The sequence below is a fragment of the Oncorhynchus gorbuscha genome, linkage group LG04, assembly GCF_021184085.1.
Source record: "Oncorhynchus gorbuscha isolate QuinsamMale2020 ecotype Even-year linkage group LG04, OgorEven_v1.0, whole genome shotgun sequence".
Lineage (NCBI taxonomy): Eukaryota > Metazoa > Chordata > Actinopteri > Salmoniformes > Salmonidae > Oncorhynchus > Oncorhynchus gorbuscha.
The window spans coordinates 26,453,881-26,598,059 of record NC_060176.1 but is presented as its reverse complement, the minus strand read 5'-3'; the positions used below and the strand labels follow the sequence as shown (position 1 = coordinate 26,598,059).

At 41.7% G+C, this 144,179-nt stretch overlaps 4 protein-coding genes and 1 pseudogene across 8 annotated transcripts; 3 read left to right on the top strand and 2 right to left on the bottom strand.

Annotated features, from left to right (window-relative positions):
* Positions 1–23,920: 23,920 nt before the first annotated feature.
* LOC124033168 lies at positions 23,921–27,030 on the top strand (annotated as a pseudogene).
* A 20,969-nt stretch (positions 27,031–47,999) lies between these two features.
* On the top strand, positions 48,000–53,349 carry LOC124033906 (low choriolytic enzyme-like). The gene is made up of 10 exons (XM_046346315.1): positions 48,000–48,058; positions 48,164–48,254; positions 51,136–51,142; positions 51,247–51,321; positions 51,418–51,564; positions 51,670–51,787; positions 52,072–52,250; positions 52,544–52,625; positions 52,806–52,930; positions 53,187–53,349. Coding segments are annotated over exons 2-10 (813 nt in total). The 5' UTR covers positions 48,000–48,058; positions 48,164–48,176; the 3' UTR covers positions 53,189–53,349.
* Positions 53,350–61,787: 8,438 nt separating this feature from the next.
* Positions 61,788–79,046, top strand: LOC124033903 (low choriolytic enzyme-like). The gene is made up of 10 exons (XM_046346313.1): positions 61,788–61,908; positions 62,007–62,097; positions 70,926–70,932; positions 71,049–71,123; positions 71,202–71,348; positions 71,454–71,571; positions 72,367–72,545; positions 78,233–78,314; positions 78,499–78,623; positions 78,880–79,046. Coding segments are annotated over exons 1-10 (861 nt in total). The 5' UTR covers positions 61,788–61,873; the 3' UTR covers positions 78,882–79,046.
* Positions 79,031–80,649, bottom strand: fadd (Fas (tnfrsf6)-associated via death domain). Its single transcript, XM_046346314.1, has 2 exons — positions 80,229–80,649; positions 79,031–79,792 (listed from the first exon to the last, which is right to left on the bottom strand). Exons 1-2 carry the CDS (start codon positions 80,524–80,526, stop codon positions 79,503–79,505), a joined length of 588 nt encoding a protein of 195 aa, XP_046202270.1. The 5' UTR covers positions 80,527–80,649; the 3' UTR covers positions 79,031–79,502.
* A 2,520-nt stretch (positions 80,650–83,169) lies between these two features.
* On the bottom strand, positions 83,170–123,884 carry LOC124033902 (anoctamin-1-like). Of its 5 annotated transcripts, none has more exons than XM_046346312.1 (26): positions 123,792–123,884; positions 120,010–120,182; positions 116,409–116,753; positions 109,621–109,719; positions 109,032–109,183; positions 107,290–107,344; positions 106,823–106,874; positions 106,588–106,643; positions 106,460–106,501; positions 102,409–102,473; positions 102,096–102,230; positions 100,923–101,083; positions 98,401–98,483; positions 98,242–98,250; positions 96,826–96,897; positions 95,662–95,736; positions 94,542–94,743; positions 94,158–94,269; positions 93,906–93,963; positions 93,454–93,554; positions 93,143–93,285; positions 91,022–91,174; positions 90,441–90,493; positions 90,089–90,273; positions 85,150–85,255; positions 83,170–84,987 (listed from the first exon to the last, which is right to left on the bottom strand). In XM_046346312.1, the coding sequence occupies exons 2-26, from the start codon at positions 120,115–120,117 to the stop codon at positions 84,775–84,777; spliced, it is 2,835 nt and encodes a 944-aa protein (XP_046202268.1). In that variant the 5' UTR covers positions 120,118–120,182; positions 123,792–123,884; the 3' UTR covers positions 83,170–84,774. The 5 variants fall into 5 exon arrangements, with proteins under 5 accessions (XP_046202268.1, XP_046202266.1, XP_046202267.1 ...); XM_046346310.1 differs by lacking the exon at positions 123,792–123,884 and adding an exon at positions 123,607–123,741; XM_046346311.1 differs by lacking the exon at positions 123,792–123,884 and adding an exon at positions 123,336–123,363.
* Positions 123,885–144,179: the final 20,295 nt, after the last annotated feature.

Genomic DNA, 144,179 nt, shown 5'->3' with positions numbered 1-144,179 from the left:
GGGCTGTCCAGATGTCCCTGTTATTGTTACTGATGATTTGCTCAGGGAAGCTCTCCAATAACCTTGTCCAGGTTTGCCTAAACAGGAACAGTGAGCTTTGATGTCTATTATAAATGATAGGTCATGTCCTTAACAGTAAGAGTATCCATTGGCTCTTCTCTAACATCATTGAATTCATACTGGAGTAGGGGAGTCAGGCACCTTCATTGTTGATTCTGAGGGAAATGAGAACTGTTGGTGTTCTGATTTTCCATTGGCCATGGCTGTCCTCTGTCATTAGCAAAGTGTCCTCGTCCATTTCCAGGGTAACATTTTCCTTTGCCTCTGCTATAACCTATTCCTCTTCCATTTCCCCCACACTGTGAATTTATATGCCCCATGTCACGACTTCCGCCGAAGTCAGCTCCTTTCCTTGTTCGGGTGGCATTCGGCGATCGTCGTCACCGGCTTTCTAGCCATCGCCGCTCCATTTTTCATATGTCCATTTGTTTTGTCTTGTTCCATACACACTTGGTTTTCATTCCCGAATCAATCTACATGTATTTAGTCCTCTGTTTCCCATCATGTCTTTGTGTGTAATTGTTCATTGTTTACATTTACATTTACATTTAAGTCATTTTGCAGACGCTCTTATCCAGAGCGACTTACAAATTGGTGCATTCACCTTATGACATCCAGTAGAACAGTCACTTTACAATAGTGCATCTAAATCTTAAAGGGGGGGGTGAGAAGGATTACTTATCCTATCCTAGGTATTCCTTAAAGAGGTGGGGTTTCAGGTGTCTCCGGAAGGTGGTGATTGACTCCGCTGTCCTGGCGTCGTGAGGGAGTTTGTTCCACCATTGGGTGGCCAGAGCAGCGAACAGTTTTGACTGGGCTGAGCGGGAACTGTACTTCCTCAGTGGTAGGGAGGCGAGCAGGCCAGAGGTGGATGAACGCAGTGCCCTTGTTAACTGTGTATGTTCACACGGGATACTTTTATAGTTTATGTTCCATGTTTTTGGGCACTTATGTCATTTTTTGTGCCTATTGTTGAACGGAATAAAAGTGTGCCTGTTTACTCTGCTCTCCTGCACCTGACTTCGCCTCCCTTACACAGCCTTAACACCCCAACTTCCCACAGGTCCAGCATTGAGTGTTGTTCCAGTCACGAGGAGGTCTGGCGGGCCCATATCCTCCTCTGAATGGGGAAAGACACAGACCCTGCAGGCACCAGGTTCACGGCTACCAGATGTGACTGTGGGGGTGCTGCAAGTCGTGATTGTGGGGAGCCTGTAGGAACAAATTGAGCAGATGTCTTGCGTCTTCCAGTCTGTTCCTTTTTGTAGAGTGAGGGGTGGCAAGGGAAACTCCCTGCAGGAACTGTGCCTCCTTTTTCTCCCAGCACCATCATTCCCATCACAGTTTCTGAGACAAGGGCACTTGTCATTTCCTTCTGTTTGTCCATTTTTCTTGTCTGAATTATCTCCTTGACCAAATCCAACCTAGTCTTGTTGAATGAACCAGCTATTGGATATCTACTTTCTCCTGCCATCTCAGTCCATACATGCCATTTCTTAAAAATTACTGTGAATTCCACAGCAGGAAACGTCTTTTGCATATATTCAACACAGGCGTGACAGGCTTCATTTCTCCTATCTCCTCATTCTGGCTTGACTGTGCCATGAGGCTCCGTTTTTTTATTTAGATAGTCTGCGTGTAATGTGTCCTCTAACCTCTATATACTTATCCTAAAGCGGGTGTAATATGTATGAATATACCTATATAAATTCCTCTCTATCTCATTTCAGTGTGTGTTATATAACAGTGGTTGATACTGCAATCCTAATTCTATGCTCACTTAATCCAGGCTATAGGAGTTGGTTCTACTAAACTCAAATATATTTCACACACGGGCCTCACAAAGAAACCCGAATGGTAAAGTTAAATTTTGAATGTTTTATATCAAGAGTGTAGAGTAATAGTTATATATTATACACCAGTACCACCTGGTGTAGGATCACAAAATAACTTATTTTTATTTATTTTTATTGTCTACAGAAAAGTCTTGATAATTCTCTTACTGATATACTAAGGGTTTGTACATTTCCAAGACTGTCTTATGGTAGGAAATTGTCACTAACAAATACGTTCAATCTTTTATTAGAATAACTTCTGTCCTACTCCTAACTTTGTATTCCACTTTCGGGTCATTCCCCAATAACTCCCGCCGTAATCCACAGCCAAACAAACAATGAAACATACAACGCACCATTCATAAACAACTCAACTCATTCACTGGGTACCTTTTCAACATAAACACTACAAAAATTAACTTAGTTATATAGTAATGGTCTCCCGCATTACAACTCAAAATAAAATCAAAACCAAAATAACTAGTATTAGTAATGATCATCTATTTCATTTTGGGTGTGTAATACGGGTCACTATTACCATTACTAGTTCATTCGGTTTTGAAGAGATGGTACAGCATTGATCTTCCATTATATTGGGAGTAATGCAGCGACCATTACTCATCTCTTTTATTTCATTCTGGGTTGTAATTCGGCATCCATTACTATAATACTAGTTATTTTCTTTAGGAGAGGTGGTTCAGAGATAATAATCACCTATTATTATTATTTTTTTTTAGAACTTTTTGCAAACTTAATGATGGTGTTGGAGTCATGCTTGGCCACGCAGTTGTAGGTGAACAGGGAGTACAGGATGTGTTGTTACCTGTGTTGAGGATCAGCGTGGCAGATGTGTTGTTACCTACCCTTACCACTTGAGGGCGGCCCGTCAGGATGTCCAGGATTCAGTTAATGAACAGCATTCTCACGTATGTGTTCCTTTTGTCCAGGTGGGAAAAGGCAGTATGGAGTGAGATTGACTAGGCATAGATGATAGCCAGACTTCTTTAATATTAGACATCGCGCACCAGCAGTTAATGACAAATAGACACACACCGCCACCCCCCGTCTTACCAGACGAAGCTACTCTGTCCTGGCGATACACAGAAAAACCAGCCAGCTCTATATTATCCGTGTCGTCGTTCAGCTACGACTTGGTGAACATAAGATATTCAAGTTTTTAATGTCCCGTCGGTAGGATAGTCTGGAGTGTAGATCATCGAGTTTGTTTTCCAGTGATTGCACGTTGGCCAATAGAACCGATGGTAATGGTGATTTACTCACTCGCCTACGCATCCTAACAAGGCATCCCAACCTTCTCCTTCTGTATCTTGGTCGCAAATGGGTCTTCCAAATGGACAATTACCCCAAGCATACTTCCAAAGTTGTGGCAAAATGGCTTAAAGGACAACAAAGTAAAGGTACTGGAGTGGCCATCACAAAGCCCTGACCTCAATCCTATGGAGAATTTGTGAGCAGAACTGAAAAAGTGTGTGCGAGCAAGGAGGCCTACAAACCTAACTCAGTTTCACCAGCTCTGTCAGGAGGGATGGGGCAAAATTCACCCAACTTATTGTGGGAAGCCTGTGGAAGGCTACCTGAAACATTTGAACCAAGTTAAACAATTTAAAAGCAATGCTACCAAATACTAATTGAGTGTATGTAAACTTCTGACCCACTGGGAATGTGATGAAAGAAATAAAAGCTGAAATAAATAATTCTCTCTCCTATTATTTTGACATTTCACATTGTTAAAATAAAATGGTGATCCTAACTGACCTAAGACAGAGAATATTTACTCGGATAAAATGTCAGGAATTGTGAAAAACTGAGTTTAAATGTATTTGGCTAAGTTGTATGTAAACTTCCGACTTCAACAAAATATCCTTCGCGTCGGACTCATTAAAGAAAAAAATCTTTGTCTACTTCGAGGTGAGTAATCGCTGTTCTGATGTCCAGTAGCTATTTTCGGTCATAAGAGTCAGTAGCAGCAACTTTATGTACTTGTACAAACAATGCGAAAAAACAAAACAAAGTGGCACAGTTGGTTAGGAGCCCGTAAAACGTCAGGCATCCCATGTGGCGCCGTTTTCCCGATCATGAAGCGCTTTAATCATGAAGTGCTTTGAGAGGTTGGTTATGGCACATGTTAACTCCTACCATCCCAGCCACCCTAGACCCAATCCCATTTTCATGCCACCCCATCAGATTCATAGACGACACAATCACAATTGCTCTCCACACTGCGCAGACCCACCTAGATAAGAGGAATAGCTATGTGAGAATGCTGTTCATTGACTATAGCTCAGCGTTCAACACCATTGTCCCCTCCAAGCTTGTCACCAAGCTTAAGACACTGGGTCTGAACACCTCCCTCTGCAACTGGATCCTGCACTTCCAGACTGGCCGACCTCAGGTGGTGAGGAGAGGCAACATCACGTCCAACATGCTGACCCTTAACACAGGGGTTTGCTTAGTCTCCTCCTGTGCTCCCTGTTCACCCACGACTGTGTGGCTACACACGTCTCCAACACCATTATCAAGTTCTCTGACAACACGACAGTGATCACCAGCAATGATGAGTCAGCCTACAGAGAGGAGGTCACTGACCTGGCAGTGTGGTGCCAGAGCAACAACCTCTCCCTCAAAGTCAGCAAGACCAAGGAGATGATCGTCGACTATAGGAAATGGGGGGTCGAGCACGTCCCCATCCACATCCACATCCACATCCACATCGACGGGGAGGCAGTGGTCTGTGTCCAAATCACAAAAAATGGTCCAAACACACACGCACAGTCGTGAGGAATGCGCAACAGAGCCTCATCCCCCTCAGGAGATTGAAAAAGTTTGGCATGGGCCCTCAAATCCTGAAAAGGTTCTACAGCTGTACAATTGAGAGCATTTTGACTGGCTGCATCACTGCTTGGCACTGCTTGGTATGGTAATAGCGTGGACCTACAGAGGATTGTGCGGACAGCCCAGTACATCACTGGGTCTGAGCTCCCTGCCATCCAGGACCTCTTTATCAGGTGTTTGAAAAGAAATCCCTGAAAATCATCAAAGACCCCAACCGCACGTGTGCCATCACTAGCACATTAGAAGCTGTTGCCCTATATAGACTTGAAATCATCACTGGCCACTTTAATAATGGAACGCTAGTCACTTGAATAATGTTTACATATTTTTGCATTACTCATCTTATATGTACTGTATACACATAATATGCAGATACAATTTATACTGACTCTACACACCCGCACACCCACTTCTGCTACTCTGTTTATCTTAAATCCTGTTGCCTAGTCCCCTTACCCCTATACTGTACATATCTACCTCCATTACTCCAGTATCCCGGCACATGTCAACTTCGTATTGGAACTGACTTTTTAAATACTTCCTATATTATAGTACGCTTGCTTACTTTCTTTTTATTGTATTTCATATTTCCTATTCTTATTTGTCGCGTGTTTTCTTGGTATTAATACGTGGTTATTGATTATTGCATTGTTGGGTTATGAGTTTGCAAGAAAAGCATTTCACTGTACTTGTGCATGTGACATTAAAACAATATTCCACAGGCCACAATCAACAGCCTGACCAACTCTATGTGAAGGAGTGGTGGTCACACCAGATTCTGACTGGTTTTCTGATCCACGCCCCTACTTTCTTTTTTAAGGTGTCTGTGAATAACAGATGCATATCTGTATTCCCAGTCATGTGAAATCCATAAATTAGGGCCCAAGGAGTTTATTTCAATTGACTGATTTCGATATATGAACTGTATCTTAGTAAAATCACTGAAAGTGTTGCATGTTGCGTTTATATTTTGGTTCAGTGTAAATTCGTGGTTGTGGCTGAATTTACCTCTACCAGATGCCTTTTATAAAAAATTGCGCTGAAAACCATTGTGCTACATTTTTATCCATTGAATACCATTAAAAAAAACATCAAAAGTTTAAAAACTACAAGGCTACTTCCTGGAAAGCCATGCGCCACTTTCATACGGTATAGTCCCTAATATGGTTTACAGTTAAGGGGCCCATTGCGGTAGAAAATGTGACTGGGATGTTTGAGATGAATATGGGAAAACACTGGGCTAATGATATCTGAGGACCATCTCCGCAGATGAGAGTAAAGTACAAAAGCAATACAATTATGTTGGGCCTGCCTGCTGCAGAATATTGCTTCGTTATTGGAAAAATTCAGTATGCCCCGTTTAATACCACTTCAAAATGGTTTCTCCTTACTGAACACAACCTCAATTGATCCAGTAGGTGGTAGTGTTGGACCTAACTGTGATGACAAGGTTTGATCATAAATCTAAGGGTGGGATCCCCATTTGGGAGGCAAGATTTTCTCCAAGGGGATTTTTTTCATAACCCTCAATAGTTATTATTATACTGTACTCTATTCTAGATTTTCTGCTACTCTACACTGTAGGCTATATTGAATCTATAGGCTACAATCGCTCTACACATCTTATGTTCCATAATCCAATCCGGTCAGCAGCCTCAGCAAGCACTGTAAACACTTAAATAACAGAACAAGTTGAGGAGACTAAAATACTTGGTGTTACCTTAGATTGTAAACTGTCATGGTCAAAACATAGATTCAATGGATGTAAAGATGGGGAGAGGTCTGTCCGTAATAAAGAGATGCTCTGCTTTTTTGACATCACACTTTACAAACCAAGTCCTGCAGGCTCTAGTTTTATCTTATCTTGATTATTGTCCAGTCATATGATCAAGTGCTGCAAAAAAAAAATGCCTAGTTAAGCTGCAGCTGACCCAGAGTAGAGCGGCAAGTCTGACAGTAGTGAAGAGGGTTAATATTAATACTATGCATGCCAGTCTCTCTTAGCTAAGAGTTGGGGAATGACTGACTGCGTCACTTCATGTTTTTATGAGAAACATTCATGTGTTGGAAATTACAAATGGTTTCCATAGTCAAATTACACACAGCGCTTACACACACACTTACCCCAGCAGACATGCCACCAGGGGTCTTTTCACAGTCCCCAGGTCCAGAACAAATTCAAGGAAACGTACAGTATTATACAGACATCAAACCTGGTTTCAAAAAACAAATAAAGCAACACCTCATGGCACGGCGCCTCTCCCCCATGTGACCTACCTGTTTTGTGTATGTACTGACATGTAGTATGTGTAACTGATAGATGCCCACACACTACATGTTAATGTTTTTAAGTGCATGTAAATTGTAAAGTATTTTGTCTGTAATGTATTGTTTGTTATGTCGGACCTCAGTAAGACTAGCTGTTGCCATTGGCGTCTGCAAATGGTTGATTCTAATAAATCACATTTTTTAAAAATGTAATAGAAAAATGTAGCCGGAGGGAATTGAAATGGAAATGGTTATTTTCACCACAGTGCCATCATTCACATACTTATCTACTTCACTTTGCGTAATGGAAGATAACTCAGACACGATGTAATTGTGGCTTTGATAGGCTTATGGATTTACATAAAACATGACTAAAAGGCTCAGAAATACAAGACAGTAGTGAAGACACATGGAGTGTGTTAGTTAGACATCAACAAGCTCCCGAGTGGCATAATGTTGTAAGGCACTGCATTTCAGTGCTTGAGGTGTCACTGCAGACACCATGGTTCAAATCCAGGCTGTATCACAACTGGCTGTGATTGGGAGTCTCGTAGGGCGGTGCACAATTTGTACAGCGTTGTCCGGGTTTGGCTGGTGTAGGCTGTCATTGTAAATAATAATTTGTTCTTAACTGACTTGCCTGGTTAAATATAAAATAAAGCTGGTAGGTAACAACTTTCTTATTGTTTTGCTCGGATACAAGAAAAGAACCGCTCACAATTAAATGCTTTTTTTAGATGGTCACCTGAGTGTTTAGAGAATGTAGGTTGACGATTGGGAGGGATTTTGTAAAGGGGTTGAAGAGGAACACTGCCCATCCATTTGAAAAGTGTAAAACTATGTACTTCCAGTGGATTTTTTATTGGAAACAATGAATATAAGCCCTACCTGTGGGCTGATTATTATATTGATGTTTTAATTCCTTTAGGGAATTATTGTTAGGAGCAAACAGGATAATTGCCAAGCCGAATGTGTGTAGTTGTGCAGTTACATTCCCAACACAAAGTCAAGCAAGTAATGAAGATAGAAAAATGGCTTCAAATATGAATTTTTGTTGACTATTACTTGATGTACAGTTCTGTTTTTGTTTTTTAAAACATTTTATATTCAACACTTTAGGTTTCAGCATTATTTAACTAACTAAACTAAGCTTAACTGTTATTAATATATTTATTTTATTTTTATCTTCAATGTATCTTATCTTCTATTCTATCTTATTATATTAACAGCTGAAAATATATATTTGAAGAAAGTGGAAACCTACTGACAATTTATTCATGAGTTATGACTACCAATATGTATACCTTCTAAAAATATAAATATATATAAATATAAATATTTATAACAGCATATAATATCCTCAAACATGCAATACATAGTAAGATTTTTACATAGTAAGATTTTTACATAGTAAGATTTTTTTAAAGTTAATAGAAGGATACATTGGAAATTGTTATTTATTTCTGTGCCTCAAAATCCGTAGCCTATCATTGGTATAGTGAGTAGCTGAGCTAATTCAGATAAACAGGGGGTGTCTTTTGTCCCTTTTTAACATTCCAAGTCAGAATAGAAATTGGAAACAGATTAACTATTTAAAAATACATTTACATTACATTTACATTTAAGTCATTTAGCAGACGCTCTTATCCAGAGCTAAATACAAAATGAACATAGTGTCTCAAGATCCTCTTCAGTGTTTTCATCTGTTTCTTTCTTGTTAGCATTTTCCCATCCTGGAGTGTGAGACTTTATGGGAATCTGTGAGAGAGAAGAGGATATATAACAATTTATCATAGACACTCTATGTACTATACACATAACTCTATCCTCATTATCATGATTTATACAACTTAGGCTTAGCTAGTTATGTTATCTACTGCTAGATAATAATAATAATAATATCTATCTGGTGTTTAACATTACTTGCTAAGACTAATATTTAGCAACCACATATTAAAGGTGTTCGCTAGTTATCACAACTTTGGCAAATACACTATCTAGTAAGGTAGTGTTAACATTGGAACAAAATGTAATGTACAAAATGTTTACACACCTCACACCATGTCATGTTTCACACACGTTTCAAGGATTTCCTGCAGAATTCCCACCTGATGTGCACCAACCTCGACTCAAGATAAAATGTCCTTATCTTTCAGCATATTCGTGTGCCCATATTCCCTTATTTGGGGGTCCGTTATCTACGGGTAATGCCTGAGGAAACAGAATAAAAAACGACCCCAACTACTGCCATTTCACCCATTACGTCTTGGAGCTCTGAGGTAAGCGATGTGCTCAGTATTGTGGTGGTTCATTTCTTTACTATCAAATGAGGAGAAACAAACTCATCACACAGAGTTACATACTTAAACTAAATCTTTCTTCACTTATTAATAGGGCAGCAGGTCAATACAGCGCACACATATAAAGTGAATCGATTGAGTGCTCTACGGTTATGACGGCTGGTCGATGAATCACCCTCAGATGATTCATTGAGAGCCCCTAGACAAAAGTACAAAGGTCTTTTATAGCCAAGATACACCCCTTTCAACCTATAAGATGAACAACAGATGTATGGAATGGGTCACAAGGTTAAGATTTGTATGAAAGATACTTATAATTCACAGCAGCCAGTATCTGCTTTAAAAACAGTTATCTTTGTGTAGAGACCAAGGTCTGGCCCTGGGGTCATCTCTCCCTGGTACCATATAGAACAGAAACATTAATTAATGCTCTGGAATGCAGTCTCTTTAGGTTTTGTCACCCAAAAGACATAGTAAATCTCCTGTCAGTGTTATCTCCCAAAGGCCCACTTCCAGTTCACACAGACACAATATATATGAACCTTCTATTACGTTGCATAAAACAACCATTTAATGCAATAAAAATATTATAACATAATCTTGTAATTTCCACCATAGTATTCATACTGTGTGTGAGCTTCATTAAATAACACCATGGCTGTTTTTAATGGTTTTCCCTATATGTTTGTATTCATCCTACAGTCCTTTTGCTGCTATATTTCAAGTTCACTGTGGGTCTCCTGGCCCTGATACTTGTGAACTCCTTTGTCTGGGTTGAGGAACTGACTTAGGTAGGTGACACAGGATACGGAGCAACCATGCCATAAGATTGACACTTTGCTAAAGTCAATCGAACAGTCATTGCATTTTCAAAGTAACACTGGGACCTACTGGGACCCTAGTAACAGCCGGACCCCCATTTCAGACGACCAAAATGTATTTGGACAAACAGTGCATTCAGAAAGTATTCAGACCCCTTGACTTTTCCCACATTTTATGTTACAGCCTTATTCTAAAAAAATATTATTTTTTGGTTCCTCATCAATCTCCACACAATACTCCATAATGACAAAGCAAAAACTGTTTTTTAGAAATTGTTTCAAATGTATAAAAATACAAATGAAGAAATATCTCTTTTACATAAGTATTAAGACCCTTTTGTCAGTACTTTGTTGAAGCACCTTTGGCAGCAATTACAGCCTTGAGTCTTTTTTTTAACCTTTATTTTACTAGGCAAGTCAGTTAAGAACAAATTCTTATTTTCAATGACAGCCTAGGAACAGTGGGTTAACTGCCTGTTCAGGGGCAGAACGACAGATTTTGTACCTTGTCAGCTCGGGGATTTGAACTTGCAACCTTTCGGTTACTAGTCCAATGCTCTAACCACTAGGCTACCCTGCCGTCTTCTTGGATATGTGATAGAGGAAAATATGTTTGAAATGACTAATTATGTATACATTCCAATCAGAAACTGACTAGTCCAAATGCTATAATGTACTGTCCCTCTTGCTCCCTTTCACAATTGTATATAATGTAGTCAGGAAGTTAAGTAACAATGAAGGTCTGTTCTTTAAGTTCATTCAGTTGTACAAATCTCCAGGTGGTGGGAACGGGCCATCTCCAAAATGGTCGGGAATGTTGATTTATGCTGACTGGCCTTGACTTCGTGCTGATAACGCGGAGGCTTGAGAATTAGAGGGGCCCTCTTTGTGAAACGGAACGTTTGGAAAACGCTGACGTCATTTTCAGTTTATAACCTGTGGTAATGTGTGTGAGCATTCAGTACTCATCAAGAATAAATGCTGAACTTGTTTTTTAAGACTGGTCTCTTACTAATTCATGCAAATGATAAACTTACAACTTATCATGAATTAGAAATGAGTGCGAATTAAATTGGTTTTGGCAATAAAAGGGAATTTAAAATTCCTCTATCAATATGACGCGTCAAGCTTGGCACACCTGTATTTGGGGAGTTTCTCCCATTCTTCTCTGCAGATCCTCTCAAACTCTGTCAGTTTGTACGAGGAGCGTTGCTCAACAGCTGTTTTCAGGTCTCTACAGAGATGTTCGATTGGGTTAAATTTTGGGCTCTGAATGGGCCACTCAGGGACATTCAGAGACTTATCCCGAAGACACTCTTTCATTGTCTTGGCTTTGTGCTTAGTGTCATTGTCCTGTTGGAAGGCAAACCTTTGCCCCAGTCTGAGGTACTGAGCTCTCTGGATCAGGTTTTCATCAAGGATCTCTCTGTACTTTATTCCGATCATCTTTGCCTCGATCCTGACTAGTCTCCCAGTGCCTACCACTGAAAACATCCTCTCAGCATGATGCTGCCACCACCATGCTTCACTGTAGGGATGGTGCCAGGTTTCCTCTAGACATTTTGCTTGGCCTTCAGGCTAAATAGTTCAATCTTGCTTTCACCAGTCCAGAGAATCTTGTTTCCATTGGTTTGAGAGTCCTTTAGGTGCATTTTGGCAAATTCCAAGCAGGTTGTCATGTGCCTTTTACTATCACGACTCAGGATGTGACCCCGATGCAGACACGGGAGGTGGATGTACAGTTCTCAATCATTTATTAATGCACGGAGCAAAGGGCAGGTCGAGGACAGGCAGAGGTTCGAAATCAGATCAGAGTCAGGCAGGTACAGGATGGCAGGCAGGCTCGGAGTCAGGGCAGGCAGAAGTTCGTAATCAGGTCAGAGTCAGGCAGGTACAGGATGGCAGGCAGGCTCGGGGTCAGGGCAGGCAGAAGTTCGTAATCAGGTCAGAGTCAGGCAGGTACAGGATGGCAGGCAGGCTCGGGGTCAGGGCAGGCAGAAGTTCGTAATCAGGTCAGAGTCAGGCAGGTACAGGATGGCAGGCAGGCTCGGGGTCAGGGCAGGCAGAAAAGGTCACAACCGGGAAAACTAGGAGACAAACACTTGAGAAACAAGAAAACGGTGGTAAGCACGCTGGTAAGACCTGACAAGACAAGATGAACTGGCAACAGACAAATAGAGAACACAGGTATAAATGTTCATGGGATAATGGGGAATGTGGGCGACACCTGGAGGGGAGGGTGGAGCACAAAGACAGGTGAAACCGATCAGGGTGTGACATTTACTGAGGAGTGGCTTCCATCTGGCCACTCTACCATAAAGGCCTGATTGGTGGAGTGCTGCAGAGATGGTTGTCTTTCTGGAAGGTTCTCCCATCTCTACAGAAGAACTCTGGAGCTCTGTCAGAGTGACCATCATCCCATATTCCTAGCATGCGCTGATTACATCAAGCTTGTAACTCTACAAATTTGTTGGATACATTTGCTTTTTGTTTGGGTTGTGTTTCAGACTATTTCGTGCCCAATAGAAAATAATGGTAAAAAATGTATTGTATGATTTTGGAGTCACTTTTATTGTTAATAAGAGCAGAATATGTTGTAAAAACTTTAACATTAATGTGAAGGGTACCATGATTATGGATAATCCTGAATGAATTGTGACTAATAATGAGTGAGAAAGTTGCAGATGCACAAATATCATACACCCCCCAAAATGCTAATCTCCCGTTATTGTAGTGGTTTGAAGTTAGCTTGTCTTGGGGGTAAAATATTTGTGATATGTATGAAAATACTCTCAAATTAAAGCTGTCAGTCTGCACTTTAACCTCATAGTCATTGTATCGTTTCAAATCCAAAATGCTTGATAGAGAGCCAAAAAAATAACACATTTGTCACTGTCCCAATACATTTGGAGTTCAATGTATTTCTTGTGTGAAGAATTTTTAAGGTGATACAGCCCGACAGGATGCTCTCAATTGTGCATCCATAAAAGTTTGTGAGGGTCTTCTTCACCACACTGTGGTCCTGTCAATGTGGATAGGGGCATGCTCCCTCTGCTTTTTCCTGAAGTCCACCATCAGCTCTTTTGTTTTTTTGATGTTGAAGGAGAGGTTATTTCCTGGCACCACTCCACCAGGGCCCTCACCTCCTCCCTGTAGTTTTTCGTCATTGTTGGTAATGGTTGTGTCATCTACACACTTGATTGAGTTGGAGGCGTGTGTGGCCACGCTATCATGTATTGTCATGTATTGTCATGTCTTGTCCCTGTGCTTTCTCTTCTCTTCGTTTCCCCCTGCTGGTCTTATTAGGTTTCTTTCTCTCTCTCTATCCCTCTCTCTCTCTATCATTCCGTTCCTGCTCCCAGCTGTTCCTCATTCTCCTAACGACCTCGTTTACTCTCTCACACCTGTCCCCTATTTTGCCCTCTGATTAGGTCTCTATTTCTCTCTCGGTTTCTGCCTCTGTCCTTGTCGGATTCTTGTTTGCTGTGTCCTTGTTCCGTCCTGTCGTGTTTTGCCTTTTCATCAGATGCTGCGTGTGAGCAGGTGTCTCTGTCCGCTACGGCCCGCGCCTACCCGAAGGGACCTGCAGTCTGTTGCCGCTTATCCTGCAATTCTCCTTAACAACTAAAGAGGATTTACGTTTTCCCTGTTTGGACATTTCCTGTAAAGGATTGAGGATTATGTTTTCTCTGTTTGGACTTTAATAAACTCAGTTTCTGTTAAGTCGCTTTTGGGTCCTCACTCACCTGCATAACACACGCAGTCATGGGTGAACAGGGAGTACAGGAGGGGGCTGAGTATGCACCCTTGTGGGGGCCCTGTGTTGAGGATCAGTGAAGTGGAGGTGTTGCTACCTCCCTTCACCACCTTGGGGTGGCCTGTCAGGAAGTTCAGGGCCCAGTGTGTTGAGGATCAGTGAAGTGGAGGTTTTGTTACCTCCATTCACCACCTGGGTGTGGCCTTTCAGGAAGTCCAGGACCATGTTGCACAGGGCGGGGTTCAGACCCAGGGCCCCAAGCTTGTTGATGAGCTTGGAGGTACTATGGTGTTAAAGGTTGAGCTATAGTCAGTGAATGGCATTCTTACATAGGTATTCCTCTTGTCCAGGCATTTCGCTACACTCGCATTTACATTTGCTAACCATGTGTATGTGACCAATAACATTTGAATTGATTTGATTTAATGCATAGTACATTTAAAGTAAAAAAAATAATTAAACCTACATTCGAAAACCATGATTATTTTTTAATACCGAACCAACCTCAAAAAGCATCCATCGTTCAGCACTTGTGTGCTGACAATTGATTCAAGCTAGCTAACTTACCAGCTACCTAGTGTCACGACTTCCGCCAAAGTCGGTTCCTCTCCTTGTTCAGGCGGTGGTCGGCGAGCGATGTCACCGGCTTTCTAGCCATTGCCGCTCCAATTTTCATATATCCATTTGTCTTGTCTTGTTTTCATACACACCTGGTTTTCATTTCCCCAATCAATCTACTTGTATTTAACCCTCTGTTTCCCATCATGTTTTGTGTGTAATTGTTTTCATGTCAAGTGATGTTCGCTTTACTTTATTGTTCCGTTTTTTGAGCGCGTTTGTTTTGTTGTGCTCCCGGTTTGGAACTATAATAAATTGCGCTTTATTTAATCATACTCTGCTATCCTGCGCCTTCATACACATCTTGACAGAATTACACACCGATTGAATGGAGTCATCAGGATCAGGTACCCCGGTTAGAGGAGTTGAGGAGCGCATCGCGTTGTCCAGACCATGGACCGCTGGGAAAGACAGGAGGTCTCAGTGCCTCAACCAGCACAACCGGGGTTGTCTCCACCCATTCCACCCGGGGGGGATTCTGGGAGGATGTGTCTCTCCCTTCCCAGGGAGTATGATGGAACGGCAGCACAGTGCCAGGGATTCTTGCTACAACTGGACCTCTACCTGGCCACTGTGCACCCAGCTCCCTCGGGAGGGGAGAGAGTGGCCGCTCTCGTCTCCTGCCACACAGGAAGAGCGCTGGAATGGGCAAACGCTGTTTGGGGAGAAGGAGACACGGCTCCAGACCATTTCGAGGATTTCACCCGCCGCTTCAGGGCCGTCTTTGACCATCCACCTGAGGGCAGAGCGGCGGGGGAGAGGCTCTTCCAAATGTATTTTTGATACTGTCGCAAAGCTAACTAAAAAGCAGCATTCACCAAGAAAAGATGGCTTTCACTTCAGCAGTGATAAATTCATGAAGTTCTTTGAGGAAAAGATCATGATCATTAGAAAGAAAATGACGGACTCCTCTTTAAATCTACGTAGAGTCTGCACAACTCTGCCAGGGCATAGGATCAAGGGAGACACTCAAGTGTTTTAGTACTATATCTCTTGACACAATGATGAAAATAATCATGGCCTCTAAACCTTCAAGCTGCATACTGGATCCTAGTCCAACTAAACTACGAAAGAGCTACTTCCTGTGCTTGGCCCTCTTGTTGAACATAATAAACTGCTCTCTATCCACCGGATGTGTACCAAACTCACTAAAAGTGGCAGTAATAAAGCCTCTTTTAAAAAAGCCAAACCTTGACCCAGAAAATATAAAAAATCTCCCATTCCTCTCAAACATTTTAGAAAAAGCTGTTGCGTAGCAACTCACTGCCTTCACGAAAACAAACAATGTATACAAAACGCTTCAGTCTGATTTTAGACCCCATCATAGCACTGAGGCTGCACTTGTGAAGGTGGTAAATTACCTTTAAATGGTGTCAGCACTATGGTCTAGGAACACGAGGACAGATGCAGAGCTGTCCTCGTGTCCCTAGACCTTAGTGCTGCTTTTGATACCATCGATCACCACATTCTTTTGGATAGATTGGAAACCGCAATTGGTCTACATGGACAAGTTCTGGCCTGGTTTAGATCTTATCTGTAGGAAAGATATCAGTTTGTCTCTGTGGATGGTTTGTCCTCTGACAGATCAACTGCAAATTCCGATGTTCCTCAAGGTTCCGTTTTGGGACCACTATTGTTAACACTATATATTTTACCTCTTGGTGATGTCATTCGGAAACATAATGTTAACTTTCATTACTATGTGGATGACACACAGCTGTACATTTCGATGAAACATGGTGAAGCCCCAAAATTGGATGGAAGTGGATGGCTACAAATGTTCTACTTTTAAACTCGGACAAAACAGAGATGCTTGTTCTCGGTCCCAAGAAATAAAGAGATCTTCTGTTGAATCTGACAATTAATCTTGATGGTTGTGCAGTCATCTCAAAAAAACTGTGACACGGCGTTACTCTGGACCCTGGTCTCTCTTTTGACGAACATATCAAGACTGTTTCAAGGACAGTTTTTTTCCATCTACGTAACATTGCAGAAATCAGAAACTTTCTGACCAAAAATGATGCAGAAAAATTAATCCAAGCGTTTGTCACTGCTAGGTTAGACTACTGCAATGCTCTACTTTCCAGCTACCTGGATAAAGCACTAAATAAACTTCAGTTAGTGCTAAACACGGCTGCTAGAATCTTGATTAGAACCAACTAATTTGATCATATTACTCCAGTGCTAGCCTCTCTACACTGGCTTCCTGTTAAGACAAGGGCTGATTTCAAAGTTTTACTGCTAACCTACAAAGCATTGCATGGGCTTGCTCCTACCTATCTTTCTGATTTGGTCCTGCCGTACATACCTACACGTACGCTACGGTCAGAAGACGCAGTTCTCCTTACTGTCCCTAGAATTTCTAAACAAACAGCTAGAGGCAGGGCTTTCTCCTATAGAGCTCAATTTTTATGGACTGGTCTGCCTACCCATGTGAGAGACGCAGACTCGGTCTCAACCTTTAAGTCTTTATTGAAGACTCATCTCTTCAGTGGGTCCTGTGATTGAGTGTTGTCTGGCCCAGGAGTGTGAAGGTGAAAGGAAAGGCACTGGAACAACGAACCGCCCTTGCTGTCTCTGTCTGGCCAGTTCTCCTCTCTCCACTGCGATTCTCTGCCTCTAACCCTGTTGCAGAGGCTGAGTCGGTGGCTTACTGCTGCTCTTCCATACCGTCCCTGGGAGGGGTGCGTCACTTGAGTGGGTTGAGTTATTGAAGTGATCTTCCTGTCTGGGTTGGCGCCCCCCCTTGGGTTGTGCCGTGGAAGAGATCTTTGCGGGCTATACTCGGCCTTGTCTCAGGATGGTAAGTTGGTGGTTGAATATATCCCTCTAGTGGTGCGGGGCCTGTGCATTGGCAAAGTGGGTGGGGTTATATCCTGCCTGTTTGGCCCCTGTCCGGGGGTATCATCGGATGGGGCAACAGTGTCTCCCGACCACTCCTGTCTCAGCCTCCAGTATTTATGCTGCAGTAGTTTATGTGTCAGGGGGCTAGGGCCAGTCTGTTATATCTGGAGTATTTCTCCTGTCTAATCCAGTGTTCTGTGTGAATTTAAGTGTGCTCTCTCTCTAACTCTCTCTCTTTCTTTCTTTCTTTGTTTCTTTCTTTCTTTCTTTCTTTCTTTCTTTCTTTCTTTCTTTCTCTCTCTCGGAGGACCTGAGCCCTAGGACCATGCCTATCTGGCCTGATGATTCCTTGCTGTTGCCAGTCCACCTGGCCGTGCTGCTGCTCCAGTTTCAACTGTTCTGCCTGCGGCTATGGAATCCTGACCTGTTCACCGGACGTGCTACCTGTCCCAGACCTGCTGTTTTCAACTCTCTAGAGACATCTGGAGGGGTAGAGATACTCTGAATGATCGGCTATGAAAAGCCAACTGACATTTACTCCTGAGGTGCTGACCTGTTGCACCCTCGACATCCACAGTGATTATTATTATTTGACCCTGCTGGTCACCTATGAACATTTGAACATCTTGGCCATGTTCTGTTATAATCTCCACCCGGCACAGCCAGAAGAGGACTGGCCACCCCTCATAGCCTGGTTCCTCTCTAGGTTCTGGCCTTTCGGGGGAGGTTTTCCTAGACACCATGCTTCGACACCTGCATTGCTTGCTGTTTGGGGTTTTAGGCTGGGTTTCTGTACAGCACTTTGAGATATCAGCTAATGTAAGAAGGGCTTTATAAATACATTTGATTTGATTTGGCTTGTGTGATAAGTTTGTCTCTCCTCATTTGATAGTAAAGAAATGAACCACTACACGATTCCTAGCTACCTAGGTAGTTTCTTTTGCACAATCTCTTCTGTCTGACCTTTACACACTTCTGTTAATCCTTTTACGACACACTGTCACATGTCAGCATCAACAAAATCCTCGGCACGTTCCAGGCCGTCATTTTGTCAAGAGTTTCACAGATGGGCAGATCTCATAAATTCAGGGGAAATCAGAAAATACTAATAATATGGCTTGAAATCTTCAGATGAAGCCTTCATTCCTGGAATAAATAAGTGTACCAATGCAACATCAGAGATTCAAACGTGGGGCATGGCACATCATGGGAGTTGACCAACCACCCAAGCCGTAGGCTGTGTGTCCCTGCTACAGCACGCCAACAGGTACAGGTCAATTTCTACACCAACAGGCTCTTGAACGGCTTCTATCCCCAAGCAATACGACTAATAAATAGCAAACAAAATTGCTACGCGGAATTGCATCTTTGATATTTTATTTAAATATTGGCACTGTCGTTATGCACACTCACTAGGCTCTACATACTCACACACAATGTCACTCCAACACATGCAAAATGCCTCACATCTCCTTCAAAATGTAACACTGCATTCAAAACACCATAAACACATGTCAGAATGAAGCATTTGCATCAAATGGCAAACACTGCTTTCATAATAGTACATTTTTGGATATACCATGTAAACACGTTTTTTCTAAATCTAAAGCTCTTTGGTCTTTAATAGGCTTATATCTACATTTCAATACAATGTTCTACAGTGAAAGTAATCTGCTGAGAGGAGTAACAAGTACACTCTAGACACCAATGCAATGTAGAAACAGAAAATATTTATTAGGCCAAACATTACTGTTGTATACAGTAGCATACGACAAAACCATAAACATATGGGGGGGGGGGGGGGGGGATTGGTAGGGGGGGAGGGCAGTCACCAGTGCTAAGCTACACTTCATCTCTTCTCCGGCCTGGGTCTGGCTACAATACTTCGTCCACATCAAAAGATAATTTTGGCAAGAGAACCTCGAGGGGAGTATCTCCTAGCATGGCGTATCCAACCTTGTACAGAGGCAACCTCTATGTCCCCACATGCGTCCTCCATTGCCTGGAGAAGCGGCATGCGGGCATAGGTTTGGCGATCATACACTTTCCAGCACTAGGCTGAGAAGAATTCCTCTATATGATTTAGAAAAGGTGAATATGGGGGAAGGTACAAAACTACAAATTGTGGATGGGTGGCAAACCAGTTTTGGACCAGAACAGCCCGGTGAAAACTAACATTGTCCCATAAAACCATAAATCTAGCAAGCTCCTGATCTGGATCAGGGACAAGCATTATGTAAATTGCATCCAGAAAAGTGAGCATATGGCCTGTGTTGTACGGACCCAGTGTGGCATTGTGATGGAGGACCCCGTTTTGAGTGATGTCAGCACAGTTACAGTGGGGCAAAAAAGTATTTAGTCAGCCACCAATTGTGCAAGTTCTCCCACTTAAAAAGATGAGGCATGTAATTTTCATCATAGGTACACTTCAACTATGACAGACAAAATTATTTTAAAAATCCAGAAAATCACATTGTAGGATTTTTAATGAATTTATTTGCAAATTATGGTGGAAAATAAGTATTTGGTCACCTACAAACAAACAAGATTTCTGGCTCTCACAGACCTCTTTAAGAGGCTCCTCTGTCCTTCACTTGTTACCTGTATTAATGGCACCTGTTTGAACTTGTTATCAGTATAAAAGACACCTGTCCACAACCGCAAACAGTCACACTACAAACTCCACTATGGCCAAGACCAAAGAGCTGTCAAAGGACGCCAGAAACAAAATTGTAGGCCTGCAACAGGCTGGGAAGATTGGTGCAGCTTGGTTTGAATAAATCAACTGTGGGAGCAATTATTAGGAAATGGAAGACATACAAGACCACTGATAATCTCCCTCGATCTGGGGCTCCACGCAAGATCTCACCCCGTGGGGTCAAAATGATCACAAGAACGGTGAGCAAAAATCCCAGAACCACACGGGGGGACGAAGTGAATGACCTGCAGAGAGCTGGGACCAAAGTAACAAAGCCTACCATCAGTAACACACTACGCCACCAGGGACTCAAATCCTGCAGTGCCAGACGTGTCCCCCTACTTAAGCCAGTACATGTCCAGGCCTGTCTGAAGTTTGCTACAGCGCATTTGGATGATCCAGAAGAAGATTGGAGAATGTCATATGGTCAGATGAAACCAAAATATAACTTTTTGGTAAAAACTCAACTCATCGTGTTTGGAGGACAAAGAATGCTGAGTTGCATCCAAAGAACACCATACCTACTGTGAAGCATGGGGGTGGAAACATCATGCTTTGGGGCTGTTTTTCTGCAAAGGGACCAGGACGACTGATCCGTGTAAAGGAAAGAGTGAATGGGGCCATGTATCGTGAGATTTTGAGTGAAAACCTCCTTCCATCAGCAAGGGCATTGATGATGAAACGTGGCTGGGTCTTTCAGCATGGCAATGATCCCAAACACACCGCCCGGGCAATGAAGGAGGGGCTTCGTAAGAAGCATTTCAAGGTCCTGGAGTGGCCTAGCCAGTCTCCAGATCTCAACCCCATAGAAAATATTTGAAGTCCGTGTTGCCCAGCAAAAACCCCAAAACATCACTGCTCTAGACAGATCTGCATGGAGGAATGGGCCAAAATACCAGCAACAGTGTGTGAAAACCTTGTGAAGACTTACAGAAAACGTTTGACCTCGGTCATTGCCAACAAAGGGTATATAACAAAGTATTGAGATAAACTTTTGTTATTGACCAAATACTTATTTTCCACCATAATTTGCTAATAAATTCATTAAAAATCCTATAATGTGATTTTCTGGATTTTTGTCTGTCATAGTTGAAGTGTACCTATGATGAAAATTACAGGCCTCTCATCTTTTTAAGTGGGAGATCTTGCACAATTGGTGGCCTTTTTTGGCCCACTGTATATTACCCCCACGCTGTCCAGGGACATTGGTAATTGCCCTCTGTCCTATTACATTTCTTCTGCGGCTCCTGGTTTTGGTGAGGTTGAAGTCAACCTCATCCACATACGTCAATTGATGGCGAATTACATGGGCATCCAGCGCCAACACTCACTGTAACAGACAAAAGGATATACAGATGAGTAAATATGGTATGTCTGAAGTACTGGAAGTAGTGTTGCATACATACCTCTATAAAGTCTTGTCGCATATTCTTGACGCTGTCAGAGTTTCTCTCAAATGGCACATTGTAAAGTTGTTTCATCGTCACTCGGTGCCGTTGGAGGATGCGTTGTATGCTTGACATGTCCTCTTATCTCTCAAATCCTAATTGCATTGTTGGCCAAAATCATATTTAGAATGACAGTCTTTTGTACATCTGTAAACAAGCGTCCTCGACCTCCATGATGTCGTTGCCTTTCCACTCTGTACAGAATTCAAACACAGTATGTGGTCAGCATAGGAACTGTAACAGTGTACAGAAAAAATGTAGTACAGCATGATAACCAACCTCATTCATTCAATGCAGTGCAGTAAATGGATGGCATAGAGTTAAATGTTTATGCAATACTATGCAGTCATATGTATTTTACAGTACATTACTGTAATGCTAAAATAGTCATTAGATAGTTGCATACCTGTTCTCATTTCTGAAGGTTTGAATTATGGACGCCACTGTCAATCGACTCAAGACACATGATCAACAAGTGTTGCCCTAATCTCATCAGAAATGGCTCTCCTTCCTTCTTCTTTGCCCTCGTCGTCCTCCTCCTCCTCCTCCTCCTCCTCCTCCTCCTCTTCTTCTTCTTCTTCTTCCTCTTCCTCGCCCTCCTACTCCTCTTGCTCTCTGTCCATTGTTGGCATCCATTGTTCAAAACAGGTCATCTGACCTTTGACATATTTATAAGCTTTACTACAGTAAAGCAGTGATTGGTTTGTGATCAGATAAGCTATTAGTGTTTGCACATGTGAGGAGTGTGTGTGTGACCTGGTGAATAAGTGTAGCATTTTGATTGGTTCTGTTTGGAAAAGGAAAGCAAGTCACTTCCTGTTAGATTTTTGTGTTTTAGGTAGAGAATTCTGCGTAGTGTTTTGAAAAAAGTGTTTTATGAAATTTACAACTGAGTCAAAGGCTGAGAAATAGCTTATGGTTTTGGATATTTGGTGTGTAGTTTTGCACTTTGAGTGAGAGGTTTCAAAAATCGTGTGACATTTTGTGTGTAAGCAGTTGGAAAAAACTGTAATAAACATTGTAAGACTCCAACCATATGCCTCCTGGTGTCACACCCTGACCTTAGAGAGCCATTTTATTTCTCTATTTGGTGAGGTCAGGGTGTGATGTGGGGTGGGCATTCTATGTTTTGTATTTCTTTGTGTTTGGCCGAGTGTGGTTCCCAATCAGAGGCAGCTGTCTATCGTTGTCTCTGATTGGGAATCATACTTTGGTTAGCCTTTAACCCCACTTATGTTGTGGGATCTTGTTTTTGTACAGTTTCACTTTGTTATTTTACTGCTGGTTCTCGTTGAATAAATATGATGACCACAAATTACGCTGCGCCTTGGTCTCCTTCAAACAGCGCACGTTACACCTGGGTCTCGGCATGACAAACTGTTTTATGTTAGATTTCATGTGATCTTTAATGCATCTTCTATATTTTATTTGATCTTTGATGTACCTTTTTCGTAGGAAGAGTTTCTTCATGCGGGTGTGCAATGACACGCATTGTGCAAATAACTGAAGACACTCACTTACATTTTGTTTAAAAAACAAATTGGTTGTCTCTCACATGGTAGAGGTTTGATGTGATGACAACATAGTGTGCTCTTTTTCCATTCTGTGTTAACAAACTCCCATGGTCAAATAACATGCGTTTTCAAGCGTGAAACAACATGCTAGCATTATGCCACAGTTTCCATGAAAACAATACAAGAACAAAGCAAAACATCAAGGGTAGTATTTCCTAACATAAACCACCTTTTGGGAGTTTGCATAAGTCTCAACCTGCCAAAGGCCATCTGCCATGTCTGCTTAACGTTCACTGATACCTACGTGACCTGCAAACTAGACTGCAATAGAGTTTGTATATGATGTTAATGGCCAAGTTCTTAAGTGACTATGTAATGAGACCCCATTATTTGTTTTTGAAAATGTATATAGCTGCCAGTAAAACAGGATCAAAATCACGTACAATGGCCAACTTCACTGCATCAAAACTCAGCATCCTCAGGAACTTTGTTTCTTCTGTCCAAGTCCAAATATCAGACACCTGAGAAATCAAGTAGGTTACTATTCTGTCCTCTTACAAGTAAAAAATAAATAAAATACACATCTCATTACTGTGTGACCTGAGTGCACGTATTCCTTTACGCAAGCACTTATTACGTTTTCAATATTTGAGTTCAATGGCATCCTTACGTTATTGTACAGTTGGATAGTATTTCTTATTAATTACCAATGACATGTAGGCGTATGCAATATTATCACTCCCACTGTACATCAGAAAACCACACTCCCCATGTTTGAGAATTTTCTGTTTGTTTTTTATGCAAGACCTTGGTTGATTTGGTCAACATTTGCTGCTTTTTTGCAATTGACCAATATTTTGAGGAACAACAGCATCTGTCAGCCTACAGTATATAAACTGCACATCTATCATGTTCACAACAGACTGATCCTAGGCATCCTGCAGTCATTTACCATGGCACCCGTCTTTGTGCTGACCATTTTCATCGCTGTTCTCTGCTCAGTTCAAGGCCGATCTACAGGGGTAAGGATCTATCTGAGAATATTGGGAAAATCCTGTGCATGATGAATTATAGTTTTAAATACATTTGAACCTTGTGTTGCATATTCCTCCTGCTGTTGTCATACAGAAAGCTTCATTTGAAAGGAGTGAAGAGGACATGGAACTTGGTATGTTCATCCTGTCTTTATAAAAAAATTGAGTTGTTGACATTGTATCAAATTAAACCTGGTTTTATTAATCATTCATTGTTAGAATGTATAAGACATACAGTATCAGTCAGAAGTTTGGACACATCTACTTTTTCAAGGGTTTTTCTTTATTTTTGATGTCGTCACTATTATTTTTGTCACGTTCGGAGACCAAGGCGCAGCGTGATATGAATACATGTTACTTTTAATAAAGACGGACACTAAACAAACTATACAACATAACACTATAATATAAATGTGCCGACACAGGCAACTAGACATAGAGAATAACCCACGAAATACCCAAAGATGGCTGCCTAAATATGGTTCCCAATCAGAGACAACGATAAACAGCTGCCTCTAATTGAGAACCAATCTAGGCAACCATAGACATACATAAACACCTAGATAGTAAACAACCCCATAAACATACAAAACCCCTAGATAGTACAAAAACACATACATCACCCATGTCACACCCTGACCTAACCAAAACAATAAAGAAAACAAAGAATACTAAGGTCAGGGCGTAACAATTTTACAATGTAGAAAAGAGTCAAAATAAAGAAAAACGCTTGAATGAGTAGCTGTGTCCAAACGTTTGACGGGTACAATATATTATCTTATTGTAATATTAGTTATTAGGGACACAGTTGCATCTAAGAAATTGTTTTGATCCCATTCTGCAGACAGAACCAGCACGAAAAGCGTTGAGGAGGAGGATTTTTCTGCTTCAACGCTCATTGAGAAGGCCAACAGAAACCTTGGTACAGCAGCCTGTATATTCCTACTCTGCATTTAATGACACTGAGAATGAAACACAGATAATAACCTTCACTTGGTGTTGTTTTCTAGGGAAAAGACTTGGCGAGACACGAATCATTTTTGGGGACATTGCAGTAAATACTGGGTTCATTAACGCTGACCCCTGCACAGCTCGCACCTGCAAATGGCTGAAGTCCTCTGATGGGAACGTTTATGTGCCCTATGTGATCTCTAGCCCATACTGTAAATATTTTCTTTTCTGAAATAATTTTATTCTGAGCCTAATGGTTTTGTTGTACGATACTATATAGAGTGTGTGTGTGTGTGTGTGTGTATTGAGTTTCTGACTTTCTTATTGCTCCATTGAGCAGCGGACCGGGAGAGGTCCGTTATTGAAGGTGGGCTGCAAACCATTTCTGCATCAACCTGCGTCCAATTCCTTCCCCCGAACCAATCAGAAGGACTTTGTGGACATCCAGTCTCAGGCAGGGTATGACCACTGCACATTACATTACGAGACCTGGTATACTTGTCTTCTGCCACTCTTATTTACTTGGTGTTTACATGACAATTTACTTTACTGCTACAAAAAAAAAAAAATACTTTATTGCTTTTAGAAAGGACCTTTATGTCTTCCGTATACACTCTTGTTTGTAGCTGTTTCTCGTATATTGGACGCCAGCGAAATGGCCAGGTGGTGTCTCTGCATAGGAACGGATGTGTCCATCTGTCTGTGGTGCAGCATGAACTGCTGCACGCCTTGGGCTTCAACCACGAGCATTCGCGCAGTGACGGTGACAGCCATGTTCAAACCCTGGCTCTGAACATTTTGCCTGGTTCGTGCTTTCTACATCCATAGACGCTGAATTTATAATATACATTTTTTAATAATGTCGTAGGTGAATAATAAATACTATTGTTTACAAGATATGTAAATATTTGTCCTGACCATTTTGAGCAAGACATATTAGTAAAACTGTAATAACTTGAATGTAAACTTTAGTGTACTTCCATCTGATTATAACGATGCATTAGTATTTCATTATTCGTAGACATATGACATATGAAACACTGACATGGATTTATAAGCATGATAAGCTTTTCAATTAATACGCACTTATGACATTCATAATAGTCTGTAAAGCATTTATTTATAAGCGTGACAAATTCATGAAAGTTATTATACTGTGTAAGAACATGATTTATCATACATTTTCCATCATAGGAATGGAATACAATGTCAATAAGATCAACACGATAAACTTGGGGACTCCATATGACTATAATTCTGTCATGCAATACTCAAGGTAAGTTGAGGAAATGAATATAAAGGTTTTCTTTATAACAGCTGCAAAATGACATGGCCAAAATAAGACAAACATTTCCCCCTTTCATAGTCTACTCATGTCATCCTCTAATTTCAATTGATTGCGTGAGAGCTTTCTGCCATATGTTGTCTGGTTCCAGGTTTGCCTTCTCCAGGAACGAACAGCCCACCATTCTTCCAATCCCTGACAATAATGCAGTTATTGGCAGGGCAACTCAGATGAGCCCCATTGATATTCTGCGGATCAATCGTCTCTACAACTGCAGTAAGTGACATTTTAAGAAGACCTGTTTATCATCACTGCAAAGCATAAGAGTTGTGATTATTGTACCTGCCTGTAATCTTCACAATACCGTTGCTCCATCAATTTGAGATTTTTGGGAATATAGTATTTGAATTGAATTTAGTGATATTCTTTTTTTTATACTGTTATAAATGGGTGTACAGATTATTTTGTAAAGCCATCAACTCAAAAAGGCAGAAATACAGCATGTCAATTCTAATAATATTTTATTTTTCCGTTCTCTTTTATTAGGAAAGCAGCTGAACTGATTCGAGAAGTGCGATGGATCGCACTCAATGAATTGAGATGCAGATAACCATTTTTATTGTTCAAGTCTATCTTTACGTCCGTGTATCAGACCTGTTATGGCTTATCATAGATAGAACATTGGTGTGGCAAAGTACTGTAGTCTACTGAAACATTATCACAATAAACATGTGTAGCAACGTGTATTTGATAGCCCGTTCTACGTTTGTTATGGTTTATTTTTCTGATTGCAAAGGGTACAGTGATGGTTTTTGTCATATAACGTGCACAGGTGTGCAAGTGGATTAGTGGGTAAAACTACAACCTTTTTGTATTTTTTTTTTAGGGGAGTTAACAAGGCAATCTCACCAAAGCCTACAGTAATAATACATGTCCCAACTCCCACACTCACAGAATATCCTGTATTATACAGGACACGGCAAATTTAACATTCTGTTACTTTTGCAGTTTGGAAGTCTGAAACAATGACATGAGCTTAAATTCATTGTAGAGTGAGTGTCCAGTACAGTCAAGGATAATAGCCTATTTTCTTGTCTCTGTAATAGAGCTTAGATATGCTGTACTTATAGGCAGTATTGGGTAATCATCACGACACACATGAGAGAAGATTCAACACTTTGTTAAACATATTAAGTCAGTGCACGGTGGGTGTGATGACAAAAATATTCAACGTCCTCCACTGTTTCACCAACCAAAGGTATTACCTGTGTTTACATGATCTGGTAAGAGGTCATGTATTAGGAATGATTGAATAATGTACATTTGACCAGGGCATCAGGGTTTCAAAAGTGGGTCAAGACACATCATTAAAACCACCCTCTATTCATGGAACAGAACACCAATGCATCACACCCAAAACGTTTTAACCTCATGGCTTGGTTTTTGCTCTGACATGCACTGTCAACTTTGGGATCTTATATACTGTAGACAGGTGTGTGCCTTTCCAAATCATGTCCAATCAATTGAATTTACAACAGGTGGACTCCAATCAAGTTGTAGAAACAACTCAAGGATGATCAATGGAAACAGGCTGCACCTGTGCTCAATTTCGAGTCTCATAGCAAATGGTCTGAATACTTATGGAAATAAGGTATTTCTGTTTTTAACCACCTTTTGCGTTGTCATTTTGGGTTATTGTGTGTATACTGCTGTTTTTATCACGTAATCCTGTTCTCTCCAGTCTCTGTTTTCTAGGGTCTTCTGGTTTTGACCATTCTGCCTGCCCTGACCCTGAGCCTGCCTACTGTTCTGTACCTTACTGACTCTGCTCTGGATTACTGACCTCTGCCTGCCCTTAACCTGTCATTTGACTGTCCCCTGTTTTGTCAATAAACATCTGCAATTCGAAATGTCTGCGTCTGTGACTTATCCTAAGTACTGATACTAAAATGTTATTTGAGGGGACTTTTGGAGACTACCAACGTGAATTTGATTACAAAATCCAAAATCCATCAGTACATTTTTACACTTATAACACAACTGTCACACCTCAGTGTATACCTATGATTTCTGAACATGAACAAATGCAATGAATAAAACCAGAAGGAAAATCTAACATTAAATATGAGGCTTCATTAATTGAATTACTTATATGAATCCTGAAAAGGAAGAATGACACACACAGAAGGGGACACTTGTTTGGAAATCGTCAAGGTCAAACATATTTAGCCATGATATGATGTCATGGTACAAAATGTTAACATACACACATTGCATGTTTCACTCATGTTTCAAGGATTTCCTATAGAACTCCCACCTGATTTGCAGCAACCTCGACTCAAGTCAAAATGTCCTGACCTGTCAGCATATTTTTTTGTGCCCATATTCACTTATCTGGGGGTCCGTTATCTACTTGTATATGCCTGATGAAAGAGTATAAAAAACAAGCCTAGATGCTGCCATTTCACCCATTCCTTGTCAGAGCTCTGAGGTAAGCGCTGTGCTCAGTATTCATACTGCTTGTGTGTAAGCTGTAATGACTAACACTATGGCTGGTTTTAACGATTTTCCCTGTGTGTTTGTATTTATCCTACAGTCCTTTTGCTGCCATGATTGTGTTCAGCTTCACTGTGGGTCTCCTGGCTCTGATGCTGGTGTCCTCTGCCTGGGTTGAGAAACTGACTGAGGTGAGTGACACAGGATACGGAGCAACCGTGCCATAAGATCACTGCTATGCTAAACTCAATCAAAGAGTCAATGCATTTTCAAAGTAACATAGGGACCTACTGGGACACCAGTAACAGTGGGACCTTGAAAATACTTCAAACAATAAATGGTGAGCTCCAAAAGTTTTGTGACAGTGACTCATTTGTTGTTGTTTTGGCTCTGTACTGCAGCATTTTGGATTTGCAATTATACGACTATGAGGTTAAAGTGCAGACTGACAGCTTTAATCTGAGGGTATTTTCATCCATATCACAAATATTATACCCCTAAGACATGCTAACGTCTCACCATTGCAATAACATGAGGTTAGCATTATTGGGGGGTGTATGATATCTGTAACCTTCTCACTCATCACTATGCCCGAGTCATGCAGGATTATCCGTAATCACGGTAGCCTCCACATTAATGTAGAAGTTTTTAGAAACCTATTCTCCTCTTATTTAAAATAAAAGTAGCTCCAAAATGACAGATACATTTTTTACAATACATTTCTGCTGGGTACAGAAAAATGTGAAACACATCCATAACAAACTGTAAATGCATCCAACAAATGTGTCACACGCTTAATGTAGTCATTGCGTGCTAGGAATATGGGACCAAATACTTGGACATGATTTGGAAAGGCACACATCCCTCTGTATAAGGCCCCACAGTCGACAGCAAATGTCAGAGGAAAAACCAAGCCAAGAGGTTGAAGGAATTTTCCTCAGAGCTCCATGACAGGATTGTGTCGAGGAACAGATCTGGGGAAGGGTACCAAATCATTTATGCAGCATTGCATGTCCCCAAGAACACAGTAGCCTCCATCATTTTTAAATGTAAGAAGTTCCTAGAGCTGACTGCCCAGCCAAACTGAGTAATCGGGGGAGAAGAGCCTTGGTCAGGGAAGTGACCAAGTGACCATGTTCACTCTGACAGAGCCCCAGAGTTCCTCTATGAAGATGAGAGAACCTTCCAGAAGGAAACCATCTCTGTAGCTATCCAATCAGGCCTTTATGGTATTGTCCAGACGGAAGCCACTCCTCAGTAAAAGGCACATGACAGCCTGCCTGGAGTTTACCAAAAGGCAGAAAGACTCACAGACCATGATAAACAACATTCTCTGGTCTGATGAAACAAAGATTGAACTCTTTGGCCTGAATGTCAAGTGTCTGGAGGAATTCTGGCACCATCCCTACAGTGAAACATGGTGGTGGCAGCATCATGCTGTGGGGATTTCTTTCAGAAGCATGGACTGAGAAACGAGCCAGGATCGAGGGAAAGATGAACGGAGAAAAGTACAGAGAGATTCTTGATGAATACCTGCTCCAAAGTGCTGAGGATCTCAGACTGGTACAAAGGTTCACCTTCCAACAGGACAATGACCCTAAGCACACAGCCAAGACAACGCTAGAGTGGCTTCGGGACAAGTCTCTGAATGTCCTTGAGTGGCCCTGCCAGAGCCCGGAATTGAACCCGATCTAACATCTCTGGAGAGACCTTAAAATAGCTGTGCAGCAGTGCTCCCCATCCAACCTGACAGAGCTTGAGACAATATGCATGGAAGAATTGGAGAAACTCCCCAAATACAGGTGTGACAAGCTTGTAGTATCACACCCAAGAAGACCGTAATCAACATACATTTGCAAAAATGTTTTTCCTTTGTCATTATGGTGTATTGTGTGTAGATTGGTGAAGGAAAAAAACAATTTAATACATTTTAGAATAAGGCTGTAACGTAACAAAATGTGTAAAACGTCTCAGGGTCTGAATACTTTCTGAATGCACTGTAAGTGAATTTGTTCCAATACTTTATTGTCTCTTAAAATTGGGGTACTATGTACACAAAATGCTGTAATTTCTCAACAGTTCACCCAATATTTCCAAATAGGTAAGAACATAGTAAGAACCAAATGTAATATAATACATTGGGAAAACAATTTTAATTGCATAATCGTCATTCTATTTTTGGAATAGTGAGTATTCTAGCTAATTCAGACACATATGGGTGTGTCTTTATCTCCCCTTTTTAAGATTACAAGTCAGAATACAATTGACAGCAGATGAACTACACTGCTCAAAAAAATAAAGGGAACACTAAAATAACACATCCTAGATCTGAATTAATTAAATATTCTTATTAAATATTTATTATTAATTTTTTCTTTACATAGTTGAAGGTGCTGACAACAAAATCACACACAAATTATCAATGGAAATCAAATTTATCAACCCATGGAGGTCTGGATTTGGATTCACACTCAAAATTAAAGTGGAAAACCACACTATAGGCTGATCCAACTTTGATGTAATGTCCTTAAAACAAGTCAAAATGAGGCTCAGTAGTGTGTGTGGCCTCCACGTGCCTGTATGACCTCCCTACAATGCCTGGGCATGCTCCTGATGAGGTGGCGGATGGTCTCCTGAGGGATCTCCTCCCAGACCTGGACTAAAGCATCCGCCAACTCCTGGACAGTCTGTGGTGCAACGTGGCGTTGGTAGATGGAGCGAGACATGTCCGAGATGTGCTCAATTGGATTCAGGTGTGGGGAACGGGCGGGCCAGTCCATAGCATCAATGCCTTCCTCTTGCAGGAACTGCTGACACACTCCAGCCACATGAGGTCTAACATTGTCTTGCATTAGGAGGAACCCAGGGCCAACCGCACCAGCATATGGTCTCACAGGGGGTCTGAGGATCTCATCTCGGTACCTAATGGCAATCAGGCTACCTCTGGCGAGCACATGGAGGGCTGTGCCCCCCCCCCAAAGAAATGCCACCCCACACCATGACTGACCCACCGCCAAACCGGTCATGCTGGAGGATGTTGCAGGCAGCAGAACGTTCTCCACGGCGTCTCCAGACCCTGTCACGTCTGTCACATGTGCTCAGTGTGAACCTGCTTTCATCTGTGAAGAGCACAGGGCGCCAGTGGCGAATTTACCAATCTTGGTGTTTTCTGGCAAATGCCAAACGTCCTGCACGGTGTTGGGCTGTAAGCACAACCCCCACGGAGTCTGTTTCTGACCGTTTGAGCAGACACATGCACATTTGTGGCCTGCTGGAGGTCATTTTGCAGGGCTCTGGCAGTGCTTCTCCTGCTCCTCCTTGCACAAAGGCGGAGGTAGCGGTCCTGCTGCTGGGTTGTTGCCCTCCTACGGCCTCCTCCACGTCTGCTGATGTACTGGCCTGTCTCCTGGTAGCGCCTCCATGCTCTGGACACTACGCTGACAGACACAGCAAACCTTCTTGCCACAGCTCGCATTGATGTGCCATCCTGGATGAGCTGCACTACCTGAGCCACTTGTGTGGGTTGTAGACTCCGTCTCATGCTACCACTAGAGTGAAAGCACCGCCAGCATTCAAAAGTGACCAAAACATCAGCCAGGAAGCATAGGAACTGAGAAGTGGTCTGTGGTCACCACCTGCAGAACCACTCCTTTATTGGGGGTGTCTTGCTAATTGCCTATAATTTCCACCTGTTGTCTATTCCATTTGCACAACAGCATGTGAAATTTATTGTCAATCAGTGTTGCTTCCTAAGTGGACAGTTTGATTTCACAGAAGTGTGATTAACTTGGAGTTACATTGTGTTGTTTAAGTGTTCCCTTTATTTTTTTGAGCAGTGTATTTAAAAATACAACATTAAACCCATTAAGGATCGGCACCTTTTTTTCAATTTTCGCCTAAATGACATACCCAAATCTAACTGCCTGTAGCTCAGGCCCTGAAGCAAGGATATGCATTTTCTTGGTACCATTTGAAAGGAAACACTTTGAAGTTTCTGGAAATGTGAAAGGAACATAGGAGAATATAACACATTAGATCTGGTAAAAGATAATACAAAAAAATGCTTTATTATATTGTTGTCTGGATAGAGGAACTCTGCTTCGAGGCCAGCATCCCGGAGTCGCCTCTTCACTGTTGACGTTGGGTGTGATGCATTGGTGCTCTGTTACAGGAACAGAAGAGGTTGGTTTTATGTGTCTTGAACCACCTTTGAAACCCTGATGACCTGGCCAAATGTACATCCAGGACAGTATTACATAATTGTTCCTAATATATCACTCCTTACCAAATTCTATCAACCCACTTACCACTGCTATGTGGTAGTCTAAGTATGGTGAATGCTCTGGTGTGAAATAGTAAACGTAATACCTGAAGAGCTGACTCCGGGAAGCTGGCCTTCTAGGCAGAGTTCCTCTGTCCAGTGTCTGTGTTCTTTTGCCCATCTGAGATATGGCTTTTTTTCAACTCTGCCTAGAAGGCCAGCATACTATTTAATGAAGCTCCCAGTTGAGGACTTGTGAGGTGTCTGTTTCTCAAACTAGACACTCTAATGTACTTGTCCTCTTGCTCAATTGTGCACCGGGGCCTCCCATTCCTCTTTCTATTCTGGTTAGAGACAGTTTGCACTATTCTGTGAAGGGAGAAGTACACATCTTCAGTTTCTTGTCAATTTCTCACATGGGATAGCCTTCATTTCTCAGAATAAGAACAGAATGACAAGTTCAGAAGAAAGTATGTTGTTTCTGGCCATTTTGAGCCTGTAATCGAACCCACAAATGCTTATGCTCCAGATAATTAATTAGTCTAAAGGACAGTTTTATTGCTTATTTAATCAGGACAACAGTTTTCAGCTGTGCTAGCATAATTGCAAAAGAGTTTTCCAATGATCAATTAGCCTTTTAAAATGATAAACTTGGATTAGCTAACACAACGTGCTATTGGAACACAGGGGTGATGGTTGCTGACAATGGGCCTCTGTACGCCTATGTAGATATTCCATTCATAATCAGCAGTTTCCAGCTACAATAGTAATTTACAACATTAACAATGTCTACACTGTATTTCTGATCAATTTGATGTTATTTTAATTGGACAGAAAATTCAGTTTTCTTTCAAAAACAAGGACATTGCTAAGTGACCCCAAACTTTTGAACATTAGTGTATGTCGTTATGACTACCCAATACTGCCTATAAGTACAGTATGTCTAAGCTCTGAGTGAACTCTCAAATCATCTATAAATGATTTATCCACATACAGAGGGAAGAACAAGTATTTGATACACTGCCGATTTTGCAGGTTTTCCTACTTACAAAGCATGTATTTTTTTTATCATAGGTACAGTTCAACTGTGAGAGAAATCCAGAAAAAATCCAGAAAATCACATCGTATGATTTTTAAGTAATTAATTAGCATTTTATTGCATGACATAAGTATTTGATACATCAGAAAAGCAGAACTTAATATTTGGTACAGAAACCTTTGTTTGCAATTACAGAGATCATACATTTCCTGTAGTTCTTGACCAGGTTTGCACACACTGCAGCAGGGATTTTGTCCCACTCCTCCATACAGACCTTCTCCAGATCCTTCAGGTTTCGAGGCTGTCGCTGGGCAATACGGACTTTCAGCTCCCTCCAAAGATTTTCTATTGGGTTCAGGTCTGGAGACTGGCTAGGCCACTCCAGGACCTTGAGATGCTTCTTACGGAGCCACTCCTTAGTTGCCCTGGCTGTGTGTTTCGGGTCGTTGTCATGCTGGAAGACTCAGCCGCGACCCATCGTCAATGCTCTTACTGAGGGAAGGAGGTTGTTGGCCAAGATCTTGCAATACATGGCCCCGTCCATCCTCTCCTCAATACGGTGCAGTCGTCCTGTCCCCTTTGCAGAAAAGCATCCCCAAAGAATGATGTTTCCACCTCAGTGCTTAATGGTTGGGATGGTGTTCTTGGGGTTGTACTCATCCTTATTCTTCCTCCAAACACGGCGAGTGGAGTTTAGACCAAATAGCTATATATTTGTCTCATCAGACCACATGACCTTCTCCCATTCCTCCTCTGGATTATCCAGATGGTCATTGGCAAACTTCAGACGGGCCTGGATATGCGCTGGCTTGAGCAGGGGGACCTTGCGTGCTCTGCAGGATTTTAATCCATGACAGCGTAGTGTGTTACTAATGGTTTTCTTTGAGACTGTGGTCCCAGCTCTCTCTAGGTCATTAACCAGGTCCTGCCGTGTAGTTCTGGGCTGATCCCTCACCTTCGTCATGTTCATTGATGCCCCACGAGGGGAGATCTTGCATGGAGCCCCAGACCGAGGATGATTGACCGTCATCTTGAACTTCTTCCATTTTCTAATAATTGCGCAAACAGTTGTTGCCTTCTCACCAAGCTGCTTGCCTATTGTCCTGTAGCCCATCTCAGCCTTGTGCAGGTCTACAATTTTATGTCTGATGTCCTTACACAACTCTCTGGTCTTGGCCATTGTGGAGAGGTTGGAGTCTGTTTGATTGAGTGTGTGGACAGGTGTCTTTTATACAGGTAACGGACAGGTGCAGTTAATACAGGTAATGAGTGGAGAACAGGAGGGCTTCTTAAAGAAAAACTAACGGGTCTGTGAGAGCCGGAATTCTTACTGGTTGGTAGGTGATCAAATACTTATGTCATGCAATAAAATGCAAATTAATTACTTAAAAATCATACAATGTGATTTTCTGGATTTTTGTTTTAAATTCCGTCTCTCACAGTTGAACTGTACCTATGATAGAAAGTGCAGACCTCTACATGCTTTGTAAGTAAGAAAACCTGCAAAATCGGCAGTGTCTCAAATACTTGTTCTCCCCACTGTATATAACTGCTAAAAGTATACCTTATTTTAAAGTGACAGACCTACAAACATGTATGACTGAGTTATTAACATTTATAACTGCAAAATTGTACCATATTGTAAAGTGGCAATCCACTGACTATTTTTTTTTGTAACAGTATTTTTATTGAAATTTCACAATTTTCACCCATATTAAGAGATACAGAGACAAAGCACACAGAACAAAAAGAAAAACAGCCCCCACTTACCCATATCTACGTGCATATATATATACACACACACACACACACACACACACACACACACACACACACACACACACACACACACACACACACACACACACACACACACACACACACACACACACACACACACACACACACACACACACACACACACACACACACATACATACATACATACATACATACATACATACATACATACATACATACATACATACATACATACATACATACATACATACATACATACATACATACATACATACATATACCCATGCATATACACACACCCATGCATACATACACGCACGCACGCACGCACCCACCTATACATACGTACACCATTTCTCTTCCCGCTCTGTGCCTCTCTCACCCCATCACCATCATTGCGTCTCTCAATACATACATTTTAAACAAACTTACAAACAGAAAGTAAACAAAAAAGCTCAGTTTAAACCAAGAGGTTAGGTTCCACACATGGAACGTACAGTGTAGTTCTGAAATACATAGATCCCCGCCATTCTAAGAGAAACCTTGCAGCATAATAGTTGATACCTCAGGTTCTAGATAATTTAGATAAGGTTCCCATACTTTGTAGAACTGGTCTGTTTTAGAATGCAATGTACATGTCAGATATTCCAGAGGCACCCATTCAAATAGTATCTTATGCCAGTCTTTAATAGAAGGAACCTTATCACTAATCCACTGTAAAAGGATGTTTTTCCTCGCTGCGAAGGTAAGGATGTTGTAAAGCCTCCTTTTACAGACAGAAGTAACATGCCTACTAGGGAGACCCAACAGTAAAGAAACTGGGTCCAATTCTAGATCAACCCCTAGGATCTTTTCAATTTCTTGCAGGACACCAGACCAGTATCTTTGTATTTTGGTACATGACCATAAACAATGTGTTAGGGTGCCTGTATCAGTTTTGCATTTGAGACACTGAGGGGAAGAGGAAGTGGGGCTAAAAGCATGTCTGCGATTTGGGGATATATGCAATCTGTGTATTATTCTTAATTGGATTGCTCTAGTACGGTTACATATAGATATTGTTTTTGCATATCTCCAAATGTCCTCCCACATCTCTTCGTCAATAGTAACAGACAATTCTTTCTCCCACACTTGTTTCACCCTCTGTGTGTTGACAGCAGAAAAGGACCTTAAAGTATCATAAAACAGACTTACAGACATCTTCCTTTGTGGGAAAAAAAGCATTCTTTCAATGACAGACACATCAGGGTTACCAATTAAGGTGGTGCTCTCCAGAATATAATGTCTTACTTGTAGGAAGCGGAAAAAGTCCTGCTTTGGGAGTCGATATTTCTCGACCATCTGCTCAAATGACAACAACATCTTATCAGCAAATAAGTCGTTTAGCCTGCGTATGCCCTTATTAAGCCATAAGTTAAAGCCAGCATCCAGCAATCCTGGGCTGAAATCTGGGTTGTTAAGAATTGGGGTAAGAGCAGAGGTTAGTTTGGACCTTCCCAGGAAGCGTTGAACTGACCTCCATACTTTGAGTGTGTTAAGTGTAACTGGATTATTGCAGTGTTCTTCTACAGACTTGAAACTTCTGAAAAATAAAAGATCCTGTAAGGGGTATTTTGAAAGAGAAGTCTCAATGTCTAACCAAATAGAGGAGTCATCATTTGTGATCCAGTCAGAAATATAACAAAGGTGGGCACACCATTGATAGAACTTGATATTGGGCAGGTCCAAGCCGCCCATAGAACTTGGCAGCTGCAATATTGCCATCTTAAGTCTTGGCTTGCGCTTACTCCATATAAAGGAACTTAGCCATCCATTTACATCCTTTATTACCTTATTGGAGAGTAATACTGGGATCATTTGGATTGGGTAAAGTAGTCTGGGTAAAACGTTCATTTTCAAGAGGGATATTCTACCCAACCAAGAAATGGGGAGGGAGTTCCAGCGCTCCAGATCCTGTCTTATTGTATCAAACAAAGGAACAAAATTGGCTTTGTACATTAGCTGGAATTTAGGAGTTACAAATATACCCAGATACCTGAAACCTGAGGGAGACCATTTAAAAGGGAAGGGGGAGAAGTATTAGGTACAGAATGCAGGCTACCAAGTGGCATAGCCTCTGACTTAGTAAGGTTAATCTTGTAGCCTGAGAATCCGCTGAATAATTCAATAATATTAATAAGAGGTGTAATTGAAGTCTCGGGACTAGAGATGAATATCAGGACATCATCAGCATACAAGCTTATTTTATGGTGAACATCACCAATGAGCAGCCCCTGTATAGCAGGCGTTACCCTGATGGCCTCGGCTAGTGGTTCCATAACGAGTGCAAAGAGGAGGGGGATAAAGGACAGCCCTGTCTGGTACCTCTGTGTATAGGGAAGCTATTTGACCGTAGCCCATTAGTAAGGACAGCAGCCTGAGGATCATCATATAAAACTTTCACCCATTTTATAAAGTTGTCCCCCAGACCAAATTTATTTAGAGCAAATAATAGGTAAGACCACTCCACACGATCAAATGCCTTCTCAGCATCTAGGGAGAGCACAAGACCATCCACAGCACCTTGTTGGTAGGCTTGAATTACATTAAGAAGCCGCCTGACGTTGTTGCATGACTTACGGCCCCTAATGAAGCCAGTTTGGTCTCCTTTCACAATTAGTGGCAATGAGTCCTCTAATCTTGTGGCTAGAATTTTAGAAAGCAATTTTCTATCCACATTCAGAAGGGAAATTGGTCTGTACGAGGAACAAGACTCTGGACATTTTCCCTTTTTGAGAATAAGTGAAATGTTGGCTTCTCTCAGCGTTTGAGGGAGTTGGTCATTTGAAAATGAGTGGTTAAACATATCACACAATGGCTCAAGGATCAGGCCATGGAACTCTTTATAGAACTCACTACAAAACCCATCTGGTCCTGGGGCCTTACCATTTTGCAGATTCTTAATTGCGAACATTATCTCTTCCTTGGTAATAGGGGCATTGAGGAGGGACCTCTGTTCTTCGGAGATAGTAGGGAGCTCAATCTTACCAAAGAAGTTCTCCATTAATTTGGGTGCATCTTTTGGCAGTTCTGAGGCATAAAGGTTTGTATAAAATTTCTTAAATGAGTCACTTATCAATTTATTTTCATATAAATGATTACCATCAGAATCAGTAATAGTAGCAATTGACTGAGAGTCAGCCCTCTTTTTAGCTAGGTATGCCAAGTACTTTCCTGGCTTATCGCCATGTTCATATAGCTTTTGCCTGACAAATCTCATTTTCTTTTCAGCGTCCTGTGTTAGGAGAGAGTCTAACGTTGATCTAATGACTGATATTTCCTTTAATAGGGCAGGAGTGGGCGTTTTAATGTAGTCCTTCTCTTTAGTTCCTAATTCACCCTCTAACATTTTTTGCTTTTCCCGCTTTTTCCGTCTCTTAGTCGCTGTGTATGACATAATCAGACCCCTGGCATACGCTTTACAGGTCTCCCAAAGGAGCGAGGGGTTATCTGTTGATTGAGAGTTAATAGAGAAAAATGCTTTAAACTCTGTTATAAAATATGATGTGAATGTATGGTCTTTAAGAATGGTTGTGTTCAACCTCCAATGTCTTGACCGATTGAATGCCCCGTTGAGTTTTATGTCCAGGATCACCTCAGCATGATCAGATATGACTATGCTTCCTATCCTAGCAGATAAAACAGACTGCAAAGACGTCCTGGGCATAAAAAAATAGTCTATTCTAGTCTGACATCCATGAGGTGCAGAGAAAAAAGTGAACTCTCTGTTGGAGGGATGGAAAGCTCTCCAGACATCCGCATACCCCAGATCATCACAAATAGCTGTAAGTGACTTTGCTTGAGGAGAGAGTGAAGCTATACCGCTGGGAGACTTATCAATAAGGGGGTTCAACAAGCAGTTAAAATCTCCTCCAACCACTGCAGTGTCTGAGTTTAATTCTGAAAAGTCTAGAAATGCTTTAGTGAGGAAATCAGGGGGTGAGCAGGGGGAAGTAAATATTCATTATGGAAATGTTCTGCCCTTGTAAAGTACCATTAATTATAACAAAGCGACCAAATTTATCTTTCACACAATTCAAGACCTTAAGTGGTAAGTTCTTTTTCACCAGAATTGCTACCCCTCTACTTCTGGATGTAAATGATGAGAAAAACACTTGACCAAATCCTCCTTGCTGTAATTTCAAGTGCTCCTTATCATCCAAATGGGTTTCCTGTAACAGGGCAATATCAATATTTTCTTTTTTCAAAAAAGACAATACTTTCTTCCTCTTAATGGGGTTATGGCTCCCTCTAATGTTCCACGTGCATACACGCAGTCTGTTATCTGCCATTGCATCTTGACCATTCAATATTCAGACTGGATCCTACTGTAAAAGTGGGGTGGTACCTTTTTCCATGTGTTGAACTCTCCTCCATCTCACTGAGCATAAACAAAAAATATGAACCCTGAACTCGAACTATACTGAACCCAAAAATTAAACATGTAAAGATCCAAAAGGGGGTTTTCCCACTAGCTAACATACAGGGGATTTCCACTCTCAAATGTAGACTCTTAAGTCCGCATTGCCGCTCAATAGCCTCATCCTTTATATATATGGAAAATAAAATCAATAGAAGAAGATTGAGGCTATTCCACCTAAAACCAAGCCTGGGCACCAATATGGATTCACACATATCTCAGCCTGAGCTATAGCGGCTATTACTTTAGCAAGAAAAATAATAAAGATACGAATATTACTGAGCTGGAGTACGTGAGGACTCACACCACTGTTTCATGATCAGATTCAACCAAAAATAAGCAAAGTTATTCAATGCTGTGGAGGCGCAGCTTAGAGTTATTTACCCGAGAGAGTCAATAAACGCAGCAGCCTCTTCAGGTGTGTAGAGCTTTTTAGGTGATCCGTTGACCATAATCTTCAATGTGGCCGGGTACAACAGTGCGTAGTCCATCTTCATTCTCCTGAGTCGAGCCTTTGCCTCATCAAACGCTTTGCGTCTTCGTACAACCGCTGTGGAGTAATCATTGAAGAATGAGACCTTTGGACTTTTATGTTGACTACCAACAGAACCGATGTTTCTAGCCGCATCCATGACGTGCTGCTTGTCGGTGAAGTTGTGGAACTTTATAACCACCGGCCGTGGGCGCTGATTGGGGCCCGGTATCGGTGCTTGAGAGCGATGGGCTCTGTCCAGCTTCACACGACCAGCCTTAGTGTCCATTTGTAGGTAGCCAGGGATCCATTCCTCAAAGAATTTTACTGAACGTGTCCCTTCAGAATTTTCCGGGAGTCCCACAACACGAATATTGCATCTGCGTCCTCGATTATCCAAGTCGTCAATGTGCTCCGCCATTTCGCGCACCTGTTTCTCAAGTGCTTTTATCTTAGCGTCCATAGATGTAGTTGAAGTTTCCACTGCAGCAATTCTTCCTTCCGCCTCAACAACACGTTTCACAACGCTCTGTATTTCGGCTGAATGGCTTGCTATTGCTTCCAAGACCGTTCTTATTTTAGCATCGATCACTTTAGTAATGTTATCAGTCATCTTTTGAATTATCAGGTCCATTGTGCCTGGGTCCGCAATGGTGTTAGCTTCGCTAACGTTAGCTAGCTCCTCGTGCACATCCACAGGGGTGGTGGTTTTGGTCGACTTCTTAGTAGTTCTATTGGGCATGTTGTCGGAGATTTTTGCGAAATAGTCGTCAAGACTCATTATATGGTAACTTATTTAGCCAATTCTACCACTTTTTCAAGCTAGGAGATTAATGTAAGAATATAAATTTACGAATGCCACGAGAGCTCGCTGAAACACCGTGTTCTCTCTACGGCGCCATTTTGTTCCCCAATCCACTGACTATTAACAAATAAGTTACCAACATTTAAAACTGCTGAAAAGAAACCTTTCAAGAAAGTAGAAACCTACTGACCATTTGTTAATGAGTTGCAAATATTTATAACATCATATAATCTCCTCAATCATGCAATACATAGTAAGAACAAAATGTAATTTAATTAGTAGAAGGATACATTGGTAAACAATTTTACAGTTTTTCCCAATTGTTTACACACTAAAATTGGAACTTGAGATGCAATCACCAAAACCTGAAACTCATGTACCAAATCCCTAAACCAAGTCTGCAAAATTGCAAGCACGATTCATGCTTTACACTCAGTTTTCAATTCCATATCACAAGTTTTGATAAACACTACACACAGTTCTCTACATTAGGCACAACATTCATTAATATTTCTTTAGCCCCTTTGGAAAGCAATGCCAATCACAATGCCAAACTCTATACACCAGTTGGCAACACCCTCTCCTCACAGGTGTGAACACTAGTTGCTGAATTGTTCACTTATGAATTGAGTATGAGGGAGGCTAACCTTGAGCCGCCACATGGTTACATCTATCATCTGTACATTTAGAAATGACAACCGGTAAGTTACCTACCATCTACACTATGCTCTTTATGTATGTATACTGTAGTATACTGCAGTCCGACATATCAGTAGGCCTATGTTACTCAGTGATTGTTGGCCAATGTTACAGTAATGCCATTTCATATGGAAAGAAAATAGATTATTTTAGCTTACTGTAACCAATCATATTATATTTGTGGATCTCCTGCAGAACTGAGAGACGGCCAGACCATGGTGAAAGACACTGGCTGTTCACACCAGAACAGGGGACTGCTATTGTGAACATGGTGGTGGCAAACAACACCATTAGACTACAAGAAATCCTGAACCACATAATTGCAGACAACACAATATTCAATAACATTCACCAGGTGGGCTTCTCTACATTGGTCCATGTATTACAGCTCAACCGAATCCGGATGAAACAGGGTCTACAGGGAGCCATTTGAGTGAAACTCAGAGAGGGCTAAAGAACAGCGCTATGAATATGTGCAATTACTATACTGTGCATTTACTATCATATCAGCACTGTATAGACACATTACAGTACTGTAATCCAGTGTATTGTGCCTCACCATATTGACTGCTCTAGGTCTATATTGTATTGTTGTCTGTTTCAGAGAGTATTGATTTATATTTACATTTATGAGGCTGGCTTCAACCTAGCCAAAAAGAAGGGGACACGGAAGGAACATTATTGGCCACGGTGCCATTGTGAATGTCCCTGGACAGCATGGAGGGTATATCAGCATGTGCACAGCCGTTAGCCAGGAAGGCGTCCTCCATCACCATGCCAACCTTGGTCCCTGTCTCATGGTCCCATTCTGTCTTAATTTGTTTCTTTCTTGTGAAGCATTTTTTCATCCAGGAGTGTGAGACTTTATGGGATATGTGAGAGAGAAGAGGAATATATGACAATTTAGCATAGACACTATCTATGTACTATACACATAACTCTATCCTCATTATCATGATTTATACAACTTAGGCTTAGCTAGTTATGTTATCCACTGCTAGCTAATAATAATAATATTTATCTGGTGTTTAACATTACTTGCTAAGACTAATATCTAGCTACCACAGAGTAAAGGTGTTTGCTAGTTATCACAATTTTTTCTAATACACTTGCTAGTAAGTTAGTGTTTAAATTGGAACCACTAGTGTACTGTAGTGCTGAGCAATTAACCAAAACGTTGGTTATTTTTTGTTTTTTTCAACAACTAATTGACTAAAGTAGGTTATATTGTTTTCTGTGAGCTTGATGTGCAGTTTCTGTAGAGATAAATCAGATGAAGTCTGAACTGTGCGTTTGTAACCAATGTGAAATGGCTAGCAATTTTGCAGGGTTCGCGCTAATAGCGTTTAGATCGGTGACATCACTCGCTCTGAGACCTTGGAGTAGTTGATAGAGACCTTGAAGTACTTGCTCTGCAAGTGCTGCGGCTTTTGTGGAGCGATGAGTAATGATGCTTCGTGGGAGGCAGTTGTTGATGTGTGCAGAGGGTCCCTGTTTCGAGCCCAGGTAGGGGCGAGGAGAGGGACGGAAGCTGTACTGTTACACGACGTTGTTGTTTCCAACAGGCCAATATTATACATAGTTTAGCACAGAAAACATAGTAATTAACTACAATGACCATACTCCATTGCGCTCCCATTTAAACTTGTCCTATCTTTGCGGAGCAGACACAGACTGAGAGAAGAAAGAACAGGTGATCGAGAGGGATAGAAAGCAGTTGCTTCCTGAGCCTGAAAATGCCTGATCTATGTGATTAATAGTTGGTATTCAGCAGTCATATACAGTGCTTTCACAAGGTATTCAGACCACTTGACCTTTTCTATATTTTGTTACTCAGCAGCATACCACCCTGCATCCAAATGCTGACTTCCTTCTGAAGCTTAGCAGGATGGGAGACCAGATCCTGCTGGATGTGGTGTTGGAGGGCCAGAAGTAGGCACCCTTTCCTCTGGTCTAAAAAAATATATCTCAATCCCCTGGGCAATGATTGGCCGGTGTAGGGTGCTGTCTTTTGGATGGGATTTTAAATGAGTGTCCTGACTCTCTGTGGTCACTAAAGATCCCATGGCACTTATTGTAGGGGTGTTAACTCTGGTGTCCTGAATAAATTCCCAATCTGGATCTCATATCATCATGGTCACCTATTCAACCCCAGCTTACAATTGTAATAATATAATAATAATAATTGTCTCATTCATCCCCCCTCCTCTCACCTGTAACTATTCCCCAGGTTGTTGCTGTAAATGAGAATGTGTTCTCAGTCAACTTAGCTGGTAAAATAAGGGAGAAAAAAAGATTATATTAGGTTACAACCTTATTTAAAAAATTATTACATCGTTTTTTCCCCTCATCAATCTATACACAATACCCCATAATGACAAAGTAAAAACTGAAATTTACATACATTTCAGTAAATTACACATGTACATAAATATTCAGATGCTTTACTCATACTTTGTTGAAGCACCTTTGGCAGCGATTACAGCCTCAAGTCTTCTTGGGTATGACTCTACAAGCTTGACACACCTGTACTTGGGGAGTTTCTCCCATTCTTCTCTGCAGATCCTCTCAAGCTCTGTCAGGTTGGATGGCGAGCGTTGCTGCACATCTCCAGGGATGTTCGATCAGGTTTAAGTCTGGGCTCTGGCTGATCATTCAGAGACTTGTCCCGAAGCCACTCCTGCGTTGTATTCGCTGTGTGTTTAGGGTCATTGTCCTGTTGGAAGGTAAACCTTCGCTGCAGTCTGAGGTCCTGAGAGCTCTGGAGCAGGTTTCCATCAAGGATCTCTCTGTATTTTGCTACGTTCATCTTTGCCTCGATCCTGACTAGTCTCACAGTCCCTGCTGCTGAAAAACATCCCCTCAACATGATTCTGCCACAACCACGCTTCATTGTAGGGATGGTGCCAGGTTTCCTCCAGACGTGATGCTTGGCATTCAGGCCAAAGAGTTCAATCTTGGTTTCATCGGACCACAGAATCTTGTTTCTCATGGTCTGAGATTCTTTAGGTGCCTTTTGGCAAACTCCAAGCAGGTTGTTAAGTGCCTTTTACTGAGGAGTGGCTCCGGTCTGGTCACCATAAAGGCCTGATTGGTGGAGTGCTGCAGAGATTGTTGTCCTTCTGGAAGGTTCTCCCATCTCCACAGAGGAACTCTAGAGCTTTGTCAGAGTGACCATCGGGTTCTTGGTCACCTCACTGACCAAGGCCCTTCTCCCCAGATTGCTCAGTTTGGCTAGGCAGCCAGCTCTAGGAAGTCTTGGTGGTTATAAACCTATTCTATTTTAGAATGATGGAGATCACTGTGTTCTTAGGGACCTTCAATATTGCAGAAATATTTTGGTACCCTTCTCCAGGTCTCGACACAATCCTGTCTAGGAGCTCTACGGACAATTCCTTCAACCTCATGGCTTGGTTTTTTGCTCTGACATACCCTGTCAACATTGAGACCTTATATAGACAGGTGTGTGCCTTTCCAAATCATGTCCAATCAATTGAATTTACCACAGGTGAACTCCAATTAGGTTGTAGAAACATCTCAAGGATAATCAATGGAAACAGGATGCATCTGAGCTCAATTTCGAGTCGCATAGCAAAGGGTCTGAATACTTATGGAAATAAGAAATTTCTGATTTAAATGTTTTATAAATTATATATATATATATATGCCTTATTTACTCCGAAGAACTAGTCAGCAGCTCTATAGAGATGAGACGACAGAGAAATTAAATCATAAAGTCATCAAATAAGTTTGATGGTTAAGCAAGTAATGTGAATAAATTATAGTTAATAAGTGATAAGCAGTAATGGACAGTCACTACCATCATGAGACTTTTATTAATTGTTTTATTCAATGTTCTTACAGCATTCAACCCACATAATGCATAGTGCATTTAATGTCTAAAAAAATCAAAGCATTTACTTAATGCTAGCTAGCTAACTTTTCAGAGCTAGCTAGCTAGGTAGTTTCTATCCCACAACTCTTCTGTCTGGCCTTTGCACACTTCTCTCCATCCTTTCACAACACACTGTCACACGATGTCAGTGTCAACACAAAATTCGGGGCACATTTCAGGTTTCAAGAATGAATTTCAAGAATTTTTCATAAAATGGGCAGATCTCACAAATTCGGGGTACTTTCTCCTAATCCAGCAAACCACACCAATAATATGCCTTGAAATCTTCAGATGAAGCCTTCCTTCCTGGAATAAGTAAGGGTACTCATGCATCATCATAGTTTCACATGTGGGGCAAAACATATCATTGGAGTTGACCATTGGTCTAAAAACCATCCATTTCTGTTCCTATGACAGCAACAACTCATCACACACAAAAGAGAGAAAAACTGTGCAACCATAGAAAAATAAGGTTGCATGAGGATACATAAGGGTTCAATATTATACACATTTGTAAGTGCATTTATAAATGATTAATAGCTGGAGGTAAATAGTGACTCACTATCTGGCTTTCACACTATTTTGACCAATTATAACCAATTTATATAACCCATTTATTAATAGTTTATCATGCAAATGATTAAATAACTGTTAATGACATAATTACAAACACTTTATAATCCCTTTTAAAATGGAACCTTATTGTAAAGTGTAGCGATTCTTTCTCACTACTTAGGTCTATTTCTTAAAAACCTCTGATAATAGTGTCGGTTGACCTAGCTGGAAACCATCACAATCTTATCCAGTCTGTTCTTGTTGCACACGTTCAAATGACTAAACCAGGCCACCATAGAGAAAGACTGAGTATATAAACACAACAGAAAGGAGATATAGCTACTTTCAGCCCCCATCCATACTTTATAAGCCCTATTATAAACTGCACAACATGTGCCTCTTTCATGATGCTATGTGCACAAGAGTAATGTAATATTTAGGACAAATTACCCAGTATTTGTGAGAGCTGCCCATCTATGAAACTCTCTTGAAATAAAGGCGAATGAGAGAACCCACTGACACGTGATGGAGTGTGTGGGCTACCAACAAAGATTTCCTAACAGCAGAGATTACATCATAAGATTTCACAATGTGTTATTGTGGTCCCTTGTGGCTCAGTTGGTTTTACAGGCATTTTCAGTGCCAGGGTTGTGGGTTCGATTCCCACGGGTGGACCTGTGTGAACAAAAAGGTATGCACTCATTACTGTAACTTGCTTTGGATAAGAGCATCTGCTAAATTACTCAAATGTAAACATTTTATTTGAGGGGCCTTTGGAAGATTGTCAACATGTATATATATATATATTTTTAATCTGTTCAATGATAAAATCACAAAAAATGAATCAATAAATGTTAACACATGTAACAAACCTGTCACACCTCAATGCACAGCTACTATTTCTGAATATGAAAAAATGCAATGAATGAAAGCAGAAAAAGAAATCTAACTTTAATTAAGAGGCTTCATGAATTGAATTACTTATATGCATCTTGAAAAGGAAGAATGACACACAGAGAAGGGCACACCTGTTTGGAAATCCTCAAGGTCAAACATATTTAGCTATGATATGATGTCATGGTACAAAATGTTTACATGCACACCTCACACATGTCATGTTTCACACGCGTTTCAAGGATTTCCTACAGAATTCCCACCTGACTTTCAGCAACCTCCACTCAAGATAAAATATCCTGACCTGTCAGCATATTTTTGTGCCCATATTCCCTTATTTGGGGGTCCGTTATCTACGTTTATACGACTAAGGAAAGAGTATAAAAAAACGACCCTAACTACTGCTGTTTCACCCATACCTTCTCGGAGCTCTAAGGTAAGCGCTGTGCTCAGTATTCGTACTGTATGTGTGTGAGCTGCAATGTCTAACACTATGTCTGGTTTTAACGATTTTCCCTTTGTGTTTGTATTTATCCTACAGTTCTTTTGCTGCTATGTTTGTGTTGAAGTTCACTGTGGGTCTCCTGACCCTGATGCTGGTGTCCTCTGCCTGGGTTGAGGAACTGACTGAGGTAAGTGACACAGGATACGGAGCTACCATGCCATAGGATCGCTGCTTTGCTAAACTCAGTCAAACAGTCTGCATATTCAAAGTAACACTGGGACCTTAAAAATCCTTCACGCAATAAATACATCGAGCTCCAAAAGTACTGGAACAGTGACACATTTGTTGTTGTTTTGGCTTTGTACTCCAGCATTTTGGATTTGAAATGATACAATGACTATGAGATTAGCATGCAGACTGTCAGCAAAAAGTTTAGGGTATTTTCATCCATATCGGGGGAACCGTTTAGAAATTGCAGCACTTTTTGTACATAGTCACCCCATTTTAGGGGAACAAACATGTTTTATGTGTATTAAAGTAGTAAAATGTTAAGTATTTAGTTCCATATTCCTAGCACACAACGACCACATAAAGCTTGTGACTCAACAAATTTGTTGGATGCATTTGCTGTTTGTTTTGGTTGTGTTTCAGATTATTTTGTGCCCAAAAGAAATGAATGGTAAATAACGTATTCTGTCATTTTGGAGTTACTTTTATAGGAAATAGGAATATAATATGTTTCGAAACACTTCTACATTAATGTAGATGCTACCATGATTACGGATAATCCTGCATGAATTGTGAAAAAGACATGGCTAGCTTTTTCAAGCAGAAATTTGCTTCCTGCAACACAACCTCAAAAAAAGTTATTGGACACTGTAAAGTCTATGTAGAATAAGGGCACCTCCTCCCAGCTGCCCACTTCACTGAGGATAGGAAACTCTGTCACCACCGATAAATCCACTATAATTGAGAATTTCAATAAGCATTTTTCTACGGCTGGCCATGCTTTCCACCTGGCTACCCCTAACAGCCCTGCACCCCCCACAGCAACTCACCCAAGCCTCCCACATTTCTCCTTCTCCCATATCCAGTTAGCTGATGTTCTGAAAGAGCTGCAAAATCTGGACCCCCACAAATCAGCCGGGCTAGACAATCTGGACCCTTTCTTTCTAAAATTATCTGTCGAAATTGTTGCAACCCCTATTACTAGCCTGTTCAACCTCTCTTTCGTGTCGTCTGAGATTCCCAAAGATTGGAAAGCAGCTGCGGTCATCCCCCTCTTCAAAGAGGGGGACACTCTTGACCCAAACTGCTACAGACCTATATCTATCCTACCCTGCCTTTCTAAGGTCTTCGAATGCCAAGTTAACAAACAGATTACCGACCATTTCGATTCCCACCGTACCTTCTCCGCTATACAATCTGGTTTCAGAGCTGGTCATGGGTGCACCTCAGCCACGCTCAAGGTCCTATACGATATCATAACCGCCATCGATAAGAAACAATACTGTGCAGCCGTATTCATCGACCTGGCCAAGGCCTTCGACTCTGTCAATCACCACATCCTTATCGGCAGACTCAACAGCCTTGGTTTCTCAAATGATTGCCTCGCCTGGTTCACCAACTACTTCTCCGATAGAGTTCAGTGTGTCAAATCGGAGGGCCTCTTCTCCAGGCCTCTGGCAGTCTCTATAGGGGTGCCACAGGGTTCAATTCTTGGGCCGACTCTCTTCTCTGTATACATCAATAATGTCGCTCTTGCTGCTGGTGAGTCTCTGATCCACCTCTACGCAATAGACACCATTCTGTATACTTCTGGCCCTTCTTTGGACACTGTGTTAACTACCTTCCAGATGAGCTCAATGCCTCCTTCCATGGCCTCTAACTGCTTTTAAATACAAGTACAACTAAATGCATGCTCTTCAACCGATCGCTGCTCGCACCTGCCCGCCCGTCCATCATCACTACTCTGGTGTCTGGTTAGACTGTAATCTCTCCTTTCAGACTCACGTCAAACATCTCAAATCCTAAATTAAATCTAGAATTGGCTTCCTATTTCGCAACAAAGCCTCCTTCACTCATGCAGCCAAACATACCCTCGTAAAACTGACCATCCTACCGATCCTCGACTTCAGCGATGTCATTTACAAAATAGCCCCCAGCACTACTCAACAAATTGGATGCAGTCTATCACAGTGCCATCCGTTTTGTCAAGCCCCATATACTACCCTCCACTGCGACCTGTACGCTCTCGTTGGCTGGCCCTCGCTTCATACTCATCGCCAAACCCACTGGCTCCAGCCTTATCTCAGCTCGCTGGTCACCATACCAGCACCCACCCGTAGCACGCACTTCAGCAGGTATATCTCACTGGTCACCCCCAAAGCAAATTCCTCCTTTGGCCGTCTCTCCTTCCAGTTCTCTGCTGCCAATGACTGGAACAAACTACAAAAATCACTGAAACTGGAGACACTTATCTCCCTCACTAGCTTTAAGCACCAGCTGTCAGAGCAGCTCACAGATCACTGCACCTGTACATAGCCCATCTGTAAATAGGCAAAACAACCACCTCATCCCCTACTGTATTTATTTATTTATCTTGCTCCTTTGCACCCCAGTATTTCTATTTTGCACATTCATCTACTGCACATCTACCATTCCAGTGTTTAATTGCTATTTTGTATCTACTTCGCCACCATGGCCTATTTATTGCCTTACCTCCCTTATATCACCTCATTTGCACACATTGTATATAGACTTGTTTTTATACTGTAATATTGACTAATTGTTTGGTTACTCCATGTGTAACTCTGTGTTGTTGTATGTGTCGAACTGCTTTGCTTTATCTTGGCCAGGTCGCAGTTGTAAATGTGAACTTGTTCTCAACTTGCCTACCTTTGTACCTGGAGTACAAAGCCAAAACAACAACAAATGTGTCACAGTTCCAGTACTTTTGGAGCTCAATGTATTTTCATGTATTTTGTTCTTCATTAATTCATATTCTCTATATTAATTTTATATGTATTCTCTGTTGTCGTTGTCTTTTTTCACATTGTCATACAAAGTTTGAAGGTGAGAAAAAAACAGTTTTGGCACTATCTCACATTACCAAGCATATAAATAATAAAAACAATGTCATGATTTAGCAAAAATGGATCCAATGTTCTTTCTTACAGAGAATGTTGTGGAAGAAGACACCTCTGCTGAGCTCTCTGTTGGGGAGCTGCTGACCAGGGCCAACAGGGACCTCAGTAAGTTGGTTCAATGCTCAAGGAATAAAGAGGATGCAGATTAATTATTTTGGACTAGCCCCCAGAGTAACCTGTTCTGCATGTTCTTTACTCAAGCCCCCGAAGCCGATGAGCCTACTCTGATGGGAGACATTGCCATGCCCTCAGAGAAGAACGCTGACCCCTGCACCGCCCGCGGATGTCTGTGGCAAAAGTACAGTGACGGAAACATCTGGGTGCCCTACGTCATTGCCAACCACTTCTGTAAGTGTTCACTTTCGTGTACATTTAATTTCATATGTTGAGATATTGCACAAGCCGATGCAACACTTTCACTATCGGTTGTTGTTCATTTGATCTCTACAACAGCATCTCGCGAAGTAGCCATCATCCTGCGGGGTCTTGACTCCTTCGCCGAAACCACCTGCATCCGCTTCTTCCAGCGCCAGAATGAGAGGGACTACCTCAGCATTGAGTCTCGCAGCGGGTGAGCCTCAATTTAAACAACATTATTAAACAAATGAAACATTATTATTTTATGTAACCTTCATTTAACTAGGAAAGTCACATCAATACATATGTAACTGAATTTCTCTTTCAAGATTATAATCCATACAATAATAGTTGTTGATCCCCACCACCATGTATCTCTTATGAACCCATTACCCCGAGATTTCTGAAAAACCCTTACAATGAACTAGATGATTAGGTTAGGCCTTATTTCTGGTATTGGATTGGTGCACCTTGACTCTCCTCTGCTCTTCTTCCCAGATGTTACTCCTTTGTTGGCCGTCAGGGTAATGCCCAGACTGTGTCTCTGGCCCGTCAGGGCTGCCTGTACCACAGCACCGTCCAACATGAGCTCCTCCACGCCCTGGGCTTTAACCACGAGCAGACCCGCAGCGACCGTGACAACCACATCCATGTCTACTGGGAGAACATCATTGATGGTCGATACCAATCATTTATCCTGTTTCCCTTGAACTTACTTTCACTTTACATGATAAGAAACAGCCTCTATCTCTAACTGCTAATTCTAACAAAAGACTATATTTTGGGGGCTGCATAATGCTGTACTTGTCAGCATGCCTGCTTTTTGTTTTTCCAGCTGTATTGTCATCTATAGTTCTATAGTTGTTAATTTCTGTTTAATATTGTAACTGAGTGATCTTGCTCATAAAGTAGGGTGAAACGCAGCCTATCAGCTCTATGAACATTTTTGCCTTTAATCTGTTTATCCCAGACATGAAGTACAACTTCGACAAGATCGCCACCCTGAACCAAGGAACTCCCTATGACTACAACTCTGTCATGCAGTACGAGAGGTCAGCTATGTGATGTCTTTCGAATAATTACAAATATTTCTGGAATGGACCCCAATTATACGTAATGTTCCATCCCTTCCACTGTGTCCTTTCATTCAGGCCAATATATACTGTAGCTTCAGCAGTGACATTGTTGAGTAGGCCTAAATTGTGTTGCATTGTGATTTGGTGTGGTTACAGGTACGCCTTCTCCAAGAACAACCGCCCCACCATGGAGCCCATCCCCAACAACAACGTGTCTTTCGGCGAGGCCACTCAGATGAGCAAGAACGACATCGACAGGCTGAACAGGCTGTATGGCTGTTGTGAGTACTGTCACACTGAGCAACTTACTGTACTTGGGTTTGGATGATTCAATCTAGGCCAAGGCTGCTAGAATGGATCATACATCCTCATTACAACCTCCTGGATGCCTTTTCCCCAGAGCTAATATAGCTTGAATATATCTAGAGCTTAATAACTGTGAGAATTGTGACATTGAGGGTGGGAGGATATATTACAATGGACACTTTATGTGTATGATTAAATAACCACTATTGTTTTCTCCTTTCCCCCCAATAGAAACCTGTGGTCTCACTTCCGATGGACTCAAGATCATTCCGCTGAAGGAGTAAAGTGACATCTAGTGGTAGAACTGTGAGAATTACATTTGCCTCAAAACATCAAGGCTGTGCCATCTCTAATAATCACAATAAAAATATGATCAACTGAAATCAAAAGCTAATCGGTGTTGATCCTTCCATTTCAATACAGTTCTCCAAATATGTGTCCATACATGCTTTACTCAGCATAAGTATTATAATGCTTTGAACAAGTATTACAGCTATGGAACATCTTCATAGTAACCCTAAACAGAAACAATTGTGGGCTGTGTTGAATAACAAAAACAATCATAAAAGTATTTTGTGTTTACTTCTATGTAAGAAATGTATTATAACCAGTTTGAGGAAAACATAAAAAGTGACTTCTCCCTCAACATCCTACTCATCTCAACAGAGAAAACATCAATATAAAATTTGAATGCACAATATCATCTATAAAAGTGTACAATATTTCTAGTTTAGTTTTCCCTAATTCCCTTATACTACATAGTTGGAATTTAGACAGTGAAGCTATTATGTTTAATTTGGCTCTATAGTCCAGCATTTTGGATTTGAGATCAATGTATTAGTTAATATTAATTAATTAATTAATTAATTAATATGAGGCGACAATACTGAAATTCACATTTTATTTGAGGGTATTTTCATTCATATCTGATTTACTGTTTAGAAAATAAAGCACTTTACGTATCTAGTGCCCCCGTATTCAATTTAGTCAAGTTCAGTATGCAATGAATCCGAGCATGCAATGAATACATCAAGCTTGTGACTACAAACTTGTTGTATGTGTTTCTTAAATTGTGTTTCTTAAATTCTGTCTGGTTAATCCCTCTTACATCGGACGTGTCACTCAACAGACAGTCTAGAGGTTCAACTCAATACGTATTGCAGAAGTCGCAGGTTATAACACGATTGAAATGTGAAAGTAATGCAGTCTTCACAAACTCGGGAAAATTGACTTTTGATTATTATATTGCGCTGCAGCACGGATCTTCTGTGCTACGGACTGAATCGAGCCCTGGGTGATCTCGGAATAGGAACCCCAAGGTTGTCCTCCATGCACTGTTAGGCGTTTGTCCCATAAGGGATACATCACCTGGCTTTCCCACAGTGCACGTAGTAGGGTTCCTTTTCCTACCTTACATTGCCAACACACATCGTCTTGTGACAAACCCATCCTATTGTAACCTAAGGAGAGTCTAATCTAATTTATGAATAACATTCAGCTGAATACCTTTTCCCTTGGCTTCTCTGACATTTTGTCCAATTATTGGATATAATATACAACCATATCTTCACATCTATCTCACATTGTACATACCGTTGCCATACAATTCTCACATTTTCACGTGTCATTACTAACTTTTAAAAGCCTTTCGTAACATAAGGGTTGTACAGCGATGGCAGTGGAAACATTTTTTTCTAAAACATTGTTGTCTTTTGACATTACTGCCCCTCCTAGTTGGTGTGTACCTGGTTGGGGTTATATTGTGCAGCCTAGAATTAGCCATTCAAGTGCGTACTTTTCCTCATTATTGTGGAATTATTGTTGAGGGAAATCCGGCCTGTTGGAGAATATCTCCACAGTTTTCCTTAGAATAGATCATGGCATCCTCCAAAACCAACCAAATAGTAATCCTTTGTAATACGAGTAGTAATCAACAGTAATTAGCAAACACTATTCACATGAATGGCTAATTCTAGGCTTCACAAAGGCTTTTAACACAGTATACAACCTCAGCCAGCTACATATCATCTAAATCCAGCAAAAAAAGAAACCTCTCACTGTCAAATGTGTTTACTTTCAGCAAACTTAACATGTGTAAATATTTGTATGAACATTACAAGATTCAACAACTGAGACATAAACTGAACAAGTTCCACAAACATGTGACAATGTCACGTTCTGACCTGTATTTCCTGTGTTTTGTATTTAGTTAGTATGGTCAGGGCGTGAGTTGGGTGGGCAGTCTATGTTTGTTTTTCTAGGTTTTGGGAATTTCTATGTTTCGGCCTAGTATGGTTCTCAATCAGAGGCAGGTGTCATTAGTTATCTCTGATTGAGAATCATACTTAGGTAGCCTGGGTTTCACTGTGTGTTTGTGGGTGATTGTTCCTGTCTCTGTGTTTGCACCAGATAGGACTGTTTTAGGTTTTCTCACGGTTGTGGTTGTTGTTTTTGTTAGTTATCTCATGTGTAGTTTCTTTATAAATTAAAGAACATGAATAACCACCATGCTGCTTTTTGGTCCGCTTCTCTTTCACCAGAAAACCCTTACAGACAAACAGAAATGGAATAATGTATCCCTGAACAAAGGGGACACGAAAGTAACAGTCAGTATCTGGTGTGGCCACCAGCTGCATTAAGTACTGCAGTGCATTTCCTCCTCATGGACTGCACCAGATTTGACAAGTCTTGCTGTGAGATGTTACACCACTCTTCCACCAAGGCACCTGCACGTTTTCTGACTTGTCTGGGTGGAATTGCCCTAGACCTCACCCTCCGATCCAGCAGGTCCCAGACGTGCTCAATGGGATTGACATCCGGGCTTTTCGATGTCCATGGCAGAACACTGACATTCCTGTATTGCAGGAAATCATGCACAGAATGAGCAGTATGGCTGGTGGCATTGTCATGCTGGAGGGTCATGTCAGGATGAGCCTGCAGGAAGGGTACCACGTGAGGGAGGAGGATATCGTCCCTGTAATGCACAGCATTGAGATTGCCTGCAATTACAACAAGCTCAGTCCGATGACAACAAGCTCAGTCCGATGATGCTGTGACACACCGCCCCAGACCATGACGGACCCCCCACCTCCAAATTGATCCCACTCCAGAGTACAGGCCTCGGTGTAACGCTCATTCCTTCGACGATAAACGTGAATCTGACCATCATCCCTGGTGAGACAAAACCGCGACTTGTCAGTGAAGAGCACTTTTGCCAGTCTTGTCTAGGCCAGCAACGGTGGCTTTATGTCCATAGGAAACTTTGTTGCCAGTGATGTCCAGCCTCCCTCAGTCTAGCCTCTTGCGGACAGTCTGAGCACTGATGGAGGGATTGTGCGTTCCTGGTGGAACTCGGGCAGTTGTTGTTGCCATCCTGTACCTGTCCCGCAGGTGTGACGTTCGGATGTACTGATCCTGTGCAGGTGTTGTTACACGTGGTCTGCCACTGTGAGGATGATCAGCTGTCCGTCGTGTCTCCCAGTAGCACTGTCTTAGGCGTCTCACAGTACGGACATTGCAATCTATTGCACCGGCCACATCTGCAGTCCTCATGCCTCCTTGCAGCATGCCTAAGGCACGTCACGCAGATGAGCAGGGACCCTGGGCATATTTTTTTGTGTGTTTTTCAGAGTCAGTAGAAAGGCCTCTTTAGTGTCCTAAGTTTTCATAACTGTGACCATAATTGCCTACCGTCTGTAAGCTGTTAGTGTCTTAACGACCCTTCCACAGGTGCATGTTCATTCATTGTTTATGGTTCATTTAACAGGCATGGGAAACAGTGTTTAAACCCTTTGCAATGAAGATCTGTGAAGTTATTTGGATTTTTAATAATTATCTTTGAAAGACAGGGTCCTGAAAAAGGGACGTTCTTTTTTTGCTGTATTTAGGATGCCAATACCAGCCAGCACCATATCGAGAGGCATAAGCACTGTTTGTTTTAGTTTGTTTTTATGTTGTGTTATTGTCGTCCTATCCTCTGTTATTTTTGCAAGCAAGTTATGCCTAGTAGCTAGGTACTGTGTGTAGCCTAACCTAGGTACTATGTTAATGTTATTTATTTATTTTCTGAACCACACCAAAAAGAAGTTCCCTTGCGGGAAAAATAAAGTTGTTCTATTCTGTCTTATTTAACTCTGATGTCAATAGAATCTCAAGATACCTCATACCGGATTGCATCAACTTTAAATTAAAAGGGTTAAGTAACCATGGCTGATGCCATATTGTAGAAGATGGCATACTCACTAACTCGTCTTTGCTCGCTCCTTGGAGTGTGGCGCCTCAACATATGGATCTCCACACCATCCTATTCTGGGCCAGGTCCCAGGCTGGTCTGTTGCTGAGTCCGAGGTGGTGTAGGTCGTCATCCAACTGGTAGGACCATCTCTGGCTCTTGGTCTTCGTCTTTGATGTGGCCAGTTGGGGCATGGCTCCTTGAGGATAAGGGCAGGCTCCTAAGGTGGGTTAGACTGGCCAGGTGACCAAACAGTCGGAGACGTGAGAATCTAACCAGGGTGCAGAAAGGTGATTGGTTGGTCTTTTGGAGTATTATAGAGTTTGGGATGTGGTCGCGCCATGTACTACCCAGTACTCTGCGAAGGCCCTTGCAGTCAAAGGCGTCCAGGTGACATGTGAGGTCCGAGGTGAGAGTCCATGACTGAGCCATACACCAGGATGCAGATGACCATGCTATTGTAAATGCAGAGTTTTGTTTTTAGAGAGAGGGTCCGTTGTTTCCAGATGTTGTCGTGGCTGGTCATGGTTGAGGATGCCCGACCAATGAGTACTGTAGGTAGATGTCGGTGTTGCTCCTTCAGTTAGTTGTTAGGGTGCTTACAAGGTAGCAGAACTTAGGAACAACACCAAGATGGTGGGTATCAATAGCAGGCTTGTTGGAGGGGGATTCAAAATCACTTAAAGTTGCACTCTCAAACTTTTGTATGATTTCAGCCAGTGGTTTTGAAAGTGGTGTTCACGAGCCAGAAGTGGTCCCCATTTTTTGTGGATTATGTCATCCAGTTGTGTACTATGTCATCCATTTCATGGGATATTCCACAAATGTGTTGTGCTTAAGATCCCGGAGTACATCTTTAAGGACTAGATTTTTGTTTTGTCCAGGCTGATCATGTGCCTGAGCGGGTCTCCTCATCCATGATTTCAAGGGCAAGAGGTAACATGTCAATGAGTTTAGCCAGGATTGCAACGTGCATCGTCCAGGTCAGAGAAGCTGAGATTCCCATATCTGGTACCACACATACTTCAGGCGACAGTCCTTCCCATGACAAAGTCAATGGCTGTGTTGAAAATACAGCCCTGCCTCAAGCCACGGTTGATATTAAATGTGTGAGGGGTTCGGCCGTTGACGAGGACACAGGAGAGGATACTCCTGTATAGCAGGGACAGCAGGCTTGTCAGCTTCCCTGGAACTTCCTAGGATCCTAAAGGATCCAAAAGGCTTCCCAGAGGGCTTGTTGCTTTGTTCACAGCACTGTTTTTGCAGAAGTAGGAGGTGTATGCGTATGTGGGTCAGTATTTTTCCTGGGATGCTGAGGAGTGTGATGCCTCCGTAATTGTGGCACTGGTCCTTGAGTCCTTTCTTCCAGAAAAGTAGAATGACTCCCAGGAGCCAGTCTATGGGGATTGTCATCGTCTGCCAGATGGAGTTGATAAGGCTGGGGGGGGGGGGGGTTGTCTGCGCCTGCTGCTCGGGCCTAGCTTCAGTTTTCCTAGGACCTTCTCAACCTCTTCTTCAGAAGGTGGCTCTGACTTGGCTGTGTAGTATTCCACTGTGGAGAAGGAAATCCCATCTAGTAGTTGAGAGGGAGATTGAGGACTGTGGGGAAGTGTTTACTTCAGACCCATCGAGCGCCTTCACTGATGGACGCTCAAGGGTCAAGTCATCAGGGTCAGCCTGAGTAGAACTACATTTTTGTCAAGGTTTTGTGGCAATGTCTTTTCCTGTGGTGGGTTGCTAGCCCAGTGCACAACCTCCCCATTCATTTATATTTCGCCCGGCGTCGGCGGTGCAGGTGCTATTAGCCAGCAGTAGCTCTTCCTGGATGTGGTATGGAATACTAGGGTCATTGCTGGGGTCATTGCTGGAGCTGTTGCCCGGGGAATACAGCAAGGAGGTTAGCACTCTGACCTCATCTGATTTAGTAGAGATGGGCATAGCCTTGTATTTATGCCATTATTTGTGCCATCCAGAAATAACGGAAAACATCTCTACAGTTTTGAGCAGCGGTTGGATTGATGACATGGGGTTTTGAAGCAGCACAGAATGTCACCATTATATAAATAAAGCACTAAACACATTGTGAGAGCAATGAATGAATAGCGGAGACCAGGGTTGGTTATCACACGTTTTACTCTTCTGTGTATTTCTTCTCACCAGTATATCTTACAAGACTATTTTCAATATTAGGAGAAAGACCAAGGTCTTGTGTTGAAATGGGGACCCTTGTTTATCCTCATATCTTATTCCAACATGGAGTTATAAGCCAATATAGTATACAGTCTTAGAAATAGTCTTTCTTTGATAGAATGATATTCCTAACAAAATTCTGCGTTTTATGTCTCAAATTTAGTGTAAAATGAAAACTAAGTCTAGGGTATATATTTTTAAAATGAAGGCGTACTGTACATACCGTTTTCAAGGAAAAAGCTAAGGCTTTGATTTCTGGTCTTCGAAAACAGTAGAGTATAGTTCAGTAGAGTACAGAAAAGTACAGTACAGTACAGTAGACTATAGTACTGTATAATTGACTGTATTGTACTGCACTGTACTCTACTCTATTTTGCTGTAATGTGCTGTGCTCCACTGTGATTTACTGTGCACTATTTGGATGTCCAAACCTGTGAAACTTAGACATCTATGATTGGTAAAGAATTGTTCCGGTCCGGGCCAACCAAATGTGGTCTTGTTTGGGGGCGGGGCTCATGAACATATTAGCCATTGTAGAATAATATCCAAACATGCAAAGGAAAATTCTAAAATGTTTGTGTACCTACGCAGGATACATCACCATGAAGAGAATGACATTCATAATTATGAATTTATGTATCGGGGACCCATGATGTCATTCTGTTACCAACATTATATTACTGTGGAATTGCCCATAATCAACTCCTAAAATTGTTAGAATGGAGTTGTGACAACCAACCCCACATTCCATGTGACAAACCCCCAGAAATAGTTTTGAATTATAGCTCTCCAGTTCCTCTTTTTAATAAACATAATTGCTGATGGATACTCCCAAAATGCATATATTACAAAGAAAGTACCTATAAAAAACACATTAATTCCTCTCACCCTCTATGTTTTGTCATGCTGACATTAATTGACCAGTTGGAATAGTTCTTTCAAATAATTCACACATTTCACCCTTAAAATGATTACACGGGAGTAATTAGGACTATGACAACCAACCACTGAGAAAACCAACCCCTGAGAAAACCAACCCAGGTTAAGCCTAACCCAAAGAGTAAACAACAAAATAAAGTTTTTCAAGTTCTGTCTGTATCAGATCAGCAGTGTAGTTCTGATCACAGGAGCGAAGGGCCTTTATCAAAGTGTCTGTTTTGCCAAGCCTTCAAAAGCTCCACCACTTGCTCCTCCAGGTCATTAGGGGGGCTTCTGTGCGATATGGTCCAGTTTGGCCTCTGGCAGGCCAAGTACACGGCCATGCTTGCCACCTTCTTTAAGGTTGTCAGTGATCACTTTGGTTGCAATGTTGCAAAGTTTTTCTAGAAAAAAAGAGAATGTACCAACAATGTAAATGTACTGTATATCACCACCACAAAAAAAATAGATTTCAGAGTCATTCTTGATAAATTAATACAATTATATGTTCCATCTTTGTGTTTTCTTTTATTTGACAGGTGCTTTATTTACACGGGCAAACATGTACTGTATGTGAGATTTTTTTTTTTTTTTTTTTTTTAGATCAAAAGGAAAGATTATCTCTCATAGTGGTTGTGAAAGGGTTCCATAATAGCAACTCCCACACCCACAGACAGAAAATCCTTTATTACGCAGGATAAAGGAAATGTAACATTGTTCTGTTACTTTTGCATTTTGGAAGACTGAAGCAATGACATGAGGGGAGGAGGTTACAATCACTGTAGAGGGAGTGTCCAGTACAGTCAAGGATGGTAGCCTAATTGTTTTCCCAACTACTTAAGTCTATTTGTGAAAAACCTCTTATGATTGTGTCGGTTGCCCCTCTATGACCTTGCTGGAAACCGTTACAATCTTATCCAGTGTGTTCTTGCACACATTCAAATGACTAAACCAGGCCACCTTAGAGAGAAATGAAGTTGAACAAACCCAACAATAAGGATATAGCAAGCTACTTCTAGCCCCATCCATGGGCCTAATGTATAAGAGACAACATTTGATTACGCTAGGTGCACAAGAGTAATGAAACATCTATGTTGAATGAGAGAACCCGCTGACACCTAATGGAGCGCGTGGGCTGCCAACAAAAGGCTTTCACAGCAGCAGATATTACATCAGAGGATTTCACAGTGCGTTATTGGAGCAGCCTTTTGGAGATTGCCAACATGTTGTGTATTTAAATATAAGTTGTATTCTGTTCAATGAGAACATTACGAAAAAGATCCAGCAACTTTTTGAGAAAAACAACAACCGTACACCTCAAAGTATAACTACTATTTCGGAATATGAAAAAAAGGCACCTGGTTTGAAGTCCTCAAGGTCGAACATAGGAACACAAAAAGTTGACATCCACACCTCACACATGTCACGTTTCACACCGGTTTCAAGGATTTCCTGCAGAATTCCCACCTAATGTCCTCAACAGTCAGCCTATTTTTGTGCTCATATTCCCTTATCTGGGGGTCCGTTATCTACGTGTATATATGCCTGAGGACAAAGTATAAAAAAACAACCCTAACTAATGCCATTTCACTCATACTTTCTCAGAGCTCTGAGGTAAGCAATGTGCTATGTATTGTGTGAGTGAGCTTCAATGACTAACATTATGTCTTTGTTTTAATGATTTTCCATATGTGGTTGTATTTATCCTACAGTCCTTTTGCTGCCATGTTTGTGTTCAAGTTCACTGTGGGTCTCCTGGCTCTGATGTTGGCGTCCTCTGCTTGGGCTGAGGAACTGACTGAGGTGAGTGACACAGGATACGAAGCTACCATGCCATAAGAATGACTGCTTTGCTAAACGATCGAACAGTCAATGCATATCCAAAGTAACACTGGGACCTACTGGGACCCAAGGAAGACTGAGACCTACTGGGACCCAGAGAATGGCAGTATTTCTGTTAAATGCATTTGAAATACGTATAGTATTTCCATTACCTTTGAGTATTTTGTAATATACAGTGCCTTCGGAAAGTCTTCAGACCCAATTACTTTTTCCCCTTTTTATTACGTTACAGCCTTATTCTAAAATTGAATAAATATTATTTTCTCAGCAATCTACACACAATACCCCATAATGACACATTGAAAACAGGTTTTTAGAAATTTTGGGAAATGTATTCAAAATAAAAAACAGAAATACCTTATTTACATAAGCATTCAGTCCCTTTGCTATGAGACTCGAAATTGAGCTCAGCTGCATTCTGTTTCCATTGATCATCCTTGAGATGTTTCTACAACTTGATTGGAGTCCACCTGTGGTAAATTCAATTGATTGGACATGATATGGAAATGCAAACACCTGTCTACGGTTCCAAAGTTGACAGTGCATGTCAGAGCAAAAACCAATCCATGAAGTCGAAGGAATTGACCGTAGAGCTCCAAGACACGATTGTGTTGAGGCACAGATCTGGGGAAGGGTACCAAAAACGTTCTGCAGCATTGAAGGTCCCTAAGAACACAGTGGCCTCCATCATTCTTAAATAGAAGAAGTTTGTAACCACCAAGATTCCTCCTAGAGTTGCCCATGCCCGGCCAAACTGAGCAAACAGGGAAGAAGGGGCTTGATCAGGGAGGTGACCAAGAACCCGATGGTCACTCTGACAGAGCTTTAGAGTTTCTCTGTGAAGATGGGAGAACCTTCCAGAAGGAAAACCATCTCTGCAGCACTCCACCAATTTTTAATTTTTAATTTTTATTTCACCTTTATTTAGCTATTTGTTCTCTTGTTCTCAAGCTAGCTGAGAACAAGTTCTCATTTACAACTGCGACCTGGCCAAGATAAATCAAAGCAGTGCGACACAAACAACACAGAGTTACACATGGAATAAACATGCGTACAGTCAATAACACAATAGAAAAAAAATAAAGTCTATATACAGTGTGTGCAAATGGCATGAGGAGGCAAGGCAATAAATAGGCCATAGTAGCGAGGTAATTACAATTTAGCAGATTAACACTGGAGTGATAGATGAGCAGATGAGGATGTGTAAGTAGTGATACTGGTGTGCAAAAGAGCAGAAAAGTAAATAAAAACAATATGGGGATGAGGTAGGTAGATTGGGTGGGCTATTTACAGACGGACTATGTACAGCTGCAGCGACCGGTTAGCTGCTCAGATAGCTGATGTTTAAAGTTAGTGAGGGAAATGTAAGTCTCAGGGACTTATGGTAGAGTGGCCAGACGCAAGCCACTCCTCAGTAAAAGGCACCTGACAGCCCACTTGGAGTTTGCCAAAAGGCACCTAAAGATTCTCAGACCACGAGAAATAAGATTCTCCTGTCTGATGAAACCAAGATTGAACCCTTTGGCTTTAATGCCATGCATCACATCTGGAGGAAACCTGGCACCATCCCTACGGCGAAGGGTGGTGGTGGCAGCATCATGCTGTGGGGATGTTTTTCAGCAGCAAGGACTGGGAGACTTGTCAGGATCGAGGCAAAGATGAACTTAGCAAAGTACAGAGAGATCCTTGATGAAAACATGCTCCAGAGAGCTCAGGATCTCAGACCGGGGTGAATGTTCACCTTCCAACAGGACAACAACCCTAAGCACACAGCCAGGACAATGCAGGAGTGGCTTTGGGACAAGTATCTGAATGTCCTTGAGTGGCCAAGCCAGAGTCTGAACTTGAACCCGATCGAACATCTCTGGAGAGACCCGAAAACCTGAGCTTGAGAGGATCATACCCAACAAGACTCGAGGCTGTAATCGCTGCCAAAGGCACTTTAACAAAGTACTGGGTCTGAAGGGTCTGAAAACTTACGTAAATGTGATTTTTCAGTTTATACATTTTTTAATTTGCAAAAAATACATGTTTTTGCTTTGTCATTATGGGGTATGTAGATTGATGAGTAAAAAAATATTTAATCAATTTTAGAATATGGCTGTAATGTAACGAAATGTGGAAAAAGTCAAAGGGTTTGAATACTTTCCGAAGGCACTGTATATTTCATTTACCTGAACAAACCAATGTATTTTGTAACAAAATACTTTCGAGAGCTACCATTTTTATTTAAAAAAAGCCCAAATACTTTTCTATAAAAAATTGTTTTTGTAGTGGTTCACAATTTAGTGACCCCCTTTCAGCCTGCGTTGGTATCCAAAGTCTGATCCCCGCAAACCGGGAACATTTACAGAACATTATCTTAAGATTCCTATTAAATTCTAGTTAGGGTTGTATCTAACATTAGCATGATAACATCCCCAAAACATTAAAATAATACTTTTGATAATTAAAAGTATATATTTTTATGTTTTAAATCAAATGTCCTTGGAATGCTCTAACATTCACTAAAATATTGTGCACAACATCTGTAACATCAATGACAAAACATTCTCCAAAATGTCTCATTAAGTTTCCAGGTAATCTAATAACACTATGTTCCAGTAAGGTTTTTCCAGCAAACAAAATTTGGTTCTGTAAAAGTTCCCAGAACATTTGTTAGGCCACGTCAAATAACACAAAAACTGTACAGTCGTGCTGATGATTATACACTGGTTGTATAAAACATTCACCTGATGTTGCAAGAATGTTCTACGAACACATTTTGTATGTTCTTTAATGGTTCCCAGAATGTTTCATTAGGTTGTGGTGACAGTCTGGTGGGACCATTGTGGGGACATCACAAAAAATATGTTTCCAAAACATAATAAACTGTCCAGTTGTGCGAATCATTTTACCATGTATATTTTAGTGCAAATAACATCCACCTGATTTTACAAGAACGTTCCCAGAACACATTTCGTCTGTTCTTTAAAGGTTTCCCAGAATATATCTTTAGCTTGTGGGAACAGTCTGGTGGGAACATTGTGGGGACATCAGAAAAGACATGTTCCCAAAACACAAAAACTGTCCAATTGTGTGTACGATTATCTTTTAGTGTACAAAAAAACATTCACCTGGTGTTAAGAATGTTCCCAGAACACATTTTTGTATGTTTTTCAAAAGTTCCTAAAATGCCTCCCGAGTGGCGCAGCATCACAGTGCTAGAGACGTCACTAAAAGACCCGGGTTGGATCCCGGGGTATATCACAACTGACCGTGATCAGGAGTCCCATAGGGTGATGCACAATTGGCACAGCGTCATCCGCGTTAGGGGAGAGTTTGGCCGGGGGGGGGGGGGGCTTTACTTGGCTCATCGTGTTCTAGTGACTCATTCTGGCCGGCCAGGTGCCTGCAGGCTGACCCCGGTCATCAGTTGAACGGTGTATCCTCCTACACATTGATGCGGCTGACTACCGGGTTAAGCGGAAGAAGCACGGTTAGTTGAGAAGCCATGGTTAGTTGAGTCATGTTTCAGAGGAACCATGACTCAACCTTCGCCTCCCGAGCTGTTGGAGAGTTGCAGCGATGAGACAAAATCAAAAAAGGGGGTAAAAATATAAATAAAAAAATCAACAAAAAAATCCTAAGGTTGTGGGAATAATGTTAAATTGTGACAGGAGATAGGTTCCCAAATCACAAAAACTGTTCAATTGTGCGAGTCATTCTACAATGTTTATTTTAGTGCAAAAAACAATCCCCTGATGTTACAAGAATGTTCCCGGAACACATTTAGTCTGTTCTTTAAAGGTTTCCAGAATATATCTTTAGGTTGTGGGAACAGTCTGGTCGGAACATTATGGGAACATCACAAAATATATGCACCCAAAACACAAAAACGGTTCAGTTGTGCGGATGATTATACAATGTTTATTTTAGGGAGACGCTGTAACGGAGGAGTGTAAAATGCTTTTTTTTAGGCCCCATCATGTTGTCGTATTGTATTGTTGGATGTTTTAATTATGTAATGTATTGATTGTTGCTGCCTCCTTGGCCAGGTCTCTCTTGAAAAAGAGACTCTGGGTCTCAACGGGCTTTTCCTGGTTAAATAAAGGTTACATTTTATAAAAGGGTGCAAAAAAACATTCACCTGATGTTACAAGAACGTTCCCAAACAAATAATGTGTAGCTATGACAAGAGATAGGTTCTCAAAACACAAAATATGCTCAGTTGTGATGACATTCATACAATGTTAAAGTTAGGTTGCATAGGATATTACGCTAATGTTGTAAAACTGTTAACAGAACACTTGGTCTAAGTTATTTAAAAGTTTGCAGAAGATTTAATTAAGTTATGGGACTTGTCTGGGATGTTGCAAAAATATGATTGTGCTATTCATGAAGGTTGCGCGAACATTACCACAATGTTCCACAATTTTCAAACAAGTCATGCCGTTTTTATGATGTTCATAGCATATTTGTTTTAGGTTTAACATAATATTCTATTGATGTTCACGCAATATACATTTTATTTTGTCTCGGATGTCTTCAGAACATTTAGGAAATGTTATATTTACCACAGCATTCTCAGCATTCAAATTTGTAGCTCCTTAAAGCATGTTGGAATATCAGTGGTGTAAAGTACTTAAGTACAAATACTTTAAAGTACTACTTAAGTAGTTTGTTGGGGCATCTATACATTACTTGACTATTTATATTTTTTGACAACTTTTACATTTACTCCAATACATTCCCAAAGAAAATAACATACTTTTTACTCCTTATATTTTCCCTGACACCCAAAAGTACATTTTGAATGCTTAGCAGGGCAGGAATTCACACACTTATCAAGAAAACACACATGGTCATCCCTACTGCCTCTGATCTGACAGACTCATTAAACACAAATGCTTTGTTGGTAAATTATGTCTGAGTGTTGAACTGTGCCCTTGGCTATCCGTAAATATAACAACTTGAACATCGAGTCATTTAGTTTGCTTAAATGATTTATACTTTTACTTTTGGTACATTTAAAACCTTACATGTTGACAATCTGCAGCTTATTTAATTCACAGGACATTTGAACAGCATCCGGCTGTGATTGGGAGTCCCATAGGAAGGCAGACAATCGGCCCAGTGTCGTCCGGGGTAGGCCGTCATTGTAAATAAGAATTTGTCTCAACTGACTTGCCTATATATACATTTTTTACATCATACAAACACAATCATATTTTTTTGCACATATGTTGACAATCTGCACATGTGAGGTTTCTTTCCCAAGCCAGGTCTTTCAGCCTCTGCACCACCAGGGAAGGTCTCTTACATCTTCTTTTTCAATATATAGCCATGGCAATGTGACCCATTTCAGGAAACTATGTGTATGTCACGTGTAACTACTTCACAGGAGAGGCATTTGAACTTAATATATATATTTTCTTTTTTAAATCAAAATGCATTTTTTTGGCAAACTTGTATGCCATCTGTAAATAAGAATACAATTGTTAAATTATGAGCCTAGTTGGTTCAGCTCCGGAAAAAGACTGGAACCTTCCCGCTAGTTATGATTGGCTGAGATAATAGCTGGGCTGGACATGCCGAAAGATGAGTTTGGATTGGTGGTCAGCCTCAAGCCACTGGCAGGCTACCAACTGCCTAGCCAGTTGTAGCTCAATCTTGGTGTTACGGTTTTCTTTCTCCTCTCCTCTCCCTCTGAAGAGGAGGTGTAGCAGGGATCGGACCAAAATGCAGCGTGGTTATTTGTATACATCTTTAATAAAGATGAAAACACAAACAGAATACAAAAACAATAACCGTGAAAAAACCTAAACAGCCTATCTGATGCATGCAAACAAACAGAGACAGGAACAATCACCCACAAAACATTCAAAGTTAATGGCTGCCTAAATATGGTTCCCAATCAGAGACAACGATAAACACCTGCCTCTGATTGAGAACCACTCCAGGCAGCCATAGACTATTCTAGACAACCCCACTAACCACTATCCCATAACCTACAACAAACCCCTAGACAAAACACACCACATAAAATAACCCATGTTACACCCTGGCCTGATCAAAATAATAAAGAAAACACAAAATACTAAGACCAGGGCGTGACACTTGGGTGCAATGATCACGTTCCCGCACTGGCTGACTGTGTGGATGCTCATTGTTTTAACGTTACATTAGCCTACATGCTACACTAGTAAAGTTATAAATTATATAGCTGTTGGATATATTAGCTACGACTTACCGTTCTTTGTGCAGCTTCAAATGTCAAACAAAGTTATAAATTGTTGGCCTCCATCTGTAATTTTCTTCCCGCATGTTTTGCAAGGTGCAATTAGTTTTGTTATTGATATAGCATCGTCTTTATATCCAAAAATAATCATTTGGGGTATCATCTTTCCAAGGGCTCCATCTGAATTCACCCACCGACGTTCCTCTGCACTGCCACACATAACAGTTTCTCAGCTGGCACAATTTGATTGGCTGCTGTCCGATTCAAACTGTAATCCGTTAAATGAAGAGTCGATGCACTGCACACTTTTTTAAATAGCATTATTTATAATATTTGGGCTTGGGGAGGGCATCAAGTCAGGTCGAGTCAAAAGGCTCAAGTCCAAGTTAAGTCACGAGTCATTGGTGTTAAAGTCAAAGTCGAGATGCAAGTCATGTCAGGTCCAAGTCCAAGTCATGTGACTCGAGTCCACACCTCTGGGAATTAGCACTGCCAGACACAAAACACCACACGGGCATGATGACAAACGTTAGTGGAAAATAAACATTAAAAAATATATATTGCCAAGAGAAGTTCTGAGATTATTGTGTTGGTCGTTTGAAGTAAACAAATATCCAAGTTTGTGGGCACCCCCATCTATCTAGCAGGTGGTATCTGCATTCACTATGATTGCTAGACTGTGTGGTACACTATGAGCAGAAGATACAGAAGAAATTGTAACTTCCCGATTCTACCAGAGAAATGTAGAAATGATACATATCAACATATCAACTTTCCCACAGTAAATTTTTTCAAATGCTGTGCCATTATGCAGAATTATAATTGAATGACCTTTTAACTTGTAGGGATGGGCACTCTCGAATGTCTTATTTATAGGCTACCCTGAGTTCCTTTGTTTCATATTTCTATCATATTAAATATTAGGCACTGTCAATATTGACTCTCTGTAGGCCTAACCGCGCATATTCAACTGCCAATTTACTGTTAGTTCCCTTCAGCTGTATTGCCCACATTATCATTCAATTTAATTACATTGTTTGGTTTAACTTGATTTGTTTCCTTGCTGAGGACCATTAGTAACAGTTGATAATATAAAAAAAGGCATGTTGTTTAATGAAAACATTTTCGAGTAGAGCGCAGACCAAGCCGTAACAGTTTGAACCCTACTCACGGTGCAATACTTGCCCTTGTCATCACACAGTACCATGGTTAGTGTAGGCAATAGACAAGGGTATAGCCTTCTATTGTACACTATTATCTCTATTATAATATTATCTCTATCTCACACCCTACACTTGTCTGTCCAATGCATGTAAACAACTATAGCTTGCCCGCTCCAGCAAGCTGCTCTATCCACACTGATTGGTGAAGAAATATAATGAGCTAAATGTAAAACTATATATACTTCAGAGGTTTAAAATGGAACAGAAACTAATCATATAAACCATTATATTTTTTGGGTTCAAACGGTTTCCTAACTATATTTTGCTGGTCGGAATGTATAAAGACTGACTCCGTAAAGTAAACATCCCAGACAACTCCCATAACTTAATTAAATATTCTAAGAACATTTAAAGAGCAGGTGTTCTGTCAACATTCGTACAACCTTATAGGAATGTCTTTGTGCAATCTAACTTAAACATTGCATGAATATTATCACAACTGAGTATATTTTGTAATGTACTCACACGGTTCCCACAACCTGATTAAATGTTCAGGCGACCTTTAAAGAGCTCAGCAAGGCTGTTCTGTTAACATTCTTGCAACATCAAAGGAATGTTTTGTGCACCCTGATATGAACATGATCTGAATGTCAGCACAGCTGCAAAATAACATATCTTTTGTGATGTTCCAAAAATCTTCTCACCAGACTGTACCCACAACCTAATAAAACATTCTGGGAACCTTTACACAACAGACAAAATGCGTTCTAGGAACGTTCTGGCAACATCAGGTGAGTGATTTATACAAACATTCTTTAATAATCAGCACAACTGGACAGTTTTTGCGTTATGAGAACTTGCACAGAGCCAGTTTTGGTTTGCTTGGATGACACTATATTGCGGGATGTCTGTTAAATGGCCAAAATGTTCATGTTGACGTAGAAATGAACACTTGCAAAGCATGCCTAGTATTATTCTTCTGAGCTTTGCCCTGAAACAAGGCCAATACAAATACGGTTTGCTTTTCAGTTGTTCATTTGTACATTTACATTTGAATTATTTAGCGGACACTCTGATGCAGAGCGACTTACAGGTAGTGGATTGAACTAAGGCAGATAAAAAAAAAACACAATCACAGTCATAGCAAGTAAAACATTTCTGTAACCATTAAGGGGCTACTTGCTAAAATAATGCAAATGTTTGTTGTAATTTATTTGGTTGGTCTTTAGGGTATTTTGTAATTGTATTCTGTCATTTTTGTCCATCCCTGCTGTGACCTTAAAAAAACTTCACACAATAAATATATTCATGCTGCATGTTCTTTATAAAGTTCAAACACTTTACATTCATTTAATTTTGTATTCTACTTTGTCATTGTCTGTCTTATTTCATGTTGTTTCCCGAAGTCTAAAGGTGAGATGAGCTAAAACTATTTTGGCACTATCACACATTTCCAACCATATGACAAATATTAACAATGTCATGTCATGATTTAGCAGACTTAATGGATCCGATGTTCTTTCTTACAGAGAATGTTGCTGAGGAAGACACTTCTGCTGAGCTCTCTGTTGGTGAGCTGCTGGCCAGAGCCAACAGAGATCTCAGTAAGTTGGCACTATGTTCAATGCATTTTCTTTTTACTAACCCTCAGAGTAACCTGTTCTACGTGTTCTATTCTCAAGCCCCCGAAGCCGATGAGCCTACTCTGATGGGAGACATTGCCATGCCCTCGGAGAAGAACGCTGACCCCTGCACCGCCCGCGGATGTCTGTGGCAAAAGTACAGTGATGGAAACATCTGGGTGCCCTACGTCATTGCCAACCACTTCTGTAAGTGTTCACTTTCGTGTACATTTAATTTCATATGTTGAGATATTGCACAAGCCGATGCAACACTTTCACTATCGGTTGTTGTTCATTTGATCTCTACAACAGCATCTCGCGAAGTAGCCATCATCCTGCGGGGTCTTGACTCCTTCGCCGAAACCACCTGCATCCGCTTCTTCCAGCGCCAGAATGAGAGGGACTACCTCAGCATTGAGAATCGCAGCGGGTGAGCCTGAATTTAAATAACATTATTAAACAATTAGAATATTACATCAACACATTATTCATTGAATTTCCCTTTGAATATCATTCATACAATAATTGTTTTTGCAAACCTGCCCGTTTCCTTTACCCTTCATGATTTACCTTTATCTTTCATTAGCCTGAAGTTTTCTGAACGTTATGCTGCGTTCATAACCAAGTGGGAAGTGGAGACGACAAAAACCTTATTTATAAAAAAGCAATCTATGAATATGGTTTTTGAACACTATAATCAGTTTACAAGCACGATAGCTGCACTTTTAGTTTATGGTTTACACAAGTTGTTGGCCATTAGCCAATCAGGGTTTCTCAACGAGTTCAAAGCCTGTAAATGCATCCAACTGGTATTCATGACCCCACAACTGGTAAATTCCCACCTCCCACTTGCTTATGAATGCAGCATTACAGAACTGACTACATACATAATTAGGACATTTTCTGACATTGGATTTAATGGTCTGCCTTGATCCTCCGCTGCCTTATATCATCAGCACTAGAATTTCAATAACATCCTTAAACAATTATAATGTCACATCAACACATACAGTAGTTAATTGAATTCCCCTTTGAAGATCATAATCCATACAATTATTGGTTTTGCAAACCTGCACTGTCAGGTGATCCCCACCACCATTCATCTCTTATGAACCCATTACCCTGAGGTTTCCTGAAACCTTTACAATAAACTAGATGATTAGGGAAGGCCCTATTTCTGGCATTGGATTGGGGCACCTTGACCCTCCTCTGCTCTTCTTCCCAGGTGCTACTCTTATGTTGGCCGTCGGGGTAATGCCCAGACTGTGTCCCTGGCCCGTCAGGGCTGCCTGTACCACAGCACCGTCCAGCATGAGCTCCTCCACGCCCTGGGCTTTAACCATGAGCAGACCCGCAGCGACCGTGACAACCACATCCGTGTCGTCTGGGAGAACATCATTGATGGTTTGACTCCATGCCTTTATTCTGTTTCCCTTTCACTGACATTCATTTCTAATGATAAGAAATGGAGTGCCTCTATCTCACTGATAAGTCTAACAATAGACACTGGGGTTTTCAATGTGTGACTTCATTGGGGTTGCACATGACTTGTCAGTATGCCTGCTTTTACTTTTTGTTTGTCCAGCTGTAACATTAATGTAATCTATAGACGTCCAAATTTGAGGCCTATAGATGATATTACAGTTGTTGTTCATTTCTGTTTAGTACACAGGTAGCTGCTGAAGCCGTGTCACCACACTGCCAGGTCTCTGACCTTCTCCCTATAGGCTGTCTCATCATTATCTGTGATCAAGCCTTTCAAATGAACAGTCTTTCGCTGTCTGTGATCAGGCCTTTCCCATGACCAGCCTTTCAAAGCACTTCATGGCTACAGACGTGAGTGATATGAGTCAGTAGTCATTTAGGCAGGTTACCTTGGTGTTCATGGGCACAGGGACTATGGTGGTCTGTTTGAAACATGTAGGTATTACAGAAAATGTCAGTGAAGACACTTGCCAGTTGGTCAGCGCATGCTCCGAGTACACGTCCTGGTAATCCCTCTGGCACCGCAACCTTGTGAATGTTTACCTGTTTAAAGCTCTTACTCATATCGGCTATGGAGAGCGTGATCACACAGTCATCTGGAACAGCTGGTACTCTCATGCATGCTTCAGTGTTACTTGCCTCAAAGCGCGCATAGAAGTAATTTAGCTCAACTGGGTATCTCGCGGCTGGGCTTCCCTTAGTAGTCCGTAATTGTTTGCAAGTCCTGCCACATCTGACGAGCGTCAGAGCTGGTGTTGTAGGATTCAATCTTAGTCCTGTATTGAAGCTTTGCCTGTTTGATGGTTCGTCGGAGGGCATAGCGGGGTATCGTATTAGCGTCCGCACCTTGAGAGTGGCAGGTCTACCCATTAGCTCAGTGCGAATGTTGCCTGTAATGCATGGCTTCTGGTTGGGGTACGTACAGTCACTGTGGAGACGACATCATCAATGCACTTATTGATGAAGGTACTATTGTATAGTTTTTAGTCAGTACACTCAGGAAAAAAGGTGCAATCTAGAATCTAAAAGGGTTCTTCGGCTGTCCCCATAGGAGAACCCTTTGAAGAATCTTTTTTGGTTCCAGGCAGAACCCTTTTGAGTTCCACGTAGAACACTTTCCACAGAGGGTTCTACATGGAACCCAAAAGAGTTCTACCGGGAACAAAACGTGTTCTACCTGGAACCAAAAAGGGTTCTCCAATGGGGATAGCGGAATAACCCTTTCTTCTAAGAGTTCAGTTCTTAAAGTAGCACTCAGGAGCCAAAAGTGGGACCCGAAAACTGCTTCCGATGTCACATATGTGCAGATATGTGAACCATGTCATCTCTCTCTCTCTCACCCCCCCTTGTGTCCACTGAGCTGTTGTGCAGCCCTGCAACCTCATTGGATAATGGTGGGCAGGCCACTGAAGCTCAGATTTGGCCTTTTGTAAATAATAATGGTAATGTATTCAATAATTTTCTTTGTTATTGTTTCGCCGTAATACTACTAGCCACCTAGCAATTTGGCTTCAGCTATCCCAGATAGATTCCCAATCTCAACCGCAAAGAAAGACATGAACTTAAGGGTACTTGGTGAATTTACGAGGCATTCAAGACAAGACATTGCGAGATACAAATTACCAAGACATGCGCATGGTTCTTTCTGCTTGCCCCCTTCCACTCTCCCTCACGCTGGTTCACCTGCTCTTTCTCTTTGCTAATGATGGGAGCATGTGTTCAGTCTTCGGTCTGTTGCATGTAGAATATCCTAGCCTATTCATTGATGATAGGCCCTGCTTTATTGAAGTTGCGAGAAGTTGCAAGCCAAGAAATTGCAAGATACAGCATTCCATTGTGAGATACAGCTTTTTATTGATGATAGATAGGCCTAGTGAACGGTTCTGACTGTCTGCCTGGTGACCAACCAGCCTATAGTGTACTCCTCAGAAGTACTGCAACTAATCAGTCTCCTCCCTTTCCAAAATGCTGAATCTCAAGAGTCGATTCCTAGCAGAATCGAATCTTGACACTCAGAAATGGTGGTCAAGGAGTTGAGGAATCAATCACAGTACCAGTCAAAAGTTTGGACACACCTAGTCATTCAAGGGTTTTTCTTTATTTTATTATTTTATACATTGTAGAATATAAGTCAAGACCATCAAAACTATTAAATAACACATATGAAATGATTTAGTAACTAAAAAAGTGTTAAACAAATCAAGATCAAGACAAATTAGATTATTCAAAGTAGCCGCCCTTTGCGTTGATGACAGCTTTGTACACTCTTGGCATTCTTTCAACCAGTTTCATGAGGTAGTCACCTGGAATGCATTTCAATTAACAGGTGTACCTTGTTAAAACTTCAGTTGTGGAATTTCTTTCCTTCTTGATGCATATGAGCCAATCTGTTGTGTTGTGACAAGGTAGGGGTGGTATACAGAAGATAGTACTATTTGGTAAAAGACCAAGTCCATAATATGGCAAGAACAGCTCAAATAAGCAAAGAGAAACATCAGTCCATCATTACTTTAAGACATCAAGGTCAGTCATTCCGGGAAAATTTCAAGAACTTTGAAAGCTTCTTCAAGTGCAGACGCAAAAACCATTAAGCACTATGATGAAACAAGCTCTATTGAGGACCGCCATAGGAAAGGAAGTTACCTCTACTGCAATATATAAGTTTGATGTGTGCGTGCTCAGTCCCCTCCTGTACTCCCTGTTCACCCACGACTCCAACACCATCATTAAGTTTGCAGATGACACAACAGTAGGCCTGATCACCTACAACGACGAGACAGCCTATAGGGAGGAGGTTAGAGACCTGGCCGGGTGGTGCCAGAATAACAACCTATCCCTCAACGTAACCAAGACTAAGGAGATGATTGTGGACTACAGGAAAAGGAGGACCGAGTACATCACTGGGGCTAAGCTGCCTGCCAACCAGGACCTCTACACTGGCGGTGTCAGAGGAAGAAAAATTTACCCCAGCCACAGACTGTTCTCTCTACTACCGCATGGGAAGCAGTACCAGAGTGCCAAGTCTAGGGAAAAAAGGCTTCTCAACAGTTTTTACCCCCAAGCCATTAGACTCCTGAACAGGTAATCACACTATTTGCATTGTGTGCCACCCCCCACAACCCCTCTTTCATGCTGCTGCTACTCTGTTTATCATATATGCACAGTCAGTTTAACTATACATTCATGTACATATGTACAGTGGGGCAAAAAAGTATTTAGTCAGCCACCAATTGTGCAAGTTCTCCCACTTAAAAAGATGAGAGGCCTGTAATTTTCATCATAGGTACACTTCAACTATGACAGACAAAATGAGAAAAAAAATCCAGAAAATCACATTGTAAGGTTTTTAATGAATTTATTTGCAAATTATGGTGGAAAATAAGTATTTGGTCAATAACAAAAGTTTATCTGAATACTTTGCTGCACCTGGCCTCCACAATCACCCGACCTCAACCCAATTGAGATGGTTTGGGATGAGTTGGACCGCAGAGGGAAGGAAAAGCAGCCAACAAGTGCTCAGCATATGTGGGAACTCCTTCAAGACTTTTGGAAAAGCATTTATCATGAAGCTGGTTGAGATGAATGCAAAGAGCGTGCAAAGCTGTCATCAAGGCAAAGGGTGGCTACTTTGAAGAATCTAAAATATAACATGTATTTTGATTTGTTTAACACTTTTTGGGGTCACTACATGTTTCCATATGTTTTATTTCATAGTGTTGATGTCTTCACTATTATTCTACAATGTATAAAATAGTAAAAATAAAGAAAACTCCTTGAATGAGTAGTGTCCAATCATTTTACTGGTACTGTACATGTAGGTAGGGGTAAAGTGACTATGCATGCATAATAGATAATGAACAGTGAGTTGCAGCAGTGTAAAAAAAAATAGGGGGGGGGGGGGGGTTCAATGCAAATAGTCCAGGTAGCCATTTGATTGGCTGTTCAGCAGTCTTATTGCTTGGGGGTAGAAGCTGTTCAGAAGCCTTTTGGACCTCGACTTGGCGTTTCTGTACTGCTTGCCGTACGGTAGCAAAGAGAACAGTCTATGACTAGGGTGGCTGGAGCTCCCAAAAACACTTAATTGCTGATGAAACATACTCCAAAAAGAAACGAGGGATTATTAGACTACTTATCTTCATCAACAACATTGATCCTTTTTTTGCCACTTCCCTCTTTATCTGCTGACAAGATAACCACTCTGACCTACAGTGGGATGGGCCAAATTTCCATTCAGACATGCTGATTGGCTGAAAGGAATGGCCTTTTCTACAATGAGGGGATTCAATTAAGCTAGCCCGGGTTGCACCAGGCTATGGCCAGTCACGTTACTGGATGAAGCCGGTTGGGGAGGTCAGAGAGGAAGAGAAGAGTATTCTCCTGCATGTGGCGAGTTCTTGTATGGAGGTCAATGAGAGTGTCGAATTTGGTTAACAAAAAATGTAATTTCTTATTTGCTATGCGTGGCTTATTTGATCAAATAGAAGTTGTGTAATGTTTAGGTTGTTATTAGTGTAATGATATATGTAGGGACACATGACATCCTGGCAACTTTGAGAAAAAACACTTTATATCTGCCTTCTCATTGGCTAGAATGGCAGCCTGGTCTCATAGACTAGGCATAACATAGTGAATGCAAATCAGGGACACTCAAATTAGTATATGTTGTGTTTGGTATGGTTACATAAGATAGAAGGTACTTAAGGCAAAAATGAAAAGAGGTTATTTGGTCGGGTGGATGGGGTGGGTGTGTAACGTGAACGTCTAGCAACCCAAAGGTTGCATGTTTGAATCTCCTCACGGACAACTTTAGCATTTTAGCAACTTTTCAACTACTTACTTATATTTAGCTAATTTGCAACTTCTTAGCATGTTAGCTACCCCGTTCCCTAATCTTAACCCTTTTAGCTAACCCTTTTCCTAACCTTAACCCTTTAATCTAACTCCTGAATTTAGCCTTAACCCTAACCTCAAATCCCTAGCGTAGCTAGAGTTAAGAGTGGCCAACGGAGTAGCCTATCTGGTCAATATAATGGTTAATCTGTGGGGAGGCGTGTCCTGCTGAAATCTAACCATAACCTGAGCCTCTTGACTTATTGTCAACATGGCAGCATGATGCATCGTTCAGAAACATAGGCCTACGTCTCTTTTCTAGAAAATATATGTTTGACTTGCCAAACTACTTTTCATTGGGAAGGCAGATCTTGGCCTCTATTCAATCTGTGTATCTGAAGCATAATAGATTGATAGAAATGTCACGGTAATTTCCGATTGAGCCGACATATGTGAATCCAGTCTCCGCTAACACAGGAATATTGCCTTTACATTTAAATGATCCTGTAATGCTGAACTTCCGCAATACGGACTGAATAGAGCCCAAAACGTTTTTACTGAAAGCAATCACATTTGCATGTTAAAACACAGAATCCTACATTACTCCACGTGCTTAACATGCTTGACTTTTGATTTGAGCCCAAAACGCCATTGGCCAGAGTAGAGGCCTGGGCACCAGGGCTATCTTAATCAAATCCCCTTACTGACCTTGCTCATGAAGTAGATTGAAACACAGCCTATCAACTCTGTGAACATTTTGTCTTGTGTTTTTCCAGAGTATAAGTACGCATTCGAAAAGATTGCCACCCTGAACCAGGGAACATCCTATGACTACAACTCTGTCATGCAGTACCACAGGTCAGCTATGATGTCTTTATAATCATTACAAATATGTCTGGAGTGGACACCTATTGTATTGCAAGTGCTAATACACCATCCATCCCTGTGAGCTTTCATTCAGCCCAAGCTATATTGTACCTTCAGCAGTGACAGTGTTGAGTAGGCCTAAATTGTGTTGCATTGTGATTTGGTGTGGTTACAGGTACGCCTTCTCCAAGAACAACCGCCCCACCATGGAGCCCATCCCCGACAGCAACGTGTCTTTCGGCGAGGCCACTCAGATGAGCAAGAACGACATCGACAGGCTGAACAGGCTGTATGGCTGCTGTGAGTACTGTCACACTGAACAACATACTGTACTTGGGTTTGGATGATTCAATCTAGGCCAAGGCTGCTAGAATGGATCATACATCCTCATTACAACCTCCTGGATGCCTTTTCCCCAGAGCTAATATAGCTTGAATATATCTAGAGCTTAATAACTGTGAGAATTGTGACATTGATGGTGGGAGGATATATTACAATGGACATAGCTTTGTGTATGATTAAATAATCAACAAAATTATAATTTCCCCCCCAACAGAAACAGTTGGATACCTGTGGTCTCACTTCCGATGGACTCAAGATCATTCCGCTGAAGGAGTAGAGTGACCTCTAGTGGTAGAACTGTTAGAATGTAATTTGCCTCAAAACATCAAGACTGCAACCTCTAATAAATCACAATAAACATCTGATCAACTGAAATCAAAAGCTTAATCTGTATTGATCCTTCCTTTCAATACAGTTCTCCAAATATAAGTATTCTAATGCTTTAAACAAGTATTACACAAGTAGACAATTATTTTTTACCAGCTTGAGGGAAAGACTTCTTTCAACAAAATTGTACTAATCTCAGCAGTGGATACATCAATATCAAACTTGAATGCACATTATCTATACAATTTCATAATATCCATAGTTCAATCAAGTTTCTCCCAAATTCCCTTACAGTACGTAGCAGGAATGCATGTACCCAGAGTGCACTTGGCAACTCTGTATAAAACTATACTGGTCCATGAGAATACTGGTATACCAATAATGCAAACAAATTGTGGTGATTTACTGAATCTTATAAAAGTACCAACATCACTGGGAAAGCAATGAATAAATAATCCATTGAGTAAACAAAATAAGAGGCCTGAGAAGAGATGAATGTTTGTCACACTTTCACTGTCTACCATTGGCTTTAAGTTTTTCAAGTTCTGCCTGTATCAGATCAGCAGTGTAGTTCTGATCACAGGAGCGAAGGGCCTTAATCAAAGTGTCTGTTTTGGCATCAGATTTCTGCATTTTCCGCCATTCCTTCAAAACCTCCACCACTTGCTCCTCCAGGTCATTAGGGTGCTTCTGTGCGATATGATCCAGTTTGGCCTCTGGCAGGCCAAGTTTACGGCCATATGCTCGCCACTTCCTTCCAAGGTTGTCAGTGATCACTTTGGTTGCAATGTCAAGCTTTGCTGGGAAGAGAGAAGATGCCATGGAATGTAAATAAGTCTCCTACAAAAGTCATATTTCCAACACACTGCACTATATACCGTAGGCTATACATTATCTGAGGCATACAGTTGCATTTTATATTTGCCCTCAGAGGAAATATTTTATTTATACTGGCAAACATTTACTGTATGGGAGATCATGTCAGAAAGAGAGTGACAATGTAGCCTAATATCTTTCATAGCAATTGTGACAGGGTTCCCCAAATAACATGAAGTCATGTTCTCTGAAATATTCTTACATTCAACAAGATATAGGGCACTTCCCTCTGTAGAATGACTAAGCAACACCTCCCTTTTAACTATTGAAACAGGCGTCACAGCCCAATAAAAAAATGGCCTATGCTTTGTCAACATTTTGCCATCAATATTCGGGATTGGGGATAACCACTTAATTTACCTTGCTCCTCATCGTTAGGAAGATCATTCGGTGATCCAGCATATTGACTTTCACAGTTGGTAATGTTGTCTGCAAGATCTAGGCGACCAATGTCTTTCAAAAGCGAAACTAGAAATACCGTGTTGTCAGGTCCAAGTTTATTTCTTTCCATTAAACCCGTGAAAAGTTGTAAACCACTGGTCATCTTCTCGAGGCGACCTTTCCCTATTTCTTTAATACAAAGGAACTTCATTTTCTCCAATTGATCACCAACAAGTTCGCCTGAAATCTTCAGCAAAAAGCTGTTAAATGCGCTCATCTTGGCTGTAGTGGAACCAAGTAACTTCCTCACACACGACAGCCCGTCTTCTTTGGGATTGGGTTGGCAGATCGCATTCAACTTTCAAGGCGTATACATCGCCACCTACTGTACTGGATTGGGAGGCCAGGCACGGCCAAACTACATTACCTTTTCTTCATTAGTCCCATTCCTCTAAGAAAGTGAAATAGACCCCTAGACACCACTTCCCTCCTCTCGTCTCCCCCACTACACCACCCGAACATGCCTCTCTAACCCTGTCACACAACCTCTCTGTCTACCTCATTCCGGTAAACACTCATCACACATACCCGTTTCATGTCTCCCTATCATCCACAAGGTGGCATTCAAACCTGTGTGCCCAAATCGTAGTCTACTCCACACAACTTAATCTCTCCTACATCCCATACTCCCCACCTCTTCCTTTACCGACCAATGCATGCCATAAAATTGCCTCCCTCTACTACTAGCATCGCACTCCCTTTGACAAAGATCGAGCCCTTTTTCCCGGATCAAGGACTTGATTTCTCTGCGGGGCCTGAATACCTACCCCCTCTCCTCACAGCACTCTTAGCCACCAGATCGGCCTTCTCATTTACCCTCCACCCCCACATGGCTGGGAAACACAACAAAAGATGACCATCACTCCCATCCTCTCCAATCCCATTGACAGCACCATCTCCACAAACAAGTCTCCCAAATTCAACTTGCACTTCTTCACACTACTCAACACTGCAGCTGAATCAGAGTGGACCACCACTGTGTGGTTTCACCTCCTCCACCCATCTCAAACCTACAATCATGGCCATCATCTCTACCGTATACACTGACGCAATCAGTTAACTGTTTACATACTCCAACATTACAATCTGGGATATATACCCAAGCCCCGACCCTTCCACTCTCTGGATCCTTTGAACTATCTGTATATATTCTTAAATACAAATCAAACTGATTCTCTCTATATCTCTCCTCACACCTTCTCACGTCCCCACCCCATTCTCTTCTGGCCTGTCACGTCCCCATAGGCCCTCTGCTCACCCCCTCCTCGCTACACACACACACACGACAGCCCTTGCCAATGTTTCGCTTTTGATTAACACTAGTGGCGCTTTTGTTCCATGTTCAGGGCGAAAACATTGTATTGCTAAAGTGAGGCATCAATTATATAAAGAACACATGACACGCATACATACATACATACATATACTGTACACTTCTTATAACTTGTATTCTTTTTATTGGAATTCAAACATCCAAAAATGTTAACTTTAGCCTGACAGACCTCTAGTGTAAATATAAGCCCTGCTGTCAAAATTAAAATTAAATAAAATCACAACTGAAATAAATGTAGTACTATCCTAATCAAATATAGTTGTAATGTTGCTGTACAATTCAGGTAAATATTTAATACACCAAGATGTTCTCCACTGCTCCAGTTAAATCTATATCAAGAGGAATATCAAGGACCGAAATACCTAAGGATCAGTTGGGAATAAGATGCCACTCGAATCTAAAACAAGGTATTGCGTCTGCCATTCAGCGTCGGCCTATAAGTCGTACAATGAACAAACCATATTAAGTCGATTAGTAGTTGAAAAAACAAACAAGAACATGTCCTTGCATCAGAAATTACAATATGAGGTAATGCAATATTCTGCAGTGTCCTAACAAATACATGTTAGACTATGTTAATGGTCAGAGTTCTTTCTATAAGCAAAATGAAAGACCTCTTATATAAATCAGTATCAAACACCTGGGTATGGATCCAGGCGTAATGTAATATTCCAAACATATTATATTGCAAGAGGTCGATGTTGATACATTTCAATACCGCAGACACACAAAACAGAAGTTTAAGACAGTTAAATATTGTACAGTTCATTGAAAATAAAATATCATAATTGTGAATAATGTAATTCATTCCAACAGTCTGGGGGGGGGGGGGGGGGGACAGGTTCCATTCCATTGAAGTGAAGTTTTTTTTAAAACATACTTTTTTTTAAAACACCTGTTTGATCAGAAGTCTTATGGCACAAAAAGGGTTTAAATCAAAGGTCAGTCACATTCCTAAACACAGATTTACAGATCATACTGTATAAAAAAACTGTGGTCACAAACAAGCAAAACAGGGAACAGGGACATGGTACCACAAAGGATAGAATTTAAAAATATATATTTGTTTGTTTTTGTGCTTCATCTGATCATGCAGTTTTAAAAAGGCTTTTAATGATGTTTAACTTGTGTTAAGATTTTTTTATTTTTTAAAAGTTGATCCTGTTTTACAAATCATATACAGTGAGTGTACAAAACATTAGGAGCACCTGCTCTTTCCACAGACTGACCAGGTGAAACCAGGTGAAAGCTATGATCCCTTATTGATGTCACCTGTGAAACCCACTTAAATCAGTGTAGATGAATGGGAGTAGACAGGTTAAAGAACCATTTTTAATCATTGAAACATGGATTGTTTGTGTGCCATTCAGAAGGTGAACGAGCAAAACAATAGATTTAAAGTGCCTTTGAACGGGGTATGGTAGTAAGTGCCAGGCGCACTGGTTTGAGTGTCAAGAACTGCAACGCTGCTGTTTTTGTTTTTTTACACAACAGTTTCCTGTGTGAATTAAGAATGGTCCACCACCCAAAGGACATCCAGCCTTTTTGACACAACTGTGGGAAGCATTGGAGTCAACATGGGCCAGCAACCCTGTGGAATGCTTTCAACACTTTGTAGAATACATACCCTGATTAATTGAGGCTGTTCTAAGGGATAAAGAGGGTGCGACTCAATATTAGGACAGTGTTCCTCATGTTTTGTAAACTATATATTAATAGGATTCAATATTGACTGTGTATTGGATATGCATTAAAAAGTAGTTTACTTACAAACAATATACAAAATGAGCTGACAAAATACATTCTTCCTCTCCTTGAAATAGTTGTCTGTGCATGGGATCCATTCAAATTTGTGTTAATCAGAAAATAAAAACTCCAAAATTTGTGCTTATGAAACAAAAATGGAGGCCATTGACCCCTTCAAAATGTTTGACAGAGCATTGCTAGAATTTTATTCACAACATGGCTATTATACATTTTCTGTAACCAGGTTTCCATCCAACCCTTTTATGCTAGTGAAGTACATGTCATTGTAAAAAATGTGACAGGTCTGATGGAAACAGTAAAATGTTTAGTAAACTTTGCAAATATCGACACGGTGGGTTATATTTGTGTAGGTAAAATTAATTATGAGATATCGATGGAATAACCATCATATCGAAGTTCATTTGGGAGTGACGCGATGAGGTGTGGTCCTGCCACTACGAATCGTCGGAAAAGCAAGCAGTTTCTATCCATTATGATGAACTTCACATGGTGGTGAAAGTGATAGGTGATGAGTTTGATGCTGCTTTCCAATAAGTATCGAGGATCTTATTCTTGTGATATGATCATCGATGCTTGGCTGCTATTTGACAAATTAAAATAATCTCGCTCTTTTGTGCCATAATGTCATCATCATGTAGGCTATATGCGCACTAGCCAACAGCGCGCAGATACATTGGCTAGAGCGCACTTGCCAATACCAGAGTGGGCACACGCTATATAACGTAATATTTTTTTGTGAGAAAACCATCAGTAAATTTGAAAATGTGATGGAAACCTTTAACTTGTAGGCTATTTTTGTATTAGGTAAGTGGGAATTTAACTGCAAACTGTATTTTTATGTGTACTACGTCATAATGGACATACTTTTATCTGCAACATGTCAATTTGATGGAAACTTCTCTGGTGGGAAAATTTGCATGAAAATCTGTCCAATTTGATGGAAACACAGTTATGAATTAGTATAATAACAAACAGGACATAAAAAAACATGACATAAGGGCAAATTGGCATGGTAAACAGGCAGAATGGCAAGCTCCTTTACCTGATCTCAGCGTAAAAAGGCAAAAGTTACAAAATAAAAACATTAGCTAGCAAAATTGCATATTCCAAAAAGATCTACATGTTTTCCTGCATTGTACTATAAAAAACACTGAGCCTTCTGCCTGATACCTGGTTCACCAAAAAGATGGGCATTGACTTGCTACAAGTCAGAAGGGGTGCAGATGCAGAAGCCTGCCAATAAATGCCTCCCTCGTTTCTTGAGTAGGCCGCTGTGTGTGTGTGAAGTGTGCAAGTCCAGACATAGGGGCTGAAGGTTTTTGAACAGACTAGATGAACGGACAGATGGAGCCGCCCCCTAGGGCACTAGCATTTAGAAGGTGTATGCGAGGCAGGGCGAGAGCGGGGCTGAAAAGGACTTTGGTTGGTGTGGTTGTCTCTGAGGAGCTTCTTGCCCTCTTCCTCCTTCATGAAGAGCTCCACCATGAGGATCTTCTCCTTGTGGATCTGCAGACTGATGTCCTTGGGGATGTCTGGGATCAGCCAGTCAACAAAGTCGCTCATCAGCATCACCACATTCTAGAAGGGAAAACAGACGGTACGGAGCGAGGCATTTCTTTCACAATTCCTTCAATACAATTCCAAAAACAGTCATTCAAAAGGATATGATAAAACACTTTCAGCATAAAAAGATTGAACCCTCAAATGACTCTTGGGTTTGTTTTTGTGTAGGCATCTGACCTGAAAAACAATGACAAAGGCCAGCCGGCAAGCCAGTATAGCCCAGAACTCCTTGGAGAGGTCATAGGGGGTGTTGGACCATAGTGTCTCTCTGTAGTCTTTGTATCTGGAGAGAGGGTAGAATTGGCAAAATGATTTACTATAAAATGACAACGCATCCAACGAGTATGATAGACTTCACGCACATTCTCATGAATGCAACACCTATTTGAAAACAAGGCACAGTAAAAATGTCGGTCCCGCACAAATGATGCAGCCCCCCCCCCCCCGAACGGATTCGGTTTAGTCAGTCGTCCTGATGAGCCCTTCCCAGCTAGCTAGTTAATTGCTAGCTAGCTGGCAACAACAGCAGCATGGCTCTAGTTAAAACTTGTAAAATAAAGTGATTATTTCGATGGGCGAGGGAGAAATAACTTGTAGTATTAGTCACCCCCTGGATGTCACCGTGACATGGCAACAAGCTATCGCAATGACAAGTCGGTGTGAATGACAAGTGCAACGTTAGTATCGAGAGTGTTTCCCAGTTACCGATGTTGCTTCCCATTGGGCAGCAGTTGCTTCACCGGGCAGCTGTATCACATGTCGCTGGCGGTAGCTTAGTTAACTACTTTGTTTAGCTCACATAATACAATTTAAAAGTATGCATTAAGGTGTCATGTCATAAACATGGCAAAAACTAAATGTACGATTTTTCTTTTCTTTTACAAATGGTGGGTTAGCACCAAGACGGACGAATGTGCGGTGGCTTCAAAACAGCGCACTCTGTCAGTCATCTAGTGTACGCAATGAACAAACAATTTAAACGCAACATGCAACAGTTTCAAAGATTTTACTGAGTTACAGTTCATAAGGAACATGAAATAAATTCATTAGGCCCCAATCTATGGATTCCACAACTGGGAATACAAATATGCATATGTTGGTCAAATATACCTTTTTTTTTAAAGTAGGGGCATGGATCAGAAAACCAGACAGTATCTGGTGTGCCTCATGCAGCGCGACACATCTCCTTCGCATAGAGTTGATCAGGCTGTTGATTGTGGCCTGTGGAATGTTGTCCCACTTCTCTTCAATGGCTGTGTGAAGTTGATGGATATTGGCGGAAACTGGAACACGCTGTCGTAAACGTCGGTCCAGAACATCCCAAACGTGCTCAATGGGTGACACGTCTGGTGAGTATGCAGTCCATGGGAGAACTGGGACATTTTCAGCTTCCAGGAATTGTGTACAGATCCTTACGACATCGGGCTGTATATTATCATGCTGAAACATGAGGTGATGGCTGAATTGCACAACAAAGGGCCTCAGGATCTCATCACGGTATCTCTGTGCATTCAAAATCCCATCGATAAAAATGCAATTGTGTTCGTTGTCCAGTAGCTTATGCCTGCCCATACAATAACCCCACTGCCACCATGGGGCACTCTGTTCACAACGTTGACATCAGCAAACCGCTCGCCAACACAACACCATACACACTTGTCTGCCATCTGGTACTGTTGAAACTGTGATTCATCATTTGCACACTGAAGTCGGTTACGACACCGAACTGTAGTCAAGTCAAAACCCTTGCGCGGACTCCAAGTATGCAAATGAATTTCCCTGAGACGGTTTCTGACAGTTTGTGCAGAAATTCTTCAGTGGTGTGAACCCACAGTTTCGTCAGCTGTCCAGGTAGCTGGTCTCAGATAATCCTGCAGGTGAAGAAGCTGGATTTGGAGGTTCTGGGCTAGCGCGGTTACACATGGTGTGCGGTTGTGAGGCCAGTTGGACGTACTGACAAATTATCTAAAACAACAGAGAAATGAACATTGAAATATCAGGCAACAGCTTTGATGGACATTCCTGCAGTCAGCATGCCAATTGCACGCTCCTTCAAAACTTGAGACATCTGCGGCATTGTGTTGTGACAAAACTGCTAATTTTTAGAGTGGCCTTTCATTGTCCCCAGCACAAGGTGCACTTGTGTAATGACCATGGTGTTTAATCAGCTTCTTCATATGCCAGACCTGTCAGGTGGATGGATTATCTTGGCAAAGGAGAAATGCTCACTAACAGGGATGTAAACACATTTTTGCAACATTTGAGCAAAATACGCTTTTTGTGCTTTTGGAACATTTCTGGGATCTTTTATTTCAGCTCATAAAACACGGGACCAACAGTTTACATGTTGCATTTAGATTTTTGTTCGGTGTATATAAATCATTGGGCAGCGTTTCCTTCGCTCCCGCTTGCAGAGCACTGCTGGGGGAAGTAGCTCGATAGTGTAGCCAATATCATCACGCCAGTGTGACAGCTAAAACACATTCATTGGAGTGATTTTCACCCACAATGTACAACTACGGCATTAACATCTATATTTTGGGAGAAAAAAATAACTATTACTCTGCTAAAAATAGAATTATTCTGAACACTCTCCCAAGTCCCTACTAAGGTAGACACGTTTTAAATCCTCACTGAATCTTCTAGCCACAAGAATAAACTAGCTAGTTGGAGAAGGCTCATTAGGATGACTGATGGAACTGACTGAAACCAATCCATTTGTCCCCAGTCAACTCTCCCTGCATGACATAAGTCATCAATATTGGGAAGCAGGCAAGTCCATATATCCTCTCCCAATTCAACCTAGACTATTACTGAAAGTAACAAAACATGTGCCCGTTATAGTGCCATTGTGTGGTCGATATGATTGCATATGTTGAGTCTTGAGAATGGTTGCAAAGGGACGATATATTACTGGAAACTTGTGAAGTTTACAGCTAAACAACCAGAATTTTGGTTTCTTTCAAGGATTTTATGTAATCTATCACAAGACAGATCATTTCAGGTGTCTGTAATTATCTTTGGCCCACTGTGTGGCCTTATCACATGTAAAATATATGAAATAATATAGAATGTCAAAGCTGTAAAACATCCTAAACCATCAACTTTGTGAATACCATTGGTATGTATGTGGAGACCGTATGTGGACATCGCTTAAAATTAGTGGATCCGGCTATTCCAGTCACACCCGTTGCTAACAGGTGTATAAAATCGAGCACACAGCCATCCAATCGCCATAGATAAACATTGGCAGTAGAATGGCCTTACTGAAGAGCTCAGTGACATTCAACGTGGCACCGTCAAAAGATGCCACCTTTCCAACAAGTCAGTTCGTCAAATGTATGCCCTGCTAGAGCGGCCCCGGTCAATTGTAAGTGGTGTTATTGTGAAGTGGAAACATCTAGGCGCAACAACGGCTCAGCCGCAAAGTGGTAGGCCACTCAAGCTCACAGAACGGGACCGCCGAAGTTCGTAATGCATAAAAGTTGCTTGTCCTCAGTAGAAACACTCACTACTGAGTTCCAAACTGCCTCTGTAAGCAATGTCAGCAGAATAACTGTTCGTCAGAGCTTCATTAAATGGGTTTCCATTTCCAACAAGCCTAAGATCACCATGTGCAATGCCAAGCATCAGCTGGAGTGGTGTAAAGCTCACCGTCATTGAACTCTGGAGCAGTGGAAACGCGTTCTCTGGAGTCATGAATCACGCTTCACCATCTGGCAGTCTGACAAACAAATCTGCGTTTGGCAGATGCCAGGAAAACGCTACCTGCCAGAATGCATAGTGCCAACTGTATAATGGACTCGGGCTGTTTTCCATGGGTCGGGATAGTTCCCTCAGTTCTAGTGAAGGGAAATCATAACGCTACAGCATACAATGACATTCTTGACTATTCTGTGCTTCCAACTTTGTGGCAACAGTTTGGGGAATCCCCTTTCCTGTTTCAGCATGACAATGCCCCCGTTCACAAGCGAGGTCCATACAGAAATGGTTTGTCGAGATCGGCATGGAAGAAATCGACTGGCCTGCACAGAGCCCTGACCTCAATGCCATCGAACACCTTTGGGATGAATTGCAACGCCAACTGCGAGTCAGGCCTAATCGCCCAACACCAGTGCCCGACCTCACTAATGCTCTTGTGGCTGAATGGAAGCATGTGCCTCCAGCAACATCTAGGATGTTTCCAACATCTAGGCTGTTATAGCAGCAAAGGGGGGACCAACTCCATATTAATGCCCATGATCTTGGAATTAAATGTTAGACATTTTGGTCTTGTAGTGTATTTGTTGTCAATGTTTTGTCGTCAAACTGGTGGAAGTTGTGAAAAAAAGTCAATAGTTGGAAGAGTTGCAGAGTTTATTGAAAATAATGCCATTGTTGATTAGATGCTTTTTTCATTAATTAGGCTATTTTTCTCTTGAACCATATAATCTATCTAATATAAACTCATGGACACATAACAAATAAAAGTTATTTAAGTATAAATGACAAAGGTTACCATAGATTCTGTGACTCAATTATGTAATCACACAAACAAAGACCAACACATTTGTGAGGGACCTGTGTTTTCACATGGGAAACTCCTGCAATCTAATTCAATTTGGTATCTATTGTGTAGGGTCAAGTCGAAGACTCCGGTTACTATGGTAAATTATCATTAGCTTTGGTCAATAGCGGCCATGTTGTTTTAATTACTAGTCTGTAAAATATTGCACTGAGACCTTTCGTGCAGATGGATAATTCGGTACCAGAGTAGCGTTTTTAGTGTTTTTCACAACATTCAAAATGGCGGAAAATCCATCATGGTGGATCTTATGGGTCGCTGAGGCAAACTTGTTCTTTGTGAGGAGAGGGACCTATGTAGCGAATTTCATGACATTATGTCAAACAGAGTGAGGAGCGTGACCTTTCAAAGTTGTCATTTTCTATTGCTTCTTATAGCACCACCATCATCTGGCCAATCAGTATAATTTTGTAAATGCCAGACCTCTATGGCAAGACATTATTCTCCCAAGTCAAGAATCGGGCCAGTGGTGACGTACACACACACGGAGACAGATTCATAGTCCACTTCCCGATTTCATCGTGGAGGGCAATAATATTTTAACTGTCTTACCTGCATATCTGCACTTCATACCCCAGGTGCATAGGCTGCAGAGGGGCAGTGCCAGGCTGGAAGTCACTGACGTTGAAGTAGGACAGAGTGTGGTTGACAAAGCCGTGCATGGAGCCATCAGGGCTGTACATGTACTGGTAGACTAGTCGAGGGATGAAGTCTGACGTGAAGGAAATCACAAACGCCTGGAGAGAGCAGACAGAGGAGAGGGGTGTGGTGTGATGACCAAAATGATTTTCAAATGTCCACTAATGCAAATGACAAAATGTCAGCATTGTATAATCTTGATGACAGATCTGGAAATAATGAACACTTTAAGATGTTTTTTGTTCATGTGAAGGTATGCACTTACATTTACAATGACTGCTACTTTGCTGAGCCCTCTCAGAAGATTATACCAGATGCCTGAGAGAACAAATAAGATATAGAGATATGCCCGAAACACCAATAACTGGGTAGACAAACAGGCTTCATAACATGCACCTATTTTACTTTTTTTAAATGGTAGATGCAATGGTTGATTCATTGGCTAAAAAAAATGTATAATGGTCACACCATAAATGTGCACCACCAGAAAAACATTAACATAAAATGGAGATCCCACTGATATACTGAATGGATATAATAAGGGCTTTTAAGGATCATTAGATTTTACTGCATTATTGTAGGCTAAAAATGTGCTGCATTCAAACCAAATAGCCACAGTATTTGGTCAAAGTCAGAGACTGACTCAATTATGTAATCACACAAACAAGACCAAAACATTTGTGAGGGACCTGTGTTTTCAGATGGGAAACTCCTGCAATCTAATTCAATTTGGTATCTATTGTGTAGGGTAAAGTCTAGGACTCTCCAATTAAGTAAAAATGTTCCTTTTATTAGAGCATCAATATACCAGTGATGTTAAAGTGTGGAGATGGAAACCTACAGTACCAATGTCTTTTGCTCTGGCTGCGATGGGCCGCCTGACCTCTGTGACAAACTTCTTAGCATCCAGACGGATCTCGATGATGTTGTTGAGCAGAGCAAAAAGTGGTGCCAAGGGAAAGGAGGCCACAAACAGGGTCACCATTCCAAACTGGATGACTGCAAGTTAAAAAAAGAAAAGAAAAAAAAGATATTCAAATGGACATTATAACCACAAGGAAATCAACACAAAGCATGCTGGGTAGATTAGATAACTGGAGCACGAGTATAGAGGGAAGTGGAAAGAGGAGCACAAGCCTATAAAAGTATGCTCTTAATTCCAGACTACGCTAGATTGCGTTTACATTTAAAATACACAGTATTAAACTACAAGGAGAACATATGAGAGATGAACATGAATGAGATGGTGGAGTGAGGACACGCCATGTTTCTGCACTCGCTTTCCGGGTGGCCAGTCAGAAACTTGACTGAAATGTACTGGGTAAAACTTCCAGAGATCCAAGCAGCAAAATATATTCAAAAATTGCCCACTTCACATTCTGAATGGGTACAAACACTCTGGCCTTTTGTGCCTGTGTGCAGGTTTCATGTCTGCTGCATCCATATATTAAACCTAGCTGGTTTTCAGTCGAGTACCCTTGGAAAAAGCCACTTAAAAACAGGCATGCCTACCAACCTAAAGATGGACTGAATCTTTGAGTCATTGTATATAGGACTGCTATGCTACAACAATATGACTGTGCTTCTATAGCTGCTACCCAGAGATGAACTATTTCTAGTGGATAAAGTTGTACAGTATAACTAATAACTAGACATATTGAACTAACCCTGGATTCATTACCATAATCCTTCTTTATGGCTTCTGTGTATCAGGGTATGGAACTGCATTTATAAACACTTTAGTTCAAAATACTGTGAATGAATTCCATAGAGTAATTATTCAAGGTTTATCCACTGCACGGATAGTGAGCAGTAAGATCTCTTATGGTGTGGGAAAAAGAAGGGAAAGTGGGATACCCCATTCAGTTGTACAACGGAATGCATTCGATTGAAACGTGTCGTCCGCATTTAACCCCTCTGAATCTGAGAGGTGCGGGGGGGGCTGCCTTAAAAATCGACATCCACGTCATCGGCGCCTGGGGAACAGTGGGTTAATAACTGGGGCAGAACAAATGTTTCCCTTGTCAGCTCGAGGATTCGATCCAGCAACCTTTCGGTTACTGGCCCAATGCTCCTGGTATACAGTAAGTAATATAGTAGTATCAGTATGTTATGGCACAGATGTACGGACGTTAGAGCCCCCCCCCCCCCCCACACACACAATGTGTCTTTTCAATGAACATGCTTTTGAGAATGTCCAGTTATTCAGTCGGATGCTGCAATTATGAAAGAAGCCACTGATAAAGACATCTAAGGACTAAAGTAAAATCAGGTCAACTAAATCCACTTGCGTTGATTACGTGGGCATCATAGACAAAACAGTTCTCTGCTTCTCCACTAAAGATGATCTCAAGCAGAGAATATGCATTTTTAGAAAGGGTTCCACATCGGCGGTTTTACAACTAATCAGGCTCTAATACCGTGAGCGGCATGAGGCAACATTTCTCATCATTAAATCAAATGTCAAGCTATGCCGTCGATAAAGTGATTACTGGAATTAGCAAGCAAGAAAATGTTATCCTCGGTAACACCGCTCTTTACGCCGTAATCAGTGACATTTATAGAAGTTGCCAATTTCATACAAACATGGTTGTGTCGTCCCTGCACAAACACACACAAAGACCTGACCTCAATAGCAAGAGCTTAAAAGCTTAAAATAATTGACCAATTATGTATGTAGTGCACAGTACATTAGAAGTATGAATTAGAAGTAATTCATCGGCAGTAATTGGTTGACCTTAAAAGGGAAAATCCAATCAGACATGCTTATCACACCCCCTAGAATTAAATAGTATATCTACAATCTCCATGTTCCTTTGCTCCAAATCTCTACTCACGGCACACTGCAGTAGTTCATTTCCCTTCTGTCTCGTGTGATAACGGGCATTTGGTATAGGGTGGGCTGAGGGCGGCTGATCCTCAGTAAGCTGTCAGGAGCTTTACTGGACAGACTGACATATGACTCACTCATCTCCATGTACTCTGGGCTGAGGCCCACAAAGGGACCCAGGAAGTGGTCCTTCTCATGACGCTCGAGGGTCATGTTATAGTCCTCCTGCTGCTGAGAGTCCATGTCAGACTTCCGACGCCTGATCAGCTTCTTTATTTTACTGTTTTGAGCAGAGAAAAGAAATGGTAGTAATAGGAGTCTAGCCCTGAGCATCTTTCTTTTAGTGCTTGGGTGTGTGTGTGTGTGCCTGCATGTGTGAGAGAGTGGGTGTGTGATTATGTCCTAGTTTCATCCAGACAGAATGGTGCCTGCTCTCTACTGTACTTACGGGATGCCGATTTCAAACAGGTTGTTCTGGATGAGCTGTTTGCCAAGCATGGTGATGCAGAGCTGAATACACAGCTCCATCAGGCAACCTGCGTGGGCACACTGGTGTGCAGACAAGACAGCAGTCAACCCCGTCAGACACACAGATAAGAGGTAATCTCAATCTAACAGGTTTGAAGGTCGGCTAGCTTTGATTTGATCTACAAAGCAACCAGTCTTTAGGATAGGGCTCAAGGGCACCCGGCCTGGAACCTACACAACTGCCCTGGGTTACCTACACTGGATCTTGCCCCTGTTACTTTGTAAATAAGGGAGGGTTATAACCATTACAGCATATGGTAATATTTCCATTAATTATCCAGCATTGAATCATTAGCACTTATTTTGGTCAACATGTAAAAAGGCACTCTGGTCAATGTTTAAAGATAATCAACTGTGTTCATCTTTGTTTACCTCCTCCATCCTGTATGACCCGATAACATACACATAGTCCCCAGGACGCCCAACCATTCTGTGGACATACAGGTTGAAAAAGGTTCATTGTCATTGGCCACCATCCTTAAGAGGCATAAATAACACTACAAAACAAGTGATTAAACACAAAATCAGGTTTCATGGTGAAAGTGTATCTATGGTCGAATATCTGTTAAGATGTTTGAGTTGTGGAGAAGCTTATTAGTCAAATAGAGTAGAGGAGAGTTCAACCTGCCCCTGAAGAAGGCCAGGTAGACGATGGGGGAGAATGCATTGGCAAACTTCAGAACAAAGGTCTTGATTATCAGCCTCTCTTCAAAACTCTTGTCAGTCTTGGGCACCTCTGAGAATAAAAACACAATGAGTTTATATCACTTGACTGATGAAGAACTGAAGAGGTTTCAGTGGTCAAGGGGGTTATCATCCAGAGCTGTAGCTTTTGTTGCCAACACCAAAAAGTAGTTAAAAATGTAGTTTAATACAGTAAATATGTAGTAAATACAGTCAACACAGGTAGCACTCCCAGACAGACTGTAGGGTCTAATACAGGGAGAGCTTTGCTAATATGGTACAGTTGTGTGATCACAGCATCCTTTTCATATTTGAGCGACTAACCAAGAAGAGTGAGCCAGCGAGCTACGGCACCGTAGACCTCATCCATGATGATGATAATCACCAGGTTGATGACAGCAGCGGTGCCCTTGACAGTTGCCCGGATGTTGGAGCGAGCCGTGGGATTGGAGCTCATGTGTAAGGCAGCCCTGATGGAGATTCTGTACAGGATGACCCCGAACACTACAGCAAAGGTCACACCAATCTGCAGAGGAAACGAGAGAAGAAAACCTTTGACTTCATGAGCTGTTTAAGGCCAGGCACCACGCCCTAATAAAAAAGGTATACATTTTTTTTTATCTTGATCATATCACAAATCAACTTTTACCAGTTGAATGTAAACACAAATTAAATACTTTTTGTATTAAAATGTTTCTGAAATATGCAAATTAGGATATCTCTAAGTAAACATGCACATATTAGCATACCATGCAAATTCATTTTTCTGGACACTGGGTGAAGTCAACCTAAATATTTTTGTTTCCTTTTGTCAGGACACTCCAGGACCGGACTTGTCCACAGCTGCTTTCAAAATACTTTGTATCCCTCATTTACTCAAGTGTTTCCATTATTTTGGCAGTTACCTGTAGGCCTAATTGTGTGTGTGTGTGTGTGTCCAGAAGATCTGCATTACTTTCAACTGCTAGACTAATGATCAAGAGCACTCACTTCAACTTAGCTCAAGTTTCCCGGCCTAATTGTATCACCAAATATACAAATGAAGATTCAGTGAAAACAAAAAACAGACATTGATTGATCAAGACGAGTTCCTGTGCTTGTCTCAATGGTGCTGAAATGACCATCTAGTTGACCACACACGGCCATTGCTTTCCTTTTTATTATCACGCTTGGATGACTTTGGGAAAATTCACGTAACCCCCGGCTCTACGAACTAAGCGACGCATTCAGTTGACTTTAAAACAACAACCAAAATGTAACACCATCGCAGCAGCGCAAAAGCCTTGGGGCTAACCCAAAATCATTCAAGGCTAAATCCCTGAAAGCCTTGAGGCTAACCCAAAATCATTCAAGGCTAAATCCCTGAAAGCCTGATCCTAGTGACGTCCCTGGATCTAATACCGCAGACTAACATGCTGTGTGGGCTCTGGGCACATCAACTTACCATAAAAAGCATTATGAAAAGTCCCATCATATATGCTGGTGCACGGTCTGTACATGTCAGTTTCACTTTTTTATCCTGAAACAGAGTAATTAACACACAACCGGGTGAGAAATAGGAGCAAACCTAAACAACGACCTGACAGCAATGTGCCCTCAGCCGTGATTGCTTATGCTGACAGCCATTTCCAAACAAGTCCGAGCGACTCTCGCCCCGAGCGGACTGATGCCGATCCAGCCAAGCACACATGATCTGAGCTCCTGGACACGAAACTGTGCAGTCAAACCGCATCTCAACGTGTCTAAAAAAAATTAAAAAAAATAAAAAGAGGGTCAGCGACTTCAGACCGCGGTTCCAGATGAGCAAGGGAATGTAATGACCCCTTCGTGGTCCGATGAGAAAGGAGCTGATATGCACGAGCTGCAGTTCAGAGGAAGCCAGACATAAACAACCACCCTGGCATGTGTTGACATCCAACATGTGCTAACTATTGTTGTGCAGCAATAAACAGACACAGTGAAGGTTGTTCAGCTTACTATAGACTGCAGAGCATCTAAGACTAATAAAATAGCTGATAGGAGTACCTGAGGGTGGTGTTACGGGTTGTGGACAACTCCAGGATACATGATATTTTAGAGCCTAGGAGAAGATGAGACGTGCATGTGGAGACAGTGGCAGTAGAATTGAGGTCATCTATATAGGAGTCCAACTTTAGATTGGCATTCTTCGGTGACATTGAATACATTTCTGGACTGTGACTACGTCGATAACTTTACAACGGTGGAGTTCACGAGAGAACAAAAAGTGGGAGGCGACAGACGCCATGTGTTACGTAACGGTGCCTTTACTCATAGCGCATATGTGTTCGCGAATAGGAAATGTCGCCCAGAGACAAAAGAGAGGGGAGAAGCAGTCTGTGGTGCTTCCATTAGGATGGTCCCAGTCCCCATCGCTGACACTATAAGTCAAGAGCACCAGCGCAACAGACACTTGATGCAGCAAAATAACAGAGAGAGAGAAACACTGAACACCATAAATAATCTTCAACAATTAATCTATTCTATGCATGGATGCATACACAGAATGAAATAAATAATGGAATAATATTTACGGTATGTTGTTTGACAGCCCACCAAGAGGCACATGAGTGATAGGAAAAAGGCCTACCTTGGGAGACATATCTTGTTTCTTCAGGGTCTTCTCCATGACTTGGATCTCATACTCAGCCCTATGGTGGCCCTGCGGGGACAGATGCACATTAATATACACGCTCGTCCAGCGGTATCACCTTAGCGGTATCAACACATTTTACTCAAAACGGAGGAACTAACAGGTCAAATGGCGTTTTTACCAGTCGTCAAGAACATAGCAACACCCACACAACAACAAAAACAACTTGGTCATCTGCTAAGTGTTTCAGCTCAGTGCGGTTCGGGTACACCACCAACATTTCCAGCATACAGGAGGAAATGTGTGACAGAACAATGTTAGGAGTACAGTATCTGTTAGAGGGGATGCAGGCTTTCAAAAATGAGATTGGCATTCATGCATTTGGAAATGTTTACTTCACCCTCATTTTGATAAGGACACCTACTAGAATACCTTTACGGGTTATATTCACTATCTTGCCGGTCTACTTAACAACCTTACCCCATCTACCGGTAAACTTAAACAGTCATTGCAGTCATTTGATATTAAACAGAGACAAGCCCATAACTGTGCGAGCAGACAGAAACGGAGAAGGCTAAGCAAGTGTCTTTTAACCATCTCTGACATGCAAAGAGCCGAGGGAGAACCGGGGCAGGCAGTCATGAAGCACAGTTTACCAGACACCCTGGTGGTAAAGGCAGGTATGAGGGAAACAACTGTCAACTCTGCTAACATCAGTAGGTGTTGCCTAGTGACTAAACTTCTTTTTTTTTTAAAGGACAGGGGATATTAAGAAGCACCTTAGTGAGAAAGAGCGAGACAAAAAGAGAGAGAACAGATATTCCTTCTATATCTAGACAAAAAGAGAGAGAACAGATATTCCTTCTATATCTAGACAAAAAGACGCCTTCTTTACACTGCCACTTCTTTATATTTAAAAAGGGGTGGGGCTAAAACGTGGTACATTACATTCCGTCTCAAGACCTAGTCATTGTTGCGGTATTGTCTTGATCTTATCTCATATTTCTTGGGTTTTTATTGGTTATTTCATATCACTACACTGTTGGGAAAGAGCTCACAACTAAGCATGCCACTGTATTGTTTTACATCCGTTGTATCCTGTGGATGTGGCGAATAAACTTTGAAACTTGAAAAGATGGCCAGATTGCCACTAGGCTCCTCCCACCCCTCACCCCTCAAAGTGGCAAATAAGGGACTGTTTGAAAGGGGGTCATATAAACAATGCCTTATTTTTTTAATTATTTTTTTTACAAGTAACATACCATGAATTCTGTCTGACATAGATAAGAATGTCAGAGTGAGGGAGAGTGATATAAACCTTGTCAGGGGAAGTTGGTTAGTATTGAGTAACAGCAGCTGTAGAGAAAGCTGCAAGAAAATTAAGTTAATAAATAAAATCAATCAATTTCAAACCTTGTGTGCCTGCGTCAGGAACCACCATAATATAAAACATAAAAAACATGATTAAGAAAAAACATGATTAAGAAACAACATGATTAAATAATATCTCATTGTATTAGACGTTCATGTCCAAATTGGCCAAACAGGTCCAAAACAAAGGCATAGGCTCACCTCTTCCTCTTCAAAGCCAGTCAAATCCCAGATGTAATTGAGTCTCATTTGCCTTCTCTTCCAGTGCTCCATGAACATGGTAGCTGAGAAACAAAACACAACCCATCCTTAAAATCAGTCCCTCCAGGATTTTGCGATCAAAATTCGTTTTTGCAAAATCAACAATAGCCAGCATATTATGCATAGCCTCGAAAACCAGACACTAGGCAGCAGTGACCTGGGTCTGGCTTCAACGATGGACTCTTTTGGCATAGAGGAACTACATCTCTGCCTACATCACTACTCTATCCAGGGTGGGTCCTATTCAGACAGAAAACTCAACCAACATATCACGAGGCAGACATGCCAGGACGTCACGATTCAAACCAAAATTTTGAAGGCAAAACCTTTGCAGTGGTTTTAGAAAGGTAATTGATGTAAAACTAGCCACTTGTGAAATGCACTCATTAAAAATAACCTCTGATCTCCATCTTGCTAGCTACTATTTTGTATTTTATTAAAGTGTACTGACTGACGTCGGCAATGTTGAAGTTCCTCTATGCCGGGGTATTCAACCTTTTCTTGCCCAGAGATCCCCTCCCAGGCAAACCGGAGGCCCGGGGACCCCCTCCCAGGCAAACCGGAGGCCCGGGGATCCCCTCCCAGGCAAACCGGAGGCCCGGGGATCCCCTCCCAGGCAAACCGGAGGCCCGGGGATCCCCTCCCAGGCAAACCGGAGGCCCGGGGATCCCCTCCCAGGCAAACCGGAGGCCCGGTGATCCCCTCCCAGGCAAACCGGAGGCCCGGTGATCCCCTCCCAGGCAAACCGGAGGACCGGTGATCCCCTCCCAGACAAACCGGAGGCCCGGGGATCCCCTCCCAGGCAAACCGGAGGCCCGGGGATCCCCTCCCAGGCAAACCGGAGGCCCGGGGATCCCCTCCCAGGCAAACCGGAGGCCCGGGGACCCCCTCCCAGGCAAACCGGAGGCCCGGGGACCCCCTCCCAGGCAAACCGGAGGCCCGGGGACCCCCTCCCAGGCAAACCGGAGCCCCGGGGACCCCCTCCCAGGCAAACCGGAGGCCCGGGGACCCCCTCCCAGGCAAACCGGAGGCCCGGGGACCCCCTCCCAGGCAAACCGGAGGCCCGGGGACCCCCTCCCAGGCAAACCGGAGGCCCGGGGACCCCCTCCCAGGCAAACCGGAGGCCCGGGGACCCCCTCCCAGGCAAACCGGAGGCCCGGGGACCCCCATCATACATTAGCAAAAAATAATAATATAGCAAGGAGAAAAAAATATCAATATATTAAAATGTATAGATTTGGTAGATAGTTAGTTATTCATTATTTTGATCTCCCAACATAATTGGAAGAGGCAGTGTAAACTAACATAGCCCATGAGCTGGAAAGGTAACTCAGAACTCCTAAGAGCAGCTGTTTAGACAAAGGTTAGCCATGTGTTGGCAACAATGTATATCCAAGTCAAGAAAGCTTACCAGCAGCCACACTGTAGTCTATTCGCAGATGATTTTTTAAAGTCTGTCAGATACTCCAGTTAGTGTAATTGGCTCCAATGAGTGTTATTTGCTCAACATTAGGAGTTGAGAAATAAAGTTGACACCATTAGATATAAGATATTGTCCTATTTTCGACTATAGGTATGTAATTCAAAATTCCTTTATTCTGTTGGTGCTAGCAATACATTTGGAAAAAATGCAGATCCCTGCAGTACCCCCACGGACCCCTGGTTGAATGCCCCTGCTCTGCCAAAAGAGTCCAACATGGAAATCAGACCCTAGGTCTAGTTACTGCCTAAGGTTTGGTTTTCAAAACTATTATGCAAGGGCTTGCCAATTTGACCAATTACTGCACTATTACCACTTAAAACAGTCAACTCATTGCAGTAATGTGTCATTAAAACTGACCTATCACCGCATAACAAAGGGGACTCACAATTTCAACCAATCACAGCACATTTACCGCATAATATGGCTCAATCAAGCCACGTGGCAAACTTTTTTCCCTCAGCCTATGTGACAAATTGGACAAAATCATCGCATTTTGCAATGAACAGTATCAGAATTGCCACAATATTTTTTATAGCCACCCCTGCTTAATGAGTACAGTACGAAAAAGAACCAGGGACCAGGGTTTATACTTTATCAATATAGTCAAAAAGATCAACATCTCTGAAACTCAAACAGGTCACGATCTTATCTCCTCCAAATATAGGAACCTACAATCCAAACCATTATCACCATTTAACTCAAAAGGACTGTCTTCTAATGGCAACTGACACTGGTCTCCCATGGCTCCTGTACTTCCTGGTCTCATAGACTAGACGTAACATAGTAAATGGAAATCCGGGACACAAATTATTATGTTATGTTTGGTATGGTTACACAAGACAGATGGTTATTTAAGTCATAAACGAAAGTAGGGTGACTGAGACCAGGTTGCTCTACAGGCCTGGTCCTGTGGTCTGTAGCAGATGGCATTGTTGTATTGGCAGAAGATGAGGGAGAGAACACGGGAGGGAAGGCTCACCCCAGAGGGCCATGAAGATGGAGAAGAAGACGGTGGCCGGGTTGTCAAAAAGATGGCTGGCCCTGGCCGTGCCGCATGCAGTCTTCAGCTTCCAGTAGCTGCAAGCGCGGTCACACAGTGGGCACATGGTGATGTTGTTTCTCGGATCACAAATCTCCATGCTGCGTGTGGGAGAAGAACGTTAGTGGAAAGCCTCAGTAAAAAGAGATCTAACCAGAATGGTCAGCATAAACTAAATTACCAGTTTGAGAGGCTATAGAGTCCAAAAGCAACCAGGAATTAAAGAATGTTTAAAAAAAAGACTAAACCTTGCATGCGCCAGTTCCCGCAAAAGGTTGGTATTTATCAAATGTTGAACTTGACGGGAAAGTGTGGGTATCTCCACGCAAATCTCGCACGCGCAACTTCTAGTGGTTGATCAACTGTATTGCAAGCAAACACTGTCATTTTGGGAAATGGAGGTGGATGATGAACAGTAATTCTAGTAGGCTAATAAAAACATAGGTCTAGTGATAAAACAGGTGCATTTGCCATTGGTAAGAAGATGGCATAGCAGCATTTATTTACTGATACACAACAAATATTAGGCTACCATTCCGTCGCTCATTTAATAGCCAACCATGCTCGAAAGTAAATAGACCGGTAGCCTATGACAGTATGGGTAGGCTACAGTATTGCTGTGCAATCGGAGCGCAACACAATGGCCTGTTTAAATCTCAGAGCCGACACCAAGGTAGGAGACAGAAACACAACCATGTACTGATGAACAAAACATTGAACGGCAATTCGTATTTTGATTAGAAGTGTTGGCTGTAGGCAGCATTTACTTTTAAACTGTTCAATACACAATCAATCTTGTAGATTGTGCGGCTAGTGTTTGGCACTAGGTATAGGCAGCATGAAAAAAAAAACCTACTGCAAAAACATTCTGCCCACACCTTTACAGAAATGTGATCAACTTTATCGCTTGTAGATACATGGGGGGGGGGGGACACCAAGAACGCACAGACTCAAAATGAAAAGCAAATAACAAATCACAGCATGTCTGTACAGTACTGTGTTCAGCAGCTCTTGGGTTATTGATAAACCATCACTTGTGCTTCCATGCCGTTAGAAATCGAACCACGCAAGTGTAGTTGTGGATTTAACTGTAGTTGTAAGATATCATTATACCTGGGAATGTCATTGTCCACAGTGGCACAACCGTACAGGAACACTATGACCCCCACTATGGCAGCAGGGATCAGCATCTGGGTGTAAACCCCCAGCCAGGCAAAGTACAGGCCAATCTTCTCCCCAAAGTACTTCCTGCATGAGAGGAAGGAAAGCAGCACTGAGTACATACATCAGGAATGAGTTCAGATATGGTGATTAACTGAAGCCAAGCCAATGATATAATGCTTTGTCTTTTTGATTGCTACAATACAGTAGAGCATATAGTCTCTGCATTATCATGTCTTAAGAGTTTAGAGCAGGATTCTCTCACCTGATTAACCCAATTGGTTGGTACTTGTAGAAGACACTGTAGCTTGCCCATTCTTCATACAAGATCTGATGAGACAATAACGGGTAAAACAACATCTTAAATTAAACAATACTTAGAGGCAAAACCATGATGGAAGACTACATTTAATATATCTTCTTATCTTAATTCTGAGTCTCATTATTAGAACAGAGAAAAAGTCAGTTCGGCCTCATAAATGATTGAAATTCATTATGCAAATTATTCATTTAAAACAATGCTGACAGGAAAAGGTAAGTCCCATTACAAAGCCCTTATGAAATATTGCATAGCCCGTTACTAGTCACAGCTATGCTGTGATCTCAATTGTAACGATGTGCGCTGATAGTCGGGAAGCAAGTTCAGAGACTTGAGTGTTTTAATCAAATAAACAGGACATAATACAAAAACAAGAAACAGACATGAAACAGAAACAATGACGCCTGGGGAAGGAACCAAAGGGAGTGACATGTATAGGGAAGGTATTCAGGGAAGTGATGGAGTCCAGGTGAGTCTGATGACACGCAGGTGCGCATAACGATGGTGACAGGTGTGCGCCATAACGAGCAGCCTGGTGACCTACAGGCCGGAGAGGGAGCACACGTGACATCACAATGCTATATTTGCTGCCTGAGTTTTGCCAAAGAAATCAGTGCCATTAAGGCCCAGGGGTCGGTTGCATCAAACCCCTTAAGTTTATTTTTCCCCTGATCTTTTCCCTTAAAGTTTCCTCAACTTGAATCAGGTGCAGAACACATTTTAAGGTGAAGTCCACCTAAAATTAAGTTAAAAAGTTAAAGGTGCTTCCTTCAGTGTGGATATCAATGTAAACCGCATTTGTGAAGGTGAATGTTGCATTTATCTGCCCAGGTTACAATAAGAGAACATCAACCTGCTAAGCTACCTAGCTAAATGTTGTTATGATCTAATGTTGTTATGGTCTAATGTTGTTATGGTCTAATGGTCTAATGTTGTTATGGTCTAATGTTGTTATGGTCTAATGGTCTAATGCTGTTATGATCTAATGGTCTAATGCTGTTATGATCTAATGTTGTTACGATCTAATGTTGTTATGATCTAATTGTCTAATGTTGTTATGGTCTAATGGTCTAATGTTGTTATGGTCTAATGTTGTTATGATCTAATGGTCTAATGTTGTTATGGTCTAATGTTGTTATGATCTAATGTTGTTATGATCTAATGGTCTAATGCTGTTATGGTCTAATGGTCTAATGTTGTTATGATCTAATGTTGTTATGGTCTAATGTTGTTATGGTCTAATGGTCTAATGTTGTTATGGTCTAATGTTGTTATGGTCTAATGTTGTTATGGTCTAATGGTCTAATGCTGTTATGATCTAATGGTCTAATGCTGTTATGATCTAATGTTGTTACGATCTAATGTTGTTATGATCTAATTGTCTAATGTTGTTATGGTCTAATGGTCTAATGTTGTTATGGTCTAATGTTGTTATGATCTAATGGTCTAATGTTGTTATGATCTAATGTTGTTATGATCTAATGTTGTTATGATCTAATGGTCTAATGCTGTTATGGTCTAATGGTCTAATGTTGTTATGGTCTAATGTTGTTATCGTAGAATGTATGCACACATGACTGTAAGTCGCTTTGGATAAAAGCGTCTGCTAAATGGCATATATTATTATTTATTATTATTATTAAACAATGAAAGATGCACAATACATAGCTATACAGCTAGTAGAAATGAATAGAAACAATTTGAGAAATAAGTTACCACAAGAAACGTGGTTCATTATCTCCTGAAGCAATTTGGCTATCCTGTCTTGATTGTAGAAGTTCTATTTTGCTAGCTCACAAAATAAATGTGAGCTCTTTGATGAGATGTTCAGTCAGTGAATCAGCTCTTCTCCATGGTAACCAGATACTATTTCTGCAGTACATACCTTCAAACTACCACAAAACCCCCTTAACCTGTTAAACTCTGACCCTCTCTGGTGGCATTTTCTAAATTATGCATAATCTTGTATACTACCCTCATTACGTAGAAAGGTAAGAACTGTGGGACTCCGATAAAGGTGTCAGAAATAATATTACTGGGCCTCCCTAGGGGACCCGGGTTCGATCCCGGGCTGTCACAAACGGTCGTGATCGGAAGTCCCATAGGGAGGCACACAATTGGCCCAGTGTCGTCCGGGTTAGGGGAGGGTTTGACCAGGGGGGCTTTACTTGGCTCATCATGCTCTAGCGACTCCTTGTGGCGGGCCGGGAGCCTGACCTCGGTCACCAGTTGAACAGTGTTTCCTCCGACACATTGGTGCAGCTGGCTTCCGGGTTAAGTGGGTGGGTGTTAAGAAGCTCAGTTTGGCGGGAGGACGCATGACTCGACCTTCGCCTCACAAGCCCGTTGGGTAAGTTACAGCGATGAGACAAAATCGGGGAGAGAAAAGGGGGTAATTTAAAAAAATAATAATAATGACTACTACAAAGCCCGAGATACTAGCTAGCTAACAAGACTACCTAGGTAGCTCACTCCCTCACAAGACTAGCCAAGTTATCTGCGTTGTTGCTTGCATGCGATTGGCTGTGGTCTTTGGGGTGGCACTCGGCCTGGGAGACAGGGCTGCCTGTCAGGCATCATTCAGGGCTTAAATACCCCACGAGCTCAGAAGCTCTTTGGTCAAGGTAAGGAACATTTAGCTTGCTAACGTTCTAACTTATAAACTGATCATGAGCGCCAAACACAAACGAAAGCATGATGTTAGCATGAAATGTACCATCCCTTATTGTAACAATCAATAAAAACGCATGCGCCGATCCACTGTGGATCCTGCCGCCCAGCCATACTGACAATCTATCATCATTACGTCCACTCCTATTTATAGAGTTTCTCGTGATCTCGACAAAACAACTTTTGTTGTGTCGTGATCATGGGATAAATAAGTTGTGATCTCGATAACGAGGGAATTATTTTTATTCATATGTCCTCTCTGGACTTTCGTACACAATTGTTTCTAAATCGTGTCTTGTGCCAGATCACTTAAGATGTTTTATGCAACAGGGCCCAGGATCAGCATGTAGGGACAGGGTGCTGTGGTCTGTGTCGTCTAACAGGTCAAGGTCATCCTCCAGCATCAAATGTTATTTAGATTACACTTATATTGCCCCTCGGTCGTTCCTAGAGTGTATCTGCATTAAATAATATAAGTGAATTTCACTGTTGGTCTCATGTTGCACTCCTCTACCTGTCATACATGAGGTTTCACTAATGAAGTGCCATCACTGTCAGGCAGGGAAATGGGCACCCAGGGGTCATGCCATCAGAGCCTCACAAATATTATTTTTTTACTGAACACTGAACAGTAGTCCCAATGGCACAGCACCAAACAGAGCTTCGGTAGGCTACTATCCTCCAGCCAAATGGCCCCGTCTGTTCCCAAACAGAGCTCCCACTTTGCAAGACAAATTAGTGATGCTTGTGACTCATCATAGACCAGTCTAGCGTAACAGAACACAGGACTGGAAAAACAACAAACCATGGAACAACTCCTAACGACATAGCCTCTGAAATGTAATCATGCCGTCATCTCAAGGACATAAGTCATTTCTGTGACAGAGCACTCAATTTGCTCTGTGCACGGACTACACCAGATGAGTGGGGAATAAAATACCACTGCCATATCGCAGCTTGGGAATTGAGTATTTCTCTGAGGCTTTAGATTTTCTTTGCTCTGGGCTTAAATCGCTTAGATTCGATCAGACTCGTTGTCGTACAATGCTTGAGGATGGTGAAAAGGGATTAAGCCTGTTGCCGTGGTGACACTTTCAATACATACAGTATAATTATTATCTAAGCCAAAGGGGGCTTTTCCTCTCCAACGTTGCTGACGACTTGTGTTTAGAAAGCGTTTTGAATTCTGTGCTTTAACCTTTTCGATATGCTCCGATGCCAGCGACAAGACTTTCCGGGTTTATGATAGTCGCGGACAGCGACACAAATAATGGATGTGTTTGTGGTTTCATTGATTGCTTATTGACCAATGATTTGCTCGCCTCACCTTTCTGTCATTGGCCTCCGCCCCCATGCCGTCAACATCCCCCTGCAAGGCAAGTAATGACAGAATTATATCTGGTCACAGAGTGCCTGGCTTCGCATGGGTATTGATATGTGTGGTAATATACTCACATCGTGAAGAGGGTACGCAGCAGTGTAAACACCGTTGCCAAGGAGACTGGTGATTCCTGTAAACGTCATTTTCAAGAGATCAAATTTACTATCAAGCAGAAGGCACACAATAGCAATCATATTCTACCACAGCATACTACATGCAGTGCAGTCTAGAAAGATAAGACAGACACCCCTAAAGGATCCAAAATTCATTGTAATATCCCTAAGAGACAGGGGACATGGCTTGGCTTACCCATGGTGTATTTGGCTTTCGTGCATCTTGTACGTTTCAACACTTCATATACCTAAATGGGTAAAAGGAAACATGAAAATAAGTACAACAATACTTCTGCAAAGTATGAAGATGATCTCAGGTGAGAATCACATTCAAATAGGGCAGAAATGGTGTCTTGTGCCATGAATTTGTTAAGAAATGGACCTCAGCTCCTGGCCATTAATGAACAACTCTAAATGCATTGATGGACAAGTTGTTTTCAAACTTCACATCTTCCACAATCTTCCAAAAGTCATTTTTAGCTCAGCAGTGATGTTTCTATTGAGCAGTAAAGTTCTCCACCATCTCCCCTGCGAGCAACATACGCTGACTGAGAAAGAATCCAATGAAGAAGTCAATTACATTAGCAAATCATACATTTACTTGTGGTGCGAGGGGCTTTTCATTTGACTTGCCCATCATTCAAGCAGATCTATAGTACTTACTATTGAGGCCCTGGTTTTGCTGTCGAAGAAAGACGCTCTGTCTGAGAGATCAAACCTGTTAATAAAGAGGAGCCTTCTGTCAGCGGTTTATTTAACAGAACCATGTACTCAACCAGGAGAAAGAATGTTAGTTTTCTAGGTACGTGGAGAGGAATGTTTTTTTTTTGTGTGTGTGGCCAAGATGTCACACACATTGTCATTTTTTCGACCAAACATACAATACAGGGTTGGCTACAGGGATAATACTGGTTGCAACATGTCTTGGTAGCTAGTGTTAGTCAGACGCCTTGCCTACACAGTGTTCATTGACAGTCAGGAGCTCAAAATAGCTTGTAACCTCTATGCCCACTCTCTTGAATAAAACCCAGCTTGTTGACTAGCCTCACTCAAAACACATTCAAATATTGTGCTTTTTACAATACATAATATTCTAACATCCAAACGCAGATGAACTATTCCCGGAAAATCAGAGGATAAGTCTCGGATTAAAAATAATATTGGATAGCAGTGTGGATGTCTTCCAAACGACATCTCGGTTCAGATTTAGTTTCTGTTGATTTTGTATCCGTTGGTTTTGTGCCTGGTGATTTTGTGCCTGTTGATTGCACCTCTACATTATTATTGTCAAGGCACAGTGGGGACATTAGCCATGTCAAAAATGACAAAGAGCTCAAGACTGGTGAAGACTGCGGGGGTAGATGAACCATTTCAATTCCATTTATTTCAGCTCAGCCAGATCACATTATGGGGAAATGCACCTACTGAGATGAATAATTACAGGTAGCAGCCTGTATCATTCATACATAATCACATCTTCTACACATAAAGCATCCAGCTCACTAATTAAAATCTTTGAACATTAAAACCACTGGGCCTTGTGGGACCCCCCCTTCAAGCTAAATGAGCAGTCATTTTTACTGCAACACTAACAGTGTAATTAATATATTTCATATATGCGATCGCCAAAAATTAAAATTAGATTGTGCTTATGAAGGTCTAACGTAACAGAATACTACGCAGTGCCCACCATTCTGGCTTTTTTTGCTCTCAACTCTAGAAGGCGTAGGTTATTCAGACCGAGGCTCAGAATCAGAACAATAATCATCAGAGATGTCACGATTAATTTCTTCCCGCCATCCGAGTTGTTTTCAATCGGATCTTGCAGCGTCGCTGACGCAACATGTGCATCCATTCATCTTGGTCGTCTTGCCATTTGAAAATTACGCACACTCTCACTGTGTGCTCCCCCCAATTATTATAATATCTTTTTTAAATGGCATGTCCTCATAAAACTGGTTAAAACTCCAGTTCTGTTTGTCCTATTGAGATTCTAACAACGGCAGTGTGTTATATATACTTATTTAGGAATAAGTCTAGGACTGAGGCGGCAAAACTTTAGAAATGGCAGAGTAATAATTGAGTAATAATTGAGTAATAATTGTCAGAATGACTGCTTTAGCGGTTATAGTGTTAAAAAAAACGCCCCAACCAGTACTGTAATAATTTCAATAGCTATACTTTTGCATTGTACCCATGTCTTGAATTGCAAATACTTTTCTTTCCTATCGCATTACAAACATTTCAGGCCGCTTTGAATTTCTCACATGCATGGTACTGGAAGTAGACCCATTAACCATTGAGCTCTGCATCCTTGATCACTTGTCAGAACGTGCTTAATGTTCAATGATGAGCCTAAACCCCTGAACCCATGCCACAGGTCTCGGTGCTACTACTATACTCACAGGTGCTGCTTTTCCCGGGAGAATGGGTGGGAAAGATGCTTCACATTTTGGGGTCTATTTGGCTCCACTTTAGGATGAAGTGGCGCAGTCACTTTGTGGATGAACAGATTGATCCTCTCCACCACATTACTTCCCTGTTTGACCTCGTACACCTGAAGGGAAAGGGAAAACAGGAAGAAGACATGTTGAGAAATTAGTACATGAAAAGGTCTATCGGTTACATTATTATTATTTTTTTTAAATACAAAAAGTGTCAATTAGCAGACGCTCTTATCCAGAGCGACTTATATTTAGTGCATTCATCTTATGATAGGACATGTTCCCTCAACAATGTGTTTATCACCAATGTCAGTGCTAGTAGAAAAAGTCCCTTTTTTACTTTTTTTGGGGTGGGGAGGGTGGTGTCGGGGTGCTGTGAGAGTTATTTAAGACGTTTTTGGAAGATCTGCAGGAACTTCGCTGTCCTGACTTTAAAGGGAAGCTTGTTCCACCATTGGGGTGCTAAGAGAGAGAAGAGCTTTGACTGGGCTGAGCGGGTATTGCCCTCCCATAGAAACTAACCAGTGATCCATCTAAAGGCAGGCCATACCTTTTTGGTGGGCATCTTGAGCTTCATGAATTCTGCCTCCCGACAGAGCACATTCCAGGGAGCATGGATCTTCAGGAAGCCAATTCCTGGGATTTTGTTCTGGAAAACAGAGAACGTGATGTTGAATAAAATAATAAAATCAGGCAAAAGGTTTTCATGGATATTTTGTGTGTGTTGAAATAAGTTTCCCCTGTTTTATCTGCGCGAAATATGCATACCTAGAATAAAGCTACCATCACGTCTCTAAGGGACTACAGTAAGTCTTTCCAAGGTAAAGCACAGAAATGCTACTGCAGCATTGCAACTGAAAATAAGTCGCAATGCTACAGTAGCAAGGATTGTTGTTGGTTAGTGTCAGCCAAAGGCTGTGTCCACTTGAATAGAAAACAAATGTCTGATAGTCGAATATATACCGGACAAACGTTCTCTCTCCACAATCTCCTCTATAAAAAAACAACAATGGTTGTTGTTGTCAGCCCACTTCAGGGTCCTGGCTCTGTCTGTTGAGAACACCGTGGCAAACTACACTTTCCACAGCAATATCAAGCAGAAAATATCCTGCCAATTCTATTTTGGGGCTCTGGTTCGATTATCCACAAACAACCCTCATTCATGGACAAAGTAAGTTAATAAAAGAAAACAAGGAGGGTTGAAAAAAACTAATGTTCAACAAAGCATAAGGATGTTGTGAACCAGTATGAAATCATTTTGAATTTGCCTTAATATCACTCAAAACAAAACTTCTCCCTTGTGAGCAACACTCACTAAATGGTAAGAGACCTCTTCGTGCATGCAATGGGAAACCAACTCCCACAGAACCACATGCCTCCAACCATTTTTCTGCGAAGTGTCGCGTAACAGACATTACGAAACACATATCAACGATAAAAGATAGAACAGTAAACACATGTCAAATCTTTTCTTACGTGGTTTCAGTAGTGGTCTGCAAAATGGAGTGGTTAGGACCTAGGCCATGGATTTTAAATACCAAATATGTTTCACACTGGAAAGGTATTTCAATCTGAATGGGACACACAATGTATCTTGTGTCTTGATCAATGCAATGATTTATGACGACTGAATAATGATTCACGGGTCAATAGCCACACTCTAGGGTGTGCAGTATGTAATTACCTATGACAATAGGCCTCTTTTTGCTTGTAAGGCTGAAAATAATTACTCACATTTGTCAGGATTTGGCCAGGGTTGTTCAGGTTTTTGGTCACTAGATGCCCCCATTGTGCCTTTTGACCTTTTGTTTTCCCTTGATCCCCATTATTATTTGCACCTGTGCCTCGTTTCCCCTGATTGTATTTAAACCCTTTGTTTTACTCAGTTCTTTGCTCTGTGTTTGTATGTTAGCACCCAGCCCTAGTACTCTGTGAGCTCTTGTTGATCCCGGTGGACTCTCTTGTGGAGTTCTGTTTTTTGTTCTTGTTTGTTTGTTTTTGAGTATCTGTTGAGGCTTTTTGTGCTGTGCCTTCCACCTTGTGGATTTGCCTTTTTGTCTTGGATTGCCTTTGTTCTTGTGGAATTCCTTTTGAGGTTGTGGAGTTACATGTTTTCCTGAAGAACTTCACTTTTTACTTCATTAAATACACCGTCTCAAGTACTGCTGTGTCTGCCTCATCTTCTGGGTTCTGCCGACTATTCGTGGCTCAGTTGGTTAAGTGACTGTTTCTCACTCCAGAGACCCGGGTTCGTAACCGGGTCCTGACAACATTTTAGATCAAATCTATTGCTCATTATGGTGGCAAAATTGCAAGATTGTTATAATACTTTTATTGCATCAAATGGTTGTTTTATGCAACAGAATAGAGTATTCTTAACAATTGTGTGTGTGTTGGGCCTCTGGGAGATAACACTGACATGAGATTTACCATGTATTTTGGATGATAAAACCTAAAGAGCATTCCAGAGCATGAGTTAATGTTTCTGTTCTACACAGTACCAGGGAGAGATGGCTCCAGTTTGGAGTCGGAGGGCCAGACACTGGTCTTTACAATGAATTCTGTTGACACAGCAGATACTGTCTGCTATGTATTATAGGTATCTTTCATACAAATCCTAACCTTGTGACCCATTCTATATATCTGCTGTTCGTCATGTAGGTTGAAAGGGGTGTATCTTGGCTATAAAAGATCTCTGTACTTTTGTCTCAGGGCTCTCAACGAATCATCAAAGACGTTGATTCGTCAACCAGCCATCGCTATTGCAAAGCTCTCACTAATATAGATTCAGTTTAAGTATAACTCTAACTTGTGTAATAAGTTTGTCTCTCCTCATTTGATACAGAAATTAACAGAATTAATTAACAGAAATTAACAGTACAGAAATTAACCACCACATTTGGCAACGAGGATGGGATGTGAATCTTCACTTGGTGACCGGTCCTAATGACATGGGTAAATCGTGCACGAGGGATCCCTCAAATGTGGGATCTCAGGGAGACCACACTACAGGAATGAAGCAGATGGACCCACTGTTGATCTGATACCACATCTCAAACAGTTTTTTTTAATATATATTTTTTTAAAGAGGTGAGCGAACAGCATGCGAAGTTGAGTTAAGAAAAAGCCACTGTTACGTAGGCCCTGAGTGTGTATTCCTGTGTGAGGGGGGCACCTTGCAGGTGTAAACAGGGCAGAGTCAGATGATCTGAGAGTTCGTCGACTCAAAGACACCTATCATTGGTCAGTTGCGGGCGACCTAGAGCTGTCCTGACACTGAATTGATCAGAGGGGATTGGTGCGGTCCGTAGAGGTGAGGGGCCAGGGTGACTGTGGGTTCTGTGGGTTCTGTGTGAAGCACGGTAACTGGTGAAACCCTATTGGAAGAAGAACCTCAATCTGAAAAGTGTCTGTGTGACTGTTTAACTGACCCTCAGAAGTGGTGAATTCCAATTATTTTAAATGTGCAAGCCAGGTAAGCCCTGGGTTTGGTAATTTAGCGTTAAATATCTAGAATCTGTGTGAACTAGTTTTGACCATTTAATGTTAAACCAACCGGAATCTGTGTGAACTAGTTAAGACCATTTATGATATAGTATAAGATAGTAAGGTGAACCTGTACTTGTTTTAAACCTGTAATTATTTTAAACCTGTACCCCATTTTATAAGTATTGAAAGATGTAAATGTATGAGTTGCATTATCCTCGGAACTATTCCTGCAGGCTAAAATATTGTTGAAAAACAACTAATTGATTAGGTATGTTTGAGAGTAGCATTGTGTGACTGTGATACGAGAGTTGTGTGAATATGGAAATTAGTCTTAATCTGATGCTTGGATAGTAACATATAGAAATATGCTTAATCAGATTATTGAATTTTTGAATTTAAGCTTTGATATAACGTTATCTTGGGGCTCTGTTCCTTCACTGCCCATCAGAATATCACGGGGTGGTATTGAGAGTGTGATGATATTTTAGAAAGCAAAGGAAGGTCTATAGTTCCTGAGAGGCTTAATTTTGCCGTGGTCTCTGGGAGGTTAGAGAACCGTTGAGGATCCCATGGTCATTGTCCGGGAAACAAAATATTTTTGGGGTTCTGCTTCGTAGCTGTGGAAAGTCCTTGAAAATGGAATGGATGTCCTGAGTAACTAAGAATTTCTTACGTTTTATATGGATTCTGTGAATATATGAAAATATGATAAATTGTATGTGTGTATAAAATATTACTAAAGATTTAATAAAGTAATACTGGGAATATAATCAGATACAATTTAAACCGCCCATTTGTAGACATACTGTACATATGTTTTGAGTTGGTATCTTTAATGGATCATTTGATAAAGATGAGGTTTAAGCATTATTAAAATGTCTAAAAAGTCTGGGCAATTGTCTAAAAACTGATTGGAGTATGTCCACTTTTGGTTAACTTACCCTAATGATGTGAGTAATAAATGCTTATTGGATTTTCTCCATCTGGGTACAACATTTGAAATAAAACTGCCCTTAAGGCCTGAAAATGTATTTTATTTTTTTCTTCCCAGTATGAGGAGTTGCTGGATTTATTGAATAAACCTTTTTCCATAAAGTTAGAGTGATTTAAGATGGAATCTCGACCTAATTTATAACGTCGTACGAAGCCTAGGGTATCCATCAAACTAATTATCATTGCGTGATTATTGTGATGTAGTAAAGTAATTGAAATACGTTGCATGAGAAAACATAATCTAGTTTTATTAAAAAGTGCAAGATCTATTTCCTAGTCAATGAATGTCAATTTAACTCTGACTGCTAATCTATTCACTTGGCATGTGAGGATCCTCACCGGAGAAACGCTTGGACCTTTAATTAAGGTTATTTTCTGGGAATTGTGTCGTTAGTATGTGCCTGATTTTACGACTACAGATAATTATAAATTGGGTTATTTGCGGGGTTTCGATAGCATCATCATTTCAATAGCATTGGGTATATGGTATTGACAAATCTGGGTTTCTGATTGTAATTCAACCATTGGTATGTTTTTCCTGGAAAGATACGGTTGCTAGTGTTTAAGATATAAACTGAACGTTTTAACAGCTTGCTTTAGTTCAAATTGAAAGACAAATTCATTCAACATAAATAGCGAGGCGATTTCAATGTAATACGTTGTCTGTTGCCTAAATGGTCTGCTGGAATAACATATTGAGAATGGAGTCGTATTTAAATAACTGAATCAAAGAAGAGACAGTTACCGAAATCTAATGAATTCTAATAATAGCGGATAGGTAATTGCGATAGAGTTGTGCCCACCGAAATGTGTTTTTTATTCTTATGGATCGACTGATGTATTTTATACATTTTGGCGCATTACATGTTATTTTTAAAGTCTTGGACATTTCATAAGTGTGAAGCCGAAAGAGAAGAGAAAGTTATAAAGTTTGTTTTTAATCTTACGATAGAGGTAAAGCAGAACGTTGTTTGAGAATGGGTTATAGTTGGTTGTGCTCGCTGGGCTATATTGGGCTGGAAGGGATTCAGGTCTGAATAGTTGAATCGTAAACGTTGTGTGACAGTTTCTGATTATTGTTGCTTGGTTTTATAGTTTAGGTAACACCAGTTAGTAACTAACACTAACATTATAATCTGTTTCCATTACGAAGAACAATGTTAGGTCATTCAAGTGGATTGCCGTTTGAGTTTGACTTTATATTTACAGGGACAGTGCACATTAATCACAGTTGTGTGTATCTAATGGCAGGGTATTCCAGACATGGGAAGCTCTCACAGAGTAAGCAGATCGACTAAAGGTGCTTTTCCATAAGGGAACTATACAGTCACCTCTCGTGGCGGACCTTGTGGATCTGCTGCCATAAGTTTTGGGTTAAGGTTTCTGTTTAACAAAAGTACTGAGTGCAGGGGGAGCCTGGCCATCTACAATCTTGAATACAAGACATGCGTCAGTGTACTGCACAAGATTTTTCCAACTCAGGAGCTCATGCTTTCTGAGAATGTAACAGTGATGATCGCTATTGGTCTTCCTATCAAGCACTTTGAAAGCCTGTTTGCAGACAGACTGAATGGGTTTTAATGTTGTAAAGCAAGCTTGGGCCCAACTAGTCAGGTATAATGTTAAGTTGGGGAGTATCATAGATTTTAAGTACAGTTTTGTTACCTCTGTAGTCAAACAATTTCATATGTTTTGGAAATTAGCTCGGTTGAATTTGGTTATTTGAGTTACCTTTTTAATTTGCTTTTTAAAAGAGAGGTTGGAATCAAGTATGATGCCAAGGTACTTAAAAATCGGATACCACCTGGAGCTTTTCCCCTGACACATAAACATCTGGCTCAGTGGCATAAGTTGTCCTCTTTGTGAGGAACATGCAAACTGTGTTGTTTTTTAAAACATTTGTTAGACAACAGGTTTGTTTTTACTAAATGTATGCAACAGTTTGAAATGATTAGATTACTGGAAAGGGGTTATTGTTTATTGTAGGTGTCAATTTCACTTCATGAAACACTGCATTATCTGCTCTGTTTTGAGTAGGATTCCTCCTTCCGGGACCAATGGACGTCACCCAAAGTACGTACGTTAAAGGAGACATAGGAGAACACGTCTCAAACAACATTTTATTAAATGCCTGGGATTAAATATCACCGATTCCTTACGCTGAGAAAAGTACTACGTTTGCAACATTTTTTTTTGTTTTACATTTAGAGGGGTAACAGGAACAATCTAAGGAGAAACAGCTATCACATATTTGTTGGACATTGGTCTAGTAATGATACCAGGATAATTGTATCTAGGGGCAGCGCATGCGCTAAATTAAGCACATCAAAATTGAGGAAGTTTGAAACTAATGATTTGAGGGAGTACAGTGGACTTATCATTATTATCAGGTTTTGTTTGTAGTTAAAACTTTTGGCTAAAATGCTGTCCTTTCTTATCAGATATATATTTGGTGAAAGCTGTTCTTTTGATACGGATCAATAACGTGACAAATGCAGGTCTATTATAGATTTGAAAAATCATAATGGATCACAGTAAACTCTCAACGCCTTGTTCCAGTATTGAAAAAGATACAGGATAGAATCGCTACATGAAAATAGATGGACAAATGTCAACCAGTAAGGAGGAAGGAGAATTAAGTCGTGTTCAATAGAACAACCTGACCTCAAAGACAACATCTGAACATTGATTGCCAAGATGTGAAAGAATGCAGCTACAAGCAAGCATTTAGGCTAAATGCACCAACACACCAGGGCTTGAATATTACAACAGAATAGTTCGATCAACATTTTTGTATCAGTTAGGTTAAGGAGTCTAATTGCTAGGAAAACACACAGTCCAAGGCCACTAACTCACCCCCTCATCCTTCTCTAGCTCCAGTCCCACCTCTCGAAGGTTATCCTCAAACTCAGTCTGGCGGAAGCGCTTGTCATCCTCATGGTAGTCAAGGCGATGCTTGTGGGCAGCAATCTCAGGGTCTTCTTTGGATGGTGGCGTGCCCCCACTTCTCATCGTGCTCAGACTGCGGCGCAGGCTCCTGAGGATGCGGTAATCTGCAAACCGGGATGTCTTGCGGCGAACACTCTGGGGTTTCTGGACATGATATGTGAGAACATAGTCCACCCGCCGCTGGCCATCCTGGAATGTAGGCCCCTGCTTTGGGCCGGAGGCTGCCTCATCTGACTTGAGGGAGTTCAATGGCTGAGAAGAGAGAGAAAGGGGGATTGTAGTTTTAAATGGAGACATGTTGGCAGATCACGAGGAGAAGGCATGTGTCTTCTAGCCTGTGAGAGTTTGTCGTATGAACATTTGTTTATCTTTTAAAATTGCAAAAGCTTAAGCCTTGTGGATAGTCAAATTGCCCCTCTCCACCGTGGTAAATCAGTGCATTCAACCCCATCTCTGCTACTGCCTTCTTCAAGGAGGGGGAATTTAAAATCATTCTGTACAGATTAAAATGATGCCCCGCAAAAGATGACAAAATAATCTTTGCACCCTTCAACACATTACGTTAGACTTTCTCATAATACTTCATGTCCTAATCCAACTCAAAAGGACATACTGTCCCGGAAGACCAGTGACCAAATCAATGAAACGCTATTTGACAGTACGACTCATAGAGGAAGATATGATAACAAAGTGACTCTGGTGTTTATCTTCGCCTGTGACCTAAAAACGTTCTTGCTCCATTATCCTTAAATACATGATTTGCTGTAATGTGAAATGGGACTTGGCAGCAAATTGAAGTAAGGCTTTAAGTTAAATGTTGTTTAAAAAACATATATATATATATACACATCACAAATAAAAACGAGCATCAAAACACAAAACATACATCTAAAACTAGATCTAAAAATGCAAACAAACAAATACAAACAGGGCAGATCCGAGTTCCCCTCCCACCTCGAGCCACCGGCCAGGCGAGGCCCCCATCCCTGGCCCAACGGGACACTAAAGGATGAATGTTGTAGTTCAAATTGTCCCCATTGACAAAATCAAAAAGATGTTTGTTTTTACAGATGAGGATTGTGTAAATGACACATGGATTGTATTTCATCTTTCAATAATGGGACTGCACTTGTCCACATTGAACTCATGACCTTGTCAAACTAAATTTACCGCATCTGATAACAGCTGATATGTGAAAAGCTACACTTGTGCCATATAGCATGTTATAAACAAACACCACAACTTTGACTCTGAAATAACCCTACTCTGCGGGGAAGGGTTCCTGAATACAATCGTGTTTACACATTCATATATTAAGCACAAATATGTTCACCTTGTGATATATAGATGTGTTACTGCAAAATAACTGTTAGGTATAGTGACACACATTGATATAAAAATAGGGATATAGGTATTTTTACCTTAAAATAACTAATTCAAAATGGATTGTATGCATTAATACAAACTAAATGTGTGTAGATCTAGTTTGAATGGCCTCACCTGTATGTTCTCTCTACTGGTACGGCACACCCAAACACAATATTTGCTCTGCAATCGTCTGTTAGAAATTCATCGCTTTTGTTGAGAACAAACAGTCGCTTTGTTATGGAAAACAAACCTATTTGATAAATCGAGAGACAAAACAGCTATAGTTGTGGGAGAAACATCTCAGTCCAAGCATCCCGCTGGACGACAAGCCTCCGCCCCCTCGGAACAGGACGTCACAGCAAAAGGTCACTCCTCACAGGGAATACAAGGATGTGGTTACGGCATGTAGCAGATAAAGGAACAGAGAGAACCAGTAACCTTCCTTCAGCCACCCACCTCCTAGCTCCTGTGCTGTGAGCAAAACCAGCATGCATATCAATCGTGTTATTACTCAGCCACAGGCCCCCCTAATCTAGAGAGGCATGCATCACTTCTGACACATTTGCATATCAACCTTTCCAGGTGTATGGCGACTGAAGCTAAGCCAACTAATTATCATGCCCATTCACTATCAGCTAAGTCCCGTGGGAGAGGGTTGAACATAACATCCGTAGGGTCACTATAGGATAGATGAACAACAATACTGCATCATTTTAATATCATAATGAATACATAAACTAATTCTGGAAATAGGTCCTCATGACAACAAGAAAAATCCATCAGTGCCTGTTTAAGTAGTCACTTGATACATAACAATACATCCACATTCCGCACTGATTTACTTGACTCAGTGTTTTCGAACAATGTACTTGACCTTTCTTAACGGCTTTAGATGCATACATCAGCTTGCTTAATCATTCCAGTGTGTCTGTGATTAGATAGTCCAAGACCGCAATTACTGTCCAAATGACCCTCTGACCCAATGGAAGGTCCACAAGTTTGACCTAATGCAGTCTTCACAGTGATGGGGCAGTAGTCCTCATCAAGAGAGGAACACCAACTGACTTTTTTAACCTTCTACACCGCTAACACAGGGCAGTACATGAGGGTGACTTCCTATGAGCATTCATTATTTGCACCATTTCTTTCTTTAAAAGCCAGTTGAACAGTGCTGAAGGGATTATTTTGAACGGTTTTAGGTTATTAACATACAGTAATTATACACAGAAGTTCATCTTAGTGTGGTAAAAATGATGACTGAGGATCAAAACAATGATTCCACCCAGGATTAGATACAGTTGAAGTCGGAAGTTTACATACACTTAGGTTGGAATCATTAAAACTCCCTTTTCAACCACTCCACAAATTTCTTGTTCTATAGTTTTGGCAAGTCGGTTAGAACATCTACTTTGCGCATGACACAAGTAATTTTTCTAACAATTGTTTACAGACAGATTATTTCACTGTATCACAATTCCAGTGGGTCAGAAGATTACACACACTAAGTTGACCGTGCCTTTAAACATCTTGGAAAATTCCAGAGAATTATGTCATGGCTTTAGAAGCTTCTGATTGGCTAATTGACATCATTTGATTCAATTGGAGGTGTACCTGTGGATGTATTTCAAGGCCTACCTTCAAACTCAGTGCCTCTTTGCTTGACATGGGAAAATCAAAAGAAATCAGCCAAGACATCAGAAAAAAAAGACATGCCATCTGAGGTCTCTTCACAATACCCAAGTCAAGAACAGACTATGGTAGGTGCACAATAGCGCATAGAGGCATGAGTACATGGAACTCTATTCCACATCAGGTAACTGATGCAAGCAGTAGAATCAGATAAAACAAATATACAAATACACCTTATGGAACAGCGGAGACATACATACACACAGGTACTGTACAGACATGCGCATACACACGCACATTATAATCTTGCTGTATGGTGTTATTATACATGTTGTATTGTAGATATGTAGTGGTGTAATAATGTTATATGATGTACTGTTTTATATTTTGTTGTAGGTGTGATGTAAGTGCCTTAACGTGTTTGGACCCCAGGAAGAGTAGCTGCTGCCTTGACAAAACTAATGGGGATCCCTAATAAATACACATTCCCAATGTAGAGAAGACCACTTACGATGGAGTCATACTTGCTATATTTGCTAACGCCACCATCCTTAGTGTTCCCAAAGTCGGCGTCCTTCTCCTCGCCGGATACAGGGATATAATAGTCATTCCTCCTCATGGTGCCTTGCTCTTCCAACTCAGGGAGAAGACTACCAGAGAGGTCGTGTACTAGGAAAGTTGTACCTGTGTGGGAGGAAAGAGATTATTAGTATTATTTATTATTATTATTATTATATTATTATTATATTATTAGTATGGCACAATATACTGTAAGTATTTGATACTCTGGGATGAGCTTCCAGGTCAAATGGTGCTAAGAGGGTACTGTCCAGCTCAATGGCATGAGAAGCATCCCACCATTGTGTACTGTCGGATGAGGTTCTTGACAGCCACAACAAAAATAACCAACATGCTTTGGGTATTCATTTCTAGTGTAAACCAACAATGTGGATGAGGAAGTACCCATATAGCTGACTATAATCACTGAGAATCTGACCGTAGTTGAAATCGCACTCAACATCTACCCCACATGCCTGTATGACAATATTTCTATAAAGATTTTAACATCTGAGCATACCTAGACAACGTACAGATCTGGTCTTTGATTAGGAATCCTTGAGATGCCTTTTACAGTACATTGAGAAAATCTTCTAGAGGGAATAAAATGGAACCCCACCAAGTATCTGCCTTTTCTTGGGCAATGACTCACAAGGATTCCCCTACCCTAGGCAATGCTAGGGACAGCTTCTGACAGTCAGACTCCTATATACTGTAAGTCAAATCATTGTAATAACCTTTCACAGATAATGGGCCTTGGGTGCACTTTAGGGGAAAAAAAGGAGTGTGTGATGAAATTTGGAGGAGCCTGATATGGACCATAATAGGCTTAAGAATTACATGATATAATTACACTGACAGCTCCATTCAAATCTAAATCTGTGACCGGATGTCTTGCACTGCAAAATTCTGTGCTGGAATTTACAATTCAGTAATGATGCAAAAATAATTTTGTATCTCTCCATAAATATGCTATAAATGGTCAAATAGTCAAGTGAATCTATTCTGATTTAGAAGCTTGATTTGCTATATCAACACGAAACAAGTTATTGAGAGGTGAAGGAATATGATGTGATGGAGTAGCTAATACAAAATGAAATTACACCAATTCGATGGACATTTCCCAACTATGAACCAGCCAACTATGAACCAGCCTTCATGCTTATCAGAAAAAAACACCTTTCTATGCGAATTCCATTCCTCATCCCATTCAACATTAGAATAATTCAATAGCAGTCATAGATAGATACTGTTTATACCAAAAGCTGTCAGAAACATATTTCTTAACATATTTGTTTTTACGAATTCAAGCTGGAATGGTTTGAATGGTAGTATAAGGCATGCTTGAATAGAGTCGTGCTTACGTAAATATGTCTGTCTGTGCTTATCGCTCTATCAGCTACTGTAGCCTAGCGTAGTCCAACTGGTTCCACAATGAACACTTGTCTCAGAATACTGACATCCAGGTAGACAAACCTCTCAAAGCTACATTATAGTGAATGGTCATGATGACAAATGTGTAATAAATCGTTTCAAACCCCCCAAAATGCCTAAAATATAAACATGCACAAATAATGTGTTAAAACTAAACCGAGTGGGCTTATATATAGTTCATTAAAGGCTACAGCCTGCCTGCCTTCCTACACTTTACATTTACTTTAGTCATGTAGCAGACACTTATAAAGAGCTTAGACTTAGATGATCAATTAGGGTTAAGTGTCTTGCTAAAGGTCACATGGACATATTGTTCGCCAACTCGGGTCGGGGATTCTAACCAGCAACCTTTCAGTTACTGGCCAACGCTCTTAACCGCTAATCTGCTGCATATTCATCCATCAAATAAAGCTCTACTTTATGCAACCATAGACTACCTGTGGTGCGCTTTTTATTGGAGTTTGTTACATTTAGAAAATAAATTCAAATGAACCATTATTCAAACACCATTAACTTACCAGATACTTTATCATGATTGTTTATGGTTTGCATCGGATCATCACCACCATGTCTCTCCATTTGAACAGACTATTTAAACCAGTGATCACAACATATTTCCTCTCTCTGTCCTCCACGCTCTGAAAAACATCTATCTAGACGATGCCTTCACTGCGCCCGTGGGCTCAATGCTATGGTGTGGCAAGGAAACCTCGGGTTTCCCACAAACGTCCCACTGCTTCCCCGCGAAGGCTAGCCTACTACAGAGGCTCGCTCTCTCTAAACAAGACATCTATAATCCATACGCGTTACGAACTATATAATGTGCATTATGTGCCCTCCCACAATACGTCGCGCAAAATAGCTGTAATATATTTCAATGCAGTTCATCACTAGGATGGTAAAAGTGGTGGTGAGAGCACCAGCAAAAGACAGCTGGTGCCGCCCACGCCACGATCTGATGTCTCCTCCAACATGGGTAGGTGTGAGGGTATCCGTCAAAATCAGATGTTTCATTTGACTGAGCAACGCGGCAATATATTACATATGGTTCTATGATTTCTAATAATTTAATGATTTGACCTGCACCGGCATGCACTCTGCTTTTCATCCCCGTATCAAATGATTGATAGCTCATTTTTTGGGTTCACCAAATCAAGCAAATTAACCTAATCAATGGATTTACTTTTTCAATTAAAAAACAAACAGTATATAGTAGTTCGAATGAGGGCATTTCACCAAGTCAATACCTGGAGGCGACAGTCCGAACCAAGAGGGACGGTCACAGATGAAGCAATCAAGAAAAAGGTCAGAAGTACCCTAGAACATGTACAGAATGTAACATTTAGATGCCCAGTCGCACACTATATCTAACTTTTATGGGGGACATTCTGGATACCTGCGGAATTTGAATTGTACGTAGCCGGCGTGGGAACGACTTCGTTCTGCACGATGCTTACATTTGTCAGAAGCATGATCATAGTACAAAATGTAACTATCCATAACAAAATATTTAAAACCGTGTTTTTATATGTAGAAATATTTCATAGGCCCATATTTACATGCGGATAATCTGTTTTTCGAAACATTCTGGAAAATATACTCTTTACGATTGGGTTACCGGGATGCCACAGAGAAACACCAGGGAAACCACCACCGCGACAACGAAACGCACCTGGGCTTTGAATTAACTTGGTAAAACGAAACAATATTTACTGAAATTACTGAAAGACAGCAATTAGGCTTACTTTAGTTCAGCACAATAAAGCAATAATGTCCAGACACACACAAATAAAAATAAAAAAATGTTTTAAAAAACTGCACTTTACCACATGGTTCCAGTCTCACCTTTTTCTACGACTCACCTGTGTCGAAGATTGTATGTTATAATGACAAGATAGCCGACTAGAAATACGTGTCCTCAATGTTTAGGGTCAAACAAGATCAGGTGGCACCATTCTAGCCAATGAGAGGGCAAAACAACAGTGAAACAACGAAGTCGTTTTTCTCAAAGTTACCGGTATGCCATTTGCTTCCACTTATGTCAGTACATTTGTAACAGCCTAAACATTATGAAACTTATATTTGATGAAATATGCCTTGATGAAATATGCCTTACCTAATTCGACACTCTCTTATCGACCCCCATTCAAAAAATGTCTCATCTCACATGGACAGATTTTGGGAAGAGTAAAGCCTGTCCCTTCGCTTCTTCCTCTCTGCCTGTGTCTACCTGCTCAACGACCTCCCTGCTACTACTCCCTCCTCGAGGATGAATCAGAAAAAATGTATTGTTGTCCTCACCTTAGTGCCACAAACAATAGCCTACAGAGTTCGGCATTGGATTACCATTGAAGTTTACAAATAGTCTTGCAAGTCTGTGAATCAGAATAATAATATATCAATATCAGGTAAGCCTAGGATGACAATATGAAATGCAATTCAACACATTAGGAATGCTTTCAAAATCTCTGCATACACATTCCAGCCTGGGCGTGTGGGGACTGGTAATGCAGCAGGGAATAAGGTCCAACAGGAGGGCACTCTCAGACAACCTGAGACTTCTAAATGCAGTAGGAAAGTGACAGTACATGCATAAAAAATTATTATATTGTGCATCATTCACATCTGGATTCAACCACCTGTTCTGTCACATCTTTAAAAAGTAGCCTGTGTCTGTGCATACAGTCTTGTTTAAAATGTTGAAAACACAGATGGGAAATGGAATAGAAATACCTGTTGAGGGAATGGATGTAATTAGGTTAAAAATAAATAATCATATTCAGTTGGACTTTTTTAATGCAAATAATCAATGGACAATGAAAGGCCATCTGAATACATTTTCCTACCAAATGCTTTTGCAACAATAGTGACTTTACATATGTAAAATGTTTCCTACAGTGCTCTGGACAAATAGGTGTGTTATTCTGGGCGGTAACAAAAATAATTTCTCCTTCAAATTTATCCAAGCATTGGTATCCTTCTATTGTTAATTTGATGAGTTGTCTGGAGCATTTTCATGATGTCAGTCCTTTTGGTAGAGGCTGTGGTCTTCTCAAACCACAATCCCAATGAATGTATCCATGCAGGGCGTGCAACTACTCAGGAATTCTTCTTCATTCACTTTAAAGTGTAACAATAAATGTGCGTTTTGCCTTCAGCTAACATTTTGGTATGGTGGTCTTCTTTCAAATACTAATTTTGGTCTCTCACTGTGGGGCCACACCATTTTAGGCAAAGTCACAGGAAGCTCCAATCATACAACGTCTGTCAGAGAACCCAACTACTTATAAGGCACCCCAGCACCCATCCTCTACTTAATGATTAATGATCTGGTAAGAAGAGGGGCGGGGGCGTATGCTTTATGGTTAACGAGACGTGGTGTGGTCACAAGAACATACAGGAACTCAAGTCCTTCTGTTCACCTGATTTAGAATTCCAGCCAATCAAATGTCGACCACATTATCTACCAAGGGAATTCTCTTCGATTATAATCACAGCCGTATATATTCCCCCCCAAGCAGACACATCGATGGCTCTGAACAAACTTTATTTGACTCTTTGCAAACTGGAATCCACACATCCTGAGGCTGCATTCATTGTAGCTGGGAATTTTAACAAGGCTAATCTGAAAACAAGACTCCCTAAATTGTATCAGCATATCTATTGCGCAACCAGGGCTGGTAAAACCTTGGATCATTGATATTCTAACTTCCGCGATGCATATAAGGCCCTCCCCTGCCCTCCTTTCGGAAAAGCTGACCACGACTCCATTTTGTTGCTCCCTGCCTACAGACAGAAGCTAAAACAAGAAGCTCCCACGCTGAGGTCTGTTCAACGCTGGTCCGACCAATCTGATTCCACGCTCCAAGACTGCTTCCATCACGTGGACTGGGATATGTTTTGTATTGCGTCAAACAACAACATTGACGAATACGCTGATTCGGTGAGCGAGTTCATTAGAACTTGCGTTGAAGATGTCGTTCCCATAGCAACGATTAAAACATTCCCAAACCAGAAACCGTGGATTGATGGCAGCATTTGCGTGAAACTGAAAGCGCGAACCACTGCTTTTAATCAAGGCAAGGTGACCGGAAACATGACTGAATACAAACAGTGTAACTATTCCCTCCGCAATGCAATCAAAGAAGCTAAGCGTCAGTATAGAGACAAAGTAGAATCGCAATTCAACGGCTCAGACACAAGAGGTATGTGGCAGGGTCTACAGTCAATCACGGATTACAAAAAGAAAACCAGCCCAGTCACGGACCAGGATGCCTTGCTCCCATGCAGACTAAATAACTTTTTTGCCCGCTTTGAGGACAATACAGTGCCACTGACACGGCCCGCAACCAAAACATGCGGACTCTCCTTCACTGCAGCCGAGGTGAGTAAAACATTTAAACGTCTTAACCCTCGCAAGGCTGCAGGCCCAGACGGCATCCCCAGCCGCGCCCTCAGAGCATGCGCAGACCAGCTGGCTGGTGTGTTTACGGACATAATCAATCCCTATCCCAGTCTGCTGTTCCCACATGCTTCAAGAGGGCCACCATTGTTCCTGTTCCCAAGAAAGCTAAGGTAACTGAGCTAAACGACTACCGCCCCGTAGCACTCAATTCCGTCATCATGAAGTGCTTTGAGAGACTAGTCAAGGAACATATCACCTCCACCATACCTGATACCCTAGACCCACTCCAATTTGCTTACTGCCCAAATAGGTCCACAGACGATGCAATCTCAACCACACTGCCCTAACCCATCTGTACAAGAGGAATACCTATGTCAGAATGCTGTTCATCGACTACAGCTCAGCATTTAACACCATAGTACCCTCCAAACGCGTCATCAAGCTTGAGACCCTGGGTCTCGACCCCGCCCTGTGCAACTGGGTACTGAACTTCCTGACAGGCCGCCCCCAGGTGGTGAGGCTAGGTAACAACATCTCCACCCCGCTGATCCTCAACAGTGGGGCCCCACAAGGGTGCGTTCTGAGCCCTCTCCTGTACTCCCTGTTCACCCATGACTGCGTGGCCACGCACGCCTCCAACTCAATCATCAAGTTTGCGGACAACACAACAGTGGTAGGCTTGATTACCAACAACGACGAGACGGCCTACATGGAGGAGGTGAGGGCCCTTGGAGTGTGGTGTCAGGAAAATAACCTCACACTCAACGTCAACAAAACTAAGGAGATGATTGTGGACTTCAGGAAACAGCAGAGGGAACACCCCCCTATCCACATCGATGGAACAGTAGTGGAGAGGGTAGTAAGTTTTAAGTTCCTTGGCGTACACATCTCAGACAAACTGAATTGGTCCACTCACACAGACAGCATCGTGAAGAAGGTGCAGCAGCGCCTCTTCAACCTCAGGAGGCTGAAGAAATTCGGCTTGTCACCAAAAGCACTCACAAACTTCTACAGATGCACAATCGAGAGCATCCTGTTGGGCTGTATCACCGCCTGGTACGGCAACTGCTCCACCCACAACGGTAAGGCTCTCCAGAGGGTAGTGAGGTCTGCACAACGCATCACTGGGGGCAAACTACCTGCCCTCCAGGACACCTACACCACCCGATGTCACAGGAAGGCCATTAAGATCATCAAGGACAACAAACACCCGAGCCACTGCCTGTTCACCCCGCTATCATCCAGAAGGCAAAGTCAGTACAGGTGCATCAAAGCTGGGACCGAGAGACTGAAAAACAGCTTCTATCTCAAGGCCATCAGACTGTTAAACAGCCACCACTAACATTGAGTGGCTGCTGCCAACACACTGACTCAACTCCAGCCACTTTGTGGTGAAATCTGTAAATACCGCTACAACTTTAATAATGGAAATTGATGGGAATTGATGTAAAATATATCACTAGCCACTTTAAACAATGCTACTTAATGTAATGTTTACATACCCTACATTATTTATCTCATATGTATACGTATATACTGTACTCTATATCATCTACTACATCTTTATGTAATACATGTATCACTAGCCACTTTAAACTATGCCACTTTGTTTACATACTCATCTCATATGTATATACTGTACTCGATACCATCTACTGCATCTTGCCTATGCCGCTCTGTACCATCACTCATTCATATATCTTTATGTACATATTCTTTATCCCTTTACACTTGTGTGTGTATAAGGTAGTAGTTTTGGAACTGTTAGCTAGATTACTCATTGGTTATTACTGCATTGTCGGAACTAGAAGCACAAGCATTTCGCTACACTCGCATTAACATCTGCTAACCATGTGTATGTGACAAATAACATTTGATTTGATTTGTATTCTTCCTTGCGGCAAAGGCAAGATCTCTATTTCTCCTTAGCACGACTTGAACCCACTACTGCCCTGCTTAACTGTTCACAGGTGACCTGTTCAGCCCTTGCCACTGAGCGTAGGATAACAGCATGCCGTCGTGAAGTTTGAACACACTTACCAAGAAATGTACTTCTCAGTCTCCAGTCGAAGATAGCACCACATCCTTCACCCCTCTAGCCTAGTTAGCTACCCGCTTCATGCTGCTTTTTGTTAGAACACGCTGCAAGGCTAACTTAGCTAGCTCACGAAGAACATGCTTTCTCTCCAGCTAACGGAGTGCTAGCAATAGCTAGGATATTAGCCCAAAGTGTGAATGCTAGCTAGCCAATGCCAGGACTAGCTCTACAGCTAATGTTGGCCAGCACACCATTAGAGTTCACTCTTTCTGCTTCCCTTTTTCTACACTTTTTCTACACTTGGTAGCATTACTTATCTGCTCGTTTAGCTTATCAGCACCCGCACTGGCTAGACAAACTGGTTTTGCCTCTCCATACTACAGTTGTGGGAGATTTTCAGCCTTTAGAGTATCACCCTCACGTGGTGCTCTCCAGCTAACGAAGTGATAACTACAGCTAAGTGTTTAGCCCACTAGGCTGCTACTAGCTAGCTAAGCTTTACAGACCCCATGATCAGGCTTTGAGTAGTACCCACATAACCTGGCTGACAGAACAGTCTCTCTCGGAGTTATGTCTACTGATTTCACCGTACTGGGCGAACTAAGCCAAGCACTCAAATTTCTGGAATTACTCGTTACGGATAAACTGACCAGTTATAGAGCAGGGAAGTATGGTCAAAAGAGGCTCTCTAGACCGACGCGCAACATGGTTCTCTTCAGCTTACACTGTGCTAGCTATAGCTAAGCTAGTAGTCCACTGGGTGACCACTTAGCTAGCTAATGCCAATTACAAGAACTTCACAGTTAAGCATCGTCTAGCACACGCATGACCCAGTTAACATGCTCAGGCAGTTCTCGGCGACCCCTAGTCCTTTGAGTGTTGTACAGTGTTATGTAGAACTGGTCTGTGTCAGCTTAAGCCAGACCACAAGCTTAAGCCAGACCACAAGCTTAAGCCAGGCAACTGGCTTACTAGCACTTGCGGTGAATTCCTGCTGAATATTAGCTACCGTCTGGCAAATTGCTAGCCTAACTCTCGTATATAGTTCACCTAGCACCCAGTTGCTTGTGCTTACTTTTTGAAATGGTCCGACTACTCAGTGATTTAGTCCACGAGACAGCATTAAACAGGCTAGCTAACCTGGCAAGGCTAGTGTTACCACTGCTAAACTGAGCTAGGTTAAACTCTCACGTGGCGTACCTCAGCTAGCACGTGGCTAGCTTAGCTCTCCTGCACAGTTGACCTACTTTCTGTAGGTCGTCCTTGCTTACTTAACTGATCACACCTACGCAGTCCTCCGGTCCGAGAGACTCTAAAACCAAGACAGCTACTGTGTCAAGGCTATTTTTTACAACTTCTAGCCAAAGCTGGGCTAAAACATGGTCGTTCTGGTCACAAGTGCTCTCCAAGCTAAAGCTCACTCCTCTGTACCGCTTTAAATTCAAGCCGAGGCTGGACGACTAAATATCAGTTGCCACCTAGCACTGTCTCCACTCCATGCTTACAGTGCCATTTCTCCAGAAATATATAACTTAATGTTCTTTTGCCAAGGGCCACAGAGTCTTGTTATGTCTATAAAATCCTACCTCTGGTGTGTGTGCGTCATCAGGCTTGTGGACAGGTCTCAGCATCCAGGGACTCCAGATCCCACCCACGCAGTCCTGGGGCAAGCGGTCCTTCACTGCAGCCTCTTCGAAGTCCTGACCTAGGGGTCCATCCCCAGCGGCGGCGAGGAGCAGGGCACTTCTCTTAGTGTATGGCCCTGCTCCTTCTCAGGCAGAAGACAGACCACCCCCAAAGCGGAGGATGGGTGCATCTGCTTTCTAGAGTTGGGATTGACACGTGAACTGCTCTCCCTGTCTCCTAGGTGTCGCCCTAAAGGGCAGGACGCCTCTCCCCCATTTAGTTTGCACTGGTAGGCTACCCTGGTGAGTCTTGAGGGTTTCTTTGCTACCATGTTCAGGACCACTCAAGGGCATCGCTTGCAGCACCTCTGTATAGAGACTTATTATCCGGTACGTTGGTTACCCCTCATTTGTTTTTAAGCTTCTACAGAATACATGTCTTTGCCCCTGCTCGGCGCAGATGTCTCTTAGTTCGGGGCCTCTGAGAGATGGTTCTGTCACGACTACCTAGCTTCGGGGGGCTATATCGCCATAGTGAGACAACAAAACAAGTATTTTCAAGCTAACTTAAGGTTACTTGCGTAGCCCCGGTTCTCTGACAATATGAGTGAGGTCTCTCACCAAGTTTCCCTTCACGCTTGCTTAAGGAAGAAAACATATGCTTGATAATGAATTAGAGGATGGGACCGTGGCACCTTATAATGAATGGGGTTCCCCACTCTGTCTTTGACAGATGTTGTGTGGTTGGAGCTTCCTGTGACTCTGCCTAGAAGTGCGTGTCCCCATAGTGAGAGATCTCAATCATATTATCAGAGAACCAGGGTCACACAAGCAACCTTAAATTACAGCTATTAGGTGTCCATTGTCAGGGTACAATTCAACCTTCGTAAAGATGCATAAAAGGTTTTGTATAATTTCAGCCGGTAGATTTGAAAGTAGCGCTCACAAGCCAAAATGGGTCCCCAAACATTGTGCACAACTGTGTACAACATACGAGGTAGATGACATTGTACACAGTTGTGCACAATTTTTGGGGACCTATTTTGGCTCGTGAGCGCTACTTTCAAATCTACCGGCTGAAATATAACAAAACCATTAATGCATCTTTCAGAAGGTTGAATTATCCTTTTTACATCCTGCAAAAAAAGAAGATGTATACACTGAGTATACCAAACATTAGGAACACCTTCCTAATATTGAGTTCCACCCTCCCTTCCCCCTTTGAACAGCCTCAGTTTGTAGGGGCATGGACTCAACAAGGTGTCGAAAGCGTGCCACAGGGATACTGGTCCATGTTGACTCCAATGCTTCCCAGAGTTGTGTCAAGTTGGCTGCATGTCCTTTGGGAGGTGGACCATTCTTGATACACAGGGGAAACTTGAGCGTGAAAAACCGAGCAGTGTTGCAGTTCTTGAATCAAAATGGAAAACACATTGAATTTGAAAAACGTCATCTTCACCCAACTTTTAACCTAAATCCAATGACATGGTGACATTGTTTGTTCATTTCTAGTTGAATTCACGTTAGTTGACAACTCAACCAAATGAAAATCAAAACTAGACGTTGAACTGGCGTCTGTACCTAAGTGGGGTGTTTCGATCACTGAGAGAATATTTAAAATAGATAAGGTAGTGGCGTGTTGTATTACTTCATGGAGAAAAACAAGTATTTATTTTAATAACGTAACACCTGCATCTGACCACAAACATTTGAGAAGATATATGTTTGGCCGAATCGAGAACGAAGATAGTATTGCCAAGTTAAGATTGGTCTAAAATTCTCTGCTTTACCCCAAACAGTACCTATCCTGTAACAGCTATTGACACATCACATTAGCCTGTTAGTCTGCTAGCTACCCTCCCCCTCAACTACACACACAGCCCCAGGATAATGTTCTGCACTCAATGGAAGCAGAAACACCTCCTTAAATATATATATTATTCGATAAAGGGTGTGTCAAGAAAAACATCACACAAGGATGTGTAGGGAAATACGACAGAGACCAAAGGAGTGGCAAAGTTTGATTTGTTTAATGCAGGGATAAGCAACTCCAGCCCCCGGGGGCCTGATTGGTGTCACACTGTTTTCCCCATCCCTAATAGCTAATAGTCTGGGGCAAAATTATGTCACCAATCAGACCCCTGAGGAATAGAGGTGCCCATCTACTGGCACACACTGGTTGAATCAAAATTGCTTCCACATAATTTCAATTAAATTACGTTGATCCAACATGGAATAGACTTGGAATAGATGTTGAATGGACGTCTGTGCCCAGTGGGCAGCCCTGGTTTAGAATTCTGACTGCAAGGTTCCTGCACAGTGCCTATACTCAGTGCACACCTTCAGCTTGGGAAGCATTACATTTCAACCCCCAATGGTCAAAGCATACCTGACTTTTTTGAATTACTCTAGAACAATTTTATAAATGGCAACATTTTCTAGATCTCATAAGGTACAATTAGAGCTCAATGGAAGATAGTCATCAAAACATAGGAATATAGCCTCCCGAGTGGCGCAGCGGTCTAAGGCACTGCGGCATCACTGCAGCCTGGGGTTCGAGGGTTTGGCTGGGTGGGCTCATCGCACTCTAGCGACTCCTTGTGGCGGGCCGGGCGTCTGCAAGCTGATGGTTGTCAGTTGAACGGTCTTTCCTCCTTCACATTGGTGCAGCTGGCTTCCGGGTTAAGTGGGCGGGTGTTAAGAAGCGCGGCTTGGCAGGTCCTGTTTCGGAGGACGCATGACTCGACCTTCACCTCTCCCGAGCCCGTTGGAGAGTTGCAGCGAAGAAACAAGATCGCAATTGGATATCTCTGTTTCAGAACGCATGTGTAGATCTAAAAACAATCAGATATTTCACAATATGTCATTTTAGGGAAGTTTTCATGATCCCTAGACACTCATGGAAAAATAGGTTGGAGAACCTTTACGCCAAGAAAAGGGGGTGTTTGATTAATTCAGTTCTTTAAACCAAGGTAATGTTGGAAGATTATTGTACATGGAATTATAATAGGGAGAATGGTGTGCAATAAACTGGTCTGTTGTCCACGGAACTGTGATGACACGTCAAGTACATTTACATATATTTACATTTAAGTCATTTAGCAGACGCTCTTATCCAGAGCGACTTACAAATTGGTGCATTCACCTTATGACATCCAGTGGAACAGCCACTTTACAATAGTGCATCTAAATATTTTAAGGGGGGGGGGGGTGAGAAGGATTACTTTATCCTATCCTAAGTATTCCTTAAAGAGATGGGGTTTCAGGTGTCTCCGGAAGGTGGTGATTGACTCCGCTGTCCTGGCGTCGTGAGGGAGTTTGTTCCACCATTGGGGAGCCAGAGCAGCGAACAGTTTTGACTGGGCTGAGCGGGAACTGTACTTCCTCAGTGGTAGGGAGGCGAGCAGGCCAGAGGTGGATGAACGCAGTGCCCTTATTTGGGTGTAGGGCCTGATCAGAGCCTGGAGGTACTGAGGTGCCGTTCCCCTCACAGCTCCGTAGGCAAGCACCATGGTCTTGTAGCGGATGCGAGCTTCAACTGGAAGCCAGTGGAGAGAGCGGAGGAGTGGGGTGACGTGAGAGAACTTGGGAAGGTTGAACACTAGACGGGCTGCGGCGTTCTGGATGAGTTGTAGGGGTTTAATGGCACAGGCAGGGAGCCCAGCCAACAGCGAGTTGCAGTAATCCAGACGGGAGATGACAAGTGCATGGATTAGGACCTGCGCCGCTTCCTGTGTGAGGCAGGGTCGTACTCTTAGTACTTAAGTATTGCGCTATGCGCCACATTCAAACTGCTTGGTCTGTGCTCCACTCCATAATAATTTAATTAGCCTACATATATTTTTGTTGTTGTACTTTTATTGCTTTTCATGATATCCAATTGGTGGTTACAGTCTTGTCCCATGGCTGCAACTCCCCTATGGACTCGGAAGAGGCGAAGGTCAAGAGCCATGCATCCTCCGAAACACAACCCTGCCAAGCTGCACTGCTTCTTGACACACTACCCGCTTAACCTGGAAGCCGGCCGCACCAATGTGTCGCCGGCCTGCCACAAGGAGTCGCTAGAGCACAATGGGACAAAGAAATCCCGGCCGGCCAAACCCTCCCCTAACCCGGACGACGCTGCGTCAAATGTGCGCTGCCTCATGGGTCACCCACGGTCACGGCTGGCTGTGACACAACCTGGGATCGAACCCAGGTCTGTAGTGACGCCTCAACCACTGCATGCAGTGCCTTAGACTGCTGCACCACTCGGTAGGTTACATTTATTTTTTTACTTTACATTAAATATTTTCAACTGTTAAGAGATTCTCAGGAACAACCAAACGGCCGTGACGTCGTTTACAGAGGAAGCAAATTAAGGTAAAGAAACAAAAGATTTAAATGGAAAGCTATACCAACTGAAGGGAACTAACAGCCAATTGGCAGTTAAATATGTGTGCTTATTAGGCCTACTGACGTTTGATTCTGATAGAAATAGGAAACAGAGAAAGTCAGCGTATGTAATTGAAACTTTGGAGAGTGCCCAAAGGTCAAACTTGCCGCAATGCTTTGCATATTCAGTACCTGCACGAAATAGAGAATGATAGAGGCCTCTAGTGGCCTAAAGGCCATTTTAGCAATGGCAGCGCCACAGAGAGCTTCCACCATTTTAATGTTGTCAACTACATCATCAGGAGGGATCAGCCAATCGTGAAAAAGAAAAAATTATGACTTCAAAATGGAGATTGCCTCAATGGCACTGCCATTGCCCTCACAGACACCATAGTGGAAAGTATATAGAGAAGCACTCTCTATCATGCTCTATGCTATACCCATATGGCTTGTGTCTCCATGTTTCAACGAGGGACGATGTGAATATATTTTCCTACTAAATGGTTCTGCAACAACAGTGACTTTACATATGTAACATGTTCCCTGCAGTGCTCTTGACAAATGCTGGTGCATAGCCTACAGGCCTATCTCAATTGATAACCACTAACATTAAACACATCAGTTGAATCCACAAGTGGAAAATAGAATAATAGGGATGTCATTCTGGGTGGTGCCAAAAATAATTCCCCTTCAAATTTATGCAAGCATTGATTTCATTCTATTGTTAATTTGATGAGTTTTCTGGAGCCTTTTCATGATGTCAGTTCATTGGTTACCTGAGCTAGGCTAAACTCTCATGTGACAAACCACAATCCCAATGACTGTATCCGTGCGAGTGGCCAACTACTCAGGCATTCTTCTTCTTTCACTTTAAGTTACAACTGTGAAACAACCCATATGTGTTTTTCTTTCAACTAACAGTTTGGTATGGTGGAAGTGGGTTCTCTTTCAAATACTAATTTTGGTCTCTCACTATGGGGACACACCCTTCTAGGCAGAGTCACAGGAAGCTCACATCTGTCAGAGAACCCCACTCCTTAAAGCGCCACATTTCCATCCTCCAATTCAATATTAGTTTTCTTCCTTGCGGAGAAGGCAAGCTCTTCATGAGGATTGAGCACACGTACCGAAAAATGTAAGTCTCGGTCTCCTGTCGAAGCTAGCACCACAGCCTTCCTCCCTCTAGCCCACTTAGCTTCCCGCTTCGTGCTGCTTTTTCACACCATTGTGGAAGAGAGAAAATATCATTTTTGAGATTACGCTGCAGGGCAAAGCTAACCTATCTAGATCGTGAAGAACAAGCTTTCTCTCCAGCTAGCAGTGTGCTAGCAATAGCTAAGATATTAGCCCAAAGGGTGAATGCTAGCTAACTGACGCCTGGACTCGCTCCACAGCTAACTTCGGGCAGCACATGATTAGAGCTCACTCTTTGAGCTAGCTATTTCTACCTACACTTTGTAGCGTTACTTCTCCCCTCGTTTAGCTAGCACACGGCTAGCTAAGCTCTCTTAAATATAGTTTACCTACTTTATGTCAGTTGTCCTTGCTTACTTAAATGGTCCCACTTACACAGTACTACGGTCCAAGAGACTATAAAACCAAGCCAGCTACCACGTCAAGGCTAGTTTTTACAACTACTCACTGGCCTAAAAGACAGTTGTTCTGGTCACAAGTGTCTTCCAAGCTAAAGTTGTCCCCTCTGTACCGATTTAAATTCAAGCAGAGGCTGGACTGGTAAATATCAGTCACCACCTCCAGAAATATATCACTCTATGTCCCCTTGCCAAGGGGTACAGAGCCCTGTTATGTCTATAAAAGCCTAGGGGCTCCAGGGGCTCCAGACCCCACCGACACAGTCCTGGGCAAGCAGTCCTTCACTGCAGCTGACCTAAAGGGTCTCTCCCCAGCGGCAGAGAGGAGCAGGGCACAGCTCATACAGTGTCCGGCCCTGCCACTTCTCGGGCAGAAGACAGACTCCCCCAAAGTGGAGGAGGGGTGCATCTGCTTTCTAGAGTTGGGCTTGACATGAGAACTGCTCTCCTCGTCTCCTGCCGTCCCAGGAGACAGGGAGGACACTTCTCTCTCATCTATACCAACTGAAGGAAACTAACAGTAAATTGGCAGTTAAATATGTGTGGTTATTAGGCCTACTGAGTTATTAGGCCTACCTAAGTTATGCATAGTTCATGTTAATATTCCATTACACTAGGTCCTCCATTCCCGAACATGAAGCCGCCTGACCTTAGCAGGAAGGACCAGAGAAAAGTGTTGGCTTAATTAAAACTTCTTCAGGATTGGTGGGTCCCCTGCGGGACGGTTGAGCTAACGTAGGCTAATGCTATTAGCATGAGGTACTCAGTAACAAGAACATTTCCCAGGACATAGACATATCTGATATTGGCAGAAAGATTACATTCTTGTTAATCTAACTGCACTGTCCAAGTTACAGTATCTATTATAGTGAAAGAATACCATGCTATTGTTTGAGGAGAGTGCCAAGTTTTGAACATGAAAAGTTATTAATAAACAAATTAGGTACATTTGGGCAGTCTTGTTACAACATTTTTAACAGAAATGGTTCATTGGATCAGTCTAAAACTTTGCACATTCACTGCTGCCATCTAGTGGCAAAATCTCAATTGCACCTGGGCTGGAATAATACATTATGGCCTTTCTCTTGCAATTCAAAGATGATGGTACAAAAAATGTTGTTCTTTTCATTGTATTATATTTTACCAGGTCTAATGTGTTATATTCTCCGACATTCCTTTCACATTTCCACAAACTTCAAAGTGTTTCCTTTCAAATGGTACCAATAATATGCATATCCTTGCTTCAGGGCCTGAGCTACAGGAAGTTAGATTTTGGCATGTCATTGTAGTCAAAAATGTAAAAAGAAAGGGGCTTAGGAGTTATGACTTAGTATTGAGTAAAATTAAGATCACTCATGTTCATATTTAGAGTAACTGACAAGAATTGGATCATGACCAGCCTTAGTTTACACTCAGGTGGAAAAACGGATATGTAATGCATTTGTTGTGCCAATTAATTGTGCCAATTAATGCATACCACAACGGTCGAGAAGTGCGTACACACTGTAATCTACATCCGTTGTTAAACTTGAGTGATGACTAAGCCCAAGAAGATTTGTAACTTCACATGATTAAGCCTATGTCAATACAGATCTGACCAGGGATTGCCAGGGAGGATACACTGAGCAGTCTGGAAAAGCTAATATTGTGCATTTTGTGACTGAATACAACAAAAAAGAAACAGCACAGCGACATGATCACACAGTTCTTTCGAGGAATCCTCTTTTGTAGTGGCAGGAGCTGGTGCCAAAGGGAAGCGGAGCAGGACAGCCTGTAGAGAAGACCACTGTTAGAGCTGGGCCTGTTCTGCTGGGGCCTGAGCAGAGAGGAGAGCCAGAAGGTCACTCTTTGCCTCTCAATCACAGACTCACTCATGCACTCACTCACATAGTTTAGCTTTATGATTATTCTCATTTAAGATAATTGGATCTCTATTTCAGGAGAGGCATGACATACATGACCTTCTGGCTCTCCTCTGGATGCCATTTCAGTATTTTGCTGCCGCTGCCTTCTGTCAGTGGGAGCTGGAGGCCTCGAAGCAGAGGGAGGCAGTGAGGAAGGAGCAAACTGAGGAAAAAGAAAATCCTTAGCGCAACACCCCTTTCTACATCTGTACAGGTTCTGCCACCAGTCGCTGAAACAAGGCTCCAACAGCCATCACACACATACCGGCTTTCCTTGATTTGGCAGGAAAATATCTACTGCCTAGACAAAGTTTTTTCTCTGTAACTGATACAGGACATTGGGACACAGTCTGCCTTTTATGAGACTGAAAAGTAGAGATGGATGGTGGGGAAGGGAGAGTGACTGAAGGGAAGGGAGAGTGACTGAAATAAATAGGAGCTGAAAATGTCCATTGATGGAAGTGGTTTGTTTGATTTGTATTTATTTCACAGGTACTGTCCATTCTTTTACTTTACTGTACATAAATTGCTGGATATCACTGGATATACAGTATTATCAGGGCTGTAAAGTACTTAAGTAAAAATACTTTAAAGTACTACTTAGGTATTTTTGGGGGGGTGTCTGTACTTTACTAATTATATTTTTGACAACTTTTACTTTTACTTCACTATATTCCTAAAAAATATATACATTTTCCCAGGCACCCAAAAGTACTCATTACATTTTGAATGCTTATAGCAGGAAAGGAAAATGGTCCAATTAACGCACTTATCAGGAGAATCTCTACTGCCTCTGATCTGGCGGACTCACTAAACACATTCTTCCTAAGTAAATGATGTCTGAGTGTTGGAGTGTGCCCCTAGCTGTCTGTAAATTTGAAGAAAAAAAAACACATTGTGTCATCTGGTTTGCTTAATATAAGGAATTTGAAATTATTTTACTTTTACTTTTGATACTTAAGTATATTTTAGCAATTACATTTACTTTTGATACTTAAGTGTATTTAAAACCAAATACTTTTAGACTTTTACTCATGTAGTATTTTACTGGATAACTCACTTCTACGGAGTCATTTTCTATTAAGGTAACTTTACTTTTACTCAAGTATGATTTCGTTAAATTAAACCTCAACGTACAGCAAATCTTCTCTTGTTTTTCCATGTTGTCTTTATATATGCATTACAATGGCCAATGCAATCGTCCTCCAAATGCAAGATGTCCTCCAGCAATGTCTGACGTTTTACTATTGAGCAATATCCCAACTATAAATACAGTAAAGTACACAGGTTACAAAATACATTTTTAACAAAATAATGTTTTTGTTTTTTTTAGACAGAACGTTTCAGTCATTCACGGTGTTGGTCTGATGGGAATTTGTGATTTAATCTTGCTTGAGGAACAATAGGGAACAAAAGAGGAAAGCCCCCACTTTTGTTATGTCATGACTTACCTGAAACACCTATTGAGATGTGCCTCTTGTTTAGTAAATCAGGTGTTACATGAGGTGTAAAGGAGTGCCATTTTTAAGAAAATAAAAAGCTATGTATTTACATTCCCATATCAAACTGTTTACACTAAACAGACATAAAACAACTATCTAGGTTTGTTGCATGAAGCAATTAATAAATAGGTGTTGATCATGAAGCATGTAACTGCTGAGGTAGAATATTGAAAGTGAGTTTAACTTCAGATTTTTTTCTTTACATCTCACAGGATATAGATGCCTTGCTCTAAAGAGGCACTCAGTTAATCACAGTGGGTCCACTCCTATTCTGTAAAACTAGTTAATCACAGTGGGTCCACTCCTCTTCTGTAAAACTAGTTAATCACAGTGGGTCCCCGCCTCTCCTGTAAAACTAGTTAATCACAGTGGGTCCACTCCTCTTCTGTAAAACTAGTTAATCACAGTGGGTCCACTCCTCTTCTGTAAAACTAGTTAATCACAGTGGGTCCACTCCTCTTCTGTAAAACTAGTTAATCACAGTGGGTCCACTCCTCTTCTGTAAAACTAGTTAATCACAGTGGGTCCACTCCTCTTCTGTAAAACTAGTTAATCACAGTGGGTCCCCGCCTCGCCTGTAAAACTAGTTAATCATAGTTGGTTCCCTCCTCCTGTAATTCATGTGTCCTTGGGTGGGATTGAACCATGTCTCAAAACACGACAGAAAAGGTCAAATAAGGTCACCAATATCGTGTTACACGACTGGCCGGTGTTGCCTATCCCTACTCTAAACAAACCAAACTTTCTTTGCCACTCCTTTTGTCTTTGTCATATTTCCCTACACTTCCTTGTGTGACATTTGTTTGAACACACCCTTTATTGAACGATGGGAAAAAAAGAGGCATTTCTGCTTCCATTGAGTGCAGAACATCTTCATTGGAGCTATGTGTGTAGTTGTGGGGGAAGGTAGCTAGCAGATTGTAACGGGCTAATGCGATGCTCCATTAGCCCGTTACAGGATAGGTACTGTTTGGGGTAGCACAGAGAATTTTAAACCAACCTTAACTTGGTGATACTATCTTTGTTTTCGATTCGGCCAAACATATATCTTCTAAAATGTCTATGTCCAGTTGCAGGTGTTTCGTTAGTAAAAATAAATAAATGTTTTTTGCTCCATGAGTAATACCTCCACTTTGAGGTGCACCCAAATGGTAAATACTTAATACTGCCATTTGCGCATGAAGGGCCAGATTAAGAAATCATAGGCCCTGGGGCTTTGTTTCTTTTTCCGTCCCTGAAAGTTATAAGCCCATCATTTCATAAACTTCACTGTGGAAAAGTTGATATGTATAGGAGAGGAAGACAAGCATGAAAGGAAGTTGTTTACACTTTATGAACCCCCACCACACACACACACACACACACACACACACACACACACACACACACACACACACACACACACACACACACACACACACACACACACACACACACACACACACACACACACACACACACACACACACACACTCCCATGAGAATGCTGGACAAACAGAAAGATTGGACAGTTTCACAAATGCTTCCTTCTGGTCAACATCTGTGTGTCTTGCTAGACATAGACCCACCCAGCCTGAATGACTTTCTCCTCTAACTATCTCTCTCTCTCGCACGCACGCACACACGCACAAACACACATACACACAGACACATCAATGAATACAATTAAGTTCACCAGCTCCGCTTCCACTTTTACCCATGCCCTGTGGCCTTTTGATTAGTGTAAGGGATCTCTTTGTATGGATAATCGTACTTCTGCTAAACAGGTCAAACAAAGAGACGGGTCGGGATGGAATGTTGCATGCTACCAGTGTTCCTCCTTTTTATACTCTGATGGTTGACATTCACAGATGGCAAAGAATGAAATTTAAACATAACTGGAGTTTGTTTGAGAAGGAAGATCTATGTTCATATCTTATTCTGATTATCAGCTTATTTAGGTTTGGCTGAGAACAGCTTGAATGTGTTTTCAAGCCTATCTTTCATCATCAGTAAAACATTATTTATGTGACCTCAGAGGCAATTACAAATTCAAAACAAATGCCCTAATATTTTGATTGTGGCAAAATCACCAGCCATGGTTTTGAAAAACATGGGTTCTAATTCTCCATGGGAAGCGTTTCAAGTGTCCTCTTCACACCAGCAAACACTCCAGTCTAAAATAAGTGCATTAACCATTTCCCATGCACCGTCATTTTCCTGTTGCCCCCTACACATCCTGTCATGACAAGGCTGAAATTAAAACAAGCGGGCAGATCTAATACCTTAGAACAGACAGCAAGAACATTTTCTCACAGATAAAGAGAGTAGCAATCGAGATTGATAGAGCCCCGCTGGATGGAGTGATTTTGGAGTGATTTTTTTTCAACTGGAATGGAATGCTGTGTGTTTTATGTTATTTTTAAATCATCACTCTGTGTCTAATAAATCACAGTGTGTATTTATTTCATGAAAATAACATTTATTTCCCTGAGCCTCCTTTTGCCATTGAAGTGCTCAGTCTGATCGTGTGGGCATGTTGATACAAAATTGAAATATATTTACATACAGTACACAGCCCGGTTTGGCTGATAGGATTGTCTAGACTCTAGACTAGAGCCTACCCCGCTTACCCCTTGAAAGTAGGAGGATACGTAAGCAAATTAAAGATGATTGGTCATTGGTCCGAATAATGAGATCAGATTGTGATGTCATGCTGTGGGCCAAAATCCCACCTGAACAGGCTGAAATTCCAGTCGTTTTAATTTTTTTTTTAAAGCTCTTACACTAAAAGGGCATTATCATAATATTCACATTTTGAGAGTATTATTTCGACCACATAGTGTGATAATGTCATCAAAATGTAAAACACTGCACTGTCCCTTTAATAGAAACATTCTCTACAAGCCTCTAGTACAGGGGCAGTGTCGTGCATTTTGGCTATGATGCTTTGACTCTCTCATTTCTGGAGACTTGGAGGCAAATATCACAGGCTAATTCTCAGACACGACTTACTCGCTTTGGTTAGTGTGATGCCCTAAGGGCAAGTGAAGTGTTATTTTATGGGGAATCAGTATGTCTACTCTGCACAGTAGCCATACATGCCTTTCCACAAATTGCCAGACATGGTGTTTTATGTTTACACAATGTGATAATGTTAGATAAAGCCGTGCCCTAACATGTGGGAGGCACACTTTTCAGGTTATTCGACCACAGTGCCTCTCAAAGTCCTCTTGCAGCCATAAAGGCAGAAGAAAAACAAATACTCTAAAAGGCAATAACTGTGGGTGAAATGAGTACATTTTAAACACTCCCCTATTGGAAGATAGTCTGTAAGAGACATCATAGTGCCCGGACATTATGAATTAAGGTAACATTGCTCTCATCCTTCTAGACCTATCGGCTGCCTTCGATACTGTGAACCATTAGATCCTCCTCTCCACCCTCTCCGAGTTGGGCATCTCCGGCGCGGCCCACGCTTGGATTGCGTCCTACCTGACCGGTCGCTCCTACCAGGTGGCGTGGCGAGAATCTGTCTCCTCACCACGCGCTCTCACCACTGGTGTCACCCAGGGCTCTGTTCTAGGCCCTCTTGTATTCTCGCTATACACCAAGTCACTTGGCTCTGTCATAACCTCACATGGTCTCTCCTATCATTGCTATGAAGACGACACACAATTAATCTTCTCATTTCCCCCTTCTGATGACCAGGTGGCGAATCGCATCTCTGCATGTCTGGCAGACATATCAGTGTGGATGACGGATCACCACCTCAAGCTGAACCTCGGCAAGACGGAGCTGCTCTTCCTCCCGGGGAAGGACTGCCCGTTCCATGATCTCGCCATCACGGTTGACAACTCCATTGTGTCCTCCTCCCAGAGCGCTAAGAACCTTGGCGTGATCCTGGACAACACCCTGTCGTTCTCAACTAACATCAAGGCGGTGGCCCGTTCCTGTAGGTTCATGCTCTACAACATCCGCAGAGTACGACCCTGCCTCACACAGGAAGCGGCGCAGGTCCTAATCCAGGCACTTGTCATCTCCCGTCTGGATTACTGCAACTCGCTGTTGGCTGGGCTCCCTGCCTGTGCCATTAAACCCCTACAACTCATCCAGAACGCCGCAGCCCGTCTGGTGTTCAACCTTCCAAGTTCTCTCACGTCACCCCGCTCTCTCCACTGGCTTCCAGTTGAAGCTCACATCCGCTACAAGACCATGGTGCTTGCCTATGGAGCTGTGAGGGGAACGGCACCTCAGTACCTCCAGGCTCTGATCAGGCCCTACACCCAAACAAGGGCACTGCGTTCATCCACCTCTGGCCTGCTCGCCTCCCTACCACTGAGGAAGTACAGTTCCCGCTCAGCCCAGTCAAAACTGTTCGCTGCTCTGGCCCCCCAATGGTGGAACAAACTCCCTCACGACGCCAGGACAGCGGAGTCGATCACCACCTTCCGGAGACACCTGAAACCCCACCTCTTTAAGGAATACCTAGGATAGGATAAAGTAATCCTTCTCAACCCCCCCTCCTTAAAAGATTTAGATGCACTATTGTAAAGTGGCTGTTCCACTGGATGTCATAAGGTGAACGCACCAATGTGTAAGTCGCTCTGGATAAGAGCGTCTGCTAAATGACTTAAATGTAAATGTAAATGACATACATTTTATTTTTGCCATGATTGAGCCCAGTATGTTAGGGGTCATTATAAAATCATATTATCTACTGTTGTTAAGGTTTATTTACAAATGCATATTTGAATAACAGAGTTACAGTATGACTATTTCCAGCTGCTATACAAACCTCTGTCCATTTTAACATAACTAAACAAGCTTATGTTTAGTTCATTTAACACCTCTAGTGGGGCAGTTAAGCTGATAAATCATTCACTTTTTGATAAAAGCACCAAATTTTGCAGAAATGCTGTTTAATGTACCCTTAAAATAATTAAATATGGAGCCACCACATATTTGGCCCCTATTTCACGTCAGAGAGACTGCTTTGAGGTAGTGGCACCAAATATGTCACAAAGCTTGATTTATGTACCCTGAAAAGATAGAGAAACCACAGATTTGGCCCCTGGGGGCTGTGGCAGCACTATTTATTAGTTCAGAATATTTTTTTGTGACAAACACACCAAATGTGTTACAGAGCTATATTTATGTAGCCTGGAAACATTTAGATATGGCGCCATCACAGATTTAGCCCCTTAGAGCCATGGCAGTCATCTTACAAAATGGTACAGTTCTGAAGGCCTTTTTTATAAACACACCAA

What these genes read in the sequence shown, in the direction of transcription:
- fadd (XM_046346314.1), bottom strand. Translation starts at nt 80,526, where the DNA reads ATGAGCGCATTTAACAGCTTTTTGCTGAAGATTTCAGGCGAACTTGTT. An exon ending in TCCTAACGATGAGGAGCAAG is followed by an intron (nt 79,793 to 80,228) that starts GTAAATTAAGTG and finishes CTCTCTTCCCAG; the next exon opens with CAAAGCTTGACATTGCAACC.
- LOC124033902 (XM_046346308.1), bottom strand. Translation starts at nt 122,069, where the DNA reads ATGGAGAGACATGGTGGTGATGATCCGATGCAAACCATAAACAATCAT. An exon ending in CAATCATGATAAAGTATCTG is followed by an intron (nt 120,183 to 122,008) that starts GTAAGTTAATGG and finishes CCTCCCACACAG; the next exon opens with GTACAACTTTCCTAGTACAC. An exon ending in CCTTTGTCATTGTTTTTCAG is followed by an intron (nt 84,988 to 85,149) that starts GTCAGATGCCTA and finishes TTTCCCTTCTAG; the next exon opens with AATGTGGTGATGCTGATGAG.
- LOC124033903 (XM_046346313.1), top strand. Translation starts at nt 61,874, where the DNA reads ATGCCATTTCACTCATACTTTCTCAGAGCTCTGAG. An exon ending in CTGGGAGAACATCATTGATG is followed by an intron (nt 72,546 to 78,232) that starts GTTTGACTCCAT and finishes GTGTTTTTCCAG; the next exon opens with AGTATAAGTACGCATTCGAA. An exon ending in TCTGTCATGCAGTACCACAG is followed by an intron (nt 78,315 to 78,498) that starts GTCAGCTATGAT and finishes GTGTGGTTACAG; the next exon opens with GTACGCCTTCTCCAAGAACA.
- LOC124033906 (XM_046346315.1), top strand. Translation starts at nt 48,177, where the DNA reads ATGTTTGTGTTGAAGTTCACTGTGGGTCTCCTGACCCTGATGCTGGTG. An exon ending in AGCATTGAGTCTCGCAGCGG is followed by an intron (nt 51,788 to 52,071) that starts GTGAGCCTCAAT and finishes TCTTCTTCCCAG; the next exon opens with ATGTTACTCCTTTGTTGGCC. An exon ending in CTGGGAGAACATCATTGATG is followed by an intron (nt 52,251 to 52,543) that starts GTCGATACCAAT and finishes TGTTTATCCCAG; the next exon opens with ACATGAAGTACAACTTCGAC.